Source organism: Mustela lutreola, chromosome 3 (genome assembly GCF_030435805.1).
Source record: "Mustela lutreola isolate mMusLut2 chromosome 3, mMusLut2.pri, whole genome shotgun sequence".
Classification (NCBI taxonomy): Eukaryota; Metazoa; Chordata; class Mammalia; order Carnivora; family Mustelidae; genus Mustela; species Mustela lutreola.
In genome coordinates this window covers 178,045,101-178,156,551 of record NC_081292.1, presented here as the reverse complement: position 1 = coordinate 178,156,551, position 111,451 = coordinate 178,045,101, and the positions used below count along the sequence as shown (strand labels likewise).

The following is a 111,451-nucleotide window of genomic DNA, read 5'->3' as shown; positions in this document are numbered from 1 at the left end:
CGATAGTTAAGAACAAATTTTATTCTGGAACTTCTGCGATAAGGGAAAAGAGACCTCTGTGTGGAACTGAGCTCAATTCCAAATACAACATGGACCAGGGCAAATTATAGCCATGGGGGCTGGGAGGTGTCCGAGAACACTGAACTAAGTGGAAGCATCAAAGGTAAGGGTGGGGGGCAGGATTCTAGCTAAACCAACAGGATTCTTCTGAAGGCAGGCCAGGGTGATCAGGTATCACCAGGGGACAGTGGTGGGTGATGAATTTGGTTAGATATTAAGGGTAATCATATATTAAGGGTGGGGGAGCCTTTCTTTTTTTTTTTTTTTTCTTTTAAAGATTTTATTTATTTATCTGACAGAGATCACAAGTAGGCAGAGAGGCAGGCAAAGAGAGGAGGAAACAGGCTGCCTGCGGAGCAGAGAGCCCAATGCGGGGCTCGATTCCAGGACCCCGGGATCATGACCCTGAAGGCAGAGGCTTTAACCCACTGAGCCACCCAAGTGCCCCGTGGGGCAGCCTTTCTAAACTGACTTAGGATTCTTGCTGAAAGCAGGCTATGCAGTCCCAACAGACACCAAAACCTAAGGTTGAAGCCTCGTTACAAAGAGGGCATAGGGGAGTCTGACTAAAGTTTGGTCAAGGGGAGAACCTTTGCCAGAGCCTAATATTAGAGATTCTCGAGCTAAGTAGTAACATCCATGGGTCTGCGTTCCAGGGAGATGAATGAAGATGAACAGAGTCTGGGGAAGAGAGGAAGGTGCAAGATGTGTTTGGAGGTCTGGCAAGGAGGTGAGGATCACCTCAGGTAGCCGACCGCTGCTAGATGTGACACCTAGACAAAAGTGGGTGTTTGTGGAAAAAGGAATAATTGAAGACATAGTAGTCCAAGCTGGGTAACTGTGGGGGGACACTGATGCCATGAACAAGTAGAGAGACCACAGAAACAGGTATCTTTGGGGGGCTAGATATTCAGCTTGCAACTCAAAATTGGAAAATTCTGAGAAGCCCTCCTTTGTGAATTAATATTAGAGCAAAACATTTATATGAACAGTTGGGTAGGAAAGTTTCCCCTAAAAAGTGGAATATAAAGGGGGAAAGAAACCCTTATAATCCTACTGTTCTCATTTTTATATATATTTTCAGATTTTTTTTGGCGGGGGGCGGGGGGATGCTTTAAAAAGTTTGTACTATTAGAAATCGAAATTTTGGTTAAGTCACTATCACTTCGTCTAGGGTTCCTGAAAAGAAGTTTTCTGGAGACATGTTGGGTAAATATTCGCTCCTAAATAGTGGCTGGGTTGAGGGTCTGTAACTCTTAAGACTAAATACACATACATTGACAAGAAGTGTTTTCATTTTTATTACTTTTATTAAGACTTTCACGTGTTTTCTTTAGACTGAGAGTGAAACAGGTTTTTGCGCTAATGAGAAAGGAAAGAACAAGAAAGCAACTGAGGGTGAAACAACTCCCACACATTTCCGGACCCAAACGCCCCTCACTCCCGGATCACCTGAAAGTAATCTCTGGGTGGCAGGAACCAGAGCTCGCACATGCGCAGTAAAACTCTACGGCAGCCGCCCCGCCTCCGGGTACTAGCCCCGCCCGGATCTCGCTCACCTCGCCCAATTCTGGGGGGACTGTGTTACCTAGACACTGGTCCGACTTCCTTCCTTCCGCCCTCCATTGCTTTTTCCCGAGAAATGGCATCGGGCTTGGGGAGACTGCTTTTGCGGGGGCCTCGCTGCCTCCTGTCACCGGCCACTCCCACACTCGTCCCGCCAGTTCGGGGCATGAAGAAGGGATTCCGTGCCGCCTTCCGCTTCCAGAAGGAGTTAGAGCGATGGCGCCTGCTCCGGTGCCCGCCGCCGCCCGTGCGCCGGTAGGAGGCTCCTCGGAAGGGGTCGGGATGGGCGTCGTGGACCAGACGGCTGCCGGGACGGTTTTTCTCGTTCAAGCGCGCCTGGCTTGAGCCTAGGACGTTTGCCGTAGGGACACCGGTGGAACGTGGACGCGTGGGCTGAGGCCCAGGGAATTCTGCCGCGGGGTGGAGCGCGGGGCTGTGCCCGACGCTTTGGAACTCTTACGTAGAGCCTGTCCACTGAGTTGTGAGAAACGACGCCTGCCGAGGCTAACCCACCTCTGTGTAGGCTTGGGGGTGTAGATTCTCTCGTCATGGCTGAGAGTTCCCGGGTGAGAGAGGGGAGAAACCGTCGCACAGCATTGCAAGAGCCAAAGGAAGTATGTGCAGCTCCACGTCTGTTTGCCAGAACAAAAGGAAAACGGTTGAGCTTTAGCTTTCTTGCCCCGGTTAATCTCGTTTCTTCTCAGTCTTGTTCCAGTAGTGTCTGGCATTAGCGGGCCAAGTCCAGTCGCGTGGCGTGAAGAGACAGCCGCGTAGCTCCCAGTGACGTCTGCTGTGCCTGCGGTCTTGAGTCTTGTTCGCTAACAATGTGACTTTGACGTGTAGTCGCCGCGATGTAAAATAGGACTCCTTCTGTAGGTGTCTGAGTTCCATGTTATTGCTATTACAACCGATGGAACAGTGATTAGTTTTGAAAATGTAGTGTGAAATTTTGATAACTACTTTAATATTGCTCCCCCCCCCCAAGTTGAACCAACTTACACATCTGTCAGTAGGAATATAGATGTGTGCATATTCCTATACTCTTTCAAAACAATATTGTTATTTTCCTAATAGGCAGAAAATAGTATCTCTTAACTCCCGCTTCTTTGATTCCTGAGAGCTTAGTCACTTTTGGCTTTTACAGTTGGGAGAAACTAAGGATTGTGTAAGTTAATGTACATTTTATGACATAACCAAGATCTTTACATTTTCTTATCCATTTTTACTTAAAAGAGTTTTATTTGGATTTCACGGTCTCTTTTTAGAAAGACCTTTTAGCATTCTTGGGAATGTTTATGAACTTTTAATCTACTTGTAATGATATTAGATTATTTAGATGCTAACTTAAGTGGGGGTTTTTAAAACTTAATAAAATATGGGAAGTATAGGGGCGCCTGGGTGGCTCAGTGGGTTAAAGCCTCTGCCTTCGGCTCAGGTCATGATCCCAGGGTTCTGGGATCAAGCCCCACATAGGGCTCTCTGCTCAGCAGGGAGCCTGCTTCCTCCTATCTCTGCCTGCCTCTCTGCCTACTTGTAATCTCTGTCTGTCAAATAAATAATAAAATCTTTAAAAAAAAAAATATGGGAAGTATAGCATACTTACTGTTTAGAGTTTGAGCCTGTGAAGTTATAACTCCTATTTTGTACCTACATATAAAGCACAATTCCATGGTTATAGCAGAAATAAAGACTCAAAAAGATAGGGTAATGGCTTAATTTCTGATGTTGAAGAACTTTAATTTGGCAGTTGGCTCAAAGGCAAAATGAATCCACCAATATATATAGCAAGGAACCAGGAGTAATCATCTGACTTCAATTTTAACTTTCAGAAAATTGAAGTGTGGTGTTAAAAGGAAACTCAGTCTTTTCTTTATTTCCTTTACGTAAAGTTGTATCTCAGTTAAAGTTTTCACGTTATTGTAGCATCTTATTGCTCTCTTTACCATCTCTTACTGTCTCCTGTTTTACATTTTTAGTTCAGAGAAGCCCAACTGGGATTACCATGCTGAAATACAAGCATTTGGACATCGGTTACAAGAAACCTTTTCCTTAGATCTTCTCAAAACTGCATTTGTTAATACCTGCTATATTAAAAGTGAGGAGGCCAAACGCCAAAACCTTGGAATAGAGAAAGAAGCTGTTCTTCTGAATCTTAAAGACAATGAAGAACTCGCTGAACAGGGGACGTCTTTTTCAAAAACTTGCCTCACACAGTTTCTTGAGGATGCATATCCAGACTTGCCCACTGAAGGCATTAAAAGTCTTGTTGACTTTCTCACCGGTGAGGAAGTGGTATGTCACGTGGCCAGAAACTTGGCTGTGGAGCAGTTAACGCTGAGTGCAGAATTTCCAGTTCCCCCACCTGTTTTACAGAAGACTTTCTTTGCAGTGATTGGCGCCCTGCTACAGAGCAGTGGCCCTGAGAGAACTGCTCTTTTCATCAGGGTAGGTAATGCTTAAAGTGCACATGCTAGGACCTGCTTGGGGTGAACAGTAAGGTTGTAATTCATTTCTTGAATGTGATCTGTGGATTTTTCTCCCTACCAAATTCTGAGAAAGACCTAAAGCTTTTTTTTTTTTTTTAAATGTTTATTTGAGAAAAGAGAGTAGTGTGCACATGTGTGCATGATAGGGGGTGGACAGAGGGAGAGAGTCCTAAGTAGACTCTGCTGAGCATGGAGCCTGGTGCGGAGCTCCATCTCATGATTCTGAGGTTACCTTGAGCTGAAACCAGGAGTCAGAGGCTTAACCGGCTGCACCACGCAGGCACCCCCCATATGTGCATTTTAGAAACTGTTCTAGGGAGATGGGATTAGAATAATTCAACTTGTGCTCCCACTGAAAGCTCTAATAATAAACTAAGAAGACCATTTTCCTGTGGGGAAAAATAGGAGGCATAGGTGATCACCCAAAAAAAATCTGGATTTCTTTTTATATTCCTACTAATATCTTAGGTATTCACATTGTTTTTCCTTTACCCTGCAGTTGGTTATTCTATATTGGAAGTAATCCAGTGATCCATACATAGTGTAACTAACTATATGTGTCTCATAAGACAACTCTAGATCTATACATTAGAAAATTCAAAGTCCCCTATTGAGGACCTATAAATTTAAATTTTTTTTAAAATTCCAGTATAATTAACATTCAGTGTTCTGTTAGTTTCAGTGATAAATATTATTTATTGACGAAGCTGAAATAGAGTTCTAGTCCTTGGGCAGGTGTTGTAACGAAATTAACTATTTTGTGAACTAAGGTATTTTTCTTTTTAAAATTTCTCCCCTCATGTCTCCACATTCACCCATCCTTTATTACATGCTGGTTTTGTTAACATGAACTAATTGCAGTATATTGTGACAATTCATGTTCCCATATTTTCTGTCAACACTGGTAATTTTTTTTATTGGCAGATGAATTCTACCTTGAATGGTCATAATGTTTCTATTATTTTTAGTCTTATAAATTGAAAATATTATCATCTTTAATAGTTTTAAAAGAAAGTTATTGTGAAATTACTTAGATGATTTTTTTTAAAATCATGAATTTAGACAGTGAAGTACTATTATAGGAGTTTCTGTGAGAAGTTACCACTATTTATTCATTAATTCGTTTCTTTTAAAAATATTTTTCTTCCTGATAAAAATGTATTTCTAAGGTGTGAGATAAGATTTTACCTTTATGAACTTCAGTGGTGTTTTTTTTTTTTTCAAGTTTTTATTTAAATTCCATTTAGTTAATGTGTAGTGTAATATTAGTTTCAAGAGTAGAATTTAGTAGGGGCGCCTGGGTGGCTCAGTGGGTTATGCCTCTGCCTTCGGCTCAAGTCATGATCCTAGGATCCCGGAATCGAGCCCCACATCGGGCTCTCTGCTCGGCAGGGAGCGTGCTTCCTCCTCTCTCTCTCTGCCTATTTGTCTGTCAAATAAATAAAATCTTAAAAAAAAAAAAGAGTAGAATTCAGTGATTTATCACTTACATATAACACACTCATCACAAGTGTATTTGTTAATACCCATCATCCATTTAACCTACTCCCTTGCCTACCTCCTTTCCAGCAGCCCTGTTGGTTCTCTGTAGTTAAGAGTCTGTTTTATGGTTTGCCTGTCTTTTCCCCCTCCGGGTCCATCTGTTTCCTTTCTTAAATTCCACATATGAGTAAAATCATTTTGTATTTGTCTTTTTCTAGCTGACTTATTTCATTTAACATAATACTCTCTAGCTCTACCCATGCCATTGCAAATGGCAAGATTTCATTCTTTTTATGGCTAAGTAATGGTGTGTGTGTGTACACCACTTTATCCGTTCATCAGTTGATGGACATTTGAACTCTTTCTATAATTTGGCTACTGTTGATAATGCTGCTATAAACTTTGGGATGCATGTGTCCTTTTGAATCAGTATTTTTGTATGGTTTGGGTAAACACGTAGTAGTATAATTGCTAAATCACAGGGTAATTCTGTTTTGAGTAGCCTCCGTACTGTTCTCCAGAGTGGCTGCACCAGTTTGCATTCCCACCAGCAATGTAAGAGTGTTCCCCCTTTCTCCAAATCCTCGCCAACTTCTGTAGTTTACTGTGTTGTTAATTTTAACCATTCTGACTGGTGTGAGGTGGTATCTTACAGTTTTGATGTGTCTTTCTTGATGTTAGCATATGTTCATGTGTCTGTATGTCTTTGGAAAAATGCCTGTTAATGTGTTCTGCCCATTTCTTAAATGGATTATTTGTTTTTTATGTGCCGAGTTTGATAAGTTCTTTATAGATTCTGGATACCAACCCTTTATCAGATACATCATTTGCAAATGTCTTTCCCATTCTGAAGGTTGCCTTTTAGTTTTGTTGACTGTTTCCTTTGTTGTGCAGAAGCTTTTTGTCTTGATGAAGTCCTAGTAGTTCATTTTTGCTTTTGTTTCCCTTGCCTCTGGAGATGTGTCTAGTAAGAATTTGCTATAACCTATGTCAGAGAGGTTGCTACCTGTGTTCTCTTCTAGGATTTTGATGGTTTCCTGTTTCACAATTAGGCTTTTATCCATTTTGAATTTACTTTTGTATATGGTATAAGAAAGTGGCTCAGCTTCATTCTTTTGCATGTTGCTGTCCAATTTTCCCAAATTTATTGTCTTTTTTCCAGTGGATATTTTTTCCTGCTTTGTTGAAGATTAGTTGACTGACCATATCTTTTGGGTCCGTTTCTGAGTTTCCATTCTGTTCCATGGATCTATATATGTTTCTGAGCCAGTATCCTACTCCTTTTAAAAATTTATTTATGTATTTATTTCATTATTATTTTTTAAATTTTTATTTAATTTTATTTTGGGGGTGAGGAGGGGCAGAGGGAAAGAGAGATAATCTGAGCTGAGCTGAGCTGAGCTTGATCTTACAACCCTGAGATCTTAACCTGAGCTGAAATCAAGAGTTGGGTGCTTAACTGACTGCACCACCTAGGTGCCCCAGTACCATACTGCCTTGATCACTACAGCCTTGTAATAAAACTTCAAGTCCAGAGCTGTGATGCCTTCAGCTTTGATTTTCTTTTTCAAAACTGCTTTGGCTATCTAGGGTCTTTTGTGGCTCCATATAAATTTTAAGATTGTTTGTTTTAACTGAAAAATGCTGGTGGTATTTTGATAGGGATTACATTGAATGTGTAGATGGCTTTGGGTAGTATAGACATCTTAACAGTATTTGATCTTCCAGTCCATAAAATAGAATGTTTTTTTTGTTTCTTTCTGTCATCTTCAGTTTCTTTCATAAGTGTTCTATAGTTTTCAAAGTACAGATCTTTTACCTCTTTGGTTAACTTTATTCCTAGATAGGGGATGTCTGGGTAGTTCAGTTGGTTATGCATCTGCCTTTGGCTCAGGTCATGATCCCAGTGTCCTAGGATCCAGTCCTACATTGGTGCTGCTCCCACTGCTTGTACATGTACTTGCTCTCTTCTTTCTCTCTCTCCGACAAATAAATAAAATCTTTTTAAAAAAAAGTTTATTCCTAGGTATCTTACGGGTTTTGGTGAAATTGTAAATGAGACCTATTCTTTGATTTCTCTTACTGCTGCTTCATTATTGGTGTATAAAAGTGCAACAGATTTCAGGACGTTGATTTTTCATCTTGAGACTTGACAACTTGTATTTCAGTTCTAGCAACTTTTTTGTGGAATCTTTGAGTACTGTTGTCAGAATATCATGTTGTCTGCAGCAACTATGACTTTTGTAAGAAAACTTACATGAAGAATTATATGGATATGAAAAGGAGTAATACATTTTGTCGTTTTCAATTCCCATTAAGTTTTAAATTCTGTTAAAAGTGTGCTTTGATTACAGTCCTTATTTTCTTTATACTACTTTAAATGTATAAATTGTATTTTTATATGCAGGACTTCCTAATTCCTCAGATGACTGGAAAAGAACTTTTTGAGATTTGGAAGATAATAAATCCCATGGGGCTACTGGTAGAAGAACTGAAGAAAAGGAATATTTCACCTCCTGAATCTAGACTTACCAGGCAGTCTGGAAGTACCACAGCTTTGCCAGTGTTTTTTGTTGGCTTATACTGGTTAGTAAAATTTTATTCTTAACTTTATAACATTGATTGGCAGCCTTACAACTGACTTTTCACAGTTCTTAATACAAGCTCTAATTGCATTAACAGATTTAAAAAATCTCATTCCCATGATTTTTTTTTTTTAAGATTTTGTTTCTTTATTTGACAGAGAGGTCACAAGTAGGCAGAGAGGCAGGCAGAGACAAAGGGGGAAGCAGGCTCCCTGCTGAGCAGAGAGCCCAATGCGGGGCTTGATCCCAGGACCTTGAGATCAGGACCCTGAGATCTTGACCTGAGCCGAAGGCAGAGCCACCGAGGCGCCCCACTCTCATTCCCACAATTATCTATTGATTACTTTCCTGCTGGTCAGTCTTAGGGGAAGGTAAATAATCTGTGGTTTGCTAATAGTAGCTTTTGTTAACCAACTGTACATTATAGAATTCAATTCATTTCAGTGAATAAGAATTTCATGTTAATTAAATATTTCTGTAGAAAAATAAAAATTCTGATTCATAAGTGTTAGAGATTTACCCTTAATCCACACTTGTAATAGCTTCAGCTGAGCCTAGGACTAGAAAAAGAAGGGACTAGTTATCCATCAAAATATATAAATCAGCCCACATTGAGAATGTTTTAGTTTTGTTAGTAAACAGTTGGCTTGCCTCACACTGATTGAATATTTAAGAAACCTAGATTAAAATTTAGGTCAGTATTTTTCTGATCTTTATATGATGTAGGATTTTATAGGTTAAAGGCATTGGGAGACATCACAAAGGAGAAAATGGACAATGTTGTAAAAAGTTTCAACTTTAGTTTTAATTGAAATACAAAGCAAAATAATGAGGTACTCTTGCTTATTAACTTGGTAAGTCTTAAGCATATCTTTTATCAGCAGTTCATATATTCCTAGTAGAAGAAAAGAGTGGTACAGTATTTCTGTCAGTAATTTTGACCAGACGCCAAGAGGTTTTAAATTCTTCATATCCTTTGACTTGGTATTCTCACTTTGGGTGTGTCTCTCCAGATTGCATCAAAAATTTGCATATTTGCAAGATATGCATTTGTTGTTTACTCTTCGTACCCCATGCCTAGAACAGTTCCTAGAACATGGTAGTCAGTAAACAGTTGTTGAACTAATATTATTTTTTTCAATTAGAAAATTAGAAATAACTTTGGAATCCAGTAAGAGAAGAATAATAAATGCACATGACAGAATATACTACAACTAGGACAGGTGATTTTTTTTTAAGAGACTTTTAGTGACATACAGAAATTTTGAAGAATGGCCTCTTATTTTTAAACAAAGCAGTTTGCCCTACTACTACCAGTGGTTGTCACTGGGTAGTAAAATTATTTAGTTTTTCCCTAGATTTTACATAATGGTATTTTTAAAAAAATCATCAGTGATACACTAAGACCATCATTGGACCAGAAACATAATAAACATTTTGTAAAAGCTTGAAATTCACTCAGATGATTTTCTCATTCCATACTATTACAAATATGTATATGGAGAATTATTACTGTAAAGTTTAACTTATATGATTAATCTTTGTTTCATTTCAAATTACTACCATAGCAAATATTTCTTAGCAAATTCCTTCTGTATTGTTTTTCTTTTTCCTACATAGTTTTGCTCATTTTTCTTTAATTTGGTTCTATTCTTCCTTAGCTTTCAAGTCAACTTCTATTGAATCTGAGCTATTAAGTGGAATTGCTGCTCATGAGATTTTCAGAGATGCTTCTTTTTTTTTAAAGGTTTTATTTATTTATTTGACAGAGACCACAAGTAGGCAGACAGGCAGGCAGAGAGAGGAGGAAGCAGGCTCGCTGCCGAGCAGAGAGCCCGATGCGGGGCTCCATCCCAGGACCCTGATATCATGACCTGAGCTGAAGGCAGAGGCTTTAAACCACTGAGCCACCCAGGCGCCCCCAGAGATGCTTCTTTAGTTAGTAAAGTTTGGGGTCAGGGAATTTCTAGGAAGTAGTTAAATGTTATTGAGAAGTAGCACATCCATGCCACACTTGTTCAGTGCACATCCTTTCCTCCTTGTGGGAACAGTTCTACATTTTTGGAGAAGAATTTGCCAGTTTTTTGTAATAGAAATATCAGTATAGCGGGAATACCCATTTTTGTTTAATTTGGCTTAACTAGAATACTGATACCCTTAAGTGTTCACTGTGTGACCTCAGTATCTTTTGGGAATAAATTAGAGTGGATTATAATATATAAAATAATGTTTTAAACCTTAGCAAGTTTTTAAGATCTAAAGCTCTTAATTTAAAGGACAGAACTGATTTCTTACTTGTTTTAAAGTTTAGATGAGAAACCAGAAAGGCAACAATTATTTTCCATAAAACTTTTCTCATATCACAGATTCAGGATGAATTAAAAATAATGTAGTTATATTTTCCATGAACATTTTTAATAGTTTCTTATAGCAACATTTGTATATATTCTTTAAATTCCTTCAACAACAACAACAGCAGCAGCAGCAGAACAAACTCATATTTACAATGTGCCTTGGTTTTTTTATTTGAAAAATACTGGATCCATCTTGTGAGTTGTTTGTATTTCTATGGAAATGTAAATATTTCTTTTCTAAATACTGCATATGATAAATTTACAACAAAACTAGTTAATATCCAAAGCTCTTGTGTTATTTCTGGTAGATATTATTGCCAAAGTAAGATTTAGAAGCCATAACTGATTTGTGGACTGTCTTATGATCATGGGTAATTTCAGACTACTCTTGTTTTTTTTCCTAGTGATAAAAAGTTGATTGCAGAAGGACCTGGGGAAACAGTGCTGGTTGCAGAAGAAGAAGCGGCTCGAGTGGCACTTAGGAAACTCTATGGGTTCACTGAGAACAGACGGCCCTGGGACTATTCCAAGCCCAAAGAGAATTTAAGAGTAGAAAAGACTGTCACTGCCAGCTAACCTGTCAAAATTGTTGCAGCCTGAATTTTGTGAGCCAGAGAATGAGATAAATGTTGAAAATGTTCAAAGCTGGATATTTTTCCAAATTGTAAATAAATGGGTCTTATTTCTCATAATGAGTTCCTAAAAATAAATAATATTTATCAGGTCATTGATTTTTGGGGGCAGGTTCAGAAGTCTTAGATGTTTTTTCAGTAAGTTTTTTCTAAAGTCCTTGATTTTGTTATTTCATTTAACATGTGTAGTTAGATCTATTTTATTTTTGGCTATCTTTGCGGTATCACCATAATTTGAATATATGTTTTACATGAACTTTAATACCAACAAAAAAGGCACTCTTTCTCTAAAGATTTTATTATAGTTTAATTTGATATACCCACGTTGGTGAACTGTTTCCATAGTGGGATTTTAGCTAAAATAGTAATAACCCTCAACCCTTATAAATGTTAAAGTGCAGCTTATCACAATTAGACAGTTATTTACATGATCCCTAGAGTCTGTCTAGTTTTAAAATTCTGTATACCAATTCATAGTTATTCAATTTCTATAAAACAAATAAAAGATAAAGTTTATACTTTTAAAAGAAAAGGAAGTCAAAAGCAGCTAACTGAAAAAGTATGTATTTATCAATGTTATTGGAAAAACAAAGTATCAATTTAGTATTCCATAATTATAATCATAGCCACTGTGTACCAAACACTGTTTTTGTTTTTTTTTTAAGTTTTATTTATTTATTTGACTGAGAGATTGAAATCACAAGTAGGCAGAGAGGCAGGCAGAGAGAGAAACAGGGAAGTAGGCTCTCCACTGAGCAGAGAGCCTGATGCGGGGCTCAGTCCCACGCTCCTGAGATCATGACCTGAGCAGAAGGCAGAGGTGTAACCCACTGAGCCACCCAGGCACCCCTCAAGCACTGTTCTAAATTTTATTTTAACACATTCAGTTTCTAGAGAACAAATCTTAACAGTATGCCCTTCTAGTTCTTCAGTCCTTCCTGTTGGATGCAGTATTTCTCCAGCTGCAATTTTTTGTTTGTTTGTTTGTTTCTTTGTTTCTTTTTAGCTTTTTGGCAATAGTGATCATTTTTAGTTTCAGTTTGTCAGTAGTCACTCCCAGGGGCTAATAAGAAAAATGGGACTTGGGAGTTGGGAATAGAAATGTTAGAACTGAGGGCCCTTGTGCTGTAAAATCTTTTTTTTTTTTTAAATTGAAATATTTTTATGTTTGAAGAGCTAGCATTAAGGTAAATATCCCGGATGACCCATTCAGGGAAGTTCATTTAATCCAACTTCCTGAAGCCTGCTTCCTTTTACTGATGGAGATGCTGGTGGTACTCACTGAGGCTGTATTTCCAGATCAGACCATGCTCCTTTGAGCAGGGGTGGCAAAAACAAGACCCCTGGCTGAGTTTTCACAGCTCCCAAATTGCTGCTGGTGACCCATCTTGCTTTCTCAATGCAAGGAGGTGAAAGGCTTGCTGTAAAATCTTTATAAGGGGAAATGAAGAGGACCTTTGGAACCCCTTTCCTGAAACTGGTCAGGGAAGTGGGAGTTTTATCATATGTAAGGGGGCTTTCAATATCCCAAGTGAAGCAGAGGCTGTTTTTAGAGGGGGAAGTTTGAGAACGACCTAACTGGCCAAATTGGTAGGTTAAATGATTTCACCCTTTTTTTTTTTTAAGATTTTATTTATTTATTTGACAGAGATCACAAGTAGGCAGGTGGCAGGGGGGGGGGGCACCCCGCTGAGCAGAGAGCTTGATGAGGGGCTTGATCCCAGGACCCAGGGATCATGACTTGAGCGGAAGGCAGAGGCCCACCCCTCTGAGCCACTCACGCACTCCAATTTTTGAGAGTTAACTTTCGAGAGTTAACTTTAACTCCTAACACTTGAACTCAGGGATAGAGGGCCAAACCCAGCAGTAAAAAACACCACACTTGTGTGTGTCATCCACAAGGAAACATGATTTGATTTCATGGATGCCAAAGAAGGGATGATACAAAGTTTCTGAGAAGCAAAAGACAGTAAATGTCCTCCAACCACTTACACATCCAGTATATGCAAAATGTCAGATTTCGCATTAGAGTATTACTCTAATTTTATTTTAGATGAACATTTTTTCCAAAGCTCTTGAGAGAATTCATTTGCAAACTTCCTGACAAGTAGTGCTGGTAACGTGATCCCAGGTTTCCCCTGTTCAAGGCATTTTGCAGGACCTTATCCTACAGGGTTGGAGGGGAACTGTCCTCATACTTTGTTTTTTAAGCTCCTGAACCTTGAATGATTCTAGATTTACATGAAGGACAGATCTAGCTCTAGTTCATAAAAGCTACTTTTTGCAAGTAGAGAGATCCAAATGCTTTATGGAGAATGGTTTCAACACATTTCTAAGTAAAGTCTTCTCTGAATTTAAGTTGTACTTTTAAAAAAGTACCCACTAAGCTATGATTGGCTGGAATGCAGAAAATGAAACACATATTTTCTCAGTTCCATATGAAATTGCTTGAAACTTGGAGTCAACCTCTAGAAAACCTTAATTTGCATTATAAGAACCAATAAATACTGTGTGAGTTTGATGTGCGGACAAGAGGAATATAGGTGTAAGAATTTTGTCAAAGGGGTGTTGTGACCAAGAGCATTGAGTGACCCGGTGGAGCACTGCCTCTTGACTAACGTCTGGTTCATGTTGAGAAGACAGTCGTTATGACCATAAGGAAGTTGAAGAAATACAGTAGCACTAATACTTGAGCGTGGCCTCACATCACCGAAAGACGTTTAACTCTTTAATCTTTACTCTGAAATTGACATCCTTTCCCACCATTTCCCACTCACTTTCCCTAAGCCCAAAGTAGAACACTGAGCCAAAAATGCACGATAGATGTCTATAGACTCCATTACATAAACCTTATTCTTTTTAGTCCATACTGCTTTTTTATGATGTGCATATATAAAGCAGGAAACAATATTCTCAAAGTGTTTTATGTGGTCATGAGAAAGTGAATTATTACTAGAAAGTACCTTCCAAGTAAGAATGGAACAAATAGGGACTGTTTTCGTGTGTGTGAACCTGTTTTAATATTTGGCCACTAGATGGTGTGGTACTCCTACTCAATAGTTTAGTATGCAATGTGCCCATTGTGGGGAGCACTTTTCTCCCTATACAGGAAGGACAGACATTTAGGGCAAAGGATTACAGTGAAAAATGATTTCCTGAGGCCTGTTAGAGCTCTGACAGCCTATGAACGTGGGTGCAGAAACTAGCTCACCTTATCCCGTAAGAGGTTGAGTCTGATATGTGAACAATTTACTGATGATGCCAAGGTATGGATGTTTGAGCTCTTTCATATTTTCTGAAAAGAGGGAAAGTTGTAGGGTTGCCATAGATTAAACTTTTAAAGACGTTATTGGCCCCTTCTTGCTATTCTTTTCTTCTTTTTTTCTTTTTCTTTCTTTCTTTCTTCTTCTTCTTTTTTTTTTTTTTTCTTTTTGTGATGGAGAAGATGCACTGCAGACTCAAGGGCATCTTGAAGCTTTTAGCCAGCAGCCAGCAGTGGACATTTCTTCCCATGTGGGGAACCAGATCTCCCTGGCTGAGGGGTGCCCACTGAGGAGGCCCAGCTGGCAGCCTGTAAGCAACATCTGTATCCCTAAGCCCACTTGGTTCTCTCCTCCCTTCAGTTGACTCTAGTGTCATCTACAAATCTAGTTTGTAAAGCCCCTCTACCATTGTCCCTGAGGAGCCAAGCTGAGGCTTGTAAATTTGGTTGGCTATCAGAGCACTTGGAAGCCATGGTTCTCTCTGTAGAATACCAAGAATGACTGTTAGATTAGATTTCATCTGGCAAACTAGCAGGAGAAAATTCATGCAATCAAATATTGTAACCACAAGCACACATGCCCCTGAAAAAAGAGCAGTTTGACATTGGTAGAGGCTGTGCCTTCCATAGCATTCGTTTGTTCTTGATCAGGTCTCTCGTTGTCTGTTAGTGCTCACTCACAGCAAGACTAATAGTTTCAAGAAAACTTTCTGGGAGAAAAGCAATTAAGAGAATTAAAAACATTGATGTATTCTCCCTTCAACTGAGGAAGAACTCCATTATTTGATTGTTTGCGGAGTATCTTTTTACCACATCTGTTATGTATCAGAATCATCAAATGAACTAATGAGTTTATACTAATGAGTTTTGCAGAAGAGATGAGTAATGAGGTCATTGAGTGCTAGAGAAGAATATTTCTAATCCGAGCAATTGCCTGACTTTCTGAAGACAATTCCTCTATGTACATTATTGATCAGCAAGACAACAAATCAGGGACAGAGATACTTATCAGTAGGCAATATAGTTAATAAGACAAATACAGTAAAATAAAATCAGCTGATCATCCTCAGATTAACCAACCTGATGATGTCTCTGGGTCTCCTGACAGCCTGCCTCCGGGACCGAGCTGTGCGTGCTGGCATTGTTCCCTGGTCTATGAAGGACAAGCACAAAGGCTGGCTACCCTTCTTTTCACCTTTGGTGGCTGGGATTAGAAACTTCAGCTGAAGGGGAGGTATAGTGCTGAGAAATTTAAAAATTCACTTCCATTTCGGTACCTCCTATTCAGTAATTTAATCTCAAACACTAATAATGTATCTGCTATCATATAAAAGAAATTTAAAAAAAAAATCGTATTTATTTGACAGACCCCCTGAGAGAGGGAATACAAACAAGGGGAGTAGGAGAGGGAGAAGCAGGCTCCCCCCTGAGCAGGGAGCCCGATGCTGGGCTTGATACCAGGACCTGGGATCATGACCTGAGCCAAAGGCAGCCGCTTAACGACTGAGCCACCCAGGCACCCCATAAACAGTGATTTCTCATAGCAAATTTTTCCTTTAAATCACATCTGTCTCCTTTTTTTCTCCAAGATTTGGGAGAGGGTCAAAGGGGCAGTTGGGGAAACTCAGAATAAACGGGCTATAGAGCCAGTAGTGTCTTCCACTCTTGGGTGGCCTGAAGTGGGTTCTTGGTGGGACACGGGGTCTTTCAGTGGTCATGAGAGGCCAAGGCCTGAGACATCTTCTGCCAGTTAGTTGACTCGGTCGGTGCCTTTCCCCAGACAGCCACCAAAGACCAGCCCTCGGAAGTGGTGTTTGCTGCTCTGCTGGCTCAGGGCAAATCCCTGCTCCACTTCAATTTCTTAGACCCCTGAATGTGGAGCTCATGGGTCATTCAGTTTTTCACTTTCAGAAAAGCAGAGTTCCTGGGACAAAAGTCACTCCCTGTGTCTTAGGATTGGCATTATTTTCAAGTTATTTGTCATCTCCTTTTTAGGACAAAGACTCAAAGGCCAGTAAGACCTAGAGCTTTCGACTTATTTGGGTCAGTGCCTACTCTTATTCTGGCAGAATGGAAGAATCCTCATTTCATTAAGTGTCAAAAGAGTGATTTTACTGGTTGTTGGCCTCGGTTCTGTAAGTCTACCATTTTGTTACTTCGGGAAAATTGCAGCTTGTCTCCTACCCAAACTCAATGTGACATGTAATCTATGTGATAAATTGTTTGCTCAAATGTCTACATGCATAGCAAATAAAGATTCTGACACCCAATTCCAATGTGTGGGGTGCCCCCCACCTGCATCACCAATGCTGACACCAGCTGGATATCCTACAATTGAATTCAATTCTAACACCATCTACTGAGAGGGAGTATCACATCTCACTGGTTAAGGGCTCGGGCCCAAAAGGCTTCCCCTCCCCGACCTACTTCAGATGCCAGTTGGCACCCAGGTTGTCACCTCTCCTTCTGACCGTTAGGCTATAAATGAGAGGTCCCCAGGACCCCTCCTCAGCTTCTGTTAACTTGCTAGAGTGACTCACAGAACTCAGAGAAACGTCTTGCTTACTGTATTGCTGGTTTGTAAAAGGATGTAACTCAGGAACAGCCAGATGGAAGAGATGCATAGGGCAAGGTCTGGGGAAGGGCGAGGAGCTTCCCTGCCCTCCTAGTGCACCACTCACACAAAGCCCCGGGCGCTCATTGACCCAGAAGCTCAGAACCTGTCCTTTGGATTTTTATGAAGGCTTCATTACAAAGATAGTCAGTTAAGTCATTTGGCCACAGGCCATGATTCAACTTAAAGCCAGTCTCCCCTCCCTACGGGTCAGTGGGGGTGGAGCTGAAAGTTTCACATGGTGGGGTCTCCTAGCAACCAGCAACCAGCCTCCAATCTGTAGCCATCAAAGCTCTCAGGTCTCTCTTTGGAGGATACCCAGGCCAGCCCACCAGATCCAGCCCTGGCTGGCAGTCCAGATTACTGCAGGTCTGCCTTCTGCAGAAATAATGCACATTTGTGTAGGTTAGGGCTTAGAATTAGGTAGATGTCTTGTAACCTCAAGGGCTCCCTCCCATGACTCCACCTCTCTGGATGCTTGCATTATTTGGCCAAATGTTACCTCATTAACATAACAAAAGCTCTTTATAGCTATCACTTTGTAAATTCCAAGGGTTTGGGGAGCCCTGTGCCAGAAATGTGGATGAAAACCAAATATATATATCTCTTATTATAAATCACAGTGTCAGGGCACCTGGGTGGCCCAGTCAGTTAGGTATCTGACTTCATCAGGTAATGGTCTCAGGGTCCTGGGATTAAGTCCAGTGTGTGGCTCTGTGCTCAGTGGGGAGTTAGCTTGTCCTTCTCCCTCTGTTCACCCCACCTTATGCTCTCTCTCAAATAAAATCCTTTTTTTTTTTTTTCCAAGATTTTATTTATTTGACACAGAGAGAGAGTACAAGTAGGGGAAGCAACAGGGGGAGGGAGAAGTAGGCTCCCACCAAGCAAAGAGCCCGGCATGGGGCTCGATCCCAGGACCCCGGGTTAATAGATGCTTAACCCACTGAGCCACCCAGGCACCCTTCAAATAAATAAAATCTAAAAAAAAAGAAAAAATCACAGTATCACAGAAAATGTGAACTTTATGACAGATCTGCAATTTTTAAAATTTATTTTTTATTATTTTTATTTTTTTAAAAGATTTTTATTTATTTGACACAGAGAGAGAGAGAGAGATCACAAGGAGGCAGGCAGAGAGAGAGGGGGAAGCAGGGAAGCAGGGGGAAGATTTGGTGGGCTGAGATCATGACCTGAGCTGAAGAGAGAGGCCCAACCCACTGAGTCACCCAGGTGCCCCAGGTCTGCAATTTTTTGTCTCCGTATCTTAAATTTATTTCAGTTTCCCTCAAGTAAAGGAGTTTCTCTAAATTTTATCTTTTTGAAGATAAGACCTATAGACTCATTGACTGAAGTGTATCAAAAGATAAAAGTTGAATTCTGTAAAAGTAAGAAGTTGAGAACTTTCCTCTAGTCCAGAGATTATCAACAGGTTCTAGAGGCTACTAGAGTCAAGTCAGAATATGAGTGCTGATGGGTAAGAGAGGGTAAAGAGGAGCTGGGAAGATCAAGTGAAACAGAAGAAACATAGTCTAGGAATCTTGATTCTACAATTCTTCCATGAGATTCTTCCAAGGTCTATATATCATAAATTTGAAACTTTACTATCTAAAATACTAAAGAGGCATTCAGAAATGGCACCAGATACTTCAAATTTTAATGTGCTCAGTAAAATGCGACCCGTTTCTATTTTGGAGGAGTAGACATATCTGTAACACATAACAGGGCCACACTCAACTAGATGATATTAGAAAAGCAAACCCTTGGGGATACCTAGGTGGCTCAGCCAGTTGGGTATCTGACTCTTGATCTCATAGCTCAAGTCTTGATCTCAGGGTCACGAGTTTGAGCACTGCACTGGGCTCCACCCTGGGTGGGGTCAGGGGAAGCAAAGCAAACTCTCTGGTATTTTCCGTGGTGAGCACTGTGGAAGCCAAGAGCTTAGGGATCTAGTCTTGGTCCTGCAGCCACTTCTAGGCTTCTCTCTTATGGACTTATGCCCACTTGGTTCTACTTGTGTATCTTGTAAGTACACTTAATACAGGTTACGGATTTGGTCAGCTAGAATTCACTCTCTCCCTTCCATGATTAACTTATCTATGGAAAGGACATATTTATCTCTGTACCCCCTAATGCTTGGTACCCAGTAGGTACCCAAATGAATAAATGGAGTGTATAATTCTTGGATTACTGCTAACACTATTTCTATCTTAAACTATTCAAAATAATGTAACAGAATGGGACAAGAAAATGAGTAAAACTGGCTGTAAAAGCATTAATAACTATACTAGCATGTTTCTAGAGTAAAAGTAGTTTGTGTTAACCCTTCAAAATAAATTTCTGGCATTTACCCTTTTAAAATAATTAATTAATTAGACAGAGAGAGAGCCCAAGTAGGCAGAGGGGCAGGCAGAGAGAGAGGAGGAAGCAGGCTCTTCATGGAGCAGAAAGCCTGATACGGGGCTCGATCCCAGGGTCCTGGGATCATGACCTGAGCCGAAGGCAGGGGCTTTAACTCACTGAGCCACCCAGGCGCCTCTGGCATTTACTCTTAATTAAGGAAAGCAATTCTCACCCTTTTTCTTTCTCTCTTGGCTAACCAAAGTATCCCCACTTAAATAGTTGCAAACAGCAGAGCTCAGCCCACTTGACAAATAAGAATCACCAATGGCAAATTGTTGGAGTGTTGGATGTAAAGTTTTAATGTATAAAGAAGGATGAGTAGAGCTCATGGATTAAAAAAAAAAAGTTTTAAAATTTTGATACATATTTTAAACCAATTCTGGTATTAGGTGATTCAAGCCTTTAGGAGATTAGAAAAGTAACAAAAATGACAACAAACCAGGCAAATAAAAAATTATGAGGAATTGTGAGGAGGTATGCAAAAACAAAACAAAATAAAACAAAAAATCTTGCCCTATCAGGAAACAAACACTCCGGCCCATCACTGAAATTGTAACTTGCACGGTTCACTCCGAGTTCAAAGTGTCTCAGGACCCAGCACCTTCCCTGTGCGCTTGCCATAGAAAAGCCTACTCTTTGCTGGGAATACTTGTGAATCCTGCCCTTAGCGAGCCACTGCTGAGATGAGGGCTGGGATTGCACCCTCTAGTGCTCAGCAGTGACTTAGAAGGGGTGGTGAAGCAAGGAACAGTGTCTGATTGCCAGGGTTAGAGGAAAAAAAAAGGTGGGAGGCTGTAGGTTTTCTGCTACTTGCCTGAGTACAAAGATTTAGTAGAAGAAGTTAAAGGATTTTTTTAAAATTAACATATAATGTATTATTTGCCCCAAGGGTACAGGTCTGTGAATCATCAGTCTTACACAATTCCCAGCACTCACCATAGCACACACCCTCCCCAGTGTCCACCACCCTGCCACCCTATCCTTACCCCTCAACCACCCAGGAACCTTTTGTTTCCTGAGATGAAGAGTCTCTAATGGTTTGTCTCCCTCTTGATCCCATCTTGTTTCATTTTCTTCCCCTTGAAGTTAAAGTATTTTTAAAAGGCTCTGTTTCTTTTGTTGTATTTTCAATCACAGAGAAACGGCATTTTTTTTTTTACTACTCATAACACTTTATTTTTTACTTTGTACAAAATACAAAAATGCAAATCCAAAGAGTACAGAGCAGTAGTGACAGGCACACTGCAGAACAGCAAACCTTGTCTAGCAAGACATTCTTTTTTTAGACTTTATTTTAGTGAATACATGCATTATAGAAAAACAACAACGACAACAACAAAAACACCCAAAGAGGCTAGAGATTTTACTATTTCTACCCCCGAAATAATGCTTACTATCAAGACTTTGGATGAGACCAAAACAAAAGAATTTAAAAAGGCCAATAATATTTTTTTCATAAAAAAGTAAAAGCTACCATAAAATGTGTTTTTGTGTTTTTTATTTTTTATTTTTTTAATTTTTTCCCCCATCACACTGATTCAATTTCTTCCGAAATGCCACATGTGTAAACAAAACAAAACTCCTGAACTGGACAGTAAATACTCAAGAGGGTTAGCTCAGTAGTTTAAAGGATTTTTTTTAGACATTTTGAAGCCTTTCTATTCACCTGTCAGTACAGTGCTCCAGCCATCCTGCCCCTTTTCCCTTTGATATATATCCCAGAACAGAAATGCTTGCATCATTGAGTCTCTGTTCCTAAGAACTAGTTTTGAAAAAGAAAGTAATGTACAAAAATATTTAACAGAACTATGAAAGATGTAGGAAAGGAGTCTTATTTTCATTGCAAAGGAGCCTTAGCTTTGCCTGGTTTCTCCTGCACACTCTTCAGGGTTTGTGTATCTGCCCCATGAATAAGACAGCACCTACAGAATTAGAAGGAAACAAGGCACAACTCTATAAAAAAACATTTCTTAAAATAAGATATAAAGTGTGTTTAAGGGATAGTCTCTATAGGCTGCGATTAATTGTTCTCAAGCAGTGCTATCCAATAGAATTTTCTGCAATGATGGAAACGTCTTTATTTCCATTGTTCGATATAGTAGCCACTAGTCACATGTGGCCATGGAGCCCTTGAACCATGGCTAGTCTAGGAAACTGAATCTTAAATTATATTTCATTTTCATTATTGAAAGTTAAGGTTAAACAACCATGTGTGGCTTGAGGCTCCCATATTGGACTTTTGTGCAGGAGCACATGAATTATGACATTAAAGATACAAGACAAAAGGATAAGGAACTAGCCTGTGTTACTGATTAAAAAAAAAGAGTAAATGCTAAAATGTATGAGTTTCTACCCTGCACCAGTGTGAAGCCAACCTCTCCACAAAGACAATGTCACTTATTCTTCATAAGTGTACTGAAAGGTAAGAACTATTGTTGTCCACATTTTAAAGATGAAGCTAAAAAAACAGAGCTAACATTGAGCCCACGACTTGGGGAGCCAGTCTGTTATCAAATTAACAGCTCTCAGGCTATAGCAATAGAGGGGGCTTCCAGAGGTTGAGGACACGTAGTTTCTTATAAAATTTAACTACTGTACTTACAAAAATGTGGACAAAAAAATCAATAGCTGTCAAAAGTCCCCAAAAGGGCTGCTGTTTAAGAGATTCTATCACACTCTGTAAACACAGCCCTGGTTTTTTTAATCTCTTCAAGGTGGGTGGTCTATTACTCAAAGTGTTTGCAACTGTTGACACAAGGGAGACGGATTAAGAGAAGCAAGGCTGGGTTTCCCTATGATTCCGCATCCCTTTCTGAATTCTAACAGCTCGCGAAGGAGGAGGACGTTAGAGAGGAGTCGCTTACCTGTAGGATTATGTCGGATGAAAAACAGAAAAGGTCTGTCTACGATAAACCAGGGAGGCGACGACCTTGCAATTAGAATCGCAGCTACGGGGAGAAAAAGAAAATGTGTTGTACACCCCGCGTGAGGCCAGCAAAGATCCTCGATGCTGGAGTTCGAGGACACAATGGCACAATGCCTGTCCCCTAGGCTGGCCAGGTTAGATTGGCCCAATGGTCCTCATTTATTGAACCCCTACCATGGGCCAGGCCCTTTCCACTCCATGTCTCATTCAGTCCATACAAATACCACCTTCTTTAATCAATGTACTCACACCATAGGGTTGTTAGGAGGATTAAATGACCTAAACATTATGAGCTTGGAGAACAGTGTTTGTCACTTAACACCTAGTGCATACTCACTGTTATTATTAGCTGTTTTTTATTTATACCGTCTGCCTTGCCAATGAAGCCTCCCTGGTCCTTTTCGCTCAGCCAAAGCTTTCTTATACATCAAGGCCCAGCTGTGTTTTCAACCATTTTGTCTGTGCCTTTTCCTCAAGTGGGTCCCCTCTGCACGGTAACGGAGACCTTTCCTCTGGGACCCCTACCCCACGCTGCTGTAGCCGCTGGACTCAGAAAGCAAACTTCCATAGCCCACCGCCCTAGACATGGTTGCTCTGCCATGCTTCCCCATGGCGGCTTCAATTTCATAAGCCTGTGACAGGGCCTTGTGGGAAGAAGGTAGGTGTTGGGATAAAACTACCACTCTTTCAGCAATGGCCCAGTTCTTTTCCTCAAACCCCAGGAAGTACCAATGACTCGGGCTTGATGTTGCGAAGGAACCATCTACAGCTAAATCTGGGGTTACTGAAAAGCAATCAGGAGTTAGCAGGTCTGGGCTAAACTGTAAAATCCCTATGTTGAGGCCCTAAACCCCAAGGTATTTAAGTTTGAATGAGGGCACAAAGGCGGGGCCCTGATCCAATAGGACTGGTGTCCTTTTAAGGAGAGAAGAAGACACACGGGATATTGGTGCTCGGGGCGAAGGCCACGTGAGGACATAGGGAGAAAGCAACCCTTGGCAAGCCACAGAGCAAGGCCTCAGGAGAAACAAGCCCTTGATCTTGGCCTTCCAGTCTCCAGAACTGATATAAACTTCTGCAGCATAAGCCCCCCTGCCCCATCTGTGGTCCCGTGCTACAAGCAGCCCTAGGAACTAAGCCAGCAGTGCTGGCTTCCTGGGCACATGGCCTGCTGGTCACACTCACGAGAGGCCCACACTTGGTTCAGTGCTCGGCTACTGCTGTCTTCAAATTCTTAATAAGTATTCAGTGAGGGCTCCATCTCTATAGCGCCCTGCAAATTACGGAGCCAGTCCCGATAATTACACGAATTGGCAAAATTGGCCAATAATGGCAAAATCCAGCTCTCACTTACAAGTACCTCCTAGAAGAGACAAAAGGCATCTGAGAAATTTGAAGCGCTCATATTCTAGGTCTTTGTTTTTAATGTTATTTTAAAGGATTACAAATTAAATGTTTATTCTAGAAAGGCCATAAAGTGTCTATTTGGAGCATAAATGGTACTTTTTATGACCAGAAATATGTGACCCAGTTACAAGCAGAGCTGGGATATTCCCTTTATGAGTTCAGAGCTTGGCCAGATCCACCCAATCTCAGTTGGATAATTAGGGGCTACGAAAACCAACCTAAGATTGTTCTATTTTCTCCTTCGTTATGTAAACCACAAGGAGAAAGCAGATGTAGATGTTCTACTTATCAAAGGGGGTGGCCCAGCAATCCTGCCGTAATTCCACAGCTGCTCGCTCCTTCTTCGCTTTGTCCCAGATAGACCTGCCTAGTCCCTATCAGTAGTTGCTATTATTTTAGGTTGCAATCTGAAGATTGGGCTTTTCTGCCAATAAGAAGCGAGAATATGCTTTAACCTTCCGAGGGCAGGGGTCAGCAAACCCCTGCCTTCAGGCAGAGTCTGAGAGAGTCAGATCCTGCTTTTATAAATAAAGCTTTATTGGAGCACAGCCACGTCCACTGGCTCCGATCAGCTCTGTGGCTTTCCCGCTACAGCGGCAGCTTTCCTGTTACAGTGGCAGAGTTGAGAAGCTCGGGTGGAGATAGTACCAGCCACAAAGCAGAAAATACACACTATTAACCTCTTTACAGAGAAAGCTTGCCAACTCTCGTCCTGGAGGAATGTCTCATACTGAGGGGCTTTGCTTAATGGAACAGACTCTGAGCCTTTAGAAGACATGTCCTCATTCTCTCTAAATTCACCCTTGTCACCCGGGGTGGGGCAATCCCCAGTTCCGGGCTGGGGGTACTGGGTTTGCTACCAGTTGGCTAAGTGTCTGCGCAAGGGATAGCACACTCCCGCCCCCGCTACGTCAAGGACCGTTCTGGCTCCTGACCCAGTTCTTACTTGTTGCTGCTGAAGCTTTGGTCCCATCTTCGCTGACTTCAATTTTTGCTTTCTGCAAGATGTGAGAAACATGCAGGTTTTCTGACCCTGTTTCCAGAAAATAAAACAAACACAGCATTTATCTGATACACAGGCCATCCATTTGGCTCAGAAAGTAACTTCAAATCCTTGGCAAATTCTAGTTCTTAAAAGGTGTCAGGAGAAGTGACCTCTTACAGTCCGGTGATTGAAGGCTGTTGGGTGACGGTCACCTGCCGTGAATTTCAGTCTCTGTTAAGTGAACTGTGATATCACTTCTGAGGAGGGATTCACCGACCCTGAATGTGTTAGTACCTCTATCAGTTCAACTCTCATCACTCAGCATTGCATAAAAAAATAAAAAGAGCGGAGCTTTAGTAAAGAAGTCCAGTTTTCCAGAAGAAGCAAGGCAACAATATGGTTTGTAAGGGACAAAATGTCAGATCCAGAAAGAATTTCAGATGGCATTTATGGAAGGGGAAACCGAGGCCCAGAGGGTTAAGAAATCTGCTCTCAGATCATATAGTTGGTGAGTGGTTTTTCACAGCAAAAGCCAGTATCTCACTGCCGTATTAGTGAGAAGAGTGCTGAGTGTAAGAAGAGTTCAGAACCAGACTCAGAATGGCAATTGTGTCTCTGGAACCTTCTAGTGAACCCATTTTCCTTCTCAGCAAAACCTTATCATTCCAGCAATACCCACTGGCCACAGCATTGTAGGAGAATGCAAACAGAAGTTAACGGTAGCCTTGATGGGACACAGGTCTGGAAGCAAACTGAAAAAGTACTTTCCAGGTCACCCGGTTTTCAACTGTCTGCACAGATGCTGGGCTCTAATATGACCAATGGAGAATGAGAGGGATGTCTTCAGGACAAAAGTCACCAGCAGGTTAACCATAACATCTAGGAGAATTTCAGGCACCTGGTTTTCCCTCTGAGCACCTGTGAACTACCCTGCCAGTGTAGATGGAGGGCCATAGAAGAGAACCCTGGAGGGGAACGTGCAGGCTCAAACAATGCTCTCTAATGTCACTGGACTGAAGAATCCTATTAAAATGATTCACCAGTATGTCTGGGTGAGACCCAAGACTGTGCCCCTCAGACAAGCTGTCAGGTGATACTCAGGCTGCCGTACCTGGGATGCATTGGGTTATCCAAGGATCAAAGGGCGTCAGAATATCCCTACAGCTGCAAGTTCACCAGGGATGTCATGTGTAGCCCCAGAATGGGCACCCAGGTGCTCACCTGCAGGCCATCGAGCTCAGTAATGAACTTCTCAAGGGGAAAATCACAAAAGGAGCATAAATAATGTTTAGGCCATGACTTCTCTTTGGAAGGAGGTTGCTGTGCTCCACATTAAAAGGACCAAGAGCGGAGTTATATTCAACAGGAATATAGCTCTAGGAAAAGGTACATATATTGGCAAATGTAGTGACAGAATATCAGCTGTGTCCTAGATGCTTTGGCAAAGAAAGGTTCCAGACAGACCCCTCTGAATTTATACTGTTTCGGATTAACGAGCATTAAATGCCAAAATACACATCTGGATATAGTGCATGCCTCTTGTTGCTAGATGGAAGCAAGGATCTGAGAGTTTAAAAATCTTCATTTTCCAAACACAGGGAGATCGTTTGTGTTTGAAAAAGAAAAACTGATATCTAATTAAGAGCTACATTTGTAAGTATTAAAGATGATACACGAAGGTCTTCTGGAACTGCAGAGTCACCTGGGCCTCCCATGAAATGTACACATGAAACATGGGGATGAATGATTTCTGTTGATTTAGATGACTGAGGATGAACAGCATCATTTGGTGATAAATCAGAGTAAATTGTGGGGAATTTCAGGGCAATACACTCCTAATTTTGATCTTTTCTTTTGTTCTTTTTTAAATTTTAAAGATGGATTTATTTATTTGAGAGAGAGAAAGAAAGAGCAGGGGGAGGGGCAGAGGGGGAGAGAGAGAATCCTAAGTAGACTCCCAGCTAAGTGCAGAGCCCAACACGGGGCTTGATCCCACGACCCTGAGATCATGACCTGAGTCAAAATCAAGAGCCAGGCACTTGGTGGACTGAGCCCCTCAAGCGCCCCTGATCTTTTCTTTCCGAACAAATCAGAGACCCAGTGTGTAACACAGTCTCCAAGTTTAAGAAGAAGTTTTAAATTGAACATACTTGTTATTTTTGCAAAATTTGCTTTCAATGGCTCGAACATCTCAGTGATGCCAAGAGCTTTCAGCGGCTCCTTCAGGTCTGTCTGTGCTACAGCTGTGAACCTGGCAGGAAAGGAGAAAATGAGGGAAAATCATCATACCATAAACGATGTAAAACGATATTATCAGTGCCGGTGCAGAAGGCTTAGTAAACGGATTCTTTGTTAAGTATGCTCTGGACACCAATCTAAACTGTATCTGAAACTATAGTTCCAAGATTGAAGCAGAGAACGACTCCTCTCTCAAACACCTAGCAGGCGAAAGGAGCAGGACCCTGTAGCAGCAAACGAGGGTGGTCTCACCCTCACGTGCTGCAGGCTCCCCCATTCCAGTTCTTAGGGAAGAAGCACTGCGGAAGCACTTTCCCTCACGCTCATGGGAGGATATCCAGAATAGTGACAGGATTATCTACAGGTTTTCCCCATTTCCAACCAACCAAACATCATGGTGGCTGCCGCACTGGGGATGGTCGAAAGAGAGGAGACACATTCCTGCTCCTTCTTGATGGGATTCTGAAAGCGTTTTACTAGGAAAATACGAACTAACAACAGGAATTGGTGACAATGCATTCTATTTGGGTGTCACAAGAGTTTCTTGCGACCTGTCTGGCCTTAGAGTCACACTTACGTAAATATCAACTATAAATCTATCATCAGAGGAAGGTTTTTTTTTTTTTTTTAGGCTTTCTCCCATGTGGTGGAAGAGCAATCAGGGTAGGCGAGCAGATTTTCATCACAGATGGGCTCTAATGATAATTTACCATTATAATTGTGCTCTACCTATAATGTCATAAACCTTACTCATTTATAGCAAGCACTGCCTACATAGAGGCACCCTTCACATTAAAAAAATTCTTAGGAGGATTACTAATACTTATTATGAATGGACTCCTTGGATTATCCTTAACTCAGTGACCAGAGAAGTAAAAGCTATTAGAACTGGAAGGTGTCGTTCCCCCTCTGAGACATGGCTGCTAAAAAAGCTCCGGGAACTGGTGGCACGATCACAGACAAGGGAGGTTCACTGCCTCTTTCACAGGTCTGGGTATAAGGCATTCTCTCACCTGTTAGAAATTTGGGATTCAGGCAGAATTTGGGAGGACGGTGCAAGAAAGAACTGCCAATGTGTGATACTAATGTAAGAATTCTGCCTGGATGGTTTCAAAACGTTTCCTTACCCCCTAGCTTTTGGACCTTGGTCTTCAGGAACTTCCAGCTAAAACTTAAAAAGACTAAAATGAAACTCCTTATCAAAACACGACCAACCTTTCCTGTATGGTTATACATGTGTTTTTCAGTCTTTTGGACAAAATTAAGTAAGTTAAAAGCCCTCAAAATGGTACTAAGGAGCTTGAGGTCTTCTGGAGACTCAGAGGTGAGGCTGCCTCCTTTGCTCCCCTCCTGATGATCATTATCCTGCCGCATGAGAGGCACAGGAACTGGAGGGGGCATGGGGAAGCTTCCGCAAAAGCAGAGCCTTGTATTTCCACCATGCAACTTCTGAAAAGTAAATCAGGCTTTAGGATTTAGGCTGTGCCATTTCCTAGCTTCATGCTGTCTGGTATTTGACACAACCGCTCCAGGGACGGAGTACTCCCAATGTCTTCCCTTCAGGGAGAGGGACCACTTACTTGGGCAAGATGACCTGCACCCTCTTGGGCACCATGGTGCTCATCCAGCTGTCTATGGTCTTGGTGCTGATGTGAGGGATGATGGCCGACAACGGGGTAGAGCTCTCGGTTGGCAAGGCGATCAGCATGCTGATGCTTTCCCCGTGGTAGGGCAGTTCGATGAAGTTGTACCATAAATCATTGGGGGTGCTTGTAGACCCTAAAGAAATCAGAGGCAGGTTCAGGGTATCCCTGATGACTTCTAGAAGTGGCCTGAATGTTTGCTGACCACATGGGTAGTAGCTTCAGAGGGAAGAGGTCAATTCAGTTTGAAAACTTCTCTTTTCTAAATATAGTTTCTTTAAAAGGACAAAGATAAAGACAATTATTTCTTCTTTCCCTGGTAAAGAATTCTTTCTTCAATTTAGACATGTCTTAACAAAATGCCTTTGGCGTCACTAAAATAACATTAATTCTGTTGAGTTGAATTGAACGAGATCATGAGGCACTTAGAATACAGTGCTTTGCAAGAAGCTGGCCCTTATCATGTGAATAAAGGAATGAATTTGAGCTGCCTGAGAATTGCTCTTTTGGCTGAGCCTATGTGAGCATGTGAAGAGAGGAGAAAGGGATGAACGGCTCCATTGTTTAGGGCCCACCCCAACCATTTCAACACATTCAGAAGCTGCAGCGCCCCACGAAGTAGTATTATAAGGGCCTATTTAGCCAGAGCGACTCCATCTTGGTTAAAAGCCATTTTGTTGTTTGTGCAGTAAAACTTAAACTGACCCTGCCCCACCCCCCACAGAGGAACTTACTTAGAAACAAGTCTGAGAAACCAGTAAAATATGGTCGGCCAGTTCCTAATAACAGAGCCCAGAATACAAGGAGGAGTTGGGCCAGGTGAAAACATCCAATCAGTAAAGCAGACATACTCTCTCCCTAACCACCAAAGAATGTAAATCCCCGCCTTTTGGGCGCCAAACTTGATCGCCAATTCTGACCAGAGTAATAGGTTAGTTCAAACAGCTACTAAAGGGTAAATTATAATTCGATTAGCTACCTGCGTGTGGCCTAACATGACTATGCAATGTTACAATCTCATTGGCCACCTATGTGTGGCCAGGCTTTTACTCTATAAAAGTTAGTCTGTGAGGCTGGGAGGGGTCGCTGTCTTTGGAGGCGGCCCTGACCGGTCGGTCAGTCAATTCTTAAGCCTGGAAGCTGGGGGTGGTTGCTCTCTTTGGAGACGGCCCTGGCCGGTCAGGTTAGCATAGGATAAAGCTTAGCATAACTTTAACTTGTTTCAGTCTCGTTCCCCTGGCCAATCAGTCTGACTTCTAATACTTGGCATAAAATAAAGCAGTCCTATTTCATAGACCAGGAGGCTACAATTAGAGAAAGTAAGTAACTTGCCTAGAGACACGTGGGCTAAGAAGTGGAACACCAGGACTTGGATTCAGTATGTCTAACGCCAACAATGACCTTCTGGGTCCACTACCCCAGTCCCTCCTCACACTTCACCCACTCCACTAACCATCCTTACGGCTTTTAGATACCTTATGGTATCTGTACTTCCTAATTAAAAACCTGACAACGATTTAGACCTGCACTTCTCAAAATGGCGGCTGTCTGGAGAACAGATGCCCAGGAGACCTGCATGTCGCCCAGGAGACAAACAGATTCCATGCCCCAGTGAGTTTAGGAAACACTGGATTGATTCTTCTTGCAGATTCGTAATATATACCAGTGCTGTCAAGGCTCTGAGACGGTTCTGAAGGAAAGCTGTTTGTCTATCCCCAGGTTTCCTGAACTCATTTGATCCGAGAACCCTTTCATCCCATGTAAAACATTCAAAACATTCAGCAGCTGAGCAGCACAGCTGCGCACTGACTGATGGGAGCTGGTGTTACTGAGCTCAGGAAGGCACCAGCTGGAAGCCCAGCTCAGGGGCCCGGGGCCCACGGAGGCCACTGACTCCCCAGGAAAGAACCTCCCATGGAACATGCCTTAGGATCCCATGAAACCTTTACATCAGGCATGTAATGAGAGACTCATTAAAATTAACTATGTGAATGGAAAGCCAGCATTTCTAGATTTCTGGCGGATCTCTGAAATGGTTTATTAAGCACTTCAGACTTTTTAAGAACGGAGTGACCTTGGTGAGGCACTTAACCTCTGCATGCCACTTACTATGGAGAGTGGCGCTATCAGGGGCATTAAAAGTACGTCCCTCATAGGGTCGCCGTGATGATTAAATGAGAAAAAATATGTAAGGCGCTTGGCAGGGCCGGGCCCATGGCCGATGCCCACTGAACACGGGGGCCCTCCACCTCCTCCCCCGGCTCTAGATGACCCAGAAGAATAATGCATTTAAGAAAAAGAGAAAAGAGAGTTTCTCTCATGATTTTCACTTGTCTTTTCTCTGGGGACGAACTCTGCCAGTCACCGAGTGTGAGACAGGGAACTTCAATAAGCCAGTTCTCCACAGGAGGGGGCTGGAAGGGCAGGAGAAAGGGAGAGACCTCGAACTTTCTTTGTCTTTGTTACATAACGAACACTTTTAGCTATAAAATATGATAAAGCATAGCAAAGCTATTAGAATATGTGACATGACAGGATGACATTCAAGTTTCTCCTTCAGGAAGAAAACTGTGGGCAATTCGGGAGGTGCTCAGGATATCCCCTGCCCATCCTGCTGCATTTGCCGGCGGGGTCGTTCAGCAACCTGTCTGGCTCCGGATGCCCGGGAACTGTCACTCAAGGCCAGTTCTGTCTCTGGGCTACCTAAGAACCAGAGATGGGATTCTTTAACTTTCCTTTTACCTTGAGTAATAAAATGGTCTCGACAGAACCTGGAAAATCAATGGGAGAGTCAGAAAAAAACCACCATTTCCTAATGAGCCCTTTAATCTTCAAAGAAAATACGAAGCCCTGATCTGGCAGAGCTCTTCTAGAAAGTGTGCGGTTTGGGGAGCAGTTAATGATCGCTTCAGGGCATGAAGTAAGGACCTGGAGGCATCCGCTAACCACTTCTAGAAACATTTACTGTTCTGATAAGAAGAATCAGGGTCACGCACGAATAAAGAAAAATTATGAGCTGGGGTGTGTTTTTCCAGCGGGGAGACGGCTTCTACCTCCACCAGTGAATCCAGCCTCCACTGGATACGTGTTTTGTTTTTAAGATGTTATTTATTTATGAGAGAGTGAGAGAAAGAGTGAGAGAGAGAGAGATCATGAGCAGGGGAAAGGGGCAGAGGGAGAAGCAGCCTCCATCCCAGGACCCCAGGATCATGACCTGAGCTGAAGGCAGATGCTTAACCGACTGAGCCACCCAAGCGCCCTCCACTGGATACACCAGTGACTGATCAGTTCTGTGAATAACCCCTAAGCATTCTGTACCCGGGCACTCACGTCCACCCAATGACTCCTTTCTCCCTGGCCCTGCTTCTGCTTCTGATCACAGATGCCTCTCTGCACACACCCCTTCCATGCTAATCTTTGCTTGGTGGCTTGAGGAGGTAGGGGACAAATTAACACCTCTCCTCTCCTACCCTGATCACTCCAAGACTGCTTTCTCAGCATCGTCTTAGGGAGAACAAGGGCTGAGGTTAAACACATGAAATCTGGAGGTCTAGAATCTGGATTCAAATCCTGGCTCTTCTGACACACTAGCTCTGCATCTTGGGCATGTGGCTTAATGCCAATCTTAGTTTATCTGTAAAATGGGATAGCAGTGCCTGGTTTATAGGATCGCTGGGAAGATTCAACCCGATGATACACGCAGCACAGCGCTGAGCACACAGGCTTGCTTGTACCCAGTAAAAACTTTCATCTACTGATGGAAGGAGCTTTATAAAATGCATTTCTTGTTGAGTGCTCGGTCACTGCCCAAAAAGCTGAAATGCAGCCTCAGTCCACCAAGAGCAACCACAGCGACTGCAGTGGGCGCAGCTCCAGGCCAGAAGGAATCAAGCAAGGAAGGGGAGCTGGAGCTTTGTGTCCTAGCAGGCAGCTTGTCTTTGTCCCAGAGCCTTTCTGTTAAAAAGTCCCGGCCAGGCTCTCTGTGCTTTAACATCTGGGAAGTAGATGGAGTGTTCTCTAATGATGCTGGAGTGTAGAAAAATGTGAATGAAGCAGGTTCATTCATGCTGGAAAGGAGGAAACAGATTAGAAGGGAAGAGCAATCTTCTCTCTTCGATGAATGGGGATCAACAAAACCTTTAATGAGAAGTAACGAAGAACCAAGTATTAAAAACATAGAGATTTATAACTTTCTGTAAATGGTATTTTGGGGATGATCCAGATATTCTGGAAAACCCCCAAAAGACTCTGATCCCTTCTTTAAATCCTACAAGGGAGGAAGTAACTAGGCTTGCTTGAAATGTTAGAACTCCTCTTGGCCTCTAAACTCAGAGAGAATATTTTAAATATTGAATATCAGGAAAACTTTATAGATGAAAATCCCTCCAATTACCTTCCACTATAAGCAGCTTTATGGATTTCCTGTGCTCTTGGGGAACTATTTCAGCTCTACTTCAGAGGAAACTGAAATACAGATCTGAAAGCAAAAATCAGAACCACTGAATGCAGCGTGGTCCATACTCTAGCTGAAATGCAAAGGGGGTCTGGGGAGAATTAATGGGGAAGAAAGTGTGGTTTAAGCAACTAGGTAAGTGCAGGTGACACTTGCTGAGCTAACGAACGTGGAGGGAGAACCAGATGGGGGAGGACAATAATATGTTTCATCTATGGAACTAAAACTTAATAGACAGCCAGGTAGAGAGGTAAGGTGAATAGGTAGGTATGAGTTGGAAGCTTAGAGGAGGGTGAAAATGGGAAATATACTGTATATTCAAATATATTTATATATATACACATATATACGTATATATTTGGAAATCTTTGTGGTCTTTTTTTTTTTTCAAGATGAAGTCTTTAATGTCTAAATTCATAGCCATAAATCAAAAAAATTACAACAACTTTTGATTCAGCAATTCCTATCCAAGGAAAGTACCTTTATAAATTCTGACAGTTGCTAAGTACAAAAATTCTTGCTGAAGTGTTTACTACAGGAAAAGGTAATAATATATACAATACTAATATCCATAGAATAGTATAATACATTTATGCCATGGAATATTATACAGCTGATTAAAGGATCAAGTAAAGCTATGTGAATTAACATAAAGTTTTCCACAATATACTATCTAATGTATAAAGCAGATTATAGAATAGAAATTACAGTATAATCCTATTATGCAAAAAAAGTTTCATAAACATACTTTCTGTATCTCTAGAAAAGGCCTTAAATAATACACCTACCACTAAAGGGGTTCTTACGCTGGGAAATGGGATTATAGGAGAACATTTATTTTTTGCCTCATTGCAGTTTTATTTATAGATTTTTGCAATGAGCATGAAATACACTTCTTCTAAAAAAAAAAGATTTCAAGAACTTTTTTTTTTTAATTAGAAGAGTGTTTATCCTTAATGTGCTTCTACTCTGTGGGATATAGTCAGAAGGGGTCCCCTCATCTTTCATTTTCCACCCTCTCTTCTTAATGTTACGAAGTGAATCTTCTCAGAGATCTTGATGGCGTCTTGGGCGGACGGTCCAGAGGACCGATACATGGACTACCAATGTTTCTACAAAGTGATGGAGGGGGTGTGGTGAGACCCAGAACACCTGCGATGGGGAAGGGGAGCAGGGGAGGGGGGTGGTTTGCAGAGGTCATGTGAGTACGCAGGGCAGTCTCTGAGCTCAGCGGCAATGGCCCATCTCTGAGCACTGGCTGGTCGTGCCAGCCGGACTGGTGACAGGCAGCAAGGGGTGGCCAGCTAAGTGGTCTGTAGTCACGAAAACAAGTAGCTGCTGTGCTGTCTTCACAGATGTGACAAGTCTGCCCTGTGTCACCCCGAGAAGCAGCTGTGCTGGCCCAAGAGGGAAACCAGGGAACATAGGACCCCCGTGTGCTCTGTCACATGGCCCAGGAAGAGACTGGGTTCCACTTCCCGGTTACTCAGCAAACCCCCGTGAGAGGCACAGGGAGGAGGGCAGGGAGGACGGCGGCTGTCCACAGCGTTTACTGTGAGGGAGCGAGAATGCTGCAGAGAAGCGGGTTTCCTTCTGCTCTGAATTCAGTGCGGATCAGTAAGGGTCCGAGAGGAAGAGACAAGATCACTGGGTCCCTGAAAAGGAGTTTTTTTTTTTTTTTTTAAAGATTTTATTTATTTATTTGACAGAGAACACAAGTAGGCAGAGAGGCAGGCAGAGAGAGAGAGAGAGAGAGAGAGAGAGAGAGAAGCAGGCTCTGCACTGAGCAGAGAGCCCGATGCAGGGCTCGATCCCAGGACCCTGGGATCATGACCTGGGCCGAAGGCAGAGGCTTTAACCCGCTGAGCCACCCAGGCGCCCCTGAAAAGGAGTTTAATGACGGGAGTATTTACAAAGCATGGGCAGAGAACAGAGAAGCCATTCCAGATAGTATCTTGGGCTACAAACATTACCAAACGTAGGCTGGGGAGCGGGAGGGCAGCATGGTGACCCAGAGAGAACGCGCTCTTGGCCACACCCGCTGACAGGAGTAGAGACCTTTCTTACAGGGGAGCGGCCGCCCTGGGGACCACAAGGAGGGCCTGGAAGTCAATGCCCCAAACCCTCTCCTCCTGCAACCCTACCACCTGCCAGTTTAACCTCACAGCCAACGCAAGGGGAGGCAGGAGAGCCCCGGGGCAGCCTCCTGGGGCCTCAGAACAGGGGGGAAGAGGACAGGGAAGGGAAGGCATGACTCTCGCGAGGCGGAGAGAAGGCACCAGCTTACTGTGGTTCTATACGGTTAGAATCCTTGACAGCGAGAATGCATTTGTGCATTACTGTCTGTCATATACACACACTCTCAGACCGATCCGTTCTTAATGGAGAGGCTACCCGGATATGTAACTGCCTCTCTAGGAACATATTATATAATGAAGAAAACATGTTCCATTCCTGTAAAAACAAACATATTAGTGTTTCATGTGTCTTTCATATGGCTACAGGATCCCTGTGTTTTAATCTTTCACGACTGATATTTATTTTTCAGCAACAGAAACATACAATCATTGAAGGCCTTTCACTTTTAGCCTTTTTATTAGAACAGATAACGTGTATAAAGATTGACCTAAAATAAAACGGCTTTGCTTCCGATACAAGCTGGTGGCTTTGCTGGCGTTCCAGTGAGGTCTTCCCGGCAACACCAGTAGGGAGTAGGGAGGGCTGGGCTACCACGAGAAAGAGGGGATGACTTTTGGGCAGAAAGAGCCTTTTATTATTCTCACTTGCTGAGCGTGTTATCTTCCTGCAGGGCTTTTAAATAAAAATTATCTTCTAAAAAAGAAAACATTTGAGGGAATGACAAAAATTCATCTAGAAGCTTCACGAAAGATAAGCAAGAAGGAAAGGGACTTTGTTCCTGTTCCCTTCTCGGGAGCCATTCCTTCACTTAGACAATTACGCAGATGGCGGACCCCGAGCAGCACCGGATGCTTTCAGCGACCAAATATGCAAAGGTCATACTCGGGGCCCATGTGTTCAGGTTCTGATGAGAGACACAAAGGCTAACTTACAGAGGAAAAAGATCAGTTTAAATTGGACGACAAATGCTTCCATGAAATCAGGATTAAAAAAAGAATCACCAGACTTCGTGTGTCAATGCTGTGGTAATGACAGCAGGGGCTGGTCACTGTTTCCTGGGTCGTGAAACTGACACAGGCTTGTTTTAAAAGACTTGCAGATTCAAACAAAGAAAAGTAATCATTTGAAGTAGTACCACTGTTCACATTTTATTGAACATCCTCCAAGACGTGTCTCTACAGATGGAGGAATATATAAAAGTATTTTACGTAAATGAGATGAATCAGCATCTGCTGTTCTAGAACTTGTTTTCTGAAATCAACCGCATATTGTATCATCTTTCTACTTATGTAAATCTTAATCTATTTATCACATATGTTCCACTATACATACGTATCTGGGTTTTATTTATTTGCTAGGGTGAGAGGATCTTCAGAGCTTACGTTCCTTGGTGTGGGATCACTACATGGGCTCCTAGGAAGTCCCCATCCCACAGCTTCTTCTGCCCGCCACAATCGGGGTACCGACATCTCCCCCAGCCCCCACCAGAGCTACAACTGGGCTTTGTCGATCTTTGTAATGTTTGCAAATTGGTAAGTGGAAAGGAAATCAAATTTTTACTTTTATTTTTAATTTGGTAATGTAAGGTAGCTAATGATGATTTGATGAGGCTTTTGTAGGCTTAATGCCCGTTTATATTTCATATTTTATGAGCTGTCCTCTGTCTTTAAATGTCAACCTAAAAGCCTATATGTTATACATTAATACATAACCTCTGTGAACGATACAAAACTTTGCAGCTTTAAAAAAAGTCCTGCCCTCCTCTCTTCTGAGCTTTTTTTTTTAAAAAAAAATCAGTCAGTTCTGTGCCTGGATGAAGTGAAGGTGCTGGCGGGGCGCACGGTCACGCGGACACTTACCGCATCGGAACACAGAGAGCTGGGCTAGCATGGGCACTTGATACGACTTCCCATCGGCTGCCACAAACGTACGTTTCTTCGTGTTCTCGGGTTGGAACCGTGATTTCCACAAACCCTTAAAATACACGGCATTGACCAGGACGAGTCTGGTGAGCGCACCATCGATGAGATCTGGGGAGAGCAGGCTGTCGATCATACCTAAAGGGTCGCAGAACAAGCACAGGAAGATCTCAGTATTGGCAGTCCACTGGAGGGCGAAAGGCAGTGTTGAGCGCAGACAGTTAAAAAAAAAAAAAAATGAAAAAAATTTTTAAAAGACTGAAAGGGAACTGTTTATAACACCCTTTTGGTCCTTTCTCATTTTTTTTTTTCCTCACTAAAAAATGAAAGCTGAGAAATTAAAGATAAAATCAGAGAATCCAAAAAGGACTTTAGACAGCCTCTATTTGAGGGTTACCAGAATTTTCATCAAAGTATTTTTATAACTGGAATGTCTGGGTGTGGCTCAGTCAATTAAGCATCTGCCTTCTGCTCAGGTCATGATCCCAAGGTCCGGGGACTGAGTCCTGCATTGAGCTCCCTGCTCAGTGGGGAGCCTGCTTCTTCCTGTCAGCCACTCCCCTTGCTTGTGCTCACACTCTCTCTGACAAATAAATAAATAAAATCTTAAAAGAAATAAAACAAAAAAGAAATTATTTTATAACTCATTGCCTGCAAACCCCATGTTTTAGAAAATCTTACTCATCTAAATAAGCTATACTTAATTAATGAATTAATGAATTTCCCTATCGCTGCTAATAACTGACAGGTGCAACTCCCAAGGAGGGTTTGCCATCAGCACGAGAGATGCAGTTGCTGTTTCAACCACCGAGTGGATTTAATCCTGGGCAAAAATGAAGCTCTTTGGCCTGCGCAATTTTATCAAGGATAAATGTTTAATTTCTCTGAAGGTTTTAGAAATGTCGGGCATTTGCTTGGCATTCCTGGTACCACAAGGCCTCACAGCTACTTACTGAAGGGCTGGAACCAAAAACTGGTGTATACATTTATGACTTAGGGATCGAGCTAGGTGTAATATTATAGAGATAAAAAGAAATGGGGTCTGTCCTAGAAGCCCTCCGGAGTTGAAGGGACATTCGCTCCACAAAATGTCAAGAATGGTCCATCTTGTTTGTATCAGGAGTGAAGGAGCAAACAATTGTGACAGTCTCAGAACATTCTCTGAGGCCACGAAGACCTTTCTCAAATGCAACCTGTGCTTGAAGGTTTGGGTTTTCATTAAGGTTCCTTTTGCTCGGTCTTTGAAGATTCAGCTCTATATGTGTTAAACGAGGGATTACTAATACCCAAAGTGATAAAAAATTAGCTTACTAATTAATTGAACTAAAAATTAGTTTAACTATATAGCTTTTGACCCCAGCATTGAAAAACGAAAATCATGGTGCCGTAATATAAACGTTAAGTTGTAATTCTTTAAATGGTTAGAGTACAATCAATAGTTTCTGAAGAAGCAAGACTGCTGAATTCAGGTGCGAGGGCTTTGAGTCCCTTTAGATGATGTTCAAGAAGTTGATGTCCAATAAACAAACGTTTGCCTACGTCATGGTCCAGTCAAGACGCACACCCAGAGGTTGCCCAGACTCCAGTGTCCTCAGGAAGAGCTTCATCACTACTCCTTACTTACACAAGGGGGCACCAATGCCACCGTCAGGGTCGGAAGGAAAATCCCCAAGCTTAAATGGCCATCATTCTAGGAAAGGACAGCCCGTGTCCTGTGTGCTTCAGCCATGGCAAATTCCTCACAGTTGGCTCCCGACAGTGGAGGTTGTGTCTTATCTTTGCTGGAAACATCACCCAATCCAACCCCTAGGTGCCTTTAAGACACAGGTCCACTCTGTATCTATAATAAACCTCCTCAGACCCTCCTCCCAAACTCCTGGAAGTTTCCATAAAGCTCAACACTCAGCACCACCATTATACGTGTGGTTTTAGACCCATCTAATGTGTCTCTCTCTTCCACCTGGACCATAAACTGCACAAGAACAAGGACCCTGTCATTCACTTTCTGAAGGTCAAGTCTCTCTCTGTGTTGAGTGCACCGTCAGTGCTCAGTAAGTGTCTAAGTGTCTAAAAAGACGCTTATTGTCTCCACAGACTCCTTTCTGTTGTGGTAGATCAGGCCTCTGATTGACACTGTCAGGATCAAGATATAATAAAGGGGATGAAGAAATAACGAGAAATGATAAAAAGAAATGCATGGTTTAGAAGCAGTGAAGCACTTGGAGGCCCTGTCATCAAGAACTACGTACAGAGCTGTGCAGTAGACGTGCATTCACCTACCCACCTCCTTCCCACCCATCCATCCGACCACCACCCCACCATCCATTCTTGGATACCTACCTACCATGTGCCAAGTACTCTTCTAGGCAAGAAAATGAACAAAAAAAATGAGGGCCACCCTCAGAAAGCTATGGACAAGAGAGAGGGGGAGGTTGGCATAAATGACTTAGGAAAGTGTATGCAATAGTAATAACGACCTTGAAGCAGAAGTACTCGAAGATGCGAGGGCAAATAAGAGAGGGATCCGATCTGGTCGGTGGGGTCAGGGATGGATGGGTTCCCTGAAGTATTACTTGCCCTGATAGCTATAAAAACAGCTCACGCCAAAGTAAGTCCATCAGAGAAAGATAATTATCATATGATCTCCCTGATAGGAAGAATTTGAGAGGCATAGTGGGAGGTTTCAGGGGTAGGGAAGGAAAAAATGAAACAAGATGGGACCAGGAGGGAGACAAACCATAAGAGACTCTTAATCTCAAGAAACAAAACTGAGGGTTGTGGGGGGGGGGGTAGGGAGAGGGTGGTGGGGTTATGGACATTGGGGAGGGTATGTGATATGGTGAGTGCTGTGAAGTGTGTAAGCCTGACGATTCACAGACCTGTACCCCTGGGGCTAATAATACACTATATGTTAATTAAAAAATTGTTTAAAAATTAAAAAAAAAACCAGCTCATGCTTGTTGAACATTTATTAAGCGCTATGCACTTTGCTAAATGCTTTATGCATATTATTTACATTTCCATAAAAACCTTAATGTTGTTATAACTTTTAGTAGATGCCACTGTCATATCTCCACTTTACAGGTGAGGACTCTGGGGCACAGGGAGGTTAGGGACCTTGCCCCAGGTTACACGGCTAGGAAGCAGCAGAACTGAGATTCAAACTTAGCACCTGTACTTTTAACTGATGATGCCGTTCCTGTGCGGGTGGGGAAATAAACAGGCATTAGCAAGGGGAGGGAGGAAGAAAGGCAAGCCCGTAGCCAGCTGTGACAGGAGAGAGCCCGGTGAGCTGGAGGGACAGGGAGGAAGCTCACATGGCTGGAGCATAGAGTAGGGGAAGGAGCAGCGGAGGTGGAGGTGCAGGCAGGGCAGCCCCGGCGGGGCCATCATCACCCCATCACATGGGGTCTGGCTCTCCCCCTCCGGAGGGGCAGGAAGGGGACTGGGCAGTCTTCCAAATGTGGACTGCTGGATCTCCAGGGTCCTCGTGGGCTCTGCCAGATAGGTAAGTGCCCCTCAGTGGGGCTGATCGCTCCAAGGGGGCAACATGGGACCTTGTGGGGGAGTTGTCAGCTGCGTGGCAGGTGGCCCAAGAAGCTACCTGTCCTGCGATGCTCCAAATGGTCCCATGCACTAAAGAAGTGTCCTGCTTGCTGTGCGGCTTACTCACACTAGCGTCACACTGGCTTTGCACCCCCGGAGCCCAGAACCTCGCTCTCTCCTCCATGTAAACACAAAGTTACCTGTTTGGGGGCATGTTCTTAACGTACAGGGAATTTTCTAGGTGTGTGACTGCCGGGCATATCAAGTGGAGACTCTTCTTATTTTATTCTGAAATTTACCAAGAATTTTGCACCGTTTTAGAAAAAAGTGCTTCAGAGAAAGCGGAAGGCAGCTTGTGGTTTTCGTGTTACTGGCATGACAAAGCTGCCTCCATCTGTTTTTGTAGCTGTCAGTTCACAATTATTCTAAGAATATGACGGCTTTATTATGTTCTCAGGTGCAGCTGGTGCCCAAGGGTTTACCTACTGAACTACATACATAAATTAGTTTTGTTTTCCCTTGTATTACAGTTCAGCATATACTAATTTTTAAGAATTTTGTGTACTTCGGGGGTGGCTGGGGGGGGCTCAGTTAAGTGTCTGCCTTCAGCTTAGGTCATGATCCCAAGCTCGTGGGATTGAGTCCCACATTAGGCTCCCTGCTCATCGGGGAGCCTGTTTGTCTCTCTGCCCCCCGCCATTCATGTGTCCATGCACTCTTTCTAATAAATAAATAAAATCTTTAAGAATTGAAAAAATTTTTTAAAAAGAATAAAAATTTTGTGTACGTGTGCACAGGTTACGTGAGCCATGGATTTCACTTCAGGACGGCAGAGCGAGTAGTAAAATCTTTGTTTATAAAATCTTATAAAATATAATCTTATAAAATCTTACAAAAAGATTATAAAAGATAATCTTATAAAATATAATTATATTATAATCTTATAAAATATAAAATCTTTGTTTATAAAGACGGGAGTGGGCCTGTAGGGTTGAAAAGCATGCCCAAGTCTTACCACACTCCCCCCTTCCCCAGAGGCAGTAAGCAACCGAGTCAGTGTGTGTCCAGGCAGTTTGAGTGTTGTCATGTGCACACAAGCATGACTGACTATTCCCAGCACACTGGGAAAGAAGGCTAGCAGGGAGCACTGACACACCACCGTCAACCAGCCATCTAGCTCTGAGCACCAGGGACCTCTTGTTCTTAGGGCTCTAGGCCCAGAAAGAACCACTAAACCCTTCACACTTGGAGGTCTCCTGATCGTTCTGTGGTTTTAGGAAGGAAGCCCAGATCGCGCTGTCCAAGACCCTGTGGAGAAGGAATGCCGTTCTGGCTCCCTTCTGCCCTCCCTGGCCCTCCTGGTCCACCTCTGCACTAGTCTGCCACATGCTCTTGGACACTTGCGTCTACAAGTCTGCTGGAGGGTCGGGGGGCGGAGGCAGACTGGGCGAGCATGCGTTTCCATGCAGAAAGCCAGGCCCCCTCCTTCAGAGATTCGATACAGGAGGGGTCCAGGGATCTGCATTCAGAACAAATGCCCTGGATAATCCTGATGCAGGCGCCCCCGGAACCACGCTTGGAAACATACAACCCGAAAAGCCAGTTTCCTCATGTTCTGTCCTTGGGTCCCAATGGAGTCTTTGGGTCTCTTCTTGTGCCCTAAACTCAACCTCCTACAAAACAAGTTTCCCGGGTCTATATCTGCAGTCTTCCCTTTCCTCCATTGTTCTGGACCCATCCGTAGTCCAGAACATTTCCACATAGACCTCCAGTTTACAAATTAACAGGTTTTAAAACACCCACGTTAGACATCTCCTCGGTCTAATGAGAAGAGAAAGGCGTGTAAACGCGTAATCACGAAGCGGCGTGGAAAGCGCCATCATAGAGGGGCACAGACCACGCATAATCACATGCCCATTGTAAGCCCAGAGGAGGCACCTCCTTCCCCGAGGGGATGCCAGCAAGAAGGAAGGAAAGCAAGGAGGGAGACCGATCCCGAATCTCGCAGGGGGAAAGGGGCAGTCGCAGAGGCGCATGTGGGAAGGACTGAGCAGCTGAACCTTCAGAGCGGGCCTGGGCCTGCAGGCAAGGCCTCCAGGGAGGAGATGTAGCGAGGGCGGGGAAGAGTCAGCGCGGCTGAATTCTACTCTGTTGCCAGGGCCGCAGGGGGAATAGTCCGGAACAGCACAGGGAGTGGTGGTGGCAAGAAAAGGGAAGGAAGGGCACCTGGGTGGCTCAGTTAGTTAAGCGACAGCCTTTGCCTCAGGTCATGATCCTGGAGTCCGGGGCCTGAGTCCCACATCGGGCTCCCTGCTCAGCAGGGAGTCTGCTTCTCCCTCTGACCTCTCTTCCGTCATGCTCATGCTCTCTCTCTCAAATAAATAAATAAAATCTTTTTAAAAAATTAAAAAATAAATAAATACAAAATAAATTTTAAAAAAGGGGAAGGAATATGGACGGAGTCATGAAACCTCCTTGAGTCCAGGCCTTTCACCATGGAATGGCCATGGGACCCATTAGAACCTCAGAGTCCCCCTCGTGTTTCCATTCACAAAATACAAGATAGTACAAAACCGTGCCCGGGGAACCAGGGCCACTCACCCCTGGTTTCGTTCTTAACCCACATGTTGATGGAATCACAGGCGGAGGCTGGATCCTCAAAGCTCACGTTCTGGACTTCACACTGAAACACGTCTTTGTTCCGGGTGACAAAAGGCACCTCCATCTTGAAGCCGTTCTTCACGAACACTGCATTGGCCACGGTCACAAGGTCCTTATTCTTCTTGGAGCTGATGGCCTTGTTGATCTTCTTTAACACTTTACCGACTCCTAGAGGAGAAATGGAAAGATGCAGCAATATTTTAGCGAGAATTCAGAAAAGCTATATATTTTTTAAAAATATCTTTCTTAGGATGGCAAATCAGAACAGTATAGACGAGGTAAGCGTGAGAGAGACCAAGTGTTGTGCTTCCTCAGTGGCCTTGTGTTAAGAAGGCGGAAGGGGGTAAATGGTAAAATTAAGTAAAATTATTAGTAGTTCTTAAAAATCTGTGGTGCTTTTAGCACCAAAACAGGATATTCAAGGCACGTCAACATCTTCCCCACATAGAACTCTTCCTCCTGGGAAACTTTCTTGGTGCCAGGTCACTAGGAACACTGGCAAGTGCTTTCTTACATAGCCATGGTGGAATAAATCCAAGGAATCTTCCTAATTCATTCTTTTTCTTTCTTAACAATCTTTGGTGCTCTTTCCTGCCAAAGATTTAACACTGCGATTTCTTTTTTTTTCTATTTTGGAAAAAAAAAAATGAATAAAATGAGCATTAGAAAGACCATAAAAAATTACCAGGTGCCGCCATCCAAGAACAGTGTGATTTTTACCTGATCTCAAGCTCAAAAAGCATGGGGATTAATTTTATGGCACTGTAGCTTTATTTTATACGAGCCATTCATACATGCTCCATTTGGTTTTAGAACATGAAGAGGAAAATAAATTGTAAGTATGAAATGTGTTTCTGTAGTGAGCTCGAATTGCAGATTCTTGGGTTCCTCGCTTGGGGTCCTTTCAAAATGACACTGTCCTAAAACAGCCTGCAGGGGTCATGGTGATGGTCTCCTGGAGAGTCGACCTGGCACACGCCGTGTCTCTTCTCCAGACCCATTCAATAAGGGCACGGTGAGCTGGCCATGGGGCCCAGGGAGGTGACCCTTTGGCCCTTTGTTTGGCTTCTCATGACCCCACTTTCATGCTGTCCTGTGGGGCAGGTCCCCTTTATCAGTAAGGGAACAGCAGAGGCCAAGACCCAGCACCTGTCCCTTTTGGCCACACCATCTCCTCCTCCACATGCCTTGGTCTCCCGCCAGGGAAAGAGTGGCGTAGTTCTTCCTCCCCTGCCCCAGACAGTTCTGCCTCTGCCCTCAGTAAGAGCATCGCTATCCTGAGTTCTCAGAAGGCCTGAGAAGCCACTTGGGCTCCCCTGAGCTCCCTGCAGCCCCATTCCACAACACAACGGCCAATAACTCAGGAGAACATAGGGGCAGGGGAAGGAAGCCACCCAAAGGCAACACTGCCAAAAATTTTAGAAATATCGCTTTGCATGAGTGTGGCTCAGTGTGAAACAAGAGTCCAGTTGCTGAGCTGGAACCGTACTGGCTGACAGGGTCTGGATGGCGCTGGGAAGGGCTGTAAATCCTAGCAGTGATTCACTTTCAAGCTACAAATCACCAACTGTTTTCCGAGCGTCCAGGCAAGGGGCAGAACGGTGTGTTCAAGTACGGAGTCCTTCCACGCTTCTGATGGGTGATCCAACTGCAGACTCATGTGAAACTGAAGGCCGTGTAAACAGAGTGCGATGCTTATGCATTTGGTTGGCAGCTTGGGAGGTGACACTGAACACAGCCACTGAAGGGCATGGAGCGAGGCACAGAGTTCTTGAACCCCTGCCCGCCCCTCTCATCTTCCTCTTCCAGCCGAAGGCATCAATGCAGTCAAGATTCTTAGAACTTTATGAGGCTAGCAAGAGTGGAGGAACATGGAAAGAGTAAGTCCCTCATTTTCAAAAAAAGCAGCAAAGACTCAAGAGGTGCAGAGGAACTTGCCAGGCCCACAGTGCTCAAGGTTCTTCTCCCTCAGCACGGCCCACGCACAAGAGGCCGGTCGGTGCAAGGTGGGTGCTGGGGGACGAAACCTGAGCTAGAGCCACGAGGCACCAGTGCTAGGAGATGGAGACTTTGAAGTGTATGCAGATCATTCAAAACAACAATTCAAACCTTCTCCAATGGGCCTGACTTCAAAAAAAGAAAAATTTTTTTTTAGCTTTTTATTTTGAAATAATGATAGATTCACAGGAAGTTGCAAAACAATATACAGGGTGGCCCCCTGTGCCTTTCGCTCGGTTTCCCCAGTGGTAACACTGTGTAGGACTACAGCACACGACCTGGAGACTGCCACTGGTACAGTTCACAGTACTCAAAGACAATGCATGCCTTTTACAGGGATTCGTGTGTGTGTGTGCGTGTGTGTGCATATGCGTGTCTCTCTGCACTTTTCTCACCTACACAGATTCATGTGGTGACCAGCATAGTTAAGATACAGGACGGAGGGGCATCTGGGTGGCTCAGTCAGTTAAGCATCAGCCTTCACCTCAGGTCATGATCCTGGAGTCCCAGGATCGAGTCCCACATCAGACTCCCTGGCTCAGGAGGGGTCTGCTTCTCCCCCCCTCCCCTCAAGTAAATAAATAAAGTTAAAAAAAAAAAAAACTTGAAAAAAAAAAAAGACACAGGACGGAGGCTCCCCTGTGTTGCCGTCCATGGCCACACCCACCCACCCAACTCCCCAGTTCCCAACTTTAAAAAAAGTGTGTTCACAACCATGATGCACCACGGAGGTGGGGCAGATGGGAAGCTTTCTTTTTAGAGATGAGTGAGGGGGTGTAGCAAGACCAAGTGACTGACCCAAAGCTCCAAGGCTATAGAACAGAGCCCAGAATCCAGGCCTCCTGACTTCCAGGACAGCCACGTTGGTCCTGGGTGCCAGAATGGCACCAGAGAGAACCCTCCGGAAGCAGAACTCGCCCCAGGCCCCAGCGGCCAGAGCCCACAGGGCACGCACCATTCACGCTGTATCTCATCACTGTGGTGAGCTGCTTCTTGGTCCTGCCATCAGCTCCCAGCTGAAGCATCCCCAGGATGGACGCAATCCCGTGGGGGGACACGACCACGTTGTCATGAGGCCGGGATCTGACGATCTGATTGAAAACCTGGATTCCTGTGTTGGAGCCCAGTTCCTCCAGAGACAGGGGGTTGAACTGGGAGCACACATTGGGCAACGTCACTGTGGCCACAAGGAAGAAAGGAAAATGCCAATTCATGGTTCCTTTCGGCAAGGGCGACCTGAAAAAGCAGATTAAAAAAAAAAATATGTGAATTCTTCATGAACACCTTTGCGGGGACTACTTTATATTCAATCTAGGTATGATTCACTGTACTCAGTATAACTGAGTGTCCTGTTAATTTATTTAAAATAGAATAGCATAGATTAAATCAGTTTTTGCCATATTTTGTTAGGGGGCTGGGTGAGGAAGAGGAAGGGACCCTCCATGTAGTAGGCTCCCAACTACACGCCAGACCCCATTCAAACTTAACAACTACCCTTCATCCAACGGAAGTAGTATTTATGGAGAACTAGGGTGTGCCAGGCCCTTTTCGAAGCGCTGGGCATACAATTATAAATAGATGGGCAAGACCCCTGCCTTCCTGTAACAGAGTTTACACTGTAGAAGGGAGACAGAAAATCAGCCAGTCAGCAATAAAGTAACTTCAGGGAGGGATCAAGGCCACGGCGATAGAACACTGTGCCTTCAAATGAAGGACAAGGCAGGGACGTGAGGAAGAGCAGGTCAGGGAAGACATCCCGGCCATGGGAACACGGGATGAGTCCTGAATGACAAAGAAGCATCCCCCCACCCCCCAGCATGTGGCCACCAAGGAGGGAGTTGGGGGAGGACATGAAGAGGAAGAAGGGCCCAGACCCCTAAGGCCCAGATACCCCAGTGTATATGGTCCTTGGATTTTCTTCTAAGGGTCACAAGAAACCACAGGAAGGTTTTTTTAAAAAAAAAAAAGAGAGTGAATCCCTCGGGTCGCTATGACTATCTTAAAACCTGTTGTCCTCAATTTTTTTTTTTTATTATAAGCACATTACTTTCTTAATTGAGGGCTTGTTAATTAAAATAAACTTAAATGGTATCCTTAAATCTACACTAGGGCAGAACAATTGGTCAATTTGTCAATTGTGAGAATGGTACTTCTCAATTACAGTGATTTGTCTGAAATATGCTTTCTTCCTTGATTACCACTTACTGAGCTTCCTTTGGCTGTGACAAGTAAGAGGTAGGAAATTTACATGTATTTACAGAAAAGCAAATACTTTCATTAAATAAGAGCTTAAAGGAGGCAGTCAGCAAAACAAAAGCAGAATTCCTGACGGGGCTAATTTGGTTCCTCCCTTGGAGACCCGAACTTTGCGAAGCACAAGTTCCCAGAGGAGTGCGCATGTACAAGTGGGAGACCCATAGTGTCTTCAAAGAAAACGAAAGAGGGGAGCCTCTTAGGAAATGGGGGACCCAGAGTCCAGGGAAAGTAGGTGTCTGTGCTCCAAAGAAAAGGGTACCAGGAGCATTAGGTAAAATTGGCTTTCCTTGTCTTTACCTTTCTATGCATCTGTCCTGCTTCCCACTCCAGGTCATAGTAGAGGTTCAATAAATACATGTGGGATTAAGCCTGATGGCTTATATATTTTCGGTTTTTGTTAATTATTTTTTAACTGCATCAAAATAATGTTTATTGAGCGTGGCAGAGAAAGTGATTGAGTTTAGTCCTCAGCTGCACAGTGAGCTTCAAACATTTTCAGTGCAGAGCCCCACTGCGCCCCCCACCCCACCCCAGGGCCACAAGGCGTATCACTAAGACCATCATTCAAGGTGATGTTGCAATTTTCTCATATGTTGTGAAACAACCACATTTAAAAAAAAAATTCAGAACATACAGAGCTTCTCCAGGACTTACTTGTCAAATCATTAATTGTGTTAAGACAGTCTGTCTAAATTCAAAACATGCAAGTGACCTACATACGCTCCTGCTTGGGGCTTTCCCCTATGGCCAGCGTGGCCTATTTTGACTTTGGCACCTAGGACTGTCTCTAATACCATGACAATCCCCTGAGTTTCTTTCAGTCTCCTGGACATTGGAGAGCTTCCAAAGGCTGACTGTGAAGGCTTTACTCATTTCATCTAAAAATTAGCCTTCCTTCCCTCTGGAAATAAATTTCCTCTTTAAAACTTACTATGCCACAAAGCCATAAGTCTAAAACAATGTGCACAATCTTTGTTACAAATGGTCAAGTCCGGTCACAAGTGCCAGCTCTTCATCAATCTGAATTGTTGATTCTCGCATTAGAGTCCATTCCGACAGTATCCCGTATGCCTGCTCTCTACTCCCCAAGCCTCCCAAAGCAATCCTCTTGGATTAGCAACTGTTTGAATAAAATATTTGAATGTGCACACTCAGAAAGGACATCAAACTGGTTTTGCCTCTGATTGCTTCAAGCTGATACACCCACATGCTAAAGGTTTGTGTAGACAACTATGAAAGAGGCAGAGGGGATCAGCAAGAGAAACATTTAACAGTGCCAACCTCTCAGAGTCAGCAAAGATCGTCTCGCAAATAAAGAGCCATCTTATTTAGCAGAATTTTGCTTCGTTAGGACTTTTTTTTTGCTAAAAGAACAGTTTCATTATGAAGTGGGGGAAGACTGCCTTGGGTGTTTTTCTTGGATTCTTAGATTTGGGAAGTTTTTTGAGAGAGGTCTATGTGCAGTTTCCTAACAGTGCACCGGGACAGTGTCAGAGCTGTGCAGAACTTGGAATCGGAGCTATTTTTGATTGATGTTCTGGGCATAACTTCTTCTTGGCCTCAGTTTCCTAGGCTAAACGTTCCCTCGTTTAGGCCCACCTGGCTTATGTACATGTCTGAGACTAAGCTTTCGCTCCTCTCCAAAGTTCAGTAGCCAGGAGAGCGGGTGCTGATGCATAAATTACTTTGGCTTATGAAATTCTTAACTGATACATATTCATATCCAAATAGACACTCATTTACATGAAGTATCTGCTGGAGTTAATCAGGCTCTAAAATGCTTACTCTCTACGATGAGGAGATTCTCATTATGGGAAGAACATAGTAACCTCCTGTTTATTTTTAGGAGAAATTACACTTGAAACTTTCAAATAAGAGAGAAGAAATAAAGCTGTTGCCCAAATGTAGAGCATTAGTACGGAAGATCATAAATCTGTTTAAATGTTTCCATTTCTTGAATAATCTTTTCATAACAGTAAAACACACACACACACACACACTCCAAGACTCTGGTGGAGGCCATCACTGGAGGGAGATCATAAACCTATAAATAAAGCTGTCACCACAGGCATAACCTTTCAAATGCGGGATTCTCTTTCCCCGGGTACCGCCAGTGTCTCCTACTCCAAGCCTTTCCTTTCCAGTGTGGGGGATGTCTGGGCAGGAACTAGGCATGGCTCTGAGCTTCAAGTGAGATTCAGAGTAGTAAATGCCAGAGTTGGTGGTTTTACAAATGCCAGATCCAGAGCATATCCTTAACGTTGAGCACCGTCTCCCTTCCCAAGGGCAGACATTAGAGAAACACGCCCTCCACAGACGCCATCCCTTCAACGGTCACGTCCACACAGGCGATGCTCAAATTTGCGGCTCAAATCCTCAAACCCTCCGCTGAATTTCAGGGTATGCGTTCAGTTATTTGCTGCCTGCGCTCACCCGACGGTTCAGGACATTATCCTGGCCTGAAAAATTTTTCATGGGCAGATTATGGAGAGTCACTGGTCTGTGAAACCTGCCAACTGTCTTCTTAAAGGGTCTAGGCCTGGGTCTCTTGGTCTTTGGTTCTGTCCCTATCTCGCCACCCGGTGACAGCCTGTGGTCCCCCAACTCCGTCCACAGCCTGTGGGAGGCTGCTTCTATTTACCCGCTTCTCGGAATTTCCACAGTATCTCCTAACTGTACCTTCCATCTTGTTTTTCAAGTGTGCTTCTCCCTCCCAACTAAACTGGAAGCTCACAGAAAGTAGGGCCCTGGGACTCTAAAACCCTAGTGGCTATGGGGATTTCTTTAGGGCCTTATCACTGGTAGTCACTGAATCAGAGGTTGACGCATGGGACTAACCCAGCTGCTCAATGCCCACGTGTTTGGTTTGGAATAAAAGGCACTCTAAGAATATTTTAAGCAGCTACAATTTGGAAGATGTTACATGTGATCTAGATTTGGAGTTATTCTCAGGAAAAATGAAAACAAGTGGGACCTTGGTAACCCTGGGCTCTCCTTCCTAGGGCAGACGCCTTGCACAGCAACCAAACCACCGCTTGGGGCTGTGATGCAAGCTTCCTCCACTCCCAGGCACCTTGTCCACCGTTGCCACCACTCACATCACCTCTCCCGGTTGTGCAAGCTTGTGACCAGACTCCTGCACTGAATCGGTGCTAACTGATCCAACAATGGCACATTAATCCAGCAGGTCACAAAAGATGTCGCTTATGTTCAACCTAATTGTCTTTTTTACAAAATAAAATCTATTTTACATATAAGACATGAGCAAAAGATAGATAAAGTGATACTGGTCAGCTGATAAATAGTAGGCTGTCAGCTCTATTTAGTGTAACAAATAAGATGTATGTGAACACTTTTGGGGGGGGGGAACGCTGGAGGACTCCTCTGATGATTCACATCTGTTTTAGGAGGACCCAGGACTGTCTACTAAATTGGCAAATATTCCATCCCTTCTCATTCTCTAAAATGTTTCAAGTGGTATATTTCATAAAATCTATGTATCAAAATCTTTATGTCATAAAAGATTTTACATATATGAAAAAAAACATAAATCCCCAGTACCCACCATCCTTTATAAAATAATGATCAACTTGGGGCACCTGGGTGGCTCAGTGGGTTAAAGCCTCTGCCTTTGGCCTGGGTCATGATCCCAGGGTCAAGGGATCGAGCCCCGCATGGAGCTCTCTGCTCAGCAGGGAGCCTGCTTCCCTTCCTCTCTCTGCCTGATTGTAATCTCTGTCTGTCAAATAAATAAAATCTTAAAAAAAATTAATGATCAACTCATGGCTTATTTTATTTCTTCTAAAATTAACAATTGTCTTGAAGCAAATTCTAGACATCATATTATTCAAAATAGCTTCAACACCTAAGGAATGAATACACACACACACACACACACACACACACACAGAGTATCATTATCCCCCTCAAAAAACAGTAACTTTTTACGACGTTAATATCTAGCCAGTGTTTAAATTTTTTTTAATAGTTTATTTGAATCAGGATTGAAGTAAGGTCCACACATTGCAACTGGTTGATAGGTCTCTTGCCCTTTAAAAAATCTTACCTCAGTTACTTTATCTTCAGCTTTTTCCTCTGAACTTTATTTATTTATTTATTTTTTAATTTCAGAGACAGAGAGAGAGAGCTCCAGCACTGGCAGAAGAAGAAGCAGACTCCCTGCTGAGCAGACAGCAGGATGCAGGGCTCAATCCCAGGATTCCCAGGATTGTGACCTCAGCCGAAAGCAGAAGCTTAACTGACTGAGTCACCCAGGTGCCGTCCTCTGAACTCCATCGTTGAAGAAGCCAGGTTATTTCTCTTGTAGAGTTTCCCCCAGTCTAGATTTTGCTAACTGCATTCATGTGATGCTTGCTGGTTAACAAGTTGCTCTGCCTTCCGTACTTCCTGTAAGTTCACAGTTAGACCCAGAGTGGAGATCTGCAAACTCCTGGCCAGACCCTGTTCACACTTTTTGTTTTGGCCATGATTGCACTGAGCTCTTACAGCAAGTTGAAAAGAGTTGCCCACTTACAACAGAGACCATACAGCCACGAAAGCCAGAAACATCCACTACCTGGCCCTTTACAGAAGGTTTGCCTCCTCTGCTGTAGAGGCTGATCGGATTCAAGTATCTTTTTTTGCAAAAATGTTTCACAGAGGTGTTGTAGCGGGTGCTGGAAGCAGGAGAAAGTGGCCATATGTCTCTTTTTTGTGATGTTATAAGCTGCTCATGATCACTGCCTAAGTGCACTTATTAGGGTTGCCAAATGATGCTACTGTGGTTCTAACTTTATTAGTTGGAACACTTCTATAAAAAGATGTTTTCCATAACCAACCCATTTCCTTATCCTGAGGTTCATGTATAGCAAGGGCAGGATGAATGTGTGATTCATTTCTTAGACTCTTCTTAAAATGAGGATTTGGTTACCCTGTATCTCAGAGTTGATCAGAGGGTTTTTTTAGTTTCTTTGCTTAGTATAATTATGAACCTATGTTTTTCAACATATCATAAAGGGTCTTGATCCACTGAAATTTTATTATTTTTTCTGATGCTCACAATGAGCCTCTTCAGATGGAGCTCATATATAACCTCATAGTCTCAAGAGCTTCCTTGTTTTCTCCTTTGACAAGATGTTCCGGGTTCGTTCTGCACCCTTCCTGCCCTAGGTAGAATCAGCCTCTTCCTGAAGGAGCTCTGGTTCCCCTCAGTGGGAGACAGAATTTAGAGACAATCTGAGTATCCTCACCAAATAAACTCCAAATTAACTGTGGGAATCCCAGGCAATGTGGAAAATCTAAAATCCACTGACAGCACTCTCTGGACCACAGCCAGATGTTAAAGTTCAAATTATGAAAGAGAGACTGCTTACTGGCCAAAGATGAGAAAAAGATGGGGAACAGAGCTGGACATTCAAAGCTGGGCTGGGGTAATAAAAATGGATCATCCTCATGTGAAGACAGTTTGTCTTCTGGATCAAACAAGCCATCCTGATGGCTTGTGGGAACCAAACAATGAGAGTACCTTGTCATCCAGCATGACAAGGAGAGTCCCCCAGTTTATCTAGGTGGGAAGGAGTGACAACCATCCCCTCTCTTCAATGAAGGCTGACCACTACTCTTGGACTGGGAAAGTGCAGAGATATCCCTCTGGTCTCTGTGTTTGTAGGCTCCTAATTCTTAGAACCAAGGCCCCATATTGTTCTGCCTTGGGGCCATTTCTTCTTCTTCTTCTTCTTCTTTTTTTTTTTTTTTTTTTTTTTTAAGATTTTATTTGTTTATTTGACAGAGAGAGAGAGAGATCACAAGCCGGCAGAGAGGCAGGCAGAGACAGAGAGAGGGGGAAGCAGGCTCCCCACTGAGCAGAGAGCCCGAAGCAGGGCTCCATCCCAGGACCCTGGGATCATGACCTGAGCTGAAGGCAGAAACTTTAACCCACAGAACCACCCTGGTGCCCCTGGACCATTTCTTCTACGGGGGCTACAGCAGGCAGAGGAAAACTGCACATTGGGTTATATGGAATTGTGACATCTCCTGCCAGTTCTTCCCAGAGAAACAAATGTGAAGGAAAAGTGCCAGGTTGCCAAAGACAGCTGTCCAAGTGGCCTTAAGTCTGTGCCGCCCAGCCGTCAGGCCCAAATACTGCCTGCCCTTCAGTACTTTGCCAACAGGCACAGGTCTAAGTCTGAAGGGTGTTTGGCAAGAGGCCTTCTAGGGACTTGAGGTGATCCATGGTGATTTAAGGCTGGATCTGCAAAGTAATAGAGGCTGTTATGTGCGAATAATTGACATTAAGCCTCAAATATAGTCCTATGAATGCAAGAGGACGACTCTGGTCTCTCATACTTCTGCTGATGTTACTGAAAAGGATTCCACATCAGAATCTGTCCTCATTTTACTAATATCTACCACATTCTCTTACGACAGATGATCAAGCGTCACTGAAGTGCATGGTGATGCCCTTGGAAGTGTGCCGAGTGTTAGCAGAATGAATCAGCATCTTTACAACTTAGGAAACAGGAAATGCCCACTGATTACCGCGACAGCAGCCTGGTGGTTCTAAAATGTTCTTTCAGGTTACTGAGAGATGTTCACAGACCTCTGAGGAATTTTTTCTTAAATTTTTATCACACTTCAAACTGCTTGATTGATCTGTGACACTAATGAATTGAGCCAAAAGGAACCTAAAAATAGTCAGGAACGAAATTTCCAGCCAGTGAAATATACGGCAACAATGTTTAAATGGTTCCTTGGAAGAGACATTTTGTTAAGTACTAGCTGACATCTAAAAGTGCCTTTCCTCTACAGATCATTTATCTGAAATCTCTTGGGGTAAAGGGAAAGGCTAGGAGGAAGAATGCAATTGGGGCTTTGTTAGTTGCCTATCTTTTAGAATACAAGATTGTGGAACATTTATTCTATTTTCCTATAAGTGTAAGGAGAAATTCATCCAAGGTTCAAATTCCAATTTTACCATCCACTAACCAAGACATCCAGGGCAAGTCACAGTCTTTCCCAACCTCAGCTTTCTCCTCCACACTACATTAGAAATCAAATTCCAGTACTGGCCACGGGAATTCTGTAAGCACGAACAGAAACATAAGACAGTAACTAACATAATGGTACCCATCTCAGAGTGGTACCCAGTGAATGTTCGTTCCCTTCCCCTTGTCTTCCTCAATGCTCAAGACCTGAAATAAACTGATTTTTATTTCAATAGCAATTTTAAAAGTGTCAACGATCAAGCTAAGAAAATGCATCAGACACAAAATTTCCACTCTGATATAGCCCTGCCTGTATCTTTATAACATATTTTAAGGCAGAGTAAGATAATGCTAGCGTATTTCCTGGTCTCTATAAGCGAATGGGGGCATTCTGTTATGATGGGAGGGGAGGCGGGTATGTTCCAAAAAACGTTTACTTGTTCTGAGATATGTTTTCCTGTCTGTTGTCTCAGGTCACTAAGTCTAATTTATTTATGGTATCAAGTTCTATACACTTTCTTATTAGCACATTAAGATGTAAGAGTTCAAATGGGTGATTTCCTGATTGACAGCCAAGAGACGATCTAAGATGTTACAGTGATGCTGACCAGCGGTTCTCAATCTTTAAAACAAGGTACCACCTTCTTTAGACATAAACAAGTACTACAGATATTTCTCAACTAATTATGTTTTTAAAAAGTACTTGTGAAACTACAGGATAAAAACTACTATGAATTCACAAACAGTTCAATAAAATACAGAATCTTTTTATCTATAACAGCACCTAGAAACATTTCCAAAAATCATATTTTGAGGTATTATTTATTCAATCTCTACTCAAAGCTGGACTACCAACATGACTTTTCTGACCCCTTAGAATAGCTCCAATGTTGTCTATAGGTCCTCAATTCATAGGTCAGAAATCAGTGCTCTCCAGGTTGTTGCTAGTAAAAAAAAAATGATCAGTAGGTGTTGGGAGTGTAAATCAACAAAACAAAACAAAGCAAAACAGCTTTTTGAAAGGCAATTTGGGGTATGCATAACCTTAAAAATGTATATACCTATCAGAACAGTAATACTCTTTCTTTTAATCAATCTGAAGGTAATAATCAAATAGGTTTGGGCCTAAAAATGTCTACTGTAGAGTTCATTCATTCATTCATTTTTTTTTTAAAGATTTTATTTATTTATTTGAGAGAAATCATAAGTAGGCAGAGAGGCAGGCAGAGGGTGTGGGGGCAGGGGGAAGCAGGCTCCCTGCTGAGCAGATGCGGGGCTCAAAGCAGGACCCTGAGATTATGACCTGAGCCAAAGGCAGAGGCTTAACCCACTGAGCCACCCAGGCACCCTGTGGAGTTATTTCTAAGAGCAGAATCACTGCAACAGTCTTTGCAATAAATAACTGGAGTAACAATGATCATTGTGATCTCAGTTTTCAATGAAGGAGACCCTGTGGGTGACCTTTTACCAGCTTTTGTGCTTTGTTGCCAATATTTGCACCTGTTGCAGCAGCAGATTGCTTCTGGGAGTTGGAGCCCATTTTCTTGGCGGGCCTTAAGTGGCTGGGAGTTCAATACAGCATTCCTTTGCTACCTCCCCCACCCCCCACCCCCCACTCTCCAGGTGGCAGAGACCACCTGAAGGAGGACTGTGGGATTGTGCACATGGGATTGTGCTACTATCACTCCCTAGCCAGCTGTTTCTTCTGCAATTCCCACTTCCACCACCCTCTTACTGTTTCACCCCCCCAGCACTTCCTCAATGAATCATTCACACTCTCTCCTTGGCTCAGGGGCTATGTCTGCGAGAGCACAAGGGTCACTTCATGACATTCACCCAACAGGATATCAACCAGCTGCTGAGAAACTATACTGGAAAAAATTTTGAAGATACGGTAATAGACTCTGGATCTATCCTAATGGGAAAAGGAAAACGACGATACAATCAACTATGTAAAAATAATACACACCACAGGGGAAAAAAAAAGACTAGAAAGATAGATATCCAGATATTATCTATGTAATTATTCTGGTGGTGGGAAGAGGAGTTTATCATTCTTTTTTATTTTTATTTTTTTAAATAAGATTTATTTATTTATTTATTTGACAGACAGAGATCATAAGTAGGCAGAGAGGCAGGCAGAAAGAGAGGGAAGCAGGCTCCCTGCTGAGTGGAGAGCCTGAGACCATCACCTGAGCCGAAGGCAGAGGCTTAATTCACTGGGCCATCCAGGCGCCCCGGAGTTTATCATTCTTTATACTCTTCTGTATTTTTCAAAATTTCTACAGTGAACACATCACTTTAGAACAAGCATCCCTTTTTCTGTTTATAAAACCACAGCAGTGGGAACTTAGATCAGCTGAAATGTATAGTAAGGGACAGCAGAGAAGACTACAGAGCATGAGAACAGTGGTTAAGTCACAGGATCATAGAAAACTGAATTAAAATGGTAGTTAATGGAAAGGGAGAAAGTTGAGAAATACAGTGGGATCCCTTTATATACACTTAGATGCATGTCATACCCCATTCCAGCCCACAGATCACTGCACAGCGAGTTTTTTTAAGTAAGTGATGGCTCTATTTTGATGAACATGATTTGACACATTTATATAGCTGAATCTACCAATTAGGTACTTAAAGGCAGGGATTAACAGTTTATTAATTTTTTTTATTCCCTGCATTTACTATAATACCTGGCATAGAGCAGGAACTCAATATTTATGAAACACATTGTAGCTCAATGGAAATTACCTGTTCCAGCCACTATTTTAAGTAGCAGCAGCAACTGTTAGTGCTAATTAAAGAAAAAAAAATCCAGTTTGCATAAAACATGTAGAGTACAGGGGGTGGTCCAAGAGGTTCAGGCAGTTAAGCATCCAACTCTTGGTTTCGGCTCAGGTCATAATCTCAGAGTGGTGAGATCAAGCCCCACACTGGGCTCCGCATTAGACATGGAGCCTTCTTAAGATTCTCTTTCTCCCTCTTACTCTGCAATCTCCCTCCGCACTTCCTCCCTTCCTCTCTTAAAAAAACAAAATAACAAAACAACTTGTGGAGTACATTCTTAAGTACTCAAGAATTATGGCCATCATTCAGTGAATGTCTCCTATACACCAGACACCTTACCTAGAATTTTACACATTCAACATCTAGCTGAATCCTCAACTTCATAGACATTAGTATTTATACTTTATAGAGGACAAAAACGGAAGCCCAGAAAAATTAAATAGCCTGCCCAGATCGTGGGTGGTGAAGACACATCTGAAAATGGACACACTCAGCCAATGTGTCACGCTGCGTCCTGTGATGGAGTTTAAAGGGTCAACCAAAGGGAAAAAAAAAAAAAAGAAGAAGAAAAACTGCCTTCTTTCTACCTCTCTGTCCTGCACTTAAATCATCAAATACTAGGAGTAAACAAGTGACCACAGCTTTACGAGGCACAAGAATTGAACAGAATGTTTGTTACTCTAATGCAGTGGTTTCTCCACTGGGAGGGTGGTGACACTACCCCCCCAGGGGACATTTGGCAATGTCTGGAGACATTTTGGGTGGTCATGACTGGGAGGGGTGCTACTGGTATCCTGTGGTTGAGGTCAGGGATGTTGCTAAACATCTACCACGTTCAAGACAACACCCCACACAAGGAATCATCTGTGTGTGTCAGTGCCAAGGGGGAGAAGCTGGCTAGTGCACATGAAAGCACACCCCCCCCCAACACTATCATGCCGTGACACACTGACTTTCCTTCATTTGGAATCAAGGCTTCTGCCTGAAGTTAAAGATGGCTTCCTGTTACAGCAACAACTGCACCAACACCAACCATCATGGCGGCTTTCCCGAGGATTCTCCATCTGAGCCTTTTCCATGTGGGAGAGGAGGGAATCCAGTGCCTTCCCTTCTGCGAATCCGAGTGGGGAAGGTTTGTGTTACTAGTATCTAAAGCTCTGGGTGGTTGGTCCATCCCATCGAAGCACCTTCACCTACAGCCTGTTGTACAGAAGTTCTGCAGCGGGAGGTATGGGGACGCCCATGTCACACCAAGCTTTGAGCCATAAGCATCGGGGAAGGCATTTCCACCAGGCACTGGCTCCTCCACAGGAGAAAGGGTGAGTCCCCAAGCTTCCTGATGCTGCGCAGCCTCTGGGAGGCCCTGACAGCCACCCCATGAAGCAGAAGCAGGGAGCCAGGGTGATATAACCAGGCTTTGTCCTCCTCAATGGCTGCCTGCTTTCCCCCCAGACACCCCCACTGCAGGCTTTTTGCTAAGCCACGGCCAGCTCTATCATTCAGGCTCAGGAAGCACAACTACCAGGTACAGAGAGAAAAACCTAAATCACTCACACATACCCTAAATTATTCTTAAGGACACTGTACTTACTCCCTGGGAACTTTCTGCACTAATTATATCTGGTTATGTGCTTTGCTAAGCAAAATGGAGCCCAAACCCCTTTTTTCCTCCCTTGCCTCATGAAAAGGGAGCAGGGCTCAGCTAGAGGAAAAGGGGACCCAGCAGGTGAATGCTGAGTTGGGTCTCCGAGAGTGCCCTGCGCCACATTACCCACAAATGCCACCTGTAGGAGCTCCTGTCCTGTCTGCAAGGACACCCTCTTTTTCTCAGAAGGAGGTCTAGAGTGAGTGGCTGTGAGGGCCCCTGCATCGGCGGTATTAGGAGAGGATGTGGGCTTTAATCAGGCAGGAACTGGAAGACGCATGCATCCTCATCTCAGCCAGTGGGCAGAAGGACAAGGAAGCCCATATTCCTCTGTGTAGAGAGGACTCTAGTTTTCTACGGCTCATATTCACAACTTGGTTCTCTTACAGTCAGGGTGGGATTTCCAAGGCTGCCAGATAAAGAACGGTTTGACAGTAGCTACATTTTGTCCACTTACTTCTCACAAACATTAGTGGATACCAGTGTGACAGGCACAGTGCCAAGGTGAGAACATGAACAAGACAGACTCAGCACCTACTCTCCCAGAACTGAGGGCTTGGAGCCAAGGTTCTCAGCCTGGGCAGGTGTGTCCCTCAGGGAACATCTGCAGACACTTTTGGTTGTCACAACTGGGGAAAGGTGATACTGACCTCTAGAAGACAGAGGCCAAAGATCTTGATTGACATCCTCCAAGGCTCAGGAGAGCCCTGCATAATAAGGAGTTGTCTGCTCCGAATGTCAACAGGGCTGAGGGGGAGCTCTGAAGAAGGGCCGCATAGTGGGGACATCAGAGTGTGAGATGGACATGATGGGACAAAGGGGGACACAAAGGAGGGCCAGAAGGAATATTCCAGACAGAAGATCTCAAGTGCAAAAAAGTCTTGTGCTAGGAGGTATCATAAATTGTTCTGGAAACTGAGACTCTGGAAATACCATTCTTTGCACACTATCGTCCTCCTATAGTGTTTCTAAGACGGGGTCTACTCTGGGGCCATAAATGTGACAACCTGTTCATGACACACCAGAGACCAAATTAGACAGGAGCTGGAAGAAACATACATGCTCCAATGTCCATCCTGTCCCACTGCCTTCTTTCTCAACAATTAGACCACTGCATTAGGAAAGACGGGAATCAAAATTCTATTTGGACTTTATACTAAAAGAATGACTCAAAAAAGGAAAAACTGATAAACCAACCTCATCAAAATTAAAAATATTTGCTCTTAGACTCTATGAGGTTGATGAAAAGACAAGCTACATACTGGGAGAAAGTATTTGGAAACTGCATATCTGACCAAGGACTAGTATCTACAATACATAAAGAACTCTATCAATGCAACATTAAAAGAAAAATCAAACAGTCCAATCAGAAAGTGGACAGAGAGATGGACAAATGTTTCACTGAAGAGAATATAGTGATGGTCAATAAGTTCATGAAAAGGTGTTCAACATCATTTGCCATTAGGAACATGCAAATTAAAACTACAATGGGCCATCACTACACACCTATTAAAACAGACAAAATAAAAGTTAGTAATAATGCCAAATGCTGGAGAAGAGGCAAAGAAACTGGGTAACTCACACACTGCTGGTGGGTATGTAAAATGGTGCAGCAAACTCTGGAAAACAGTTTGGCAGTTTCTTACAAAACTAAACATGCATTTATATCATACAATCTAGCAGTCTCGCACATTTATGAAACCTCATGTTCACACAAAATCCTGTACACGAATGTACATAGCAGCTTTATTTGTAATAGTTGCAAACTGGAAGCAGCCAACGTGGTCTTTACTGGGTGGATGCTTAAGGAAACTGTGGCCCATCCACACCAGGAGACACCACTCAGCTTGAAAGGAATGAACTCCTGGTACACTCAGCAATTTGGATGGCTCTCAAGGGAATTATGGTAATTGAAAAAAAAGTCAATTCCCAAAAGGTTATATAACACATGATTCCATTTATAAAATATTCTTAAAATGAAAAAATTATAAAGATGGAGAACATATTAGTGGTTACCAGGAGTTAGGGAGGCTGGTAATGTGGGGGGTGTGTGACATGCAGGGTCCTTCTGATGGAGCTCTTTGCTATCTTCCCTGTGGTGGTGATACACGTGATAAGACTGCAGACAAGTAAGTGTGCACACACACAAATGAGTGCCTGCAGAAACCTGAGTAAGATGAATGGCTTATACCAATGTCGATTTCCTAGCTGCGGTATTTACCATTGTGTATAGTTATGGAACATATTAGCATTAGGGGAACTAGGAATCTCACTGTATCATTTTTTATGACTGCATATGAATCTACAACTATCTCAAGATAAAAAGTAAAAAAAAAAAAAAAGGAAAGAACAAAAAACCTTACCTAAAAATGTTTGTCAGCAACAAATGCACCTGAAGACATCTTTTTTAAATTTACTTTAATTCTTTTCCCAACATGGCAAACATGCTAAGAAAAACTCAATATTCTAAAAAAAAAAAATGTTTTTGCATGATTATGCCTTTTCACAGTTCTTTGATTAACCTTCTTGGCCTCTGCAGGCTCCTGAGACAAACCACCCAAGCTCAAATCCCAGCTCCGTTACCAATTAACTACATGACTTTTGACAAGTACTTCACATTACCGTGCCTCAGTTTCTTCATCTGTGAAATAGGTATGTATAATAGTAGTCTTGCCTTATGAGCTGTTGTGGAGAATAAAAAAGGGCGCACATCTCAGGTTCTTTAGACAGTTCTTGAAGATACTAAGGGCTCAACCAAAGCCGGCTTTGCCATTACTGCCACTTACTACCATCACCGTGGTAGCTCAAGAGTCCTTGGGTCTCTCCTCAGCCTCTTAAGGTCCTCATGCCAACCTATCTTCATAGTTCTCTCAATCATAAAATATCTCCAATTTCCAATTTTAAAAAATCTAAACAAAAATTTAAAAGCCGATGTTTCTATTTGCTTGTGGTCTTTTTTCAGTGGTGGGCTGTTTCCTTCATTTCTTTGCTGGAGGAGGAATTCAAAGGTCTAATATGTGACTTTATCAGAGCATGACAGCTGGTCACAAGTCCTCGGGGAAGTCCTCGGGGAAGGTAGCCCTGTGCTCTTGGGGCAGCAGCTAGGGTCCATGCAGCTTCCAAAAATGGCCCTGGTGATGGGGTCAGGAAATGACTGATGGTCACTGGGTGACTTTGACTGGGACTCAGGCTCTGGGGACTTTCCTTGTGCTCTTTCCAAGACTGCCAGGCTCAAGAATAAGATAAAATGTTTTCCTTCTGGCTAAAACTGAAATAGGGTGGGATTAGATTAAAACAATTTGAAAAATTCTTAGTGTGGTGAAGCCAGATGAGACCTGCGTTAGTGGCTGAAAGTCTCAGTGGTACAAGTCTGATGGTAAGCTGACTCTCCTCTCTGTTCCGCTTGCTTAGATAGAAAAACATCTAATATAGAAAATGCTTGATAATTTCCCCCAAAGAAGCCATTTAGACAGAATTCTGAGCTACAGTGGAAAGCCCATTATGATGGTAAGCAGAGAACAGAGGTACTACAGGAGAAATACCTTACATTTAGTAAGCAGGGCTGACTCGTAGTAAGTAAAAAGACACATAGAAGTCCCCTCACCCATTTTCATAGAAATTCTAAGATGGGAGGAAAGAGTACACACTCATTCCTAAACCTGCTGTACTTCTAGGTTCTAGAACCCAGTTGGTGCAGGACCCCATCCATCCAAGAATCTAAGCTGAAAGTGTGCGAGTTACCCTTCATCCTTTTCTTCCCCGTTTGACCCATCATCAACAAACCCTACCACTCCATCTCTGACACAGTTCTGAATGGTCTACTCTCTCCACCTCCTTTGCCTCCAGAGTCAAGCCACCAGCATTCCTGGAATAGAACATGAGTCTCTTATACTCAACTCATTGTACTACCCCCCAGTGACCTTGCTGACCAGGAACCTGGCCACGACCCTCAGCACCAAGACCAGCGTTAAACCCTCTAATGGCAGCCCTAACTCTTACAATGAAATAAAATTCCCTTCCACAGCCTAGGAGTTGACCTGCCTTGTTCAGATTTGGCTTTCTTCTAGAGAAACACTTTCCTCTTAGCTGTTCACGTGACCTGCCAGGCTCCTTCCAGCCTCAGGCCTCCATGCTCATGCTCCCCCTGACTGGAACACTTGTCATCTCCCCTTCTCTTTGTGTCTGTGAGTGAGGGGAGCCCATGTCTGTCCTGTTCACTACTCTTCCCCAGCATCCAACATAGCACATGGGGACACTGAGGTGCTCAATGTGTCAAGGCACTGATGAAAGAGCCAAGTTTTTAACCATGACCTTAACTCCCTTTATGTGCTAATGTTAATTACAGAAACCACCATGTTAGGAGAAGGCTGTATTCTAAAGTATTGGGGGAAGTCATTTTTTTTTTTTTTTAAAGGAACTCTAGAGCAAGGCTTCACAACTTGGGCACTACTGACACTTTGAACAGGATAATTCCTTGTTGGGAGGGACTGTCCTGTGTATTGTAGGTGTTCAGCAGCATCCCTGGCCTCTCCCCACTATATGCTAGTAACAGCCGCCACCCAAGTGCAACAACCAAATGTTTGGAGACACTGACCAATGTCCCTGAGGTGAAAGGGAGGCTCACCCTGGCTGAGAACCACCGATCCAGAGAAAAACTAAAAATTGGTGGTTAGGACTTTAATACTGACCACAAAATACCTAATAACCCATACTTCAAATCACATTGAGCAATAATGCATTCTAACAATCAGCTAACCACCATTTACAACATCATTTCAGTGAGAACCTGCATTCTAAATCCCCAGTAACGTTTATAAACAACCACAGGGAGGTTGGCTGGTCCATCCTGAGTGTCAACTTAGCTTTCTGCATCAGCACTATAGGTGATGTCTGATACAAGATGGCTGGCAAAGCATGGTGGGGAAGGAATGGGAGGTAAGAGAAGAGTTGGGGGAAGGCTGGGGTTCCCCCTATCTGACCTGATCTGTCTGTGTCTGGTATATGCAAACAGAAGAGAGAAACAAGGTAATGCCTTCATGTTGGGGTCTTTCGTGAAAGCACAACCCACAGAACCCTCCAACAGTCAAGCACCCTTGGTCTTTTCGTGGTGTGGCACAGCCCAGGAATGAAATGTGAAGAACTGAATCTCAATATTTCCTGTCCACCGCCCACCCCTCTGACTAACGTAATGCTTGAGCTTGGAGTACCACTTCAGGAATGCAAAATGACATCCTAGTTTTTACCTGCCACACTGCAACAATATTTTCAATTATTGGTTAAACTGCAAATGCCCCATGAGTCATTTAAATAAATCTCACATGTATGAAATAGTCAATTGTGTTCTCAGAGCAATTCCCAGCTGTAAAAATAGAGCCACACGGAACATATTTTTTCTGCAGCTAATTGAAAATACTGCACATATAATGCATGATTTAAAGCACCCAGGAGGAATTTCAATTTGCATTCCCTATTTTAAAATGTACAATCAAGAGCTGTCTTAAAGTGCCCTACACATTTAAGTCAATATTGCTTGCCTGAAGCCCCAACCACTTTTACATTTTCACACTACTAATTGATGACTGAGGATTTTAATGCTCCCAGCGACTTTAAAAACAATAGTTTTAATAGGGCTGCATTTCCCCGAGAAAACAAACACTCTTAGACTTGACTGGTTCAAATCTCAGCAGCCCAGACAAAACTCCCCACACGGCAGTGAGATGCCTGCCAGGAGCAAGGGACTGTGTAGAACATCCTTCACTCAGGAATCCAAACTGCGATCTCTTCAGTGCCCACAGCACTGCCCTGGAGTGAGAAAGGATGCTTCAATATTCTTGATGGTTGATCAAATGGTGGCTAGCAGAGCATGTGGCCTTAATGAGAGGGGCTGTCAGAGTAACAGGTGCCAAAGAAAGAGTGCCCAGTCAGGGGAAAGGGAGTTGCAAAATTCGCGATCATTTTCCATTTCTGCACAATGTTCATGCGTTTCCTCAGTCAACAAGAGTTTCCTTGGTCCTGCGGCCTAAGTAAGTCACAGTGGTAGAAATGACAAAATGAAGGGAAAGCACAGTCTGACCTTAAGAGCTACAGGCGAACCAGAGACAGAAGTACTTAATGGAGTAAGAAGCTAAGTGGACCCGGTATGTAGTATTGAGACTTCCAAGCAAATGAGAAAAGTGTTAGTTAGCCTTATTTTACATTCAATAGCACCGCATTTGACCATCAGTATCTCTCTATAGGGAAGATTAGTCAGACGAGATGAAAACCAGAAAAGCAGCCATAACCTCCCCTCTCAAGACAAGAGTGACCAGCAATGGTGGCAACCGACAAGTAATAACCAAACTATCAGAAAATCACAAGCACTGGAATTTAAAGCAACAATGGACACTCGATATATATTTATTCAATAAATGACAGCACCACTCACAAATTAGTGTTGTTCCTCAGGTATGCAAACTTTAACTCCTAGCTTTTGTTCTACAAAGTTAAACAACAGAATTTAGAAAAAAATGAAAAAATGCAAAAACGACCTCTTTTAATAACTTGTCACCAAGGGCTAACATTTTATATCTTCTGTAATTAAGACACAGACGGCCCTGCTGCTTGAGAATGAAGGCATCTACTGTGGGGAACTGTGCTGACAATACTTAGCCTCCAGCGCTGACGGACTAGGAACTTCCCCACAGGCCATTTGGAACTGACCCAGATTGAGTTCTAGGACTTGGACCATCGATTGTCCCATGTGCAAAGAACTTTCCCACGGCAAGTGGGCTTTCTAGGAAGACTTTACCAGAGTGGGGAGTAGGCTAACTAGCTAAAGGACCATCTTCTCAGTCTTCCATCTCTTATGAGTCTGATAACTGTGAGCCTCTCTGCTCTGCAACATTCCTGTGGCTCCTGACAGAATCTGAGCTTTTCCCTGGTGCTGCACACTGTGCCCCCCCCAAGCGAGGCCATCTCAGAGGAGCCCACTTGAGAAAGTCCGCCTCTCTGACATCATGGAAATAAAATACGACAACCTTCACTGACCCATCTTGTGTTTTCCTTATTCCTTTGGCACCACTGGGTACTTATTTATGATCTTTTTTTCCCAGGCAAACAAGAGGAAGGTAGGAAAGGGCTGAATGTGTGTTGAGGGGCCTGAGAAGGAAGAAGGGGAGGGAAGAGAGCAGTATGGCTTCATCGGCCTCCAGAGCCACCTCCATCCCCTGGGAGGTTCAAGGACACAGTTCAGGAAAGAAAGGCTTAGGGAAAATGGACAGGCAGCATCTCTCCTACCCTCCCTCTAAATAGATTAATGATGTTGTATTAATGGGTTCGGTTGTGGACACAGAGCCATTAGGCTCCATTTTTCATTAGATGGCTCTGGGGCAGATTTGAGGTAAAGTTTTGGGAGCCCCCAGAAGTGATCCTGTGATACCTGGGCACACTTTTCTCTCTCTTCCCTCAGTTTTGTATCTAGTTCTGGTGAGTAAACCCCCTCTTTACCCAGGCGTGGCTTGAGAGACCCAAACAGGCTAACCCCATCTAAATCTCTCAGAACGAGTTTTTGGTATTTATTACAAATGCAATAGTCATGCAGGGGAGGCTGGGAATGGGCGTAAGCTTCCCTGGTCCCCTCATTTTAACTTCTGGGGGGAAATCATCTGAGGCAGACATCTTCTGAAATAAATGCATGTAACTAGAGGCACAGGATCTGGAGATACTTCTGAATTAGGAGGAGGGAAGAAGGGATGGGATAAGATAAGAGAAAATAGTTAATAACTTTAAGAAAATCTCTTCTGCCATGATCTCAGATTCTCTGCTCACTTCTTTCAGTACAAAGAGTTTATAAACAAACAAAATCCCAAAGTAATATTTTAAAAAGATGAACCCTCTATGTTTACATGTTTATATCCGGCAAGCAACCATGGAATGAGCAAAGTTCTGCAAAGCTCAGAAACCATCTGACGTGATGGGAAGCACGATTCCAAACTTGGCTTTAGCTACCCAAGTCCTGAGGTTCTTCCTTTAGCCTGACTTTATTTCTCTTGCTGAGCTCCCCGCTAATGCCTTCTGAAAGGATTTGGAAGGGGGTATGTTCAGCCAGTTCACAGCAGAAACCTGCGTCAGCATGAACACAATTGGGGGATGGGCCTACAGTCTAGTCGCGGGCCTGCCCGCATCGGACAAATTGCACTGGCTGAACTGCATAGACTGTGACTCAGTTTCTTCATCTGTAAAATCAATGACAACCCCCCTCTCCCATCCTATCCCTCAGAAGGTTGCTATGAGGATCACAGAAGGCTCCATCCTGGGCAATAACGTGACAGCTCTTACGCATCGCACAGCTTTTCCTCACAAGAGCAGCTTTTTACTTCCCCACATCCAGTGCTAAGGCAGAAGAACAAGGAATTCTGGAATTAAAAATCGGTGACATAATGAAAGTTCTCCTTATTTCAGCCTAAACTCTGCTGTAAGACATTGACTGCATGGAGGGATCTCTAGGGATGGGGGGTGCTGCACTTCTTTGGTTATGAAGTCACATTTTATGGGGGAGAACTGAATCCCCAATATCTCATAAGCAGCTACGGAAACGACGTTCACTAACAACGGAGCCGGGGAGTAGCTGCACAGGAAATGGGTGGAGGGAAGGGCATTTATAGAGCTCCTACTGCGTTCCCAGCCCTGTGAACATGTCATCTCACAGAATCTCACATAAGCCCCTCTGGATACAGCTGAGGTAACACAGAGGCAAGAAGACTGACTAATCTGCCCACATCACACAGCAAAAAAACCACACGGATATGCCCACAAGTCAGATGCTGCCAGAGGCTTCTCCCAAACAGGGCAGAGCTGCTCCTGTCGCCTGCTTCTTCCTTGTCCAATCCCTGGTCCTTTCATTTCCTGTCAGAGCTCAGCACTGGCACTGACCCCATTCCCGAGCTTTCGTCTTTCCTTTGGCTCCCACATGGTGTTCCCAGTGTATCTGATGACCCTCTCCCACACTGGGAAGACACCCTGTCTCATAAGGTGAAAGTCTTTTCTTCTTTAAGTTCTAATCCCCGTATGTGCTTGAGTTGATGGTTAGCTCCCATTTAAGACAGACCTCTTTCTCCCCAGTGAGAAGAGCCCCAACACCTCCCGTTCCCGCCCACTTGAGTTTTGGTCAACCTGACTAAATAAACTTCATGAACATGCGGAATCACGTATATTACGATCTAGAAATGGCACTTTTCTTTCCGGTCTCCCCTTCCATGACGCAATTTTACTCGGCGTTTTCCCAAACATCTTCTCCAAGCCTGTCATCACTCTGGGTTGTCTAACAACTTTCCCAAGCACATCCTCTTTTTGTCCAAGCTGCCTATGATACAGCACTTTTCAAATCTATGTGTCATGCTGTCACTGAAAAAAACCTCTCCTAAGCCATAAGAAGCTTTTCGTAGGCCTTCAGGACAGTTGCCTCTTAGAAGAAAATACATACATGATTGCCATGTTACGGCATGTTACAGTGTGACTTTTTAAAGTGGCTTATAGTCTTCATGAAACTTCATTTAACTGAGAATAGCTATCTCCTCGGAAAACCCATTTCTTCTCCTTTCCAAAAACAGAGCTAGAGCTACACTTCCTAGCCTCTGTTGTACGTGGGAGTGCCCGTGAGACTGAAATGTATTCAATGAAACGGGAACAGGAGTGATATATGCCATTCTCAGAGCTGGCCCACCAAGAGCCGCCATATGCAATCCTCTGTGATCTTTCTGCTTCCACCAGCTTGACGCTGATAAGCATCATGACCTTGGAAACCACCTGCTAAATCAAGTGGAGCCAGAAGGTGGAAAGAGGCTGGCTCCCTGAATCACCAGGTTTGGAACAGACATGCCCATTTCGGGCATTATGCAAGTGGAAGTTTGTGCCACAGTACGTATTTGGGAATATTTATTATAGCAATCAGCATTATCTTAATGAACACAGCATTCAAAATTAGGCAATTGAGAAGTCATGACCTCAGGAATAATTACTAAATCTGTATTCTAATTCTGTGCCTTTTTTTTTTTTTAACCCTCTTGCATGGTACAACCTCTATGAGTCTTCAGAATAAATACTGATTAAAGGGATGGCAGGCTTATGTGCTCTTCTCCCTTTGTTCCCAAGACTCATTCATTAGTCTCATCCATCCAGGGCTTTTGGTGAACTCTGACTAATGAACTTATCATGATCTTTGCAAATGGGAGACTTTGAAAGGCCCCTAAAATCTAGCAACCCTGAGGAATGATTCTGGGGAAAATTTTTCCTTTTGTATTCACGCACAGAGTTCTCAAATTAGAAAACACTTCTTTTCACAGAGAAAAATTATACATTTTGATGCCTTTTAATGACTACTAAGTAATCACTTTGGCACTTTTGCCTTGCGTGCCTGCCCCGGAAGAGACCCAGCTCTCACGCAGTTTTACATTCTCAAGTGTCTTATACTCATGAGCATTCAATGAAAGGGAAGTTGTAATGCTTTACCCCTTTGCAAAGTTGCCCACTAAAATTCAATTCAATTCAATTTTTTTCTTTCTTTCTTTCTGAGAACTGATCTCTCCTCCATGAAGGAGTTATCTCCTTGCATTTACTCATGGAGAGCACTTGAGAGACTAAATGGCCTACTCTTATTATTCTTATTACAAATTAGTAAGTAGCAATCGACAAAATTTAGAGCAAAAAGGGTTTTGTGGAGAGTAAATACAAAAGGAAAAAAATAAGGACTGCATTACCCATGAGGGCTATCCAGACATTTGCGTTTATCAGCTACTTGACAACATTTCACATTGTGCATAGACTTAACTCTCCCATGCACGACCACTGGCAGTAACTGATATTTAAGAACCTTCTATCAGTAAAGGGCTTTAGCATTAGCACTGATGAGCCTCCTACACTCCCAAAAAGCTGGGCATTCCTACCTTTACTTCATGCAGAAGGAAACAGAGACCCAGAGACTATCCATCACTTGCCCTCATTCCCGAATCTCATGGACCCTCTGGATTCTTCATCTACAGAGAAGCCTTGGGTTGCCAGCCTTTCAAGGCTGTCAAGAGAAAGCAGGGGGAACACGCCTTTAAAGAGCTTCCACAGCCCATGACTCATGGTGGCCCCACAACTCGGCTAGTCATCGGGGTTACACACTGCTCTCTTGGAGTCCTTCCTCACAAAGAGGGAGGGGCGAGGGCTTCTGCGCAGCCTTTCCAGTGACTGAGTCCACACTAACTCCCTCCGGTCTGGTCTCCTAGACATCTCATGCAAAGCACTCATTCTGGCTGTGTAGTACTGACCTAGTGCAGTACTGAGGGTCAGTCAGACCGATGGGTCTGCTCCAGGGGAAGAAGAATTGATCACCATGGTACTTGATAATATAAAAAGCTAAACAATTTTGAGATATTTTTACTGCTGCCCTGAAATCCTCACAGAAAATGTACCGCCTTTTTTGCGTCTACCCAGGACAGTGTACCATAGTTTCTGAACTGTTAAAGCATCACAGATACGCCCTTTCTAATGGAAACATATAAGCCCCTCAAAGGTCAACTGATGTTGTGGAGACTTCTGCATCCCTCAGAGCACCTGGCTGAAAAACTAGTTTTTAAACCAAATGCACCCAAACACAATAGGGCTGCCACTCTGAAGTCTTGTGTGGGGCAGATGCATCAGGAATAAGTCTTGGGGAATCTCTTTACTCTCTGGGAATAATCCTCTTCAGGAAGATGGGGCTGAACAACACAGAGAAGAGGAGACATAAATCAGCCAAGTGGTTCTAACGGATGGATGGTGAGTGTCCCTAAGTCAGCGGGGAACTCTGAGAGCTAATCAAGGGGAGATGACGGGTAATGGCAGTTCTGGCTGCTGTACCCAGACGTGGTGACTGCAGAGGCAACAAGGGATAGGAGCAGAGACCTGAGTTCTCAACCTGCCTCAGTTCTGATCTTGCCAAGTGATTTAAGTCACTATTTGTTATCTCCCTGTATGTGAAGGAGGGACAGTGCTAGCTTTCTCTACAAAGAAGGGAATAACCTCATCAGCTCCATTCTCCAGCTCTGGAAATGAAGCCCAGAGAGGAAAATACTTTGTGGACATCATATGACTAATTGTAGATCTGGGGTTTAAATGCAGGTTCATCCAGTTCCCAAGTTCACCTTGTCCAGGATGCTCTGACCTCTCACATGTGGAGCTCTGCACTGTTGCTCAGACACCACTGTCTAGTCTCAGTCACTCCCTGAAAACAATGTTTCAGGATGAAAGATCTGCGGAGATACAAAGACTTGGAGTGAATATCCCATGGGTCAGATTCTCAGTAGGGTGCTCCACATACGCTAATTTCTGTTTTCTTGCCTGCCAGCTAGGACTAATTTCAACCTTCCAAGGGTAGCTGAGATTCAATAAGCACATGTATAAAATGTGCCTAACAGTACTTGACACACTGATGATCCACACTCTTTCATTTATTTCCTTTTTCCCTTTTGGTCTCCTCGGAGTCAGGTACTGTGGAAAGAACCCAGGAGGATAAGAAAGACCAAAAATCCTCAAGGGTTCCTAACAGGGCAGATAAGACACAAAAAACCACAACACAAGACAGAGAGAAAGACAAAAAGCATGATTTTGCCACTGTACTTGGAAAAAATACACACTTATCCTACCCAAAAAAAATTGTAGGTTAATGAATAACACACATGCATGGAAACAACTATGTGTTCAGTACTTGCTGCATTAATTCACCATGAGTATGATCAGCACTTTGATAATCGTGATTTACCACTGTGCTGCACAAGGACAGGCTGGCTATGCATACTTTGGCATCTCTGGCCAATCCTCTAAATTGCTGTTTTAATTAAGTGTCATTAAGAAATGAACACAGGTTTGGCATGAGATGATAGGAGTCTATCAGTAAATTAATTTCAAAGAGAAAATCCACACCTTTAGGGAAAGGAAGCTCTCTTTATAATTAAGTCATCACACAGAATCAATCTCCCTGCCACCTCGTATTTCATTGTCCGAGCAACAATTCAGGTGTGGGCATACACCACGTGCTGTACAAAGTCCCAAATGGCTACCTGCCAGTAAAATTCTAAAATATCTTATTAATGGCAGCAGAAAATATATTTCCTATCCGGAAAAGTTTGCTGGGGCTCGTCCAACATTCATAGAACTCTTCCGTAGACAGAGAGAATCAAATCATCATTAAATGACTATGTGCTGAAAGTATAGTCAGTATGTGTTCAAAAATGATTATTTCTGGGTTTTTGGATATCAGTGGATATGAATGGATATGGGACTTTTTCACAGCCTGGAAAATAAGAACAGAAAGAGAAGACTCTGGGTACCACATTTGCAAAGACCCAGATATTAAACCAAATAGATTCTTTTTCTGCTGCAGAGACATTTATTCATTCTTCATAACTAACATACATATATAAAAGCACCCAAGCTGACAGGGCTAGCCTGCAGTGTGGCCCTAGAAAGACCTTCTGGTAACACAGCTGTTTACATTTCCTCACACAGGTTCAAGAGGGAGTTTATTACCGGCACTGGCCATTCTCGGCCCCACAGCCAGTACTGGAAGAGCCGGAAGGCTGGCGAAAGGACCGATGACCAGCTGATTGCTGGGAGTACTCCCTACAGAGACCATTACGGGTCTGGACACCAAACATATGAACACACACAGCAAGCCCCTCATTCACTGGATCAAAGACACGACGACAACCGGAGTGCCAGAGGAGAGAAATGCTTACCTGGACAACTGTAGCACAGAGAACCCCACCACCAGGAAGGCAGCTCTGTTCCGGCCCCTGGGCTCCGCACCTAAGACATACATTCCGCTGCCTCCTTCCAAACTTCAGACACAGTTCCCTTCACGTCCAACTCACCAATGAAGAAACGGGGGCTCAGAGAAGTTTATGGCCTCCTGACCCCAAGCTAGTAACTGACAGAATCTAGATGCAGACCAGTCTATTGGCCTCCAAACCCTCCATACACTTAAGTACTATACTATACTAAGGAAAGAGGGGGACCGGGGAGGGAAGGGAAAATACACCATTTAGATAGACAAATTTTGGGGGGAAAAAGATAGCTATTAAACAAACAAACAAACAAACTATAAAGGGTACCTGGGTAGCTCAGTTGGTTAGGTGCCTGACTCTTGGTTTTGGCTCAGGTCATGATCAGGGTCATGAGATTGAGCCTAATGAGCTGGGCATGGAGGCTGCTCATCCCCCTTCCTGTATGCCTGCTGTTCTTTTTCTCACTCTCAAAAAAAAAAAAAGTTATAAAAACAAAAATGAGATCTCAAACAATGTTCTAAGCTAAACTTCCACACCTTTGTGAAGTTCAAGTAGGTATTTTTTTTAAAGATTTATTTATTTATTTGAGAAAGCATGCACCACACGTCGGGGGAGGGGCAGAGGGCGAGGGAGATTGGATCCTCAAGCTGACTCCAGGCTGAGCAAGGAGCCCCACCAGGAGCTTGATCCCAGGACCAAGATCCTGACATGAGCCAAAAATCAAGAGTCTGCCACTCAACCAACAGAGCCACCCAGGTTCCCCTCTATCTTCTAAAAGTCATGTCACTGCCGTTGTTTGGTTACCTCGACTTTTACCCTCAGCCCAAATTATTCCCTCCACTCTGGGTAAATGCACTCTACCCTTTCAGTTTAAAGGTCAGTACTAATTTTAGAGTTTGAGTCCTAGGGGGGGAAAAAAAAGTGTCTAAGAAATAAACTGGGCAGGGGTGTGGGGCAGCAACAGGTCTAAAAATAATACTTCCAAGCGAAGGCAAAAATATTAGCTTCTTTCAGTGAGTTCTGGTTGTGTCACTGAAGGTTATCTAGCAGCCAAAGTGAGAAGATGGTCTTTTGAAAGGAGGCATGTTGTTTGACAAGCACTTATTTTGAAAAGCTATAGATATTGATGAGATATAAATCTTTGAAAATTCACGGTATCAGCTCACAGTTCACACATTTACACACCTGGGCTCAGGCTCTGGCATTGACACATACGGGCTGGAGGTAGGGCCAAGGATACTTCAGCTGCTGCCAACTCCTCTTTCCCAACTGAGGGAGTGGAGGATACTATCTGTCCTACAGGCACAGATGAGGCTCCAGGAGACAACAGAGAGTCTCTGGTCAACTGAAAACAAGTACTACTGGCAGTTGGGGTAACTAGTCTGCCCAGCACACCCCTCTCAGTACTCTCTCCCCTCCTGACCATAGCTTTGAATATGTGACTCAGACTCTGGCCAATCACAGTATCCCATTCCTCTTATCACAGCCATTGGTCCAGGGAAATGCAAATGACCCCAAACTGAGCCAATCAGAATGCCTCCCTAGGATTTTTCTACCTGGAACTGGAAGGAAGCCCCTCTTCCCTCTTGGGTCATAAGGCTGGTCCCTGAGAGGACGAAGACCACCTGCAAAGAGACACACATGGAGAGAAGAGCACCCCAAAGCCCTGAGTCTCTGGTTTCAGTCACCTCCGGGGCCAGAGGCACCCCCACCATCTCAGGGTCCGTGGCGTAAGCCACCATCTCAGATGCACCCCATCTTTTTGCATCACTTACACTGATTGGGTTTCTGCGCTTGTAACCAAAAGATAAGGCAGTCGTTAATAGCTCATATAATCCCAATAGTGACCAAACCTGCATGATCCTTTCTTCCTAAGCAGATTCCTTATTTCAAGAATGAGAAATAAATTTAGTAGAAGAAGCAAGCACTGCCTTTATTTATACAGCATTTTCTCAAAAGAAAGGAAGAAAAATCTATTTTCATTTGCAGTCACCTTAGTCATTTTCAAGTGGGCTTCATGTTGGGTGTTAAATGCTCTCACATACCCACACCCACTTTCAAGATTTGGTCCATAAAAACTTGGGCAAAAACAAGTGGTTATTTTCCCTGTAGCTATATTAGTTGGCACTAAATAGAAAGGAAAGTTGGTGGGGGGGGGGTGGCGGGGAGAAAGCACTGATGCTATTTTTGGTATGCTCTTAAAAGAAATTCCCCAGGTTACCAGAGTTCTCACTGCAGCAAGTGGGGGAGGGCATTACAACAACAAAACAAAGTACATTTCCCAAGATTTGCAGTTGCTACAAGAAACCCTTTCTGCCTTTTCATAGGATTTTTTCCCCTTTTATATTAAAATCTCCTCCACACTATCTTTCTCCCAAGAATTGACTAGCAAAAATAGAAAGGTACAGTGGGTTCTGATTCTGGAATTATCCCTCCTGAGACAAAGGGCAACAATGTCTGAGGTCAACCTGAAGCAAGAGCATGAGGTGTTCCTGGGCTGACCTTGAACTTTGAAGGAACTCAAGGATGAAACAGGGGACATATTTGTCCAAATGCAGGAGTGGAATTGCAAACAGAGGACTTCTCAGGCTCAGTGTACATCCACATGCACAAAAAAGAGCCCCAGAAGCAACGCCAACTTCTCTGGACTGGGCTTACATCCAGACCTAGAAACCTAACAGCAGAATAAGGGGAGAATCATTGACTGTGTAAATAGACTTGCCCTGTTGGGTGAAAGGCAGCATTTCTCAAAAGAGAAATAAAATCCTACTACTCTTTCAGTGCTCTTAGACAAACTGTGAACTTAGAGATAAGAAATAAGCTAAAGATATAGTTTATTGCCTTTGCCTCTATTCTACACCTAAGGGTAATTTTTTTTTTTTTAACCCAACATTGACTTTCAGATCAGACATGCCATCTACTAATGAGGAAAAATGGTTTGGGAAGAGAAGATAGGCACATTCATGGAGAGAGACAGTGGTTTACAAAGAAGATCAAGTATAGGGAACCCAATTTATTTAACATTTTTTAAACGCCTTTAAGTGGGAATATAAACTAAATCTCCATTTTGGCCCGTAACACTATTTCTGAATACTAAAGAGCCAAGCTGAATGATTTCATAGACTTAAAAGAGAAAGAGAGAGAGAGATGATAAGAATTTCATGTAGATAAACATAAAATAATGCATTTAAGAAAAAATTTCATCTAGATCTGATCTTTATGAGAAAGCCAGACCAAAAAGGAAAATAAGTTATAGATTGTCTTATTTTTTTTTAATTTTATTTATTTTTTTGAGAGAGAGAGAGAGAGAGAAGAAGTTATAGGTTGTCTTATTTTTTTTAAGATTTTATTTATTTTTTTGAGAGAGAGAGAAAAAGAGAGGGGTGGAGGGGGTGAAGAGGCACTGGCAGACTCCTCACTGAGCATGGAGCCCAATAAGGGACTTTACCTCACAACCCTGAGCTCATGGCCTGAGCTGAAATCAAGAGTTGGATGCTTAACTAGCTGAGTCACCCAGGCGCCCCAGGTTGGTTGTTCTTCTTTTTTTTTTTTTAAATGACATCTTTGATTTCATCACACCCATTGTATAGACAAAAGAATTAAGTTCTAGATGATTAACTATACATCACTGGCAGCACAGCCCAGACCTCTCCCAATGTAGGGCTCTTTCCATCGAACTTGACTGAAGATATTAGTCAAAAAACTAGCAAGGAAAAAAAAAAAAAGTCAGCTAGAGGGCATGCATCACATCCGTTAAAAGGTTAACGGAAGCCAGAGAGAATTCTTCTACCTTGTACAAGCCACAAAATAGGGAGTACAGCCCAACCAGTGGATCTCAAGGAAGACAGAACCAAGCCAAAAGAGGTTCAGATACGGATAACTGAAGTGACTATAGGGATAGAAGTACTCCTGGGTTAGACTTTTGCTTTTTTTCTAAGTACGTTCTATCTCAAAAAACATGACTGATCAAAAAGACTTTGATTTTTTAATTTCTCAAAAATTTTTCTGCTGTGAACCTATATATATTTACTGCAGAAGTACCAAAATAGAAGTAGAGGTTCTGGTGTGGTGGGGGCAGGGGGAAGTTCCCCTTCAAGTCCAAAAGACAAGTATTCTTTCGTAAAGACTTTAGTAAACTTAGGAAAAATATAAATATGGTTCAGTTCAGATAGCCATTAAGTGCCTTTGGATCATGCACCGCTATGAGACCAAATGAAGCTAAAACACAGACCCGTCTTCATTGCACTTAGAGTCTAGTGGGGAAAGCATGTAGCTACAACACGGTACCCGCCATCAGAGAGGCCTCCCCGGGGTAGAACGTACATGTGTGCACACATGCCACACATGCCAGAGAGGGTTGGGGGTAGCAATTTTCAGGAAAGAGGTTATGGAACAGATGACACCGGACCTGAGTCTTGAAAAGGGGGAAATTAGCCAGACAATGAATGCAGAGGATGGAGAAAGAGAATTCGAGGCCGAGGTCCAGTAGGAGCACAGGCAAAGAGGCAGGGCAGCCCCACGGTGTGAGGAGCTTGCAGGCAGCTCGGTTTTGCAAGAAAATAAAGTTTGGGGAAGGGCACTAGGCGGGGAGGTGGGGAGGAGTGGAAGGAAACTTAGACATTGTTAGGTCATTGCAAACGGCCAATAGACCAAGGAGTTGCTGGAAGGATGGTGGGGCGCCGTGGCAAGTGCTCCAGCTGAATGTGGAGAAGTTCCGCGACACAAGGGTCCAAGGAGTGACCTCAGGAGCACAGTGTAGGACTCTGGGCATCAAGGGTTAACTGGAGCCTGCCATGTTCCATGGGTCTCCCTACTGTGGAATCCACTGCGTCCCATCTGCTCCCAGAGTGATTGCGAGGAGGCAGGAGGGTGGTGAGGTCGGTGGCAGGGGTTTACAAACAGCAGAGATGGCATCTTGGCACAGGTGAGGTAACACCGGAATTATGTACTCCCCATTCTCCCTACAGGAGTTTAAGGTGTGCTGAGAAAAGGAGGGACAGTACCTCGTAGAGACAATAGCTTCCCTTTGCACTGGAGCTACCAGACCAGATACAACACAGCCTCTCCTTCCAAGTCAAGGTTTGCCCCAAAGGCAAGAGGGAAGCTGAATCTTTATCAGGAGGGACCCCAGACAATTTGGATTTCGAGCAACCGAGGGAAGTCACCCAGCATTGATGTGGGATACCGTGGAAAGGGGTACATATGGTAGGATGTAAGAAATCTGGTGGGAGGCTGCACAGTTAGGCACCAGGGTTTCACAGGTTGCTGCTGGCCTCCTGGCCTATGGCTGCTAACTCAGAAGCCTGTGGGAGCCGGGGGCTACCATAAATGAGGACCACGGGTCCAGGGAGAACTAGGAAGCAGGCAACAGCCAGCGGAGTTGGGTGCTGGAAACTCCATGCGAGCCAAGTGTTGCCACGTGGGAATGGAGGCCTCGTGTTCCAGGTCTTCTGATTTTTTTTTTTTTTTTTTTTTAGATTTTATTTATTTATCTGACAGAGAGAGAGAGATCACAAGTAGGCAGAGAGGTGGGGGTGAGGGGTGGGAAGCAGGCTCCCTGCTGAGCAGAAAGCCTGATGCAGGGCTTGATCCTGGGACCCTGAGATCATAACCTGAGCCAAAGGCAGAGGCTTAACCCACTGAGCCATCCAGGCACCCCAGGCCTTCTGATTTTTAAGAGAAGCTATAAATGCAAGTGGTATTTTAAATATTTCTAATATTAACTCAATTTCTCTATACTTTGTGCAGGCCAACAACACATCTGCCAACTGGAAATGGCACACTGGCCACCATTTTGCTGGTTCCAGACTTGGAAGCAGGGCCAGGCCACCATGACTACAGCAGAGGGCAAGGTGACTTCACAGCACGGAGAAGCAATATGGGGGGAGTGACTGCATGTGGGGAGCGCTGGAGAAGTCCAGCCTTCCCAGAAGTTTTCTGCTTTAACATCCTGGTGACTAGCAGAGCCGCCACCAAAAAAAAAAAAAAGAACAAAAAAAATATTTTTGGCTGATGATGGAATGGGTATGGGGTAGATGGTAAGAACTAAACTCAGTCAGTCTTGGACTCACTCTGGGATTTTTTTTTTTGCCTACAAGGTGTGGATGGGTAAGCACTGGACTGCAGGTAACTTGCTGGACATTATTCTGGAGACAGCTGAAGCTTGGGAAAGTGCTTCACTGAATAACTCTATACAGAGCAGAACAGAGATCAGGACAGAGCCCTGGGTAACTCCGGGAGGTACTGGAGAGGCAATGGAGACAGAGGGAAAACCAGGCACTAGGAAAGAAAGAGAAAGTACCAGAAAGGAAGGAAAGGTCCATATCCAATGCCACAGGGAAGTCTAGAGAGAATCTGCAGGATCGCTGTTTAGGAATTGTGGGGTCTTCTACTCTGGGGAGCCCCTGGCCAGCTCACAGGGAGCTAAGAGAGCAGAGAATGGGGGAAATGTTAACTTATTTGAGAAGCTGGGGAGACCCAACGGTTGCTGGAGAGCAGGTGGGGGCACAGGGACAAGGGAGATCATGGCATTCTAAAAATAAATACTGTCCAATTAGAAGAGCGTTCATGGGGAGACACCAAGCAGTGCCAAAGGGAGGCCTTCTCTCTAATTTTCCCTGAGTTTCCTGCCCCAACTTGATTTTTCTTCTATTATTCTACCCAATTCATTTTATCATAGCATAATTATGTTTGCTTTTCATCTGTTTCCTCCCACAAGAATGATAGTTCCAAGACAGCAAGGATCTGCTGTATTTATCACACTTCAGGGCCAGGCAAGGCACCTGGACACAGTAGATTAGTTGAAGAAAATGTCCTGGATGAGGGGGTAAATTTGGAAAAGTCTGTAGGAGGGAAATGGAGTAGGACATGGACAGACTTCAGTTCAGTGGCCCCTACTTTCCAGGTAGAGTGGGCCATGAAGCCACCTGTTAAACTGGGAGGAGGGAGGGGAAGAGGTCTCTTGTATTGAGGAAGAGTTGCAATAGGAGCGCCAGTTGGCAACCTGGAAGGCAGGAGCTTGTGACTGAGACATTGAGATGCTGATGTTTCTGATTTCAGAAGATGAGCATCTCTGAGCGAGGACAAGATTTAGATATAGTTAGAGGACTCAGTTGCTAGAGTGGCTGGAGGTCACTGGATTTGAGATGGTCAAGGAAGTGGCAACAGACAGCATTCCCTACATGGACTTTGGGACCAGAGGGGGAGCAAAAGCCCAGGAGCCAAAGTCCCTGGAGGAGAACGACTGGCTGGCAGAGGATGGCTACACCAAAGGGTAGGTGGGACACGGTTCATTTCCAACTCTTTTTTTAATTTTTAATTTTTTTTTTTTTTATTTAAAAGATGTTATTTATTTATTTGTCAGAGAGAGAGCGAGCACAGGCAGACAGAATGGCAGGCAGAGGCAGAGGGAGAATCAGGCTCCCTGCCGAGCAAGGAGCCCAATGTGGGACTTGATCCCAGGACGCTGGGATCATGACCTGAGCTGAAGGCAGCCGCTTAACCAACTGAGCCAGCCAGGTATCCCCATTTCCAACTCTAATACCTCAGTCTCTCTCTGGTATTTATTCACCCATGTGAGGAACTTCAAAACTAACGTCCTTTGGAGACTGAGTCAGTTTTGTTCTTTTAAAATTACACTAATATATGAAGTCATAGGGGGCAGAGATTTTCTGCATAGATTCATTTTTGTTTAGCATAAAGGACGTATGACATCTTTATGACCTTCAGTAACTGCCCTACCCTGTACAATATTTTAAAACATCATTTTAATTTAGAATCAAAATTTGGGGGTTAAAAGGATCCTTAGATTAGTTAGGCTAACACCTTCATTTGCATAGCTGAAGATAATTTTTGCTGAAATACCGCAAACAGAAATACTCATTTAGATATGCAGACAGCATTGAAAGTATCTTCAATTTTTGAAGTGTGCTTTAGATATACAAATTAGCAATGCTTACATTCCTTCCAGTTATCTCTGCTCAACTTTGGATATAAAACCTCCAAAGTATAAAATTATCACGTAAATTGTTCCCAAACAGTTCAGAGAAGTAAACTGCTTCCTGGCTTAAAAGAGCAGTCAGACCTTCAAACACCTTTTTATGTTGATGCTAAATATAAGAACGATCCCTGCAAAGTGGTCAAAGCAAGACACAGCAGCATTTCAGATTTTTCAAGAGAGACACACATGAAGATTATTTTTCGTTCATTAAAACACTAAAACCGTCAATAGCATCTCCCATATCACCTGAAGGTGGGGTGCTGTCTTATGTAATAGGAGCCTTCTATCCCCGATCAGTTCGTAGGCAAATGAAATACCTGATTCCGCCCAGAATTTCTGAGGACTTTCACCTTACCTGTAGCCACTAATCAATGTCTCGATTCCTATTTCTACAGATGATGAAAATAGCAAAATTCTGCTCCATAGGGTTGAACTGATCGTCAGAGGCCAATTTAAAGGCTCTCCCCCCAAACACCGGTCACCCCCACCCTGCTTGGGCAGCGGTAACGACAAGAGTCGGTTTGTCTTTTTCCCCATCGGGCAGCGCACACGCAAAGTACAGGGTAGAGGAAGCCTGCCTAGTACGTGGGTACCTCAGGTTCAGGGTCACCGGCGCCGGCAAGGATGCGCCGGTACAAGCAGCGCGGGCCCCGGGGCTCCCAGCTGCAGGCACACCTGGACGCCACAGCCGTCGCGCCCCCTCCTCACCCGGCCCGGGTCCTCCTCGGGCTCCCCGCGGGCCAGGTACAGAGCCGGGCGCGCACGCAGTCTCGGCCGAGGCAGCCCGAGGGAGACTGAGAAAGTTCCTCCGCCTCGACGTCGCCGCCCCGGGGCCCCGCTTGCCCCGCTTGCCCCCCACGCCCGGCAGCCTCCGGGCCGGGCGCAAGGTCGCCGAGCGGCAGGCGCGCAGAGCCCCGGGACCGTCGCCGGCGCAGGGGGCACGCGGGCCGCGCCCCTCCAGCCCCCGGGCGCCCGCGATCGGCCGCGGGGCGCGCAGCCGGTACTCACCACCCCTCGCACGATCCCCAGGTGGCGGCGGCGGAGAGCGCCCCGAGCCGGAACCGGAGCCGGAGCCGGGTGGCGGCGGGGCGGAGAGTCGGAGGACGGAGAGCGGCGGCGGCGGCGGCGAGGCAGGTCGGGGGAGCAGAGAGGCGGCGGCGCCTGCACTCGATGCGCAGCCCGAGCTGCCCGGCAGTCCCACAGCGCTAGCTGGGCGGCCGCGGCGGCGGGGGCTTTATCGCCGCCCGCCCCGCCCCCGCCCCTTCCTGCCACCCCCGCCCCCGGCCCGCCCCGCCCCGCCTTCCCGCCGCCTCCTTTGTGTGCCAGCGGGCCGCAGCGTCCCCGCGCCCGCACGCCGGGACGCCCCCACTCCGGCCGCGGCCTCGCGGATGCCGCCCCCAAGGGCTCCACGTCGTGGGGTTGCGCCCGGAACGCGCCGGGAGACGCGCCGAGCCCGGGGTGCGGCGCCAGTCCCCGCCGAGCTGCACGTGGGTCGCCGGGGTCCGGGTGTGTGTGGGGACAGGGAGGGACCCAAGGGCTCACGGCGCGTCCCGGGGACGCAGGCAGGTCGTCTTGGCCGCCCCCTGGGGGAGATCCGTGGGGAGGGGGTTGCCCCGGGACAGTGCACACCGGTCTGGGTGATGGGGATAACGGTGTCTGGTCGCGGCCCGGAAGGGGCAGACCACCCCTCGAGACGCTTCGCAGGGTGCCCCGGAGGGGCACGAATCCACACGAATCTGGATTCGTGTTTGCGGTGACAGCGTGAGGTACCCGCAGAGTCCTGGGAATCCGGCCTTCCCAGTCGGTAACTACAACGGATGGGACCTTGTGGGCAGAGGCTCAGATCCCAGAGGCGGGGGACATATCACCCTCTGGCACCCAGACCTCGTTTATGCAGTCCTCCTTTGCGTCCACCCGGGTTTGTGGGGACACAACTTTAATGACATAATTTATGTTACCCTCAGTGCAGAACCCTCCCCGAGGCCCCAACAGTGGTAAGGAAATGTGGTAAATCTCCTAGACACAGCCGTGAAATAAGGTTGCATCTACTGATTAGAGCAACTTCATGATCTAGAATTGGTGTGTAGGCGACCATGCTAGACGGTGTGTGTGTGTGTGTGTGTGTGTGTGTGTGTTGGGGTGAAGGAGTCACTTTTTTAAAAGTGTAAAATCTGGGCCAGCCTGAGGGTATTCACAGCCTCTCTTACAGGGAAACATGTTATGGGAGGGTTGGCTCCTCAAATAAAAAGGAAGCACAGTCCACAAAAAGAAAACCTGTTTCATTATTTTACAGTCATGCCTGATATTCATATTTAATTACAGGGCAGGATATAAATGCTTTTTCCTTGTTCTCTCTGCCTAACATGCTCTCCCACGCTCCAGGATCGACCTATGACTGCCTCCTTATATGTCAGGTCACAGCTCGAATGTCACCTTCTCTAGGAAACATTCACTGACCGCTTGAACTAAAATCACTTCCAACTTTTTCCAACTTACTGTTTTCTTCATAGCACTCATCATCATTTAATTTTTTTTTCCTTCTATGTTTTTCTTGGCTAATTCTCTTCCACCCTTCCTCATTAGAAACTATACTCCCAGAAAGCAGGGAAGAGAAACCACTTCACTATGGTTCTCACCTCACCCCATCCCTAGTGCCTGGAGTCAACATGACACGTACAGTAGTTGCTCAATAAATATTTGTTGACTGGTGGGGGAACAAGGGCCAAGTGACTATTGACATGGTAAGTATTGCTCCAGGCAGAGTGTTAGGGCTTACTCTAGACAGGGAGGCCCAGCTGGAGTTGGGAGGAATGAGGCAGAGGGGGAAGCTAAGAGCAGAAAAGCCCAGAGCTGTTTTTGAGAAGCTGGGAGTAGCCTCTTCCAGATGGAAGGGAGTCATTCAGGGAACTAGTGGATGGAGAAATAAATTAGAACAGAGAAGTGTAGGTAGATCCAGCTTAGGAAAGCCTGCCTGATTCCCTGCACCCATTTCCTCCCAAATCACTTTTTTTTAATTGAAAATTTTTATTGAGATAATTGTAGGTTCTTGTGCAGTTGTAAGAAATAACACAGAGAGTTCCTGGGTATGCTTTGTCCAGTTTTCCCCAAGAGTAACATTTTGCAAAACTATTGCATGATATCCCAATCAGAAGATTATGTATTGATTTATATCTCAAACACTTTGGTTAATTTTCTGCAATTTGAAATTTAGAGTAAAGTTACTCTAAGTTTTTGAAAGAATACACAGATACTATTTTAAAGGGTTTTGGTCTCTTGTTTTAATGGAGCCAACATTTTTTTAGGGGGAAAATGTTTTATTTTCCCAATTAGGGTATAATTAGGGTCCGAATTCTTCAGCTATAAAAGACAGTCAGAAGTCTTTGGGATTTACCTCTTTTGTTTACATTTTAATGACTGCCATTCACTTCCCTGTCCTACCCAGTACTGTCGAAGGAACATTTTGAGCAATACTGTACATGACTTGTCAATTCTGAAATCAGACAGGATGCAGTGTTAACTAATCTGCTAAACTAAGCCCAACCACGAATGTGCCTTTCTCTCTCCTTGGACATTGGATGGGACTGCCAATGAGTGTCTCCCAAAGGGAAGTGATTCAAGACAAAGACCCATTCTGCCACTAGGATATGTGGGGAATACCAACTATGCTTGTTACAGAATGTGCATGGCTGGTGTTGGCTGGCCCTCCTGATGCCAGCAAGAGGATACAGAAGCAATCTCCTAAGCTTTCTGTGACATTCAAGTGACAAGGCACTTTGACACTCATCATTAGGGGGCTGCCCCAAAGCAGCTGTGTTCCTACCTCAGTTGGTGCCCAGAAACAGCCATTCTTCTCACATTTGGCCCTCTTTGAAGTTTATTTCTCATCGATGTGTACTTTAAGCGTGCGTTTCCCTCCTGTCCTACCTCTGTCTTATTTGAGAAATCCAAATAGTTATCCTACCTTCCTCTTCCTTTGCGATTCACAGTCACAGCAGAATTTCACTTTGTCCTTCAATTGTGTGGCTTGCCTTAATCCTCAGATAGAGCTTCAAATTGTTTATTCCTTAAAAAAATTTCAAAAGTGACCTGGAATTTAGCCAGCTCCAGCCAGTCTCTAAGTTTGGCTTTGTGTCCATAAGCCGCAGTTGAGAGAAACACACGAAATGCCCAAACAGAATAAAACAAATGATCTATTTAGTCTCGTTTCCTCTCTTGGAAGAGATCCAGAGTTGAGTGCTTTGGAAGAAGATGAAAATCCCCCTGCCCCACCCCCACTGCTCCCCCATACACCCAAACAGTATGACCTTGTATTTAAGGAAAAACTGTCCCTACTTCCCAACGGGTGATGGTGTTTTGTCTGGAAGAGTGACCGATATCATGATAGTAAGGTAGTAGTCACTCCTCTGCTAGCTAACCCCTATTTAAAACACACTACACCACAAGACTACTTGTTACACAACATTATGGATGCAAATGTTGTTATGTAAGATTGTTTCAACTGGGGGAAAGGAGAATACTTCTAACAGTTCAGTTGGACAATTAGTTTCTGGGACTGTTGCATCTGTATGATTTTTTTTTTTTTTTTAAGCTTACAAATGGCATTTGTCTACTTTGTTTCCCTTATTGGTTGGCTTTTAAATAAATCCAATTTTCTTTTTCTGTAACTTCTGAAACAGATGAAGGCAGAGCATCAATTCACACTTTCCCATTGTCACTGCTTTTCACAAGAGCTTCAGAGAAAAGATATCAGTAGTGCCACGCTGAGCAGTATTTTGTCTTTATATTTGACCAAATGCGACGGAAAGCCCTCGGCGCCGAGGATCGCTGGAGTACTGCCCCCTTCAATTCCCAACGTAGGTCTTCTTCCTTTCACCACCAAACAATGGATGTTGCCACCTGACCCCGCCCCTTTCTCTGATCTGCCTCCTCTCCTGCGTCACTGGGTCGTCTTCTACCTGTCTCAGCCCCTTCATCCTTCCCCCACTTGTCTCCCAAAGGTTACTGATGACTTCCAGGGATGGCAGTCCGAGCAGTGTTTCGCTGTTCTTTATCACCCTTGATCTCTGGGCAGCCTTGAACTCTGGTGTTTTGCCCATTTTCGAAACTCAGCCTATTCTCTCTCTTCCAGGTTCTTAGCCAGCCTTTATCTTTCCCTCATCAAATCCTCCTCCACCTTGCCTGTTGCCCTGCAAGCTGCTGGCAGCTCCCTTTCCTCTGCACACTCGCTCAGGGGAGTAACCATTGACTGGTTGTGGCCACACAACATCTATTCCCACCCCCATCTTTTGGTAGCCGAATCTGGTTTCCTTTGGAAAGTCGCTTCTCCTGCTTTCTGCGCCACATAGTTGGGAATGGAAGATGAAGTGTCCTTACTTCCCTTGAGCCCAGCGGCGGGTATATGTCCAAGCCAAGAGGATTCCCTCCCAGGACTTTGAATTCTGAGGGGTGGGGAAAGTAATTGGAGCTGACTCATCTCAGCCTGATGAGAGGGTTCCTCAGTTCTTCCCACTGGGGCCCCCAAAACCGTTGTTCCTGCCCCTTGTGGGTAGAGGTCTACAGTCGACCCTTCCTTTTTTTTAGTCTTTTCCACTTTTAGCCAGGTTTTGTTTCTTTTGCTTGCAACAAGGGACCCCTAACAGGCATATCCTTGATGTGTGTAACTTTGCTTAGTTCTGAGTGCATTCCACACCCATATCTACAGATGACCTTGGCCTCTGTCCCCAGATCCTACATGCATATCTCCAAATGCCTGGCGGACACCTCCACCTAGTGTCCTGTTGTCACCTCCACTTAGTGAGTCTAAACCCGACTTACTCTCTACCTCCTCTAAGCAGTTCTTTCCATGCACTCCCTAAGCGTTTCAGAGGAATGACTGCCTTCTTGGTCACTGAGGCCAGAAAGATGGGAATGTGTTTTGACTTCTCCTCTCTCCTTTATTCATCCATATTCAGTCATTCCCCGGGGTAGAGTAACAGTTTTTCACCCAAATCCCTCCCATTCCCTCACCTCTTTTTTTTTTTTTTTTTTTTTTTTTTACTAATTCAGTCGCTTATCATTTGATGCCTGGACCTCTCTCCAATAGCACCTAGCCATTCCCTCAGCTTTCAGATTCTACCCACCGTTGCCAGCTTTAATCATAATGCCCTGACTTAAAATGTTTCCATGTTTATCACTAAGGTCAAAATTCCTTGGCTTAGGCAATCTTCTGTAGAGGTCATGGTCACAGCTTCCAGAATTAAATTACCTGTGTTCAAATTCACTTCTCACCACTTTGTGATTTTTTTTCAAGTAACTTAACCTCTGAGCCTTAGTTTCCTTATCTGTAAAATGGAGGAATGTAATAGTGTAATTTTAACCTGGATTTATATGAGAAGTAGTTAATCCATGAAGGGGTTTAGCTGAGTGAGCTAAGTGCTCAATAAAAAATTTAATACAATGAAAGCTCCCCACAATTTAACTCCAGGTTACCTCCAGGTTACCTCTAGCTATATATTCTCATTTTCTCTAAGATGGTCCTAAAGTCTTTACTAATCAGAATTATTTACCTGAATCCATATTGTAGTTTTCTATCACTGTACCATCATTCAAACTGTCTCCTCTGCTCTGTATACCCTTCTCTTGTTCCTACTATATTGATTACCTATTCTTGAACTATAAATTCTCCCGATCTTAATCGCTTAAAGTAGCCATTTTGTTTGTTCACAATTCTGTGGGTCGGTGGGGCAGGGTTCAGCTGAATAGTTCATCTCTGACTCACCAGTGTTGTCTGACCTCAGTCGTGCAACGACAGGATTCAAGGTGGCCTCACTCGCATGTAGTGATGGTCTGCAAGGACGGTGGGAACCCACTGCCATGGATCTCCTCCAGAGTTTTCATCTTTATGGGTCTTTCCCCCCTTGTATTTCAGACTGAGGGCATTCCCTCTACACAGATTTTCCAGCAGCCCTCAGACTCCTTTATGTGATAGCTCAAGACTCCAAGACGGTGAGAACAGGAGTTGCAGTACCTCATAAGGATTAGCCTTGGGTTTAGCACAAAGTCACTTTGGCTGCATTCACAGCAGATCACAGAGCTATCTTAGGTTCAAGGAGAAGTAGATTCCCTCCTGATGAGAGATTTTCTAGGCACCTCAGGTTGCTATAACAAGATACCACAGACTCAGGGGCTGCTATAACAGATATATTCTCTTCAAGTTCTGGGGGCTAAAAATTCCAGACCAAGATACCGTCAAGATTGGTTTCTGGTGAGACTTCTTTTCTTGTCTTATAGATGGTTGCTTTCTTGCTGTGTGCATGCGTGTTCTTAGAGAGAGAGAGAGAGAGAGAGAGAGAGGCAGAGGGAGATTTGGATCTTTGGGGTCCCTTCTTCCTCTTCTTTCCTTTCTTTCTTTCTTTGTTTGTTTCTTTTTTTTTTTTTTTTTAAGATTTTATTTATTTACTTGACAGAGAGAGATCACAAGTAGGCAGAGAGGCGGGGGGTTGGAGGTGGAAGCAGGCTACTGGCTGAGCAGAGAGCTCGATGCCGGACTCGATCCCAGGACCCTGAGATCATGACCTGAGCCGAAGGCAGAGGCTTAACCCACTGAGACACCCAGGTGCCCCCCCCTTTCTCTTCTTATAAAGACACTAGTTCTATTGGATTAGAGCCCCACACTTTTGTCCTTGTTTAATCTCTGTTGCCTCCTTGAAAGCCCTAGCTCTAAGCATAGTCCATTGGGGATTGGGACTTCAGCATATGAATTTTGGAGGAACATAGTTTAGTCCATAACAAGAAGAGTGGAAAAATTGCATGGCAAAGGCACATGCAGGATGCGAGGGATGTCTGGGCCCACTTTTGGACATCACCCACCACACTTCTCCGCCACTAAAATAATTTCCATCCTTCACAATTTCCTCCCTCAGCCTGGCCAGGCTTGATGGGTCCTCACTCAGCACTCCTGCAGCTCTAAGTGTGGGTTGCTTAGTTCACATGACCACATCCTGCCTTGGATGTAAGCATTTGGTTGGTGTAGGCTCTAACCTCAAGGCAATGGCTATAGTTGGTTTTTCTTTTTCTTTTTTTTTAAATATCTCTGAGTTCTCATACAGTGCCTGGCATAGGGAAAGCCACAGTAGATGTTTGTGGAAAGAATCAACAACACAATTAATTTTACTGTTTCAAAAAATGAAGACTACTCACAGACGAAGCAAGGTTTGGCAATTGAGCAGTTTGCGTGTTCTTTTATCTTCCATTTCTTTCAGCTCTTCAAACCGTTGCACGCACGAAGAACTCAGAAGACGGCACAACAGAGGAGAGCCTGGGTTCTGGTCCCAGTGCTGGAACCTCTACATTGTGATCCTGGGCAAGTCATTTGATTTCTCCTGGGCCTCAGTTTCTTTATGTCTGCTAGAAGAATAACAATCCTTTTATGGGCTGTGAGAAAGGAATATGATAATTTAGGTAAAGTGTTTTGTAAAGTCCCAAGAATTTCACAAATGTGAGTACTTGGATTATTCTGGCAGGGCTATCATAACAAAATACCATAGGCTGGGTGGCAAAATGAATAGAAATTTGTTTTCTTACAGTTCTGGAGGGTGGAAATCCAATATCAGCTTGCCAGCATGGTCAGTTTCTGGTAAGACTCTCCCCTTGAAGGACATCTGGGAGCCTCAGTCAGTTAAGCATCCGACTGTTGATTTCAGCTCAGGTCATATTCTCAGGGTGGTGAGATCACGCCCTGTATGGGGCTCCGAGCTGGGCATGGAGTCTGCTTAAGATTCTCTTTCTCTCCCTCTGCCCCTCCCCACCCCCTCTCTCCCTCTTGAACAAAACAAAACAAAACAAAACAAAAAACAACTCTCCCCTTGGGGGCTGCAAATGGCTTCCTTCTCAGTGAGTTCATATGACCTCCTTGTGCTTACGCAGAAAGCGGGAGAAAGAGATGTGTCTTCTTGTACAGACAGTAATCCTGTTAGATGAGGCCCACCCTTATGACCTTCTTTAACCTTAGTTTCCTCCACAAAGACCCTATCTCCAGATTCGGTCCCACAGGAGTCGGGGCTGCAACAGATGAATTTGGGAGTGGGGTAGAAACAAACAGTCAGCCTATAACATCATTGTTGTTAATTCTGAAGCACACGATTGATCTTCATTAGTCTAGTTTGGTTCCTTGCTGATTCTGCTCCCTACCAGCACTTTCTGCACACGTTCTACAGCTGCTGGAACATTGCGGAAATCAATAAATGATCGCATTTGCTATTGTCCCAGTCCCTAAGGATAGATGTTGGGGGAAGGGAAAGTGAAACTAAGTGTTCTGCAATTAAGTAGAGGAAAGGGTCTACTCTCTTAGGTCCCTCCCTTTACACCAGGTTCGAGAGCTTTCTGAGCACTGTCTCCAAATGCTCAGGAAGACCCCTGAACCAAGAAATTATACTCAGACTGGAGAGGGGATATAACCAGCCTTCTCAGGAAGAGCTTCTGAGCAGGAGAGAAAAAAAAATTAATTTTTAAAAATTGCAGGCTGCTGAACCAGCTCCGTGTCTGGTTACTGGGCAGGAGCTGACACGCGCTGAATCTTGTTCCAAGACAGCACACTTCTCACAGATCCCGGCCACCAGCCTCCCACCGCGGGGAAGGACGCTGAGTGCCCCCTCCCTCTTCTGCTTCCACTTCCACCTCTCCTCGCGAGACCCTGAGGACAGACTGGCTCTTTCTTTCTTTTCCTTCCTTCGTTCCTACCTTCCTTTCTTTTCTTTCCTTTCATTTCCTTTCCCCTTTTCTTTCTTTCTTTCTTTCTTTCTTTCTTTCTTTCTTTCTTTCTTCCTTTCTTAGTAGACTCCATGCCCAGTGTGGAGCCCAGTATGCAGCTTGAACACAAAACCCTGAGATCAAGATGGACCTGGGTGGCTCAGTCAATTAAGCATCTGACTCTTGATTTCAGCTCAGGTCATGATCTCAGCATCCTGGGTTCAAACCCCATGTCAGGCTCTGCACCGAGCATGGAGCCTGCTTGAGATTCTCTCTCTCTCTCCTTCTGCCCCTCCCCACTAAAAAAACCCCCCAAAAGCCCCTAAGATCAAGACCTGAGCTGAAATCAAGAGTCAGATGCTCATAAAATCTTTAAAAAAAAAAAAAAAAAAAAAAAGGGACGCCTGGGTGGCTCAGTTGGTTAAGCAGTTGCCTTCGGCTCAGGTCATGATCCCAGCGTCCTGGGATCGAGTCCTACATCGGGCTCCTTGCTTGGCAGGGAGTCTGCTTCTCCCTCTGCCTCTGCCTGCCATTCTGTCTGCCTGTGCTCGCTCTCTCTCCCTCTCTCTCTCTCTGACAAATAGATAAAATCTTTTAAAAAAAAAAAAGAGTCAGATGCTTAAACAATAGAGCCACCCAAGTACCCCAAGACTGATTCTAATTAAAGAATAAAAGCCAATTATTAAGTGACACTAGACACAGAGACCCATGGTCACTTTTTAAGCAATAACTCCTAAAGGACCACTGGAGACACTCTTCAGCCTCTCCAGTGTACCCTCTGCTGACTTCTAAAGGATCTAGGAAGAAGCAACTCCACCGGGAGGTGGTCCTCATGAGTTTGACTCACTGCATCTCTTAACACATACTGTCAATGCCTGTGTTATCTTAGTATCTAACATCTTTTCAGCAATTCTAAGATGAAGAAGGGACCTTACAGATCCTCCATCCAGGATGTTTTAGAAATGTAGTCCAAGGATAGTCTGCAAGATCGTCTGAGAGACTCTTATTAAAAATGCACCTGGGAATCCATCCGAAGATCAAGTCATTCAGCATTCCTCTGAATCTGAATATTTTAAACAAGCCTGCCAGGTGTCACTTATACATACACATCTAACCACCAATGTAGTCCAAGCCCTTACTTCTGAAAGATGCAATTTTTAGATCCAGTGGTATCAACATCACCCAGGAGCTTGTTAGAGATGCAGAATGTCAGGCCTGCCCCCAACCTACTGAATCAGAATCTACATTTTAATAAGACCCCCACTTGAGTCATATGAATATTGAAGTTTAAGAATACTGGTCTAATCCACTTACCTAATATACAAGGTAGCTAGGGTCCAAGAACCCAAGTGACATGCCCAAGGCCACATAGGTAGACCAGGAGGCCATATGGATAACGGGGTAAGAGCCAGATAGACCATTGTTCAACTCCCGGCTCTCACCTTTATTAACTTAAAGTCTTAGGTAACTCCCTGCAAATATCTATAAATGCATAAATATATATATCTATATTCAATTAGTTGTTGTTAAACAAAGTAGTAATACTGTCTCATAGGCTTGATGAGAAGATACAATAAAAAGCATGTAAAAAGCACTTAGAAACAGCTTCTATGATCATTATCCTAACTGAGATGCTCTGATTCTGTGCAGGCTTATAGGCATCCCATATAGCATGCAAGAAATGAGAAATGGTGTTTTACATAAATTCAGTCTCTTTGAGATTGTTATGTCTAATTTAGTTTCTAGGGTTTGAAAGAATGAGGACAAGGGTTCCCTCACTTTTCCAGAGTAAAGTAAACAGAACATGGTACACCTGGGATATTTCTCAGACTCCTGCTCCCCCAGGACCTTAAGCCGGTTTCTCCATGATGACCTGTAGAACCAGCCAGTCCCTGGAGAAACATGCAGGTGGCCGAGGCTTTCACTCACACTCTTCTTCAGCTTTTGGGTGCTTCTTTGTCTCATTGCTGTAGGCATCCTCTGACCCCCAGCCCCAACATTCTTAGGTGGGACTCCTCACCGATTTCCCAAGTGGAGCTCTTCCTCTCTCTGACTCTTGGGAGGGCCAATAAACTCGGGCCCTTTCCTCCACACATCAGAAGTCACCTGCCCTGGGCTTCATCCCAGAGGACTGGCCAAGGAAGGTGATAAATCAAGTTCAACCCTCGCTTTTATTTGCATTTTAATGAGATATTTTCTTGTCATCAACCCTAAAATAGTGAGCAGTGTATCACCCCGTGGTGCAGATATTTTTGAGTGGAGTGACAGTGGGATCCTTTTACTTTTCACAAATCCTGCCAGTCTGGCAATAGCCAGCAGCATGTTGATTAATACAGTCTCTAGAGAGCTTCCTTCTCTCTATCCCTCCCTCCTTCCTTTTCCTTTTTCTCTCTCTCTTCATTTTACAAGCCACACTTAAAAAAAAATAAACTTTTGAGGGTTGCCGGGGGGAGGGGGTTGGGGAGAAGGGGGTGGGATTATGGACATTGGGGAGGGTATGTGATTTGGTGAGTGCTGTGAAGTGTGTAAACCTGGTGATTCACAGACCTGGGGATAAAAATATATGTATATAAAAAATATATGTTTATAAAAAATAAAAAATTTAAAAAAAAAATAAAAAAAATAAACTTTTGCTGAGTGAAATCAGTCAAGCAGAGAGAGTCAATTATCATATGGTTTCACTTATTTGTGGAGCATAACAAATATGGAGGACAAGGGGTGTTAGAGAGGAGAAGGGAGTTGGGGTAAATTGGAAGGGGTGGTGAGCCATGAGAGACTATGGACTCTGAAAAACAATCTGAGGGGTTTGAAGTGGCCAGGGTGGGTGGGAGGTCGGGGTACCAGGTGGTGGGTATTACAGAGGGCACGGATTGCATGGAGCACTGGGTGTGGTGAAAAAATAATGAATACTGTTTTTCTGAAAATAAATAAATTGGAAAAAAAAGCACAAACAATATAGGAAAATATTAATAAGTGTTATTACCCTACAAAAAAATAAACTTTTATTTTGGAATAATTTTAGGTTTACAGAAACGCTGAAGAGATGACTCAGACAGTCCATTGAGCATTTGTCAAAATCTAGAGATGTACACTGCCACAGTCATTAAACTCCAGACTTTGTTGGATTTCACCAGTTTTTTTTTTTCCTCTGAGAAAATGATTTAGCTGTCATGTCTCTGTAGCGTCCTCAGTCTGTGACAGATTCCTAGTTTTCCCTAGTTTTTTATGATCTTGACTGTTTGAGGAATACGGAGCAGGTGTTTTGTAGAATATCTCTTGATTTGAGCTTGTTTACAGTCTCCCTTATGATTAGACTGGAGTGCTGGGTTTTGGGGAAAAGACCACAAATGTGAGGTTCCCTTGCCCTCACAACACATCAGAACTGCATTCTATCAATAACATCACTGGTGTCATTTACCTTGGTTATTTGGGTAAGCTGGTGTTTGCCATGTTTCTCCAATTTCCCCCTTCTCATGCTCTGTTCTTTGGCTACCTGCCCCTCAGTTCAGTGCACCCTCAAGGAGATTGAGCTCCACCTCCTGGAGGTAGCAATATCTACTTGAATTAAACGGGAGATCTTCCATGGGCAAAGATTTGTCCCTTTTCCTCATGGATATACTTAATTCAGTTATTTGTTTATATGCCAATGACTTATTTTTATTTATTTTAGAGTTGGGGTTTTAATACTCTAACTCCCTATTCATTTTGTTGCTCAGATTTGTCCAGAATTTGCCGTTGGGATGTCCTCTTCCATCCCCTCCCTGCTCTTGTCTTTTGGTCGCTTTCTTGTTTTCTGGAACTCTAGGATGCGCCAGGCTCATCTTACTTACCTACCCAATCCTAGAATCAGTCATTTATTCAAAGAGCCCTGATTCCTGATGTTGCAGAGCAGCACTGAGAAACCAAGATATGGCCACTCTGGGTGTTTATTCATACTAAGACATGGAACAGTTTTGAAAGCTAAAGTTTTGCTATTATACACATAGGTATGAAATAATCCACATGGTCCCTCTTTAGCCCTATGTCTAGAGCTTACTGTGATTCACTCACGAGAAAAGGTTTTCATGTGTTCCAGTGCACACACCTTGGTAATATTTGATGTCCTCTTGTATCTTACTCATGGGAAAGTATTTCCTTTACCATACCACAGAAGTACGAACAGCTCAATATAACATTTCTCTCTAACGCCTATTAACACATCAAGTTGGGCATTCATATAATAAATCCAATACTCGGGTCAAAATCTGGAATATACTTGTGGAGAGATTATGATACTTGGCAGCAGATTGGTTGCCAACCATTATGTAGCAGGTATGCTTGTATAAAGTACGTAAGTTACCTAAACAATTCTTGTTCATTCATTTTTTTTTTAATTTTTTATTTTTTATAAACATATATTTTTTATAAACATATATTTTTATCCCCAGGTCTGTGAATCACCAGGTTTACACACTTCACAGCACTCACCAAATCACATACCCTCCCCAATGTCCATAATCCCACCCCCTTCTCCCCAACCCCCTCCCCCCGGCAACCCTCAGTTTGTTTTGTGAGATTAAGAGTCACTTATGGTTTGTCTCCCTCCCAATCCCATCTTGTTTCATTTATTCTTCTACCCACTTAAGCCTCCATGTTGCATCACCACTTCCTCATATCAGGGAGATCATATGATAGTTGTCTTTCTCTGCTTGACTTATTTCGCTAAGCATGATACGCTCTAGTTCCATCCACGTTGTTGCAAATGGCAAGATTTCATTTCTTTTGATGGCTGCATAGTATTCCATTGTGTATATATACCACATCTTCTTGATCCATTCATCTGTTGATGGACATCTAGGTTCTTTCCATAGTTTGGCTATTGTGGACATTGCTGCTATAAACATTCGGGTGCATGTGTCCCTTTGGATCACTACATTTGTATCTTTAGGGTAAATACCCAATAGTGCAATTGCTGGGTCATAGGGCAGTTCTATTTTCAACATTTTGAGGAACCTCCATGCTGTTTTCCAGAGTGGCTGCACCAGCTTGCATTCCCACCAACAGTGTAGGAGGGTTCCCCTTTCTCCGCATCCTCGCCAGCATCTGTCATTTCCTGACTTGTTGATTTTAGCCATTCTGACTGGTGTGAGGTGATATCTCATTGTGGTTTTGATTTGTATTTCCCTGATGCCGAGTGATATGGAGCACTTTTTCATGTGTCTGTTCGCCATCTGGATGTCTTCTTTGCAGAAATGTCTGTTCATGTCTTCTGCCCATTTCTTGATTGGATTATTTGTTCTTTGGGTGTTGAGTTTGCTAAGTTCTTTATAGATTCTGGACACTAGTCCTTTATCTGATATGTCGTTTGCAAATATCTTCTCCCATTCTGTCAGTTGTCTTTTGATTTTGTTAACTGTTTCCTTTGCTGTGCAAAAGCTTTTGATCTTGATGAAATCCCAGTAGTTCATTTTTTCCCTTGCTTCCCTTGCCTTTTGCGTTGTTCCTAGGAAGATGTTGCTGCGGCAGAGGTCGAAGAGGTTGCTGCCCGTGTTCTCCTCAAGGATTTTGATGGATTCCTTTCGTACATTGAGGTCCTTCATCCATTTTGAGTCTATTTTTGTGTGTGGTGTAAGGAAATGATCATTCATTTTTAACAAATACTTACAAATAAATGGCAGCAAAAGAGAGAGATATTGATTGAGTAATCATGAGCACATACAATGACATCTGCAAATGCCATCCCCCTTTCTTGCTCACAGAGATTGGATTTTGTTCAGCCATTTATTCATCTATCTCTCTGAGAGCTGTTTCAGAAGTAAACCCTGGTTAATCTTGGACAATCATGATAATTCCATTTTCTTTGCCAATGTTTGGTTCTTTAGGCAGAAATAATTTACAGGAGGTCAATTGGTGGGAGAGCTTCTGAGAAAGATTGCCTTGATAATGAAAAGAGATTCATATTGAAAGAAATCATGTCTACTTGCTGCGCAGAACTATACCAGCCATCTTCTGACCATGAGAAGAACTAAGGCAACACGTTGAGGACAAAGAGACAAGAGATGGAGAGAACCTGGGTCTGTGATGATGTCATTGAGCTACTCCTAACCAGCCCAAGGATGCCCCTACCTTGTAATGTCTTGTTATATAAGATAATAAGTATTCCTTATTCTCTTGGTAATTTGAATTATTTATTTTACTTATAACTGAAAGATCATAATAATCATGTCCGACTTTAGAATATTTTAAAGCAATTATTAGCTTTTATTTAGATCCAAAGCTCTTTTCAGAACTCACCATCCATCCATCCATTTATTTTTAACAAACATTTAAGAAATGGCAGCAGAAGAGAGAGAGAGAAGGAGAGAGAGAGAGCACGTTATTGAGCAAATAATCACAGGCACATATAATGACAAACTATGATAACTAAGAAGAAGGGAAAGTATAAGGACCTATGTGAGAATAACTAATAGATATGATTTAGACTGGGAAGGGGAGGCATTAAGGTAAAACATCACTTAGCAGGTGATGTGTGAACTGAGATCTGAGAGCCATTGTAGGGGGTGGAAGGTATTAAGGAGGGAGTATTGCCTGTGCCATGCCTCCAGTTGGGATGCAGCATGATGCCTTAGAAGAACCTGCAGGAGATCTGTGGAACAAGGGCAAAGAGTAGCACATCTAAGACTAAAGATTTGGCAAGGTCTAGACAACAGAGGCTTGATCTTAGAGACCATAGTAAGGACTTTTCTTTCTCTCCTAAGAGAAAAAGAGATAATGATGGACTCTGAGAATCACGACCTAACCAGTACTTTCTGGGCACTTTTGGGCTCAGGCTTGCCATAGTCTTGCATTCAAATGCATAATACTGTCAGTGAGCGTTCTAATCATTACTTGGGCCTCTTAAAGGGGATCTTGACAGAAAGTATGAAAGCTCTCCCAGTATCTGTTGGCTCCTTTCCATTTTCCAGGTTTCTTTACAGTTTCTTTGGGACCATGAGACTGGGTTTGGCATTAATGATGTAAGTCTTTTCCAGGTTGGATTCTTAAAAACATGCCTATGATCTTCCAGTTCTTGCTTTACCTGCTACTGTGAACTTCGAGGTCACAGTAAGCAAGATGTGAAAGGGCTGTGGTGACCTGCAGAGATCCAACTTTGGGTAGGTGATAAAAAAAAAACAAACTCCTGCCTTTTAAAAAATTTTTTTAAAAGTTTTTATTTATTTATTCAACACAAAGAGAGAGAGAGAGAGATCATAAGTAGGCAGAGAGGCAGGCAGAGAGAGAGAGGGGGGAAGCAGGCCCCCTGCTGAGCAGAGAGCTTGATGTGGGGCTTGATCCCAGGACCCTGAGACCATGACCTGGGAGTGGGTAAAGACAGAGGCTTAACCCACTGAGCCACCCAGGTGCCCCCAAACCTCCTGCCTTTAAAGGTGTTGGGGTTTTAGTCTCTCTTGTTACTGTGGTGTAATTTAACTGTATTAGCTCCTTGGAGCTGCTATAATAAATTACTACAAAATGAGTAGCAACTGAAATTTATACTCTCAAAATTTTGGAAGCTAGAAGTCTGAAATCAGGGGGTCAGCACGGTTGTACTTTCTCCAAAATGTCTAGGAAATAATCTTTCCTTGCCTCTTCATAGTTTTTGGTCCTTCTGGCAATCCTTGGTGTTATTTGGCTTGTAGCTGCATCACCCGGTCTCTGCCTCCATCTTCATATGGGTTTCTTCTCCATGTGTGTCTGTCTCTGTCTGTGTCTTCGGATGGCCTTTTAAGGACACCACTGCTGGATTTAGGGGCCAATTCAATCCAATCAGATCTACAAAGACCCTATTTCCAAATAAAGTCACATTCTGAGGTTCCTAGTGGAAATTCATTTTGGAAAGACACTACTATTTCAACTCACTACAATAAACTAATCCAGGATATAATTTATAATACAGAGTGGTATTTCTTAAAACCACCACTTATATCAACCCCAATTGCAGGGCAGCTCTGGAACCTGTCACCTCTTCTACCATTACTCTTTCCCAGTTCTCAGCCTGCAGGACCATGGTTCTATCTACCTACCCGCACCTTTCCTCCCACCTAATGTGTATCACCTCTCCATACATTCATCTTGATTTTAGATCACAACAGTCCTGGAAATTGGGCTGACAAAGGCAGTAAAACCATAGAGGGCAGAGAAAAGGTGAGGAAATTAAGAAGCAAAAGCCAAAATTTTTAGTGCATAAGTTACTTTTCCCATCAGATCTGTATTTCAAGAGATCATTCAGGCTGCAGTTGAGTCTGATGATGGCGAGCATGCATAGGTCAGGAGGCCATTGGGAGGCTATTGTAACAGTCCTGAGAGCTTGGACCAGGGTGATGGTAGAAGAACACAGGTGCAGATAGAGTCCAGGGATAGTACTGATAAGGCATAAGAAGAGGGGTAAGGGAAAGAATTTGACCAAAGCTATGGTCCCTATTTTCAATGAAATTCACATTAAAAAAAAGTATTCTTTAAGATTGATTGATTGATTGATTTAGAGAGTGAGAATGAGAGAGAGGGGCAGAGAGAGAGAGAGAGAGAGGGAGAAAGAATCCCAAGCAGACTCTGCACTCAACAGGGAGTCTGATGATGGGCTCAATCTCCGGACCCTGAGATCACAACCTGAACTGAATCCAAGAATCAGATACTTAACTGACTGCCCCAACCTGTGGCATCAAAAATTTTTATATAATCATAATGACTCTTGTTATAGACTCCTGAAACCTGTTCTCATTCCTGAATTTCAATCTGGTTCTCGGGAAGTAGTTTCAGACCACTGGAAAAACTGCCTCTTCATCCCAGCTTCTGATACCTGTTGAACAGCAGCCAGGCTGAGGTTATTCTTCGTGAGGGTTGTCTGGAGTGGTTCCATGTTGCCCCGAAAGAATGAAGCCATCAGCTTCAACAGCCCAGTGTTTGAATGAAGTAAGGCCCTAGCTGCCTGGAGATAGGCCAAGGGGATAGCCACAGAAAGGGCTTTCATAAATATTCTTTTCCAAAAACAATGAGCAGAGAATAGATGCAAAGTTCAAATGGGAAAATCCAGTGGCTATCCAGGGGAAACCAGGAGCATAGTTAAGAGGCAGGTCCATGGTAATAGAACATCTTGTATGGATGCCAAGAAATGGAAGTGTATGTGAGAAGGAGTAGGGCTGGTGGGCCCCAAGATCCCCATCCATACTTGTGTGGAGTCAGAGAGCTCACAGCAGCCCATTCTGGTGACTGCAACTGCAAGTATGTCCTGTTAGTCAGCACTCACCACAGCCTGCCCCTCCCTCTGTGGGACCAGTCAATAAAATTGGACTTCTGCTTTGCAACCTGTGTTGTGATGACATGTTTAATCTTTGTTCCTAAACATTTGGGGTTCCCACCCACAAACTCACAGGGAATGGGAGTAAGATGATTCAATGGGGCTGGGGTCACATTGACTAATACAATGGGGGAGTGGCCATTTGGGAGAGCCTGTATAAGAAAGGGAGAGAGCCATCTTAGAAAGGTTTAATGTGACAGGCATCAGGATCCTAGCGGTCCAGTTTGGGGACTGAGGGTACAGTAATAAGCTCTCTGAGGAGTAGTGGATAGTAGCATTTTCAATCCAGGGAGAATATATTTGGAATGGAACAGTGTTACTGATAAAATTGCTGGTAGGCTGAGGAACAGAGTTCCACTCACTGGAGAAAGAAGGGGACAGGAAAAAGCTGGGCACGTTCTTGGGGTTCTGGTCCAGCAGGGAATGGATCAGGAGCCTGGATGGACATAGTGACTGGGCACATGAAGTACTGAATCTCACATTCAGGGATTAGGGTAGGGAGTAAGTACATAGGTTCTAGTTCCAGTTCTGAAACTCTTGGGTGTTCATCTATCTAGGTTCAGGGCCAAACACTGAGCATGGCCCTAGTGGTTTGGCAACTGCTAATATATCACCAGGCATGTCTTTCATTGGCTCAGGAGCTCTGCTTGAATGACCCATCAGGTAACAGGTCACTGGTCCTCATCCTGGGCATGCCTGAGGTAGTCAGGGACTGACACTTCTTGGCTTACAGGTTCCCACTGTGGCTCCAGGCAAAGCCCAGGAGTCTTAACTGGATTTGCTATACCTGCCCTTCTACCTTCCCCCAGAACCCTCAGGCAGCTTCCCACCAGCCTGGGTTCTCCATCTCCACCTCCAGCATCGAGTATTGCCCCTGGGAAGACAGAAATTTCTAACTTGGGCCATGGAAACAGGTTACATGATCTGAATTCCAGGGTCTGATACTTCCCACCAGTGTGATCTTTTTTTTTTTTTTTTTAAAGATTTTATTTATTTATTGGACAGACAGAGATCACAAGTAGGCAGAGAGGCAGGCAGAGAGAGGGGAGGAAGCAGGCTCCCTGCTGAGCAGGGAGCCCGATGTGGGGCTCGATCCCAGGATCCTGGGATCATGACCTGAGCCAAAGGCAGAGGCTTTAACCCACCGAGCCACCCAGGTGCCCCCCACCAGTGTGATCTTTAGTACATTTCTTCACCCTCTAAGCCCTAGTTTCTTCATTTGTAGGTAAAAAAAAAAAAAAAATAACCCTAAAGCAAAGGTGAATAAGAGAATTAAATGAGATCATGTATGTAAAGCATCTAATGCAAGGTCCAGCACATAGCAATATTACTTGATTATTACTTATCTCGCAATTGTCTGATTTGATGGGGGCTCATCTTATAGCTGGGGCTGCTCACCAAGCTTGTCCTGGATCCTCCTTCTTATGGCTTTCCGCCCTTCCTCAGCATTCTGAGATGCTGAGATGCTAGTATACCTTCAGGTTGAAACTCTATCCTTATCTTTGTGTGAGGGGATGTTCACGTGTATATATTTGAGAGGGAGGAAGGGGATCAAACCCAAGTTAGCTCCATGTGATTGTTCCCTTTTAAAAAATAATTTCCACTCTGAATGGAGAACAAATAGACTTCTGCCTCTTCTGGGAACACAGTGAAATAGACACCTCTTCTTTCCAAAAAGCTTGTTAAAGTCAAAGTCCGAATACACAGGAGCAATGGCAGAAGATTGTCTAATCTTTCAGCTTGATTCATCGTGGGATCAGGGATAGGTTTCAGAATGGTAAGTATATGAGAAGATATTTATAGGAAGGGTAATGAAATCTTCTTCTACACCATCACTAGTAATAGTACAAGATTAAGTAAAATTCATTAAAAAAAGAAAGATTCAGTTGAGATACAAAGAAAAGAAGACAGAGATAGTTCTAGTAAGAACCAGCTTAGAAAATACAGAAATTGGAATTGTTCTAGGTATCCTTAAAATCACATTTCACATGGAAAATGCTGTGATGTTAACATAGACAGGCATCCATTCTGGGTCTATTTAGTCTGCATGGTTTCATAGGAAGTTATAATTATTATGGCATTTGTTAGTGATAATAGACTTACTTCCTTCTTTGCTTTTCATTATCCGTATTCATTTTCCCTTTTCCACACATGCTCTACTCCTGTTTTCACATTATCTTAGTGATTATAACAGGATCTTCTTAATACTAATTAAGCTGAAAACAAATACCCTTTCTCCTTTCAAATTGCCCTTAAAACACTTTGTCTCCCACCTTCACTCCCAGGCCTTGTCCATGGAGTGTTTTTGACACTATTTGTAAGTCTGTACACCGAGCTGATAGAGTATGAGGGGAAGGAGTCTTTGCTCTCGGTTTTGTTCAGCTTCCCACAGTCTTCTGAGCCTGGATTCCTGTGTAGACTTCTAGTTTTTTATTCCCCAGCACTTGTTTTTATGAGTCAAGTTATGGAAACCCTGTAGCTGCGGGGAACCCTCTCCCTTCTCACATTCTCTGCCCTACTGGGAGCAGTCCTCTTGGGCCTGCCAGTTGAGATGGCCCAGCCCTCCCTTGGGCAAGATTGAGTAAGTGACATAAGGTTGGCCAAGTAGACGCTCTCTGCTGAAGATGGTTCATCATGACAATAACAACTTGAAGAGGTGACACATTAAATAGTTTCTAGCATCTCGTACCTGGCGCTCTGCTATTCCTTATCTTTCTGGAGTCTGTCATGTTTTGTTTTCCTTTTAGCTTCTCTGTTGATTATGAGAGCCATCCCCTATCCTTCTCAGTGCGTTCCTTTTTGTTTAACTTAGTTACGGTTCATTTCTGTGTTGTAAGCAAAGAACCCCCAAAGACACGCTGATACACTGTTCTTTATGAGATTATCAAACACAGCAAAACAATTCCCATATGTCCTTTTAAATATTATCTTTTCTTGCTTTAAGGCATTAATGAAATGTTGATTATTGGCATGGAGATAGTTGTAACATTTGGGGGGAGTCACCAGATGGTGACATTACATATTATTTCCTAATCCAATTTATCTCGAAATGTGTGTTTGTTAAATCTTGGGGAAATGCTTTGTCATCGTGATTATATTATAGTTCTGCTGTCTAAAAACCTAGCTGTAGAGTGTCTTGTGGGGACAGGATTTGGGCGTGATGAAAACAGTACTTTGGCAATATCTCAGAAACAGGCACCCTGACTTCAAAATAATTTATGTCCAAAATGTCTGAAGGCAAACAAATATCCTCAGTAGGGGAATATTTCCTAAGTGGCTGCAGCCAATATGTAGATTTTATTATAGCTCTGTCCCAGGAACCAATGATTTACTCACTGCTGTCACTTACACATAAACCTATCAGAGATTATGATAAATCCTTCTTTGATATGTAGGCTCTGCTCTCAGCAAAACCCTCAAGCACTGGACTCTGACCAGAGGCCTTGTGGGTGGTGGCAAAGGACCTTTTCTTCAGATTATAAGGGAGATTGCAGATTAAATTGTTATGATCATACAGGGGCTAGAAAATATTTCTACATTTACAATAGGAAGTCCATGGACATTTGAAAAAATTGACCAATGTTATTTCGATAGATCAGACATCCCCCCTCCCCAAAATAAAAAGAAGAAGAAGAAGAAGAAAATAGGACTGAAACCAGTGCTATTGACTGTGAGAAACTCACTGGTAAGTATGAAAAGGAAACAAAACATATTTAAAAGAGAATATTTTCTATTTTGCTCAACTTCAGCTCTGGGGTTTCAAATAGCAAACATTGATTAGCTCATGAGTTTCTGGGCTGGATGGCTAGTTCTTCTGGTCTTAGCTGGGGTTGTTCATGAATCTGGGATGAGTTGAAGGGTAGCTCCTGACTGGCTTTGCGATCTTGACTCCACTCACATGCTTGGTGGAGGTTTGGCTATGTGCTGGTCTAGGATGTTCTTAGCTGGAACAACAAGGCTCTTCTCTACCCATCCTCCAGTAGGCTGGCCTTTTTTTTTTTTTTTTTTTCTTTTTTTCCAGATTGCCATGTCAGTGTTCTGAGAGAAATGACAGGCAAAACATTTTTTTGGAAGTCTAAGCTCGGAATTGATACACAGTCACTTCTCTCTCAACAAGAAGAGCTGTATAGAGAGGCATGAAACATTGTGGACAGTTTTAATTTTCCACACATAGGAATGCTGCAACTCTGCTAGCCTGGTATTTTTTGCAACATCAACGAGAAAAATGGGCAGAGAGGGGTAGTAAACAGAGAGGAGGGGGTGGAGGGGAGTGAGAGTTCATGTGGGTTGAATGTCAGAAAGAATTTTGGGGATTTGGCAAATGAGAGGCTTCAAACAACTTCTGTATAGAAAAGAAATGGGTGTGAGAGGAAATAGGGTTTGGATATGTGTTTACATGGTTTAGGAATTTGATCCCTTCTGATATTCTATAAGAGATGCAAATAAAGAATGGAATTTCCATTAAGTTACTTTTTTTTTGGCTATTGAGCAATGCATTTTTCCATGCAACTGTACAGGAGCTATGTGGGGGTCCCAGGACTTACTTGGATTAAACATTTATATTTCTAAAGGAAGAGCTTAAGAAAAGAAAAAAGTCTCTTCCAAACTAGAGGAAAAGCAAAACATTGATTTCCTGCCTGCCAAGGAGGTCAATCAATCATATTTAGATATTTAATATTTTTTGAGCACCATCAGGTTTAGCATGTCAAAATTTTGAGCAAATATGGAGCTTTCTGAAGACTTTGTGATTTTAGTTTTTCCAAATATCCGTGGAAATGTAAAGAAATGATGTATTGACTAATTCCTAAGGGTATGATGCTGCCCGTGTATTTGAACATTGACAGCTCCACTGAGCACATACTTTTTTGTTCACCCATTTCTGTTCTAATGGCGTTGGTGCTTGACTTCTATAAAAATGCCTGTCAAATGCATGGGAGATGGCCTGGAAGCCAAAACCTGAGGGCTTGAAAGTTAGCCTATCTTGTATTCAAATCCTGATTTCAACTCTACTATGTGAGTTTGGGCATGTGAACTTGGGCATGTTTCTTTTATGAATAAACTTTTTAAAAAATCTTAACATGAGGTTAATAATCCTTTTAGACAAGGTTATTTTGAGAATGAGGGATAATGTATAATCAGTGTTGAGTACATAAATGTACATCTATGATTCCTCAAAAAGGGGTTATAGATCAGCCTTTACTGAGCCAGTGTCAAACTACTACAGCTTCCCCAAATTTGGTAAAATAACTAGTCTTATTTAGTCCAGGGTCAGGAAGCCGTTGAACCAAAAAGACCTCTCTTCTCATTATTGCTTGTAGGAGAGAAACAAAGGGATAGCTACCAATTTAGATGTTGGTGCTAGGTGTTAGTTACTGTGCTACTGGAACCATTGAAAAATAAATCAACAGATACAGATTTTTTTAAAATTTTCCATACAGTTATTCCAGATCTCAAGGCACTTGTAATTCAGCTGGGAGGAAAAGACAACAGAAAACTTTGAAATGCAGCAAGTATTCATCAAATGCTTAATTTGGAGTTTTAGGACTTTCAAGGGGAGATCGATAAAGGCTGAGTGGACACTGAAGGTGAGACAGTCTCAGGGTGGAGAGATGGCAAAGGGGGGGCTCTCTGGATGAATGCCTGGGGGTGGATGTAGATGAGAAAAGAAGGTAGAAATTGGAGAGATGAGTGGGTGGGGAGTGGGGAGGTTGATGAGCTAGGAAGAAATTAGAGATGGAGGATTTTGAGAACCAAGCAGTTGACCCTTGACAGACAGATTACTAACAATTTCTAAATAAGTGAAAGAGATCATGAAAATCAGTCCCTGCAGGAGACCAGCAGATTCCTGAGCAACACCTGGAATCTAGAGTTGGTTGGCGGGGAGTCAGGGACATGGTAGTGGAACCTGGTCCAATGTGGTGTCGGCGGTGGTGGTAGGGATGGGAAAAAGTCACAATGACTCTCCACTATAGGAGTTTGGGAGAGCTATAGGTTCTTCTGAGCTCCACCTAGTCTAGGCTGACCAGTGCTATTCTGGCTCAAACCTCTGCCTTGGGCAAAGATGTAGAAGGCAAAAACTGTCATGTTGGATAGTGGATGAGTGATCTGAGATTCCCTTATTGGCAGCTTTGCAGAAACCAGGGTATTGCCTGTTAGATGCTCTCAAGCAATGCCTAGTCCTTTAAGTACGTGAGAAATGGGAATGAGAACAGCATGTCTCACCTGGTGCTCATACCACAGCTACAATTTTCTTTCTACCCAAACTCTATAATAAGAGAGAAGGAAATTTCTCTCCCTATCCCTGGGCAAGGGACAAATAGAAAAGTGGAACGTGGGATGGAATAACATGGGTCATCCCCTCAATTACTAATGTTTATTTTTTGCCTTCCCTGGATTGTCCATTACAGATAAACTGGCTCACACAACACTTCAGTGAAAATTCAAGGTCAAACAAGTCCTCTGATTTAAGTGTCTGTGGGACTTCTATGCAATACTTTTCCGCCAACTAAAAGATGAAAACTTGAATGTTTTTCTGTGACTTCTAAATAAATGACATCTGTCTCCAAGCTGGCATTCAGCACGGAGCAAAGGAGGGAAAAGACAGAACAAGCGAATCTCAAGAGTCAAGGTAAATTGCTTTCTCTGCTGAGACGTTTTCTGATTGAGAGGGTCTGTCATGATGGATGAAGGGGAGAGGGAAGGGAGCGTTAATCTTGAAGGGGAGTGATATTGAAATTTAAAGCTTAGATATTTACCTTCAAATCCCATTCATAGGAATCAACAATTAAAAGCAAATTAGAAGTCCTTTGAATTTATTTATTCAGCAAGTAGTTACTAGGGGCCCACCCTGTGCCAGACTCTGTACTACAAATGAGGAATAATCTATCAGGGAAGGAAACAAGTCCCAGCTCATATGCGGTTGACATGTCAGTGGGGGAAGATATACAATAGCCTATAAAAATGTACTCTGTCAAGTTGTCATAAGTGCTAAGAAGAATTAGTCTGGGCATGGGGATAGGAACAGATTTGGTAGGGTGATGTGCTCTTTTAGACAGAATGTTAAAGGCAGGCTTCTCCAATGAGGTGACATCTGAGGAAGTGAGGGACTAAGCCACACAAACACCTAGGGAAAGAGTGGCCCATGCAGAAGTATTAGCATATAGGGGTTCCAGGTAAAATATGGGATTCCCAGGTTTAATTGAATTATATATTAAAAAAAAAACAAAATTTTTAAGTGTAAGTATGTACTAAATAATGCACGAGACACGTTTATACTAAAAAACACACGATTTACCTAACATTCAATTTGAGCTGGTCATGCTGTGTTTTCATGTCATGCTATATTTTTATTTGCTAAATCTGGCAGCCCTTGCCAAATCTTGAGGAAAGAATATGGTGGGTGTGTTTAAGGAACACTGACTAAACCCGAGACAGGAGCAAGGGGAGTCTGATGGGAGTTGAAGACCTAGAGAAGGCAGGTAGTTGGGTTCCAGAGAGCCTGAGGGCCACTGTAACAACTTTGGTTTTTCCTTTGTGTGTAATGGGAAGCCAGTGGGAAGCTTTGAGTGATTAATTGTTGAAATTCATTCATTTTCTTCCAAGTGCTCAATCAATTTCATTTAATAGTCATTCACTGAAAAACAATTTGAGGGGTTTGAAGTGGCAGGGGGGTGGGAGGTTGGGGTACCAGGTGAGGGGTATTATAGAGGGCACGGATTGCATGGAGCATTGGGTGTGGTGAAAAAATAATGAATACTGTTATGCTGAAAATAAATAAATTTAATTTAAAAATAATCATTCAAACAAATTATTGAATATCTATTAGATTTCCTGAGCGGTGTTGGGGTCCTATTTTTGCTTTCCTGGTTCTCATCCACTATACAGGAGTGATAACACTTAACCACTACAGGAGTGATAAAACTTAACCAGGTAAATGACAATATAAATGCTTGGGTCAGAGTACCACTGGTGGATTACTTGGGTTAGAAAAGTCTGGGAAGCATTCTGGAAGAGGCTGGACTAACTGGTTCAGGAAGGATAGGGGGAAAGGTACCTATTTTCCTTCTATTTCAAGGTTTCAGTTATTGTTCTTTAAGATATGGATGGAACTCTGGTGGGTATTTCAGCCTTTACATCCAATTTGTCCAGGGATGGTCCTCCTCTTGTATACTGTGTCTAGATAGCACTTTCAGAACTGAAGGGACTGCAGGATGAACATCAGTCCCCAGCTAAAGGGTCAGAGGGTCAGAACTCTGAACGGAATCAAAATGGATCTTCTCCACCCTGACACACCATATAGCCCTTGTCTGGAGTAGGAATATGGACCTCAATAAATGTACATTTAACACAACAACCGTTACTTTTCCTGAAGGATTCTTGCCTTTGGGAAGTTAGCACCCAGAAAAATTCCTGCACACAGAGAACCTTATAAATGTTTGTGGAATAAATATCCAACTTTTGCATCAATTTTCAGAAAGCATTTTTGAAGTCTTTCTGATGGAGTAATCAGCTTCATCAATTAGCTTTAATTTAAATCATTTTCTTTCAGACTCCCTGAGTGAGCACAGAAGAGATCACATGTTCTGTGGCTTCATTGAAATGGCCTGAGAACCTCAGAGAAAGGCCATGCTTGTGGTCTAGAGCCAGAGGACCCGGGGGGTCCAGAGCCTTGGTCTTAGGGCCTGCCTCACCTGTACCAGCCTGGGAATACAGTCAGTGTAGACTCTCCTTTCCCCAGTAAAAAGCTCAAATACTGTAATGGCTGGTGGTATTCTCTGAAGATGGGCCAGAAACAAATTCAGGGAACCTAATTTCATTTATTAGGCCTGTTATAACAAATTACCACAGACTGGGTGGCTTAAACCAGCAGAAATGGATTCTTGAGCAGTTCCAGAGGCCATGCCCTCTCCAGTCTTTCAGAGAATCCTTCCTTGCCTTTTCTATCATCTGGTGGCTCCAGGTGTTCCTTGGCTTTGGCAGCATCACTCCAACCTCTGACCCTGTGGTCAGATCGCCTTTCCCTCCTCTGTCCCAACATGCTCTCTCTCACTCTTATAAAGGACAATTGTCATTGGATTTAGGGCCCACATGACTCAGCCCCACTCAAGATCCATAGCTTAATTACATCTGCAAAGACCCTTTCCCTAAATAAGTTTATATTCACAGGTTTCAGGGGTTAGGATGTGGACATGTCTTCTGAGGGAGAGGGCACATCCTTGAATCCACTACACACCCCAACACATAAAAGTAAGGGGCTCAAGAGAAAAGGAAAGTACATAAACATGAAAATATGTAAGACAATTGCTGTTGTATAGTCTGTGCATACACACACTGTAGCCAGGACTGTGACTTCCTTGTTCATAGCCCCTCTGTGGCGACGATTCCCAGATACATCAACACCTTCTACTTGCAAGCTTCTCTCATTCTGCCTAAGGGTTTTCGAAGCAAATATACCAAGGAATTAATGCACCAGGGAAAATAATTCAACCAATGATGGATAGGATGTATCCCAGCCTCCTTAGCCTTCTGGTAGTACGACTTGAGGGAAGTAAGTCTTTCAGTGGTCACTGGTAGGACGGAGTTCTTACGGCTCATAGCAGTAACTTGCTCATTGTTGAATCCACCATTGCCTTCTTCCCTTTCTTCTTCATACGTCCATTCTCCCCAGTTAGTGCTTCCCAGAATCACCTCCCTGATCAACGACCCACACGCAAATACGTGGCTCAGGGTCTGCTCCAGCAAGAATCCAGCAGAAGACATTTAAATATATGTGCTTCCATTGACTGAGTACTTATTATGTCATTGTGTTAAGAACTATATCATGCAATATTCTATCAGCATAACCATTTTAGTGCCACATTATTATCATCGTATAGATACAGAATCAGAAGCTCAGACGATGTAAGCACTGCACTTAAGAGTTCACAGGTTAGAGTTGATGGGAAGCTAGGATTTGAACTGGCTCTATGAGGCTTCAAAACCCGTGCAATACCTTCTTCCTTTATGAGGGCTCCTGTCTTAGTTTCCCCAGGAAAGAGACCCTGAGATGGAGATTGGTGTGCAGAAAATTCATTGGGGAAGTATCATTAATATCAATAATAATGGGAGGTTGATGAAAGCAGCCTTGGTCATAGGGAGAAGCTGAACTATGATGCACTTTTTTATTCCATGGGGAGCTCAGAAACTGCTATAGCCCTTCTGAATTGTCTTTGAGACAAAGGGCCTTGTTCTGTATACCCTTCCAGGATCACCCAGTCATTGAGAAGTGAGAAAAAGTGAGTATGAGAAGAAGTCATTACCTTGGGTGAGGTAACTCTACTTAACATAGGTAATTTCTGAGGGAAACTAATCTGAAAGTTTTCTGTTATCAACATTCCCAACAAGTGGGGGAATGGCTTCTTTAATCTTGAGAGTGAGGATCTGAATGTTGTACTAAAATGTGCTCTACTACTACCCTTTACACTGCTTACATGCAATTTTTAAAATATAATAACCTTCTGAGAATAACTCCCAGAGGATTCTGTAATCTCTTTCCTTGGGCAAATTTATAAGAAAATAAATTACAAGGATTATCTACAGACCTCACCACCATAGCTGGTCTTAAAGCTGCAACCAATCTGCCCATTCTAGATTTCTTAATATATCTTAATAATATAATAATCTTAATAATATAATATATATATAATATATCTTAATAATATTTCTTAATATATCTGCTGGTTTGGGTGGTTTATTTGATGGAACAACTCAGAACCTCCACCCTGAGGTCTCTGAACACTGATAAATATGCTCTTCTCAGGCTGTGCTACCCTATATTTATCCATTCACTATCAAAATAAAGCAGGGAGTTCCAAGAGAAGCTCAGCTGGGTTGCCTGGGGGCCAAACACAGTCTTCTCTACCCCTCCACCGTGTAACAGCAGCCTCACCTCCTCCTAATGATCAGAATCAATCCAATCAGACTGGAAGCAACTTGCTTTGCCTTCTTGTTTCTTACCATGAGAAGACTAAAGTGACTGGATGTAGCTTAAAGTTGAAAGGGACTCTTGCTTTATCCCTTGGTGCAAGTGTTTCCACTCTAGGAACTAGGATCTTTAAATCCATAGAAACTGAAATTATTGGGGCTAAAAAACCATCTTTGGGCATGATGGTAAATGGAACCACTCCTACTTCCACCCCTTGGTTCTGGATATATGTATTCACCTTCTATGGATTCAATACCATATAATGGTGAGTGAGTTAGAGTATATACTGAATCCTGGGTACAGGGGGCACCCTTTCAGGGTGTAATCTCCAAGCTGACACACCTTAACTGTACCTTCAAAATTCTCATTGCTCTATCAGGCTGGCAGTTTCTGAGTGGTCCAGTAAGTAATGGAACCAGTTGATCCCATGGTCATGTGACAATTTCCATATCTCTTTGCTGTAAAGTGAGTTCTTTGGTTCAATGTGATGTCATATTGGACTCGTATCAGTGGATCAGTAAGCCCTTTAAATGTGTTGCTGGCTAAAGCCTTGTGCGAAGGAAAGGCAAAACCTAGACCCTCTAAATGTGTTTATATGTCTACCAGAATCAACTGCCATCCCTTCCGTGGTGAAAAGAG

General features: G+C 43.5%; 2 protein-coding genes across 2 annotated transcripts; one reads left to right on the top strand and one right to left on the bottom strand.

The window, feature by feature from the left end:
* Positions 1–1,625: 1,625 nt before the first annotated feature.
* On the top strand, positions 1,626–11,225 carry MRPL44 (mitochondrial ribosomal protein L44). The gene is made up of 4 exons (XM_059167898.1): positions 1,626–1,881; positions 3,603–4,071; positions 8,002–8,180; positions 10,938–11,225. The coding sequence occupies exons 1-4, from the start codon at positions 1,703–1,705 to the stop codon at positions 11,107–11,109; spliced, it is 999 nt and encodes a 332-aa protein (XP_059023881.1). The 5' UTR covers positions 1,626–1,702; the 3' UTR covers positions 11,110–11,225.
* Positions 11,226–20,588: 9,363 nt separating this feature from the next.
* Positions 20,589–82,016, bottom strand: SERPINE2 (serpin family E member 2). Its single transcript, XM_059167897.1, has 9 exons — positions 81,819–82,016; positions 46,312–46,592; positions 43,299–43,526; positions 37,092–37,289; positions 28,578–28,776; positions 26,910–27,010; positions 24,721–24,807; positions 22,306–22,389; positions 20,589–21,363 (listed from the first exon to the last, which is right to left on the bottom strand). Exons 2-9 carry the CDS (start codon positions 46,568–46,570, stop codon positions 21,326–21,328), a joined length of 1,194 nt encoding a protein of 397 aa, XP_059023880.1. The 5' UTR covers positions 46,571–46,592; positions 81,819–82,016; the 3' UTR covers positions 20,589–21,325.
* Positions 82,017–111,451: the final 29,435 nt, after the last annotated feature.

Excerpts from the sequence above, each read along its gene's own strand:
- MRPL44 (XM_059167898.1), top strand. The coding sequence starts at position 1,703 with ATGGCATCGGGCTTGGGGAGACTGCTTTTGCGGGGGCCTCGCTGCCTC. Across the intron at positions 1,882-3,602 it reads CCGCCGCCGCCCGTGCGCCG|TTCAGAGAAGCCCAACTGGG; the intron begins GTAGGAGGCTCC and ends TTACATTTTTAG. Across the intron at positions 8,181-10,937 it reads TTTTTTGTTGGCTTATACTG|TGATAAAAAGTTGATTGCAG; the intron begins GTTAGTAAAATT and ends TTTTTTTCCTAG.
- SERPINE2 (XM_059167897.1), bottom strand. The coding sequence starts at position 46,570 with ATGAATTGGCATTTTCCTTTCTTCCTTGTGGCCACAGTGACGTTGCCC. Across the intron at positions 43,527-46,311 it reads GATGAGATACAGCGTGAATG|GAGTCGGTAAAGTGTTAAAG; the intron begins GTGCGTGCCCTG and ends TTTCTCCTCTAG. Across the intron at positions 24,808-26,909 it reads AAATTTTGCAAAAATAACAA|GGTCAGAAAACCTGCATGTT; the intron begins GTATGTTCAATT and ends TTCTGGAAACAG.